This window comes from Balaenoptera acutorostrata, chromosome 11 (assembly GCF_949987535.1).
Source record: "Balaenoptera acutorostrata chromosome 11, mBalAcu1.1, whole genome shotgun sequence".
Taxonomy (NCBI): Eukaryota; Metazoa; Chordata; class Mammalia; order Artiodactyla; family Balaenopteridae; genus Balaenoptera; species Balaenoptera acutorostrata.
Window position 1 is genome coordinate 10,607,399 of NC_080074.1, and position 137,692 is coordinate 10,745,090.

The following is a 137,692-nucleotide window of genomic DNA, read 5'->3' on the forward strand; positions in this document are numbered from 1 at the left end:
GGTGCCCATGCCCGTGCGCGTCAACGGCGCCAGCAAGAGCAAACCGCACGTCAAGCGGCCCATGAACGCCTTCATGGTGTGGGCGCAGGCAGCGCGCAGGAAGCTGGCGGACCAGTACCCGCACTTGCATAACGCCGAGCTCAGCAAGACGCTGGGCAAGCTCTGGAGGTGAGCGCCCCCGACCCGCCTCCGGGCAGCTCCCGCGGGCCCTCTACCTGCGGGTGGATTCGGGCTAGACGGGCACTGCCTGAGCCTTTCTCCTGGGGCAGCCACCGCCTTGATGGTGGGACTGGAAGGCCAGCTGGGTGCATCGGACCCGCCCTTCCCCCAGTACCCCTTTGTGGTTGCTCTTGCTCGGATCTCCAGCGGCCTAGGCCCGGCTCCCCAGCCGGGGCAGTGGGCTGGAAGGCGCCCCCTCGCGGTTGGAATTCTGTCGGTGGCAGGCGCTTGGGCCTGGGTTTCTTGGGGCGAGAGTGAAGGCGGAAGGGAGGGAAGGCTGGTGGAGGACTCCACACCACAGGGCTCCACTAACCCCTTTCCTACAGGCAAGCCACTCAAGGGTGCCACTGCCACCGGTCAGGGGGATTCGAGGGAAACGCTTGGGAAAGAACTGAAGGCCAGGCTGGAGAGGCAGGGAAACTGAGGCAGCCAGGTGGAGGGCTGGGGGAGTGAGATGGGGGGCGGGGGGGGGGAGCAGACAAGGAATTCAGATCCAGGTCTTTGAAAGGGTGAGGGATGGAGAACTGCTGAGGACAAATCGGCCACTGCAGGATCTTGTCCTACCCCAGCTGCCTTCTCTGTGCCCTTCTGACAACCCCTCCTTCAGGCCAGGGGCTTCTTCTTCCCCCAGGGACAGGGACACATGCAAAGAAGCCTCCCCCTCCCACCCGGCCCCAGAGCTGCCAGGCCCGTCTCTTCCCCTCCCTCCCTCTCCCAGTCCAGGCGCCATCTTCTTTTCCAGGGCCCCACCCAGCAGTGAGTAACCTCCTACCCCTCCAGCCCTAGACCTGAGAGCCCTGGCCAGGAGGAAACGTTGGTGCCTTGCCTACCCAGGGTCCCTCAGAGTCCCAGGTTCTCTGGAAGCAGCCCAAACCTCTGGGGAAAACATCCCTCGAGGAGGAAGTCGGCCTCACCTCAGGTCTGGGGCTTAGGCTGGCCCCTTGGGAATATGTTGTTGACCAGGGCAACCCCACGCCCCAAGAAGTCCTGGGCAGCTCAGAATGAGAGCAAGGGCTCCAGAAGATGCGCGTCTGCAGAGGTTACCTGATTCCCCACTGGACTGCCCAAGAGATAGGCCCAGAGAGGCAAAGGGACCACCAAGGCCACGTAACAGCTTGTGGCAGAGCCAGGGCCAGAACCGAGGTCTCCTGACTCTCCGTCCAGTGGTCTTCCCACACACCATCCTTGGTGACAGAAGTGGGTCACGCCTCCACTCTAAGACATGGTCAGGAGGTTGTGAGGGTGAGGGCAGAGGAGAGCAGGAGTGAGGAGCATCTGAGTTGCAGAAAGTTTGGGTTTTGTCAGAGGAGCCTGCCACCCTCCTGCTGCTGCCCTCCCCTTGCCGGCCCCAGCACAGTGGAGACTGGCCTAGAAGGCCAAAGGCTTAAGGTGGTGGAAGGAGCAGGAGGGCCCCCAAGAGACCCAGAGGAATTCCCATCCAGCCCCCTGGCCCCGTCCTTGGCCATGTGTTTGCTAAAGGCCTGGTGCTCCTGCCCCTCCCGCTCTCAGCGCTCTGCTCACCCCAGGAGGTGCTGGGCTCAGTGGCCAACCTGCTGCGTGGACTCAGAGGGTCTAACCCTGCCCAGGAGCAGAAGTCAAAGCTAGCTCCTCTGCCCAAGGTCCACCCACACTGTGGCAGGGCTCAGCCAGGCCAGTACCCTTGGTGCCATGGGACAGAGAAGAGCAAGTGAGAGACAGACAACCAGGAGGGAGACAGGCAGACAAAATAGGCCCTGGGGACCACGAGCAGACCACAGTGTGGGCCCAGTGAGGGCATCAAAGCGAGGATGGACACCCTGCTTCTCCCCCATGCCATTGCCAAGGATTTAAAATTGGACCCTCCATTGTCCCTGTCTGTCCCTGTTCCCTTAGCCCAGAACTCCAGGCATGGGCTCCCTCAGAAGGATTTGTTCCTGGCCGCCACCCAAGCTGTGCACACAGGGGCCCAGGATGCCCCCCAGGGGCCAACCTGGGGTGGGGCAATTAGGAAAGCAGGCACTGCTTACTCAGGACCCAACCCCAGACAATGGCAAGGATCAAAGGCTACGCCAACAGGGGGCGGGCTACCTAGATCCTGGGTGGGGGCCCCAGGAAACATCTGTATATGCGCTGGGCTGGCCAGTCTCTCCAGGGGCTCCTCCTGAAATCCTCCCCCCGGCCCAGGCTCATGACTCCCAGGCTGTCAGGAAGCGGTATGGTTATCTGGGCAGAACTGGAAATCAGGGGCCCTATACCTGAGAAGAGAAAGACATGCATACAGACTGTGGGGTGCTGGAAGGGGGTTGGGGTCAGACACACCAGCGTCCAGGTCCTGGCTTCTAAGTGGCTGGGGGAGCGCCGACAGTCACGCTAACCTTCGGTGCCCGCCTGGGAAAGGACTGTTAGCTGTTGTTCACGTGGTGCTGGGGGTATATAGGTTGACCTGCCCGGAGAGAATAATTACAGCAGGCTGGAGCCTCTCCCGACCCCCAGGTCCCTTCCCTGACAGGAGCAGGTGAAGTGGCAGCCAGTGCCCCACCGTGGAAGCCCCCCAGATGGGGATTCCAGTTTGGGTGGGGAACCAGCCTACCCCCTCCCCATCCCTATTCCAGACCTTGGAGACCCAGAGATGAAGTGAAGTGCAGATGAGTACGAGGTTTGTAGTTAGAGCTGTGGTGACTGAGGGCTGGCACTGGAGTCAAGATTAAGTTTGGGATTGGGTTTATGTGGTGGGGCAGGGCGGGTTTGGGGTCAGGAGAGAGCCTGAACAGAGCCGAGATTGAAGGTCTGGGTGCGGCTGGGTGGTTTGGGGGTGAGGTTAGCATTGGGCTAAAGCTGGCCATCCCCCCCACCCCGCCCCCGGGTTAGATTTCTATCGAGGTTAGGGTACTGCTGGGAACCAGCATGGGAGGTGCCAATGGGATACAGTGTTGGAATCTTCCCTCTCTTCTGGCCTGTGCCCCGGCTCCGTGCCCCCTGCCATTTTCTTGCTGATTCACATCCGGTTGCCAGCTGGACAGAGGGCACAGGGAAGGTTTGGGGTGGGAGAAGGAGTGCAGTGTCCCCAGCCATCCTGGGAGCCTCTGTGCCGGGGCCACAGCTGGCTGAGGCGCCCTTACGTGCAGCTTCTTCTCCCCTCACCACACACACACCATTGGGCCTGCCCCACCTACTCCCCTGGGCTGGCTGGGGTTGGGGGGTGGGCACAGCTGGGGTGAAAAAGGCTGCATCCCACTCCCTCACTCCTGAGGCCTTGGTCTGGGGTCTCCATCCCATCACTCAGCTAGAGGGACCCTCGGTGAAAGTTGCACTAGGGCTGGGCCGGGTGGCCTAGGGGGAGGGCAGCCAGGGGAGGCTAAGCTGCAGAGGAATGCCGCTGCCCGCTAGGAGGTGCCTGGTATGACCACCCCCTCCCATCCTGGGCAGGGAGGGCTCAGCCTTCTGCTGACTGGGTGAAGAGGGCGCCCACTGCGGGGGGGGGCGGGGGCGGGCAGCTGGAGAGAGAGGCCCTTTGGGCCAAAGGACAGGGCTGCTCCCACAGAGTCCCTTATGTCTCGGAGTCTGAGTCTGTGTTCTTTCCCCTGAGCCCCTCTTTGAGGTACCCCATCCTGCCCTCCTCACCCTGGAGCAAACAAGCCCTGAACTCCCCTGGCCCCAGCCCTGGCCTGAGGCTGGAGTACCCCTGCCTGAAGTGGGCAGGGGTACTGTCTTCAGGGGCTGCCTTCCATTGGCTGGGCTTGGACTGGGGAGAAGGTCTGTCTGCCCCTGTCCAGGGTCTCAGAAGAGAGTCTAGCTTCCTTTACCCTCCGTCACCCCCCTGGACAAGGAGATCTGATCTCCCCCAGGAGGCAGTGGCCCCTACATAGTAAGGGACACTCACAATCCTGCCCTCTAGGCCCCACCACACTGGGATTCACAAAAATCCGGATTCTAGAGTTGAGGGGTTCCACGCCAGGTCCTCCTGTCCACCCACCCCACAAGCAGCATTAGAATCGCACCTGTTTCTCGAGGTGCCAGTCCCCCATCCCCAGGTCTGGTGCACAGCGCTTCACAGCCATTATCTTGGCCAATCCCACACCTGGTGAAGTAGGTATTATCATCCCCGTTTTATAGGTGAAGAAACTAAGGCTCAGAGAAGTGACTTGCCCACGGTCACACAGCTAGTAAGTAGCAGACACTGGGCTCTTCCCCCTCACCATGCTGCTTCTGTTTGCACACCTCCAGTCCCAGGGAGCTCACCCCCTAACGAGGCAGCCAGCTCCACTTGCAGACAGCTTTGACGATGAGAAAGATTTTCCCTTCCTTGAGCTGAAGGAAGCTCTATGCCTCCCGTAAGCTCTATTCTAACTCCATCCTCAGGGGCTGCCAGGAGCAGCAGGCGGATTCCTCTCTCAGACTCCAGCCCCCGAGAGATCTGGGGCAGAGATCACTGCCCTCTGAGGCTGTGGTGCCTTGGGCTCACATGCTCCAGTCCATAAATCAAACGGCACAGCCCCCTGCCCGCTGGGCTCCCCATCCCGGGGCCTCATTTCCTCCAGGGCAGACACTCATGATGTCTCCCCCTCTGCTGCCTCCCCCAACCACCCCACCCTAGGCTGCTGAACGAGAGTGACAAGCGCCCCTTCATTGAGGAGGCCGAGCGGCTCCGCATGCAGCACAAGAAGGATCACCCAGATTACAAGTACCAGCCGCGGAGGCGGAAGAACGGGAAGGCGGCCCAGGGAGAGTCAGAGTGCCCAGGCGGGGAGGCCGAGCAGGGCAGTGCTGCTGCCATCCAGGCCCACTACAAGAGCGCCCACCTGGACCACCGGCACCCGGGCGAGGGCTCCCCGATGTCAGATGGAAACCCTGAGCACCCCTCAGGTGAGCACGGAGCTGGGAGCTTGGGTGGGGGGAGGCTGGGCGGTGGGGAGAGGCAAAGGCTGGATGGCTTGAGACCTGAGGCTCTGGGAAGGGCTGGCTGGGCTGGGTGGTTGCCCAGCTGGGGTGCAGGGGTCCAGAGGGAGCTCAGTGGGGACTCAGGTGTCAGGGGAGGCGGCTGGGCAAGAGGGCTCTGACCAGGACTGATAGAAGGGGCACTGCTTTGGGGTGAAGAGACCAGTTAAGGAGGCCATGGAGGCCAGTGGGGGAGTTACACCAAAGAAAAGTGGGACAGGACAATTCTTGAGAAATGGGAGAGCAGATGAAGGGGAGGTCACTGCCTCTTTCCTACCTCCCAGTCTGATGGGGGAGACACGGCATGTGACGCTGAGCACGTGCCACGGATGAGCCAGACACAGGGTATCCTGTTTCCTTCTCATTAATGATAATAACAGCTAACATTAATTGAGTACCTACTGTGTGCCAGGCACACATTCAATCACTCTAAACTGTGATGAGGCAGTCACACTGCCTGGGGTCAGACCTCAGCTGGGGCAAATTACTTTCATTTTACAGAGAGAAAACTCTACAGAAAACTGAGAGTAACTTGCCATACAGCTGAGGTCTAAGCCCAGGTGGTTTGGCTCCGGGGCCTCTGCTGGCACCACAGCTGCCTCACTTGTGTTCATAGCATACAGAACACCGAGCTTGGGGTCAGGCACGTTGGCAAGTCTCAGTGAGCAGAGCTCTGCCTTCAGAAGACACGCTCCGAGTACTCCTTTGTGCCAGACCTGGAAGCAGACACCAGGCATACAAACGAGAAGCCATGGTCCCTGGCCTCAGGAGCCCACTCTAGAGGGATGAAAACAACTGAATTAAGTACGGGATGAAACAAGTGCACACAAAGCCCATGAGGGGGCATGACCTCTAGGGCAGAGTCATCGACCCGTCCACCCAGTCGGTCTCCAAAAATACCCAGCTACCCACCAGACTCTGGTCAAGGAAAGCTTCCAGAAGGAGGCCATGTCTGAGCTGCTTGGTATCATCTTTGTTTTACTGATAAGGAAACTGATGAGAAGATAGGGGGTCTGCCCAGGGTCACACAGTAAGTGACAGAGCCAGGATTCAAACTCAAAGTCTAGACACTCTGGCCAGCCCAGGACTCAGCATTGCCTCTGGTCTGATGGAGGCACAGGCCTGCCCTCAAGGAGCGCCTGGTTTCTGAGACCATGAACATGTTCTCTCTCCGATGGGATCCTCAATCCAGCCATTCCGCCCTCACACTCCTTCGGAGCTTCAGGGACACAGACCCACCAGAAGACCTTGGACCTTGTACAGAACAACCAGCTCACTATATTACTGTGGGCCTGGGCTTTCTCTTCCCCTTCAACAGCTCAGCTACTCCTCCTCAGTGAGACTTTCCCCACATCCCCAGGGCAGGGTGAGCAGCTTCCTGCGCTGGTCCCCTGAGCCCTTCACACATCCCCTCATCACAGCACTTCGGATGCTGCCCTCTAGCCATGTGTGGGTCCCTGGATCTCCCCCAAGACTAGGAGCTTGTGCAGACAAGGACCCATTTGATTTACGTTTGTATCCCCTACGCCTGGCACAGTGCCTGGCACTTAGCAGTGCCCCCTAAGTGTTTGCTGAATGAATATGTGAATGAGCAAATGGACAGACAAAGGAACGGGGTAGAGCAGGTCACTTATCTCATTGCTCTCCTGAACAGGCAGGGAGAAAGCTGGAGGAACAATGGGACAGCGCAGTGTGTGATGGGAGTTGAGAGCATGGTCGGGGGCACTGGGTCAGAGCGAAGGTTTCCTTGAATAAGGGGCACTTGAGGTGGCCTTGGGAGGACGGAGGGGGTTGGAGGTGACACATTGCTGTTCAGGGCCCAGGGCTGGAGGAGGCCCAGGCAAGCCAGCAAAAGTGATGAGGGCGGGAGAGGTCAGCAGAGGGAGCGGCCAGCAGAGGCTGAGTGTGCTTAACAGAGAACAGGCGAGCCCAGACCTACAGGCCAGACCCCATCGGGCTCAACAGTTAAGGAACAATGGGAGCAGGGAGGGAAGCCAACTTCAGCTGGTGTGAGGAAGAACTTTCCAATGGGAAGGGCTTCTCAAAATGAAGCAGGCCTCTCCAGGAGGTGGGTGACATGTGGGAGTCCTATTTTGGTAGGAGACAGGACTCATTCCTAAGATTGGGGAATTTCATAAATAACTGGAGATCAACCCAAGATCATTACATAATTACATGCCACCTCGGGCTGCCCAGACATGTAAAACTTACAAGGTCATGCAGTGATCAGTCCCTCAGCCTCTGGAGGCATCTTGTCTGAAAGTGAACCATCAGAATCCTGCAGCCTCTGACCTCGGTTCCTGCTTTCTCTCTCTCTGTCTCCCTACCCCGCAGGCCAGAGCCATGGCCCGCCAACCCCTCCGACCACCCCAAAGACAGAGCTGCAGTCGGGCAAGGCAGACCCCAAGCGGGATGGGCGCTCCATGGGGGAGGGCGGGAAGCCTCACATCGACTTCGGCAACGTGGACATCGGTGAGATCAGCCACGAGGTAATGTCCAACATGGAGACCTTTGATGTGGCTGAGTTGGACCAGTACCTGCCGCCCAACGGGCACCCGGGCCATGTGGGCAGCTACTCGGCAGCTGGCTACGGGCTGGGCAGCGCCCTGGCTGTGGCCAGTGGACACTCTGCCTGGATCTCCAAGCCTCCAGGTGTGGCTCTGCCCACGGTCTCGCCACCTGGTGTGGATGCCAAAGCCCAGGTGAAGACGGAGACCGCGGGGCCCCAGGGGCCCCCGCACTACACTGACCAGCCGTCCACCTCACAGATCGCCTACACCTCCCTCAGTCTGCCCCACTATGGCTCCGCCTTCCCCTCCATCTCCCGCCCCCAGTTTGACTACTCTGACCATCAGCCCTCAGGACCCTATTATGGCCATTCAGGCCAGACCTCTGGCCTCTACTCGGCCTTCTCCTACATGGGGCCCTCACAGCGGCCCCTCTACACGGCCATCTCTGACCCCAGCCCCTCAGGGCCCCAGTCCCACAGCCCCACACACTGGGAGCAGCCAGTATATACGACACTGTCCCGGCCTTAAAGAAGGCCCTGTTACCACCACCCTCGCCCTGCCCCTTACCCCAGCCCTCGCGCCCTGTTCCTCGCCCATCTCAGGCCCGGTGGCGGCTGTGGAGGCAGCTGCAGAGGCTGACAGCTGAGGGAAGGCCTTCTGTCTGGCCCACTGCCTTTGATGACCCCACCCCATCCTATCCAGACTCCAGCCCAGGCACAGCCCTGGGCTACTCGGCTGGGCAGAGGAGAAGGAGGTTGCTTGTTGCCCCAGACTGAAAAACGAGGGGCTGCACCTTCCCCCCAGGAATGACCCTCGATCCCAGGATCTGAGCAGGCCCCGCTCACCCTCCTCTGGGAGGAGGGGAAGCATCCAGGGTCAGATGGGAATTGGAGGCCTTGCCACTCCTGTGCCCATGTTTCCTCTTCCGTGGGCAATAAGGGGACTGACATAACCCGTGCCACCCGTGCCATGTGCCTAAGAGCAAGGCCAACCAGAGACCTGTGTCAGTGCCTGCAGCAGGCCCCGTCTGCCCCTCAGGGGCTGAGGACAGTTCTGAATAGCCTCGAGGGAGAGGGGGTGGGGTGGGAGCTCAGAGGGAGGTCTCCTCAACCCTTCAGTGCCCCCTCCCCTCCTGAACACAGGAAGGAATTGGCACAGAGGCCCCCAGATCCAATTTCATGCCAGTAACCTCATTCTGTGTCTAATGGAGAAAGAGGGCCCAGGTCCTACTCCACTACAAGTTCCCAGACCTTGAGGCACATCCCAGGAGATGAGGAGGCAGGGACCCCAGGAAAGGATTCGGAGACAATTCACAGAGCCTTCCTCCCGGCTCCCCGCCAACTCCCTCTCCCCTCACCAGGCTCTGTGGCCCCTGCTCTGTCAGCCCCAACTCCTTGGGCTTCCCAGAGTTATAGGCTGCTTAGGCCCAAACCCTCGGCTCCAGGGGGAGACCCAGGGCCCAGCACCCGGGTTGCTGGCAGCAGGCTGAAGACACTAAACTCCTGACATGTACATTCTGCCCTGGCCTTTTGCCCTTTGCCTCCCAATGGTATTTGAATAAAGTATGTAGCTCTGTTCTGCCCCTATTTTCCTGTTCTGCAGCCCCCCAATCCACATGTAACTCATTACTGCCCCCCCTCTTATTTATCTCAGTAGCTCCCTCTCCCCCTTCCCCTCTGCTAGGTACTCTAGCCCCTATTAACTCTGCATTAAGCATTCTACATAATAAAATTAAAGGTTCCGGTTACCTGCTTGGTGGGCCTGACCTGGCCTGTCTCTTGGTCTCTTATCCCTGTACCTGTGCTTTTTCAAACACTTTCTGAAAGTGGCTAGGGGTAGAATGCAAAGAACAGACAATCCAAAGGTCTCCTCTCTCCCAGTGCAGCAGGTTAGGACAACTGGCATCGCAGTGGGGTCAGTGTGTGCTCCGAACTGAGGCCTCAGATGGGAGCTCTGCCCCCAGCCCAGCTGTGCCCACACTGCAGGTGGGCCACTTGCTGACCCAGCTGGAACTCAGCGAGAGCGCCTTCCAAGCAGCCCTTTCTTGCCCAGCAGAGAGGGGGCCTTGCAAAGAATTCAAGGAACAAGTATTTGAAAGGTAGATCAGGCCTGATGTCTTGCTGTCTGCAGCCAGCAGGCCTCATCCTTTAGGATGGATGGATGGGCCTCCTCTCACTGTACCCTCCACTTGCCACCTCCCCCAATAACACACACACACACACACTTGTCCAACACCAGGATCTAGCCGAGTCCTCATAGCAGCTGCCGTCTAAGTATAAACCAGGATGGCAGACGTGACATCTAATCCTTCAGGGCTTCCTCCCCAAAAGCTCTTTGCTCAGCGGAATTCCAACCTGCACTCTGGCGCCAGGAGCTCCTCCACCTCAGGGACAGGGGAAACCTCTTCCCCTCTTCCCCGTGCTCCATCGATAGACACCTCCAATGGCTGGAAGTCCTTCCTTACACTCAGCTCATAGTAACAGTAATAGCTACCATGTACTGGGTGCTTCCTGGCCAAGTGCTTTATATCCTTCAGGCCTATGAGGGAGTGGGTCCAATCGTTATCCCCATTTCCCAGACGGGGACCTGACACTTTGAGAGGTGGGTGCTAAGAAGTGCTGGTGCAGATTTTGAAGCCAGCTGACTCCAAAGCTTGCGCCCTTAACCATCTCTTCCACCTGCCCTACTTCCGCTTGTAATCTGAAGCGATGCTTCTTTCACGGCTCCAGACCAGCATCCCCAGATCTTGTATCTATTTCTTCTGTCTGTGGGCTCCAGCCCCTCACCTCCTAGTCAGGACCTTGGGCGGGGTAGAGAGCACCAAGAACTAGCCCAGTCCTCCCGAGTGGCCAGACTGCCACCTGGAAGCTATGTCATGCAAGCTCTTCAGGCCACTTCGCCAAAACCGCTGGCTCCCATGAAGCGGAATGGTAACTACAAACCCCCGCTCTTGTAGATAAACCCTGCGGCCAAGTCAGACCATCTGTATACAATAGGTTTTCTAGTGTTTTGTTGATGTTGTTGTGTTGTAGATAAATGCAGGATTTTATATTGATCTTTAACAGATTTCATCTTGTTGCATCTGACCATTTCCCCACCTATATTAAATCCTTCAGAATTCTGAATCCAACTTATAGTTCTCCTGAGCTTTATGTCTGAAACTTGAATATCCTCATTCAGGTCACTAATGAAAAAAGGCTGGAATGAAGAGGGACATGCCCTGTGTACACCACTAAAAACCTCTCCATCTATTCTATTATCTATACTCTTAGGGAAAAGACTGTCCAATCAATTCTGAATCTAATTTTATCACCTTGAAGTACACGCTTCTCCATCATAGCTGCACAGAAAGACTGCCTGATGCCTTGTTAAAATCAAGGTTCACTGTATCTGTGGCATTCTTCCAACCTACCAGACCAGTAACCACTGAAAAAAGAAAATCTGGTTCACTTGGTGATATTCTTAGAAACCCTATGCTAGCTCCAGGATCTTTTTATTATCCAATTGTTTTCAAATATGCAATAGCCTATTCTAGAATTTTGTTAGGGATCAATCAGTACCAACCTTATGTGCTCTTAATTCTTACAACCCACCCTTTCCCTCTACTGACAAGCAGGACATTAGTCCATTTCTAGTCTGTTCAGTATTTCCAGTCTTCTCCTGTGCTCAGTGGGATTGTGGACATGGAGCGGGCAGGGCAGGTGGGAGGGGCTACATCCAGAAGATGAAATCACCACCTCCAGGACCTCGTGAGGCTCACTGGAAAGTCACTGGGGATACGGGAGAAGGGGAAATGGCCCAAAAGAACAAATAACCCGACAGAAGTTGGGAGACCTGGCTTGTGCTCGTGCCTTAGACCTGAGATTCTGGATGAGCTCAGGCCTCAGTAAAGTAGTGGCTCCACATGTAAACAGAGAAGGCACAGGTGTACCTGGAGAGGGTTGAGGAGACTATGCCCTGGCCTGGCCAGCTGAGCAGGAAGGGGCTGACTCCGTGAAAGAGTAGCAGAATGGGAAGGGGGAAATGGGAGGAAAAACACCCCTTTCTCCAACTCCTCTACACCCTATCCCCTAAGGGTTAACCCCCTCCCTCTCCCAGCCGCTTCTCTCCTCCTCCACCCAAGCCCCATCTCCCTTTAATCACATCTGATACTGAGCGGCCCAGCAGGAACAAAGAGACCATTTAGAGAAACGGGGCCAAGAAAGTGACCCCCGCACTCTGGGGCGGCCTGCTGGATGCCAGCACAAAGGCGGCATTTCAGAGCTGAAATTTCAGCACCCAACTTGATTAAAGGATTCCACAGGCTTGGAGGAGGGTGGAAGGGGGTGCGAAGTCCACGGCTCCCTAAATTAACCCTTCTCCAGAGCAGCAAACACCCCTCCTGCTCCTGGGGATGCTCATCACTCCCACCCTGTCCAGGGGGCACCAACCCCCAGGGTCCCTGCCTCTTGCAGAGGTCAGGCAAGCCCAGCTCCTCCTCTTCGTGGAAGGGGAGCTGGCAGCAGAAGGGAGGTCAAGAATGGAATATTCAGGAAGCCAGTTTTCCCTTCTATCCCTGTTGGTGTCAGTATACACCCTCTCCCTGTCGTCTGTTCCCCCCACCCAACTCCGAGAAAGGGAGGAACCAGCATGATTGATTGGGTAAGCAGAGTGAAGAGAACAGGACCCATTAGAACCTAGGGCAGAGAAAGGGGAGCTCCAGTCCTGATTTAATGTCACGCCTTGAACCCAGAAGCCCTGCTCCCCTGCCCACCACCATCCCAGCACCCATCCTAGTGAAGGCCTCGGAGGATCAGGGGCCCCACACAGAAGGGGAAGGACATCTTCCAGAAGCTGGGAAGGAGAGGGTATGGGTGTGGCAGACCAGAGAGGTGGGTCATGAAGGACGGTGTGTGGGGAGTGGCCTGACGAGTGGGGATTGGGGGCGGGGGGGTAGGGGAGGCAGGGGTGGGCAGGTGCTCGGCCCTTGGTCCAGCTGCTGACTTGCCCGGCAGGGCTCTCTCGGGGAGGGCAGGAGATCACTGCATCCCCAAGCTTCCTGCTGGGGCACTGGCTCCTGAAAGGGGATCCGAGCCCACGATAAGAGGCTCGAGGCAGGTCCTTAGGAAACAATGGGTGGCTTGATGAGACCTGCTCTGTGATACTCCTGAGAAGGGAGAAGCCCCTGCAGCCAGTCCCCACTGGAAAGGAAATTGGGGGTTTCCGTGGCAACCAGCTCCCTGGGCACAAAGGCTCGTCTGTCTGCTGGGAAGGCAGCTGAGGTGTCTCCTGCAGCAGCCTCTGCTCTGGTGGACTGCGAGACGGAGGGAGGGACGTGGGGGAGCCACAGGGGGTCAGGGCCCCTGGTGCTTCCTAAAGAGCTGACAGTCGCAGGGCCACTGGGATGGGTGCACCCTCCAGGCAGCAGGGCAGAAGTGGGTAGGCCTCCCAGGCAGCTGGAGGCGGAGGGGTTGAAATGTTGAAGAATTTATTATTTACACGTATAAAGAACATGAGACTAGAAACTGGGGCTGAGGCACAGTCAGGAAGATGATTCCGGCTCAGTCGGTGATGATAAGCTCGTCTACCCCCCAGTCTTCATAGCTCCCGTCAGGCAGGTAACGGCGAATGATGATGGGAATCTTTCGGGCCCTGTGGCAGGGGAGAAGTCAAGGTACACGAGGGCTGGTGACCCCAGCCCTGCAGCAGAGGGACAGAAGGTGCAGAATGCAAGGCAAGAGAAGTCTTAGCAGCATCCTCTTGAGACTATGAATGCACTTTGTAGGAAAGGAATTACAACAAAAAAAGTTCCTGCATCTCTGAGTGTGGGATTTGAGTCTGGAAGGGCTCTGCCATCCCATGGCTGAAGGGAGCAGGGGGAAAAGTAGAGGGATGTTGGTAAGGCCAACTGCAGTAGGAACAGGGAAATTCGGACAGACAGCAAAGGTCCATGTCTCATCAATGTCCTCCCCTCCCGCTTTGCCTGCCCCCTCCTCCCCCTCCCTCCTCCTCCCTGCAGGGCTGACTCCCAAACAAACTAAGGGTCTACAGGAACAAGAACCACACTTCCCCAGCAGGGAAGTGGGGGAAGGGAGTGCAGCAGAGAACCCAAGGGATGCCTCCCAGGGCTCTGGAGCAGTGAAGCATGATCTGGGCGACTTACTTGAGCTCTTTCATGGCGATGAGCAAGGGATCTGTCTCCCCCTCCAGCTCCACCATCACGGGGGCACACATCCTGTAGGTACAGGGACAGGTGTTGGGCGAGACTACAAACACAGGGAGAAGGGCCCAGCATGAAGTCGGGGGTAGCTTCACAAACAGGATCAGATCAGCATCCCAGTCCTCACCCAGAAAGGGCACCTTCCAGGTAGGCGGGCACAGCGGATGCGGAGCGGCAGTTCAGGGGCACTGACAGCGAGGGTATGCGAGTGGGAGCCTGCAGACTAGACTTAAACTTTGCCTCCAAAGATACTGAATTTTTTCCCCAAATCTCACTATCCTCATTTGAAAATGAAGACAAAAAGCCCTGCCACGCCTACACAACAATGATGCTAAAACACTACTGGCTAACAAGCAAAGACTAAGTGCCATAGCTGCTCTCAGCCCTTCACAGAGTACTGTATCTGAGGTAAGTACTCTTGTTACTTCCGTCTTACTGATGAAGAAACTGAGGCACAGACGGGTCAGTAACTTGCCTAAGGTCACACAGCCAGTAAGTGGTAGAACCAAGATTTGAACCCCGAAGGCTCCTCCCTACTGTGCTACAACACCTCCCATTATTTTTAAAAGCTGGTGATTCACAAACTGAAGACCGGTACTGTGAACGGGACAAGTGTGAGCCTTCATCACTGGGCCGTGTGACATGCGTCATGTCAGCTCCCCTGCCAAGGGCCTTCCCCAGGGCCCGTCACAGACTCCTGAGCCTGCAGCCACAGCAGAGTGTTCCAGCACAAAGGACCCGCACGTGCACAAGCTCACCCTTCTGACCACTCTAACTCAACCCCCAGCCCTGCCTCAGGGCCCAGCTCGCCTCATTTTCCTTCTCTGTCTTGGCAATACCCCCTACAAGGGTCCTGCTCCTCCAGCCTCTACACAGGGCCTGTGGTGGGGCGCTCACCTGCTTACCACCCTTCCATGACACCCCACAGCCATCAGGCAGGCAGAACCTCACCTGGCCCCTGCTTACCTTTCTAGTACCTTCTCATGCTACCTGCCTATATTTACCCCACATTCCAGCCATACCAAATTACTACAGTTCCCTAGACATACCCTGTTGTTTCCTTTTTTGCATCCTCATACAAGCTCTTCCTCTCCCTACATGCCTGCGAGAGGCTCAGATGTCTCCACTATGGAAAGCACTTGCTGAAGCCTCAGTGCCCTGACCCATTTTACATACACTTCTCTCAGCACCACTATCACTACACTGTGACTACTTGTTTGAAGTTTTCCAACGAGACCTGGTGGCCCAGGACCCCAAGCCCTAGCACAACACTTGGCCCACAGCAGAGGCTCTAGAAACAAACAGGCCAGTTCTAGGCCACCTCCTCTAGGAAGCCACACTTATTGATTCCAGCTCAAGTTTACACTAATGGATCCCAAACCTGATAATCATCAAAATTAGTGGGAAAGTATGCTAAAAATACAGGTTCCCAGGTCCTTCCCCAGACCCTTCCCCCTCACTCTCTAGTGAAGGATCCTGAGAACCTGCATTAGCAAAGCTCTCCAGGTGATTCTGATAACCAGCCAGTCTGAGAGCCACCAGTTCACACTAAATAATCTGCTAATTTCATTGCTAAATATTCTGATGTCTGTTACTCCCCAAAGCCTGAAAATTTCCCAAGGGCAGAGACCAAGTTCTTTAACTTTCTCTATATCCTCTCTCAATAATTATTTGAACTTCCCCAAAATGTAAAGCTTTAAAGAATGGGGCAAAATGCTCTCCCTGATCTGCATATGCCTTATTTCTTTCAAGACACAAATAATTCAACAGCATTCATTCATCCAGCCCTACTATGTGCACAGGAAGTGTGAGAGTGCGCCCGGAACATCTCCACCTGTGGCAATCATTCAGCCGCCAGGTGGGGCTAATGAACCAGAGAGAGGCTTCATCCACAAATATCCAATAAACATCTGTTCAGCATCTACTAAGTGCAGGATTGCAAGCCTAGTACTCAGGATAAGCTCCAGCCCTGGCTGTCCAAGGGCTTACAGCAGCCGGGGAACCACCAGACAGCACCCTAGCCCTCAATCGGAAAGAGCACTATAGACCAGACTAAGCTAGACCGAGTCTTGCTCCCCAAGGAAAGTAGGACGCTGGGCCTCGGTAGTGTTTTAAATGCCTGCTCCATACTGTCCACCAAATGCAAGCCCATCTTCTGAACTTGTCACTCAATGAACCAGTGACATCTTTTCCAGTCTTGTGCCCCAAGCTACTTGCCATTCCCCCACCACAATCCATACATGCCTGCCTCTACCTGGACCTTTCCTAGTGCTGTTTCTGGTGCCTGGGATACCTTCAAAACCACCTCGCTTTAATTCTAATCTCTTCATGAGGCTTCCCCAGTCACCCCTGCCATTACTCCCTTCTCTCTTTTGTTTCTCCTGTAAAGCAGCAATCCCATCCGCCTTGGGTTCTGGGTATTTAGAACGGGTCCATCTCTCCCACCAGACTGTAAACACCTAGAGACCTGGGGAATTGTGTCTTTAATCATCTCTGCATCCCCAACAGGTGCAAGCACAATATCTTATTCGATGCTGAAAGACTTTAACTTGCATACAGTCTATTTGTTTGAAAAATAATTTATTAATTGTTCTTTCTGCTTGATCATGTTTAGCAGACATAAGCACTGCCCAATCAGTGCTCTGCAATGATGGAAATGTCCTCTATCTGCACTACCCATTACGGTAGCCACAGGGAGCTACTAGGCACATGAAATGTGGCTAATGAGACCGAAACACTGAACTTCTATTTAGTTTTACTTAAATTTAAATGGCCAAATGTAGCCAGTGGCAACCATAACTGCGGTGCAGGCCTAGAGGATCCTGACCCCAGCGATACCAAAATCATCATACTGAGTGCAGCTCTCATTTCACCCAGACCAGCAAGGAGTACAACCAGGCTGGCAGGAGGCCTACTGCTGCCGAGCGGGTGAGGAACAACGCTGCCCGCCCATAAAGCCCTCTATCGAGGTGAACACGGTGGTCACCTTCACTCCACAGACTGGAGGAGGTGAAGCCCAGTGCTGTTTAAAAACCTGGGCGGGGTGGGGACGGACGGATGCATAGACTGAGCGTCACCACTCCGCCAGCACGCATCGCCCCACAACTCTGGCCCCAGCTTTTCTTTCAAGCCTTGTTTCCACTACTCCCTACTTGAAGCACCCCCTCCTCCAGGTACCCACCATTTCCCACAGCAGCTTGTAAGAGGTCTGGGGTAGGGCTCCTTTCCCCGGCCTCACGTTTCCCCACGGAGGACGTTCCACAAGAGCCACAGTAACATGCCCGTCCCGTCTCTGTCCTCCCACTTACTCTCACCACAACGGAGGAGGAACTCATCTGACAAGGAAGCCTGGCGGGGAAAGCACGCATCTATGGTCCAGCCTCTTCAAGAGTCCCTGCTTCTTCAAAGCCGCCTGATCTGTCCTCCACGATGCCCACAAGCTTAGCAGGCAGGCTGACGCCTGCACACAGGGCCTCTGGTGGCTGCAGTGCCCGCGGCTGTTGGGGTGGACGCGGAAGCATCGCACGTTGCGATCCCCACCTGCCTACTGCTAGCTCCTGAATCGTGTTAGTCTTCAACTAGCTCCAAGCTTGGGAGACAAAGGAAAGGCTGCTAATTTCAAACCCCCAAACCCCCGCCACTGCTCTGTGCTTTCACGTTTCTAGCGGGACCTCTGCATGGAGGGCTCCCCCACTCCTCTGGGCTGGCCCTCGTCTATCGACGCAAGAACCACCTTAAGCCCAGGGGGTGCTGCCGCAGCACCCCCAACTAACCAGCCCACAACGGTCGAGGGCTGATCTTATTTTATTTATTTATTTATTTCTGCTTCCCTAACTGACAGGCACTCGTTACACTCTGTATTCTTATCGCTATTCTTCTACTGTACTGTTATTTGACTTCTCAGTTGTTTATGTCCTATTTCTCCACTGGATCACAAACTCTCTGAGGGAAGGGGCTCTAGCACAGTGCCTGGCACACAGGGACAGCACCACCCTTGTTTAGCGTGTGAGAAGAGGGAAGGTCTGTGGTCAGATGCCAGGCTGAGCCGTATCAACAGCTTGGAGGTTCCCTGTAGCCTGTCTGATGGAAAAGATGGTTAGGAGGCTCATACTCACGCGATCTGAAGGGCTCGGGTGCCCAGCACACGGGCTCGCTCATACTTGGTCATATATGGTGTGGTGATTCGCTTCTGGTTGGCCTGCGGTCGCTCTCCAGAAGGGAGGATCTCAACGTTCTCCTGGCCCTCCTGGACACCAAGGAAGAAAAGAGGGAAATATCTCAGGATGTGTTATCGGGGGTGAGGGGCAGGATGACGACGACAACGATTATAACCACCACTATGCTACTGCTTACTACGTGCCAGTGACCGTGCAACTGCCTTATTGACACCTCATTTAATCCTCACAATAACCTTATGCGGTGGGGATTACAATGCCCATTTTAGAGGGTTGGAGAGTTAGCTAACTTGGCCAAGGTCTCAGACCTAGTAAAAAAGGACTCATGATCAGGGAGTCCAAAGCCAGCTGCCTCATCCAGAAGAGAAGTCCTTGAGCATCCATACAAAGAAGTCCTTGAGCACAGACAACAAATCACCCTAAGCAGGAAGAGAAACAAGCACCCCATCTTCACATATTCATATATTTAACAATCACTTATTAAGCATCTGTCATGTGCCAGAAAACATAATAGGTGATGAGACAGAAAGCTAAGAGTTTCTGCTCTCAAAGAATACATAGTCTGGGGAAAAAGACAAGAGTAAACAAAACAACAAGTGCTATAAAAGTATGCAAATGTGATGTAAAAGAATGAAATTAGAACACTCGCTAACACCATACACAAAAATAAACTCAAAATGGATTCGAGACCTAAATGTAAGACCGGACACGGGGGCTTCCCTGGTAGCGCAGTGGTTGAGAATCTGCCTGCCAATGCAGGGGACACGGGTTCGAGCCCTGGTCTGTGGGGATCCCACATGCCGAGGAGCAACTGGGCCCGTGAGCCACAACTGCTGAGCCTGCGCGTCTGGAGCCTGTGCTCGGCAACAAGAGGGGCCGCGATGGTGAGAGGCCCACACGCCATGATGAAGAGTGGCTCCCGCTTGCCGCAACTAGAGAAAGCCCTCGCACAGAAACGAAGACCCAACACGGCCATAAATAAATAAATAAATAAATTTAAAACGCACCTCATTTAAAAAAAAAAAAAAGACCGGACACTATAAAACTCTTAGAGGAAAACAGGAAGAACACTCTTTGACATAAATCACAGCAAGATCTTTTTTGATCCACCTCCTACAGTAATGGAAATAAAAACAAAAATAAACAAATGGGACCTAATGAAACTTAAAAGCTTTTGCACAGCAAAGGAAACCATAAACAAGACGAAAAGACAACCCTCAGAATGGGAGAAAATATTTGCAAACGAATCAACAAAGGATTAATCTCCAAAATATACAAACAGCTCACACAGCTCAATATTAAAGAAACAAACAACCCAACCCAAAAATGGGCAGAAGACCTAAACAGACATTTCTCCAAAGAAGACATACAGATGGCCAAGAAGCACATGAAAAGCTGCTCAACATCACTAATTATTAGAGAAATGCAAATCAAAACTACAATGAGGTATCACCTCACACCAGTCAGAATGGGCGTCATCAGAAAATCTACAAACAACAAATGCTGGAGAGGGTGTGGAGAAAAGGGAACCCTCTTGCACTGCTGGTGGGAATGTAAATTGATACAGCCACTATGGAGAACAGTATGGAGGTTCCTTAAAAAACTAAAAATAGAATTACCATATGATCCAGCAATCCCACTACTGGGCATATACCCAGAGAAAACCATAATTCAAAAAGACACATGTGGGGCTTCCCTGGTGGCGCAGTGGTTGAGAATCTGCCTGCCAATGCAGGGCACACGGGTTCGAGCCCTGGTCTGGGAAGATCCCACATGCTGCGGAGCAACTAGGCCCGTGAGCCACAATTACTGAGCCTGCGCATCTGGAGCCTGTGCTCCGCAACGGGAGAGCCCGCGATAGTGAGAGGCCCGCGCACCGCGATGAAGAGTGGCCCCCACTTGCCACAACTAGAGAAAGCCCTCGCACAGAAACAAAGACCCAACACAGCCAAAAATAAATAATTAATTAATTAATTAAAAAAAAAAAAAAAGACATATGCACCCCAATGTTCATTGCAGCACTATTTACAATAGCCAGGTCATGGAAGCAACCTAAATGTCCATCGACAGACGAATGGATAAAGAAGATGTGGTACATATATATAATGGAACATTACTCAGCCATAAAAAAGAACGAAATTGGGTCATTTGTTGAGACGTGCATGGATCTACAGACTGTCATACAGAGTGAAGTAAGTCAGAAAGAGAAAAACAAATATCGTATATTAACGCGTGTATGTGGAACCTAGAAAAATGGTACAGATGAACCGGTTTGCAGGGCAGAAGCTGAGACACAGATGTAGAGAACAAACGTATGGACACCAAGGGGGGAAAGCCGCGAGGGGGTGGGGATGGTGGTGTGCTGAATTGGGCGATTGGGATTGACATGTATACAGTGATGTGTATAAAATTGATGACTAATAAGAACCTGCTGTATAAAAAAATAAATAAAATTCAAAAAATTTTTTTAAAAAAAAATAAGAAGTTCCTGTGGATGTAATCACACCTTATGTACTGTTTTCTGTATAGCTTCTTTCACTCAATGTTATATTTGTAGATTTATCCATTTTGTTGTCTCTACCAGTACTCTGTTCATTTTCATAGCCATCTAGGATTTTATTGTTGGAACATACCACAATCCATATAATCGTTCAATTATAATGAGCATTTGGACTATTTTGCTATTATGCTATGAATTTTCTTGTACATGTCTTTCGGTCAACATAAGTATGCATCTGTGTTGGGTATACACCCAGGAGCGGGATCACTGGTTCATAAAAAATATACACATATACTCCCCTTTAGTACATAACTCCATAGAGTTTTCCAGAGTGCTGGCCCAATTTACACTCCGACCAGAATAATATAAATGTTGCTCCAATTGCTCCACATCTTTCTTCCTACTTGGTATTGTCACTGTAAGATGTTTGTTTTGTCTGGTTTAATTTTAGCCATCTCAGTGGGTGTGGAGTGGTGTCTTCTGGTTTTACTTTCCAGTTTCCTGATGACTAATGATGTTAAGCATCTTTTTTATATATTTATTAGCTATTTGGATATTCTCTTTTGTGATGTGCCTGTTCAAATCCCTTGCCCCTTTTTGTATTGGATTTTCTGCATTTTTATGATTGATTTGTAGGAATTCATTGTATAGATGTACTTTCTTAGTTATATGTTTTGCAAATATCTTCTTTAACTCTTTGTCTTTCCTGTTCACTCATTTACTGGTTGTAATTTAATTCATCCAATGAGTGCCATTTCACTAATTTACAGAGTTGTAATTGTGTGTGTGAGTGTGTGTATTTAAATAAATAAAATGGAATATTAAAGCACTTCAAAAACAAAAAAATTAACAAGAAAAAAAAAAAGTATGCAAGTGTGCCACAAACTTAACAAGAAAGTGAGAGACATCTACCTCATACTGGGGGTTACGAATACAGTCCAGAGATGAGACTTGGGCTAGTCTAGAAGGATGAGTAGGAGCTGCCAAGCTAATGAGGAAGGAAAGGGCATTCCAGGCAGGCTAAAATGCATGCACACAGGCACAGAGGAGGGAGAGAATGTACTAGGTTTGGACACCTAATTGTGGAGTATGATTAGAGCAAAAGGTGTGTATAGGGTTATAGGCAGAAGAATAAATTCTATAATAAAGGATTAAGTCAACAAATATTTACTGAGTGCTTACTATACGTCAGATAGTATTCTAAGCACTTGGGATAGTGCAGTAAGACAGATAAAAATTCTTTCTCCTATAGAACTTACATTATAATGAGATGAGATAAACAATAAACAAAATTAGTTAAGTACAATGTGTAGTATAAAAACAGAGAAAAGACAGGGAGTGCCAGGGTGGTGATGTTGGAGGAAGGGGTTAATGCGGCAATTTTAAACAGGATGGTCAGGAAGGCCCCACTGAGTTGACATTTAACAAAGACCTGACGAGGCTGAGGAGCAGGTCGTGTGCGTATCTAAGGGAAAGGAAGAGGGAATAGCACAGTCAAAAGTTCTGAGCTGGGGTCTCCCTGGCATGACAGGGACAGCGAGAAGAGATAAGGTCACAGAGGGAGCAGGTGGCCGGATCATGGAGGACCTTGTACATCTTTTTTGGCATTTACTCTGAATGAGGTAAGAAGCCACTGGATGCAGATTCTGAACAGAGGAGAGACAAAGTGACTTAAGATTTAAAAGGATCACTCGATACTTTGTTGAGAATATTCTGTAGGTGGAAAGGGCAAAAGCAGAGAGACCTTTTAGGAAGACTAACAGTAATCAATCATGTGGGTAGGTGAAAAAGACGACTCTGGCAGCAGAAAGGCAAACAGCAGACTGAAGGCAGGAAAACCGGTAACACATTTCTGCAGTAACGTGGGTGAAAAGCTATAAAGATCCAAACCAGGCTGAGGCACTAGGAATGGAGAAACAAACACAGGACCGAACCACATATAGGAGGCAGAATCAATAGGACAGAGATGGAAAGGGATCAGAAGGATAGAGAAGGAGGTTTCTGACTCAGAGAACATATAACCTCAGAGTACCAGGCAGACAGGAAATCCCAAAAGAGGGCCTTCAGCTTCCTAGCCTTAAAAAAAAAAAAAAAAAAAAAAAAAAAATCGGGGGCTTCCCTGGTGGCGCAGTGGTTAAGAACCCACCTGCCAATGCAGGGGACACGGGTTCGAGCCCTGGTCCGGGAAGATCCCACATGCCATGGAGCAACTAAGCCCGTGCGCCACAACTACTGAGCCTGCGCTCTAGAGCCTGCGAGCCACAACTACTGAGCCTACGTGCTGCAACTACTGAAGCCCGCACGGCCTAGAGCCCGTGCTCAACAAGAGAAGTCACCGCAATGAGAAGCCTGCACACTGCAACGAAGAGTAGCCCTCGCTCACCACAACTAGAGAAAGCCCACGCGCAGCAACGAAGACCCAATGCAACCAAATATAACTAATAAATTAATTAATTTAAAAAATAAATAAAAATCTTTATTAAAAAAAAAAGAATCGAGGGATCACTCTCTCTCCAAGAGACATAAAGCACTTCTCCCTCCATCAGTCACAAGAGACAGAAAGCCCTATTTTATCTATGACGCTAGTAACTCATTCACCTAGTTGCTCAAGCTAGAAACATGGGAGTCATCCCTGTCATCTCCCACTTTCTCAGCCCCATATCCAAACCACCAAAATATCTCTTTCATCCGTTTTCCCATCACTGACACTACCAGCACCCAAGTGCAAGCTACAGGTCTCACCTGGAGGTCTATGAGAGCTCCCTAGTTGGGCTCTCTTTTACCCTTGCTCCTCCCCAATTCACTCCTCACTGGATCATGCCGCTCCCCAGCTCAAAACTTGTCAGTGGCTTCCCGATACCTTCACACTACAAAATCCTGCCTGATCTTGGCCCTTACCTCTCCAGCCTTATCCCAGGTCACTCTCCCCCTTGCTCTTTATGTAGCCCCACCTTGCAGAGCTCCTGGTACGTAATAAACATTCAACACGTTGGCTCAATGAATGAAGGGAATATTTCAACTGTCAGTAAGCTAACTGCCCCAGAAGCCATGCGCTGTGCTCCAAGTGGACAAAAGCCTTCAGGCCCACCCTGAGGGGCTCCTCCACTACCCAGGACCAGATCTCTCCTCACTCTAACTGGCGGTGCCCTGACCACAAACAGGAGGCAGATGCATTCAGTCAGTCATCACTGGCTGGGCTATGTGGCAGCTTGGGCTGCAGAGAGGAGAGCCCAAGGCTAAATACTGACCTCCTCGGCATTCTCCAAGTCATCTAGCCCTTCATCCTCCTCCACGTCATCAAAGTCGTCGCCATCAAAACTGTACAAGAAGAAGAAGCCAGTTAGAGCACCACTTAGTAGAATCAAAGAGGGCAGAGATCTGTGTCTCATCTGAGTTACTAGCATAGGAGGCGCTCAATAAATATCTACTTAATGAGTGAATCACTTAATAAATCATTAAGTCATTTGATTTCCTCGTCTAAAAAAACAAACAGAGCTTATTTTTCTACTCCCTCCTCACAGAGCTCTATTTCCATGCTCCCCTTGGGAGCAAAATTCTTGCAAGAGTTGTCCATCTTCACTGTTTCCGATTCTTCTCTTCCCATTCTGTCATCATCTCACTCCAAAAACTTTCACCTCCATGATTCCACCCAAACCATCCTTTCAAGTTTGCTAATGTTTTCCACATTGCTAAATGTGGTGGACTATTCTCGTTCTCATTTAGCCTGATCTGTCAGTTGGCCCACAGGCCACTCCCTCTCACTCAAAATACTCTCCTCACTTGACTGCAAGGACACCTCACGCTCTCGGTGTCCTCCCACCTCACTGGCTACTCCTTCTCAGTCTCCTTTGCCAGTTTCTCCTCTCTTCCCCCGAAGCACTCCACGTTGGGATGCTCTGACACGCAGTCATCTCCTCTCCTCTACTGACACCCGCCTGATGATCTCCTCTGTTTCTCAGCTTTGACTAATATACTTATGCTGAGAACTCCCCTATTTTTATCTTCAGGATAGACCTCTCCTCCAACACCACACGTCAGGTAATCTCCTGGGCTCTAGCTTCAAAATAAATCCAGACTTCAAAACCACTCCTCACTACTTCTACTACTATCACCCTAGTACAAGTCACTACCTTTTCTCGCCTGGATTACTGCAAGCCTCCCAGACCTCTACCACCTCAAAGTCTCCCCAGACCCTCCTCTGGATTACTTCTATACTACAGACCTACTACGCAATTCACACGACCCCGCATTATGTCTATGGGCCTGCCCCCTCTTCTAGAAAGGGACCCCACCTGGAGAGCAGAGGCCATGCCTAATACACCTCAATATGAGGTACTGACACAGAGCCCGACTCAGCGGAAGTTTGCTGAAAGATACCTTTTTCAGTGATCCTCTCTGGACCCTCGAGCCGGGGTCTTTCTGTGCCCAGCCTCTGGCCGGGTCTATGCTGCCGGCTCACCGCCCTACCCTTCTCCAGCTTCGCGGGCCCCCTCAGCACCCCCAGTCCCCTCAGACACTGCCCCTCGACGCCTGGCTCTTCAACTTCCTTCGACCCAAGCTCCCGCTTCACCCACCCCTTGCGAGGCTCCGCAAAAGTCACTTCGCTCCCGCACTCACTTGTCCTCGTTGTCTGACATGACACCCGCGCCGCAGCTACCGGGTTCTGCGCCCCAGACCAGAGCGGAGACCCGCAAACAGCGCGCCTCTACCTCGCTCAACGCCACGCGTACTCTGCGCCTGCGCCGTGACCTAGAGGTAATCACTTCCGGGAGGCAGGCGGGGCAATAAATGTGCGCATGCGCCGAGCGGCGAGTGCGCGTTACCATGGTAGCCAGACAGGCTACCTGCGGACTCTAGTAGCTGAGATCTCAAAAGTATTTCTGAGGCGCCCCGGCGCGGGTGCTGCTTCAGAGCCCTGGTTACGATCTGCTGAGCCCAGCCTCCGCTCTCTGTGAGGAGGGGCCACCCAGCCGGGGTCTTACTTTAGGGTGAGGTTTCCGTTTGGGCGTGTCACCCAGCGGGCACGGTTACCCTAACGCCCCTTTCCTCCCGAGGGGACTTCTCTGACACAGGCGCCAGGTCAGGTTGAGGTCTCTGTTAGCGTGTGGATCTGCCAGTGGATCTGTTCGGGGTGGGAGGATCGGGCACTGTCGCGATGTTCACAGACGGCATCACGATTCTCATGCGACCCGACCCCTGCTCCCAAACTATGAGTGGTGTTGGGGGTGTGGGAGCAGAGGTTGGATCTGGGAGACAGGGGGTGTGTCGTTGCGTTTTTCCCTCCTCAGAGCCCTCCAATGGCTTCCCAGGAGAGGGTGGAGACAGTGACCAAAGGAACAGCGTTCTGGCGCTGCCCCAAGCCAGCCACTTACGCCCCAGAGACCTGCGAGCTGCTCAGAGGTCAGTGCGTTAAAGGACACAAGAAGAGCGGTGGTCACAGTTACCCTCTGTAACTCAGTTCTCCCCTACATGACTTATGGTTTAGCAATTGCTGTTTCCATTTTACATATAAGGAGCCTGGAGTTCAGAAAGATTCAGGGGTCCTACAACTTGGAAGTGGCCAAAAGTCAAAGAACTGAGAATTTTAGAGTAGTTAACTCCCGTGCGTCCCTTAGATCACACTTTCAATTTCTCCAGGGAAGCTTTATTTCCTCCCCACCCACCACCACAGTGCAACCAACTATTAGGCGCCAGCACTCTACCAAATACCTTTTCCTTTGTGGGCTTAGTAGTCAGATACTTAGTAGTCAATTTCCTTCATTGGCAACCTGTAGTCAGATACCTAGTGTGTCCCGTTGAACTAACATTAAATTAACAGCCATCTGCCCCTCTAGTTCATGAACTCCATCAGGACAGGATGCCTGTTTTGGCTACATTTGTAGCTACAATTGTAGCTCCAGCCCCTGGCACATGCTTAATGAATACTTGTTCATTCATTCCTTCATCCACTCAACAACAAAAAAATTTAAGCCCACTATGTGTTTTAGACATTGTTCTAGGTGCTGAAAATACAGCAATAAAAAAGAGAAAAAAAAAAAAACAAGCAAAAATTCTTGGTCCCATGGAGCTAATATTCTAGTAGGAAGGTAACAAATAATAAGTAAGGTACACAGAACTTAGGTAGTGATGAGTGCTATAGAAAAAAAACAAAGCAGGAAAGGAAGGGAATTCCCTGGCTGTCCAGTGGTTAGGACTCGGCGCTTTCACTGCCAGGGGCCTGGGTTCAATCCCTGTTCCAGGAAACTAAGATCCCACAAGCCGCTGTGCGGGGTGGCCAAGTCTTTCTCAGGTGCTGAATGGGGGCAGGAGGTGATACAATGTTAAATTTCAGTGGTGTGAGATGAAGGCATCTGCCTGCATCTCAGGAGGCCTCACTGAAGTGCTTTGTCCTGCAGTGATGATGAAGGAATCCAAACTGACAAACTTCCAACAGCGCCACATCATGGACACCATGAAACGTAAGAGGCCATCCGCAGAAGCTTCCAGGGCAGAGGGATTCTGGGCCACATTTTTCATGCTTCTCCATATTAAGGAGTAGGGGACCTCATTTTAAAAGAGAAAAAAAAAATTGAATAGTATTTCTGACTCTTGCTACTGGGGAACTGACTTTGCAGGGTCTTTGCTTCTTCCCCAGACATGGGTCACAGCACATGAGCCCCTCCTGCAGTCTGGCTCCAGCCATCCTTCCCAACAGATCACAGCCCATTCGAGACTTCCTGCCCAGCCAAATACTCTGAACGCTGTCAAGTCTACAATCTAATCCCGCCCTCTTACACACATACCATACAAGCTCTCCAGAGGAGAGGACTGTGTGTGTCTCATTCATAGTTTTATTCATTCATAGCTTAGCTGGCAGGAACAAGATTACTGGCAGGCTTCCAACTTAGGAAAAATATGCAAAACCTTTCCACAGCTCACCTCTGACCACACATTGTATTATTTATTTTTAAGGAAAACAAAAAAGTGGATGTACACGGGCACAATAACAAGGTGCTCTCTAAGATCTTTAAAACCACCTTGCTTTCTGAGATTTAACTGAATCAACATGTAGTGGATCAGAACAGAGATCTGTAAAGTTACCTTTAAGAGGATGCCAGAAGGTCAAAACCTGCCAAATTTCACTTGAATCTACCAATAGCTATTGCCGTCTCTCTAGAAAGAAGGTACCTATCAGGAGGCATCTGGTCAACCACAGAGGCATAGGGATGGGAAAGTCAGAGAGACAAATATTGACAGTGCCTGCCCAGCCCTGGCAGGGGGAGGGAGGCTCCGTCAGGCCAGTTCAGAAGTCAGATCTCCTTCCTCATTGTAGACAAGGAAAACTCAGGCTGCCATTGCCTAGCACCACAACACAGCTGAGTCACATAACTCAATCTCCATACTCAGCAATCTACTAATCATTTGGTGTCCCCTATAACATGACTACAAAGAGAATATGCTAGAAATTCCACTAAAAGTAAATACCAGGAGACCAAGGACTGGGTCTGCCTTGTTCACCATGGTACCTTGGCTCCCAGGTGCTCAATATTAGTTGAAGGACTAATTGCATTAGTGGTTAGGGCAACACAAGTCACTGGTTTGCCTGGCAGTTTTGTTCTCCTTAAAAGGTTTGTCTTTAAAATATTGCCTCCAAGCATTGGTGTTGAGTCTGGTTTCTTCTCCTAGAATCATCTCTCTATTCCTCTCTTTTTTTTTTTTTTAATTTATCTTATTTATTTATTTTTGTCTGTGTTGGGTCTGCTGCACGCGGGCTTTCTCTAGTTGCAGTGAGCGGGGGCTACTCTTCATTGCGGTGCGCGGGCTTCTCATTGCGGTGGCTTCTCTTGTTGCGGAGCATGGGCTCTAGGCGTGCGGGCTTCAGTAGTCGTGGCTCGCGGGCTCTAGAGCGCAGGCTCAGTAGTTGTGGCGCACGGGCTTAGTTGCTCTGCGGCACGTGGGATCTTCCCGGACCAGGGCTCGAACCCATGTCCCCTGCATTGGCAGGCGGATTCTTAACCACTGTGCCACCAGGGAAGCCCTATTCCTCTCTTCTTAACCAAGTCCTACTTGTTGGTTTGAGGCTTAGTTCAAATTCTGTTGCAAGCCACAAATTCCTCTCCTTCACCTGGACTCCCAGAATTACTTGGGCCATAATTATCTGCTGAGACTGAGCCAAAGGAAGAGGTAGCATTTGGTACTGGACAGGTAGAAATAGCAGAGAGAGTAGGAGGAACATTCTAGAAAGCACAGCATCTCTTCAGAGAAGAGAGATAAACCATGGTGTGGCCCTAGGTAGAGGGCGTGAGAAGGGAAAGGTAGTGGGGAATAATGGCAGCTCTATCCTTCCGGTTCCTCAGGGCAGATACCTCAGAGACATCCTGTCTCCTCTTTCTCTTTCTCCCAGACCCCACATCCAACCCATCAGCAGTCCTGTCTGCTTGCCCTTTAAACCATATCCTGACTCTGACTACCTCTACCCTCGACCCCCAACGCTGTATTTTTTTTTTTTTTTTTGGCCGTGCCGCGCAGCTTGTGGGATCTTAGTTCCTGGACCAGGGATTGAACCCATGCCCCCTGCAGTGGAAGCACAGAGTCCTAACCACTGGGAAGCCAGGGAAGTCCCAACGCTGTATTTTCAAGGGCAGCTAAAGGTCTCATGTCACCCCTCTGCTCAGAACCCTCCGATGGCTTCCCACCTCGCACACAGTAAAAGCCAGTCTTTCCAGAGGCCTACGAGGCCTGGTATGTCTCTTGCCCTCTGTGACCTCTGACCTCTCTTCCCACTACACCCCACCCCTTGCTCAGTCCACTCCTGGCACCCTAACCTCCTGGCTGTTCCTCAGACCCTCCAGGCACATTCCCACCTCTGGTCCCTTACTCTTGCCATTCCCTCTGCCTGGAATGCTCTTCCCTGAAATAACTGCAGGGCTGGCCTCTTACCACTTTCGGATCTTTTCTCAAATGTCTCTGTCTCCGTGAGGCCGTCCCTGGCTACCCTATTTATAATTGTAAATCCTGCTCTGACACACCCTGTGCTCCATCGCTGTACTGTCACCATCACCATCTAACGTACTATATATTTCACTTGTTTTATCATCATCTACACCCCAGATGTTAAGTGCCATGAGGGCAGGGCTTCATCTTACTTACACTTTACCCCCAGTGCCTTGGGCCTGGCACAGAGTACACGCTCAATACATATTTGCCAGGTGGATGATAGAAGAAGGCTGGAAATGTAAGGGAGGTAGACAGGGGCCAGATCAAAACAGTGGCTGGGGACTGTGCTGAGCTGGGCTTTAAGGCAATTGAGAGGAGGGGCCAGTCAACCAGGTAGGAGGTGACACATTTGGCTGGCCGGGGGGAGGAGCCCCAGATCTGGGTCAAGGCAGTGGGGGTGGACAGTAGGAGGGATTGGTGTCTAGCACCAGCCAAACCATCCCTCCCTGCCCAGGGACCAAGCAGGTTTTAGGAATCCATCTATAGAAACAAAAGCACCAGGACCAAGGCTTGATGTACAAGAATGTTTATTACATCATTGTTTGAAATAGTTTAAAAAAAAATAAAACTGGAAATTGCCTGAATTTCTGAAACTAGGAGACTCATTGAATAAATAATGTGTCCATTCTAAAGACTAGTATATAGCTATAAAAAATAAGTTATATATAAATGGAGTGATCTGGAAAGATGTCCATGATAGATTGTTAAGAGTCTATTACTGAATAGAATACAGTATGATCCAGTGTTTGAAACATGAATCTTATATATGCACACGTATCTTTGAACATGTTTATGTAAGCATCAGAAAGAATGAGCTGAGACCACCAAATTGTTATCATGGCTTGTTGCAGAGGGGGGCTTGGAGGGGAGAAGGGAAGACCCTTCTGTACTGTTTGACTTGTTATAACAGGTAGGGACCACTTTTCTAAATTAAAAAAAAAAAAGCCAGGTGGCCCCCTCCCCCACCCTGACCCTTCCTTCCCCAGGAGGAGACACTCTCCCCCTACAGTGCAGCCCAACTTCCAGCCAGAGGGTGTTGCCTTCCAAGCAGCCGGCCTCAGCCATCTACTTGCCTCCCATCCTGGCCATCCGGTCCCACCTCCGGCCTGCCAGCATGTGCCAAGCCAACGGGGCCTACAGCCGGGAGCAGTTCAAGCCTCAAGCCACCCGTAAGTGAGGGCCCTCCACTAGAGCCCCTCTTCTACCTCCCTCCGAGGGGGTGGGGGGCAGGGAGACTCGCAGCCCGCAGAGCGCCGAGCAGGCAGCTAATCAAATTCTCACGTTGTTTATACCGATGCTCTTGAACCTCAGCACATGTTAGCTTGGGGGCTGCATGGGAAACTAGTTCGGTGTTCGTTTTCATACATTTTTCCAGAACTCTCTTTAACAATTAACTGGTTTCCGCCCATCTCTGATGAATGTTTGGCGGTCAGGCATCCCGGCCACTGCTCTCTCAAGCTCAGACGGTGCCTGGAACCCAGGGCTCCTCTGCGCTCCAGCCTATTTCAGGGAGCCATTCCCCCGCACCCGTTTCTACTTGGCACCTGACATGGCTCTAGGCCTAGCCCCTCCGACAGCTCCACGCAGCCTCCCCATCCCGGCTGCACCGCGGTGGTCACTGAGCGTTCTTAGCCTTGCTCTGCACCCAGGCAACGTGTGGGTTTTGACGAAGCTCTCTTGTGGGTTCTTTCAACCCCTTCCTGCCTATCATGACATGACCAGCTCGGGGGCACCCAGGGTAGAAGGTGCTGGGTTTGCAGAAGCCCTACCCATGTTACCCTGGAGCGAGCGTGCCCAACTGGGAACACGGACCATGAATGGGGGTGCTCGTCACGCCTTAACTAGGCCACGTCCGGGCCCGACAGGAGATCTGGAGAAGGAGAAGCGAAGACTCCAAAATATTTTTGCCACCGGGAAGGAGCCAGCGGAACGGAAAAGAAAGCCCCCTCCTGTGCGACAGGAGAACCCAGCCCCTGAGCTGGACCGGTTTGAAGAACGTGAGCCCCTGATGGGCCAGTTACGCAGGGGAGGGGAGTGTGTGTGGAGGGGGGAATCCCTGAGGGGCAACAAGTGAGAACCTGACCGCAGAACTGCTTCCTGTTCCCAAGAGAAGCAACCTGCCGTCCCTGCCATCCCTCCTGGGAGCCTGAGGGCCCCCGTTACCCTGTACACTGAAGGCCCTTTCCCTTTCCAGTGGTAAAGGAAATCCAGGAGAGGAAAGAATTCCTGGCTGACATGGAGGCCCTAGGGCAGGGCAGGCAGTACCGAGGGATCATCCTTACTGAAATCTCCCAGGTAGGAGAAGCAACAGGGAAATGGAGCAAGGGGTTGGGGGGGGAGGAGGCGATGCATCCCTGTGAGTGTGGAGGACGAGATGTGAGCAGGAATAAAGGGTCAGCTGTGGCCGTTTCGGGAGTCCGGCTCTAGCCTCACATCTGTGGTGGCTCCTGGAGTTCCTTCCCTGATCCCCAGCTTTCCCTGATGCCCTCTGCAGAAACTACAGGAAATGGAAGACCTTGACCACAAGAGGAGTGAGGAACTTAGGAAGGCTCTTGCCACCACTTAATCTGCCTCCGGAGGGGGGTGGGGCATCCCAAATCTACCACTGGAGCCCACCCCCTCGCCAAGCAGGGTCACCCCCAGGTCAGCCCACCCACCCCGGCCTTCAGCCATGTAAATGGTTGTATAGCACTGCCCCCACCTAGGGTACCCTGGACATAGCACCCTAGAAAATGGACCACGTCTCAGAAAATGAGCTGATTCTCCTTGAGACTCTGCCCAGGGATCCTCGGTCAGCTGAGCCTCTGAGACCCGTCACAGATACAGACACAGACACACACACGAGTCTCTTCTTGGGGAAAGAGCCCCACACACAGTGAAAGCAAGGATCCAGGTCTCACCATCTTGGGTGTATGTCTAAGGGCATCCACTGGGCTCCATTCCCACGGCCTCACCCACTGCGTGTCCCTGTGTCTGGCTCATTAGGTTTTCTGAACTTAGTAATGAATATGATTCCTTTCTTCCTACCTGTCTTAGGACCTACTTATTTGACTTCTTACAGCTTTAGGCAAATATTTGACCACTGTGATTAACAGGCTAATAAAACACATTTAACATAGGTCATTACGCACACCATTTTGTTTTCAGAGGGATAAACCTTATTTGTTCAAGGAGTTAGAATTTTTCAAGCCCAGTTGGTTTCTAGCTGTTTTGCATATTTCAAGTGAAAATGGAACGAAGGCTCCTGGAGCACCCCATGGCCGGGCGCTACGATAGGTGCCGGTGTCACTCTCGGCTGATTCTCTCAATAAATGCCTGCGATGGTTCATTATCCCTATGTGAAAACCAGGGCTCACCAAGATGCTATGACCAGAGTCATTTAACTAGCAAGTAGCCTACTCAGGATTAAAAGTTAGCTTTCTGTCTTTCCACCGAACGCACAGCCCATAGAAAGAAACCCAAAGGGGTGGGAGGGACCCAGACTGAAGGGGCCCTGCTTTGGAAGTCCACTCCCAGCCCGTGCAGTCTGAGCCCGGCAGCCTCGTCTCCGACGGCTTGCCTGTGCGGCCTGCCTCAAAGGGCTGCTGAGGAGACATCCGCCCACAGGAGCAGTGCCCCAGGCCTGGTGCACAGCACATGGCAGTCCCCATGTCTTGACAACCACAAGCCTTAGGGTCTCCAGTATTCTGTCATTTTCCTGTCCCCATAAATCAAAGTATTTGAGAAATTTCAACCAACCATCCCACTTGGAGGGATTCATATAATCCTCTCGGGCCACATGACCCAAGTTTGGGTTTGCAGAATAAACATGGCCCTGCAGCCTCAAACAAATAAACAGAGAGGACCAGATCAAGGGCTGGGCTCTGGAACATTCCATGAGAAGCCTGTATCCACACACCCTCCAGAACCTGAGGGCCAAGGGTGCAACATGACGAGGACAGCCGCCCTCCACCTTGAAGGCCCCAGCACGTGGCCCAGGGGCAGCGAACCAGAGAACCCAGGACAGCCCAGGACAAAGTCAGCCCACCCGTGACACCACAGCAGCCTACCCTAGATTTAAATTCGGATTAGTTGCCAACATTTACAAAGTACACACACGCACCATCTGGATTTCCAGTTTCTCTTGAAAAATGGAAAGATCTGGCCCCACTGGGCCCACATCCCACGGCTACAGTCGACTTAAATGAGGGAGAACTTCCCCTCTAGTTGCGGCATATCCACCCCAATTCACCCCAGTCCCCACCACCCGGGTGTCGGGGCCGTCCCTCAGGACACACCCAGCCCGGTTCACGTGTGTCACCTGCCGCTGGAGTTGGTGATCCCAGCTGCAGGTCAACAGGCATGTCAGGAAGGAGGTGGCCGGGGGCTGCACAGGCGCGGGAGCCACCTGTCCCTGCAGAGGAAGGGGTCCTGCCCGGGGGGCAGGCAGTGAGGGCCAGGGCCCCCGGTGGTGGACAGCCCCTCCACGCCCTCCTGGGCAAGCAGAGATGCCAGCCTCGAGTCCTGGCAGAGGCAGGGAAGAAGGCAGGCCTGGCGAGGGGAAGGCGCCTCGAGGCTGCAGGGCACTGGCGACTGACGTGGTCTCCGTTTATTGTCGGTGAGGAAAACCCTCTCAAATTAATACAGTGCGATCTTTCCCCATAGGTGTGCTGAGGGAAGGGGGCCCTAGAGGCACCCCGGAAATAGCTTACAGCAACAGTGCTTTGACCAAGAGCTGCTGGGCACATTCCCTGGGGGGAAGGTGGTGGTCCCCATCGGCTCCTCCGCTCCCACAGCCATCCCAGGGGGTGAGCGACCATGAGTCCTTCGGTAGCAACAAGTCGGGAGAGAACGGACAACAGACGAGTGTGAGAAGACAGGCTGGCGATGACCGCCCGGGAGTGGGTCCACTGCGCCCCAGCCCTGGGGTGGCGGGGAGAGCCTAAAGGAGGGGCCGGGCTGCAGTGCGGTAAAGGACCAGGGTTAGCACCTACGGCAGCAGCCCCGCCTGCTGCCGATCTGGCTGAGGGGCAGGGGCCAGAACTGCAGCTGGGGCCTGCCTCCCCGGGACCCTCCCTGCGGGGGCTCAGCACTCAGCTCCCACCCACCCCAGCACGGTGTCCTGGACAGGGAGACCTCCTACAGAATAAGGGGAGACGACGGAAGCTCCTAGAACTCTGAGGAACAGAGGGAGGGGTCTGTCCAGGCCCACTCGTGTCTGAGGACACGGTAACTACCTCAAACTTAATTAAGAGACTTCATAAATAGAGGTCCTGAGTGAGGAGAAAGAGAGTCAGGGCCGCCTGCACCGAAAGGAAGACAGGGACTCAGAACCAGGGCAGGGGCGGGAAGGCGCCAGCGTGGCTGAGCCCGGCTTAGTGGCCTGCCAAGAGGGCAGAGCCCTGGGGGCAGGAGACCCAGGCCAGAGGTCCACCCTGGGCAGACCTCGTGGGCAGAAAGACCCAAAGACTCTGAGAGGTAAGGCTCCCCACTGCACATGGTACAGAAGGTAAGAGGGACCAAGGAGCTGCCCGGCACGGGAGACCAGGTGCTGGGTGGGACGAGGGGCGGGTGTGCTCGGCTGCGGCCGCTCCCCGGACCCAGGAGCCGGCTCGCTCCCTGGGTCAGTCACAGCATCTGGGGTCATCACAACCAGGCTGGGCAGGGCTGAGGCGCAGCTGCCGGTGGCTCAGAGGAGAGGGAAGAAAACTCTTTGGCCCAGACCAGCCAGAGGACCCTGAGGAGGGAGAGGCCATCACCCAGAGGCTCCCTCCCCTTAAGTCATCTTTCCCCTAGACTGATCCTGAAGGGAAGCTGGGCGTCCCTGGCAGAGCACAGCCCGGGGCCGAGCCAGGAGCGGTGGAGTCCCCAGCTGGCAGCCCGCGCCGTTAGCTCTTGTCTCCCGGGGACTTGCTCTTGGTATCACGCTTGTTTCCTAGCAGCTTCAGCACCTTCATGGTCTTGAACTTCCCCTTCTTCTTGCCCTCGGGTTCAGCCTCCTTCTGGAACTCTGCAGAAGGGAGAGGGGAGTCGATCGGAGCAGGCCGGGGGTGGTGGTGATGGCCTAGGAGCGCCGGCCAACAGGCTCAGCCCACGGCTACCACCTCGCCTGGAACCGTGGGCACACCCCTTCACCTTTCTGAGCCTCCGGTTCTTCGTCTCTAGGACGGGACCCTACCCCTTCCCAGTGTTTCGGCAGGGATCAGGAGACGAGCGCCGTGAAAGCAATGGGGGAGCCCTACAGCGTGGCAGACCTTCATCTCTAAAAGGCTTGGTTCCCCTAGGCTGGTGCTCACAGCTCTGTGGGTTACAACACGAACACTGACTGTCAGAGGTAGAAGAGACCTCAGAAATCATCTGGCCCAGCCCCTAACTTATTACGGACGAGGAAAATGTGAGTTTTGAAACAGACTAACACCAAGCGAGCTTTTTGCAGGTGCCAGGCCCTGGACTAAGTGCTTTATACACATTACCTCAGTCATCCTCAGCACACGCCCGGGAGGTGGGTGCCTCCATCACCCCCATTCCTCGGACAAGGAGAGCGAGGCCTAGAGGGGTGAAGTGGCTGGCTCCAAGCCACCCAGCTGGGAAGTGCCAGAGCTGGGACTGGAATCCAGTCTAACTGGAGCCCAGACTTAACCGCAAGGCCACAAGATGAGTCACTGGTGGAACCAAGATTAGGCCCAGGGCTCGTGCCTCCCAGTCCAGTGCTCTCTTAACCATTCTAGGCACTATCGTATCTGCGGGAGGGCCTGCAGTTTGGTCCCACAGACCCCTCCTAGACCAGCTGCAGATCTCAAGGAGGAACACACAGTTTAAGGCAGACGCGCCCTGGGAAATGCTCCCATACGCCACCGTCCTCCCTGTGGGCACCAGGGCATCCCACACCCACTCTCCTGGCCGTAGGCTGACCTGCCTTTCTACACACGGCCTTCTTGGCAAAACAGAGGCTAGGAGTTTGCACACACCATCCCTGTAGAGCCCACTCCAACCCTCTGTTCAACCTACCCCCACCCTCCAGGAGTTCAAGTGGGCCAGAGCCCCAGGAGGGGCCTCACCTTTCTTCTTGATCATGGCTTCCAACATCTTATCTTCCTCTTCCTCCCTGAAATGAGAAAGGGAAGCTGAGTGTCCCACAGGAGGAAGGATGAGGTAATCTCTCAGGCCCCTCCAGACTCCGAGTCCACGCAGGCTGAGCAAGCAGCGCTGGGATGACTGGCAGTGAGGGTCCCGCCCCCAGGAAGCCCCGGGGAACCCCTCCCCCAGCCACATCACCTCTGCCGGTCCTCATCTAGGCAGCTGACGATGGCGTTGCGCTGCTCGATGAGGGTCACAAGCTCCTGCATCAGCACCTTCTCTCGGCCCCGGTCCTCTTCTGTCCAGTCCTTTTCTGCCCAAGGAGAAAAGTTGGGGACATGAGTCCCAGGAAGCGAGGAACTAACGCCTAAGTGCTAAGGGTGGCTGCGGACCAGCCCCACGCTGGACACTCTGAGGGAGGGGGCCCAGATGGGTGGGGATTACAAATTTTTGGAGAAAGGAAGGTTGTCATAGGAGAGACCAAGGATACCAGTCTGCCTACCAAAAAAACTCTCCAAGGGGGCTCCGGGAGGTCCAGCACAATACGTGTTCTGAGAACACAGACCAGCACGTGCCAAAGAGTTTCCTGCTTTGTTCATGCACTCATTCAACAAATGTTCACTAGGTGGTTTCTTGGGGGAAGGATTCAGGCTGGGCCTGCTGAGAGCCTCCAATGGCGAGCTGGCCAGAGTGGGGCAGGGGTGGGGAGATAACAGGGAACCCCAGGGGTCCTCATGCAGGAGAAGCAATGTGACCCAAGGGGCATATTGGGACATTCATCTAATGCCATGAAGGAGGGTGGACTAGAGGGGTCCCTGGGGGCAGGGAGCCCTGCCAGGAGGTGTCCCTGATGTCTTCGACACCTGCTGCCCCTCCGGCCTCCTCTCAAGAACCTGAGCCATCCTACGGAACCACCCTCAGAGGCCCACCTGCACCTTGGTATTCCTCTCACCCAGCCCACAGGCTCCCAGGGGAGGGATGCCCACACTTGACCTTCCCTCCACAACATCTGCCCCTACCACCTCCTCTTGCCAAAACTGGAACCGCTGACCCAGCATAGTTCTGGGGACAACGTGGGTTTCAGAGTCACCACCCCAGTTCAAATCCTACTCTGCTGCTTCCCAAATCTGGGGCCTGGGTAAGTTATGTCCCCAACCTACATGTGGGAAAACCGAGGCTTGCAGAAGTTAAGTCCTTGACCAGTGTCACACAGCAAGGGTGGAGCCAGTGCTTGTACCCGGCCAGCCTTGGAACGCTTTGATCCAATCTACAGCCCTTACAGTGTCTTAAGGATCTCCAGCCCACCTGGGGCCTTATAAACCAGTCTCACCCTCCAAAGGCAACAACCAGGACAGGATGACAAGCCCTGATGTGTTGCTACCACACAGAGAGGACTGGAGAAGCAACACAAAAAGCCCAGGGCCACGCTGGCCTGGGGTACAGAGGTGCTGTCCCCAATCCGGCCACCAGGTGTCGCTGTGGCTTCCTCTGAGTGGTGGCCACGCCCCAGCCTCCAGAGAGTTGGGAGTGATTCATAGGTGGCAGCAAAGAGCTGGGACATTCTGTGACTTCCTCAGGGACACTCCTGCCTCTAGGTCACATCCAGCCTCCCAAGTTCCCTGGTCAGTGGAAAAGCAGGGCCACTGTCCCAGCCGGCAGGAGGGGCTGCGTGTGCAGGGTCATGCCCAAGTCAGAGACATGGCTAGAAGCCCAGCTCCACCCCCAATGTGCAAGACTCAGCCTCTCTGGCTCTTCATTTCCTCATCTGTTGAATGGGAACAACAATTCCTACCACCTGGGCCAGAGGAAGTGGTCAAAAGCCCTGGCTCCAGCCTCTGGACACTCCACAGTCCTGTGGTCTCTCTCAGCCCACAGCTGTGCTCACCCCATGTCGTGGTCAGACCCCAGCTCAGCCACATAATAACCATCAGCCATCAGCCCCTCATAGGGCACAGAGTGTTTCCACATCCACCGGCTCCTGGGCCTTAGAATACCCTCCCAGGTGGGCACCTTCATCCCTGTCTTACACATGAAGCCATTGAGGCTCGGTGGGACTAAGGAAGCTGCCTAAGGGCACCCAGCAAGTTAGCAGCAGAACGCAGGACTGTGTGACTCCACACCCAATCCTCCCATTGCCCCCCTCCATTCTCAGCACATCTCATCCCTCCCTCCCAGAGTCACCCTGAGCCACGCTGTGCAGGGGCACTTCCACCGGCCCTCCCCCCGCCAGCAGAGCCCTGCCATGCTCTGGCCTAACGGCCATGAGCCCAGAGCTGCCTCTAGACAGGTACCTGCTCTCCCTAGCTCAGCAAGGCAGCCCTGGGCCCTGGAGCCTGACCCTTCCCTGCCAGGAGCCCACCCACACCTTCCAGGAGAGGAGGGTACCAAAACAAGCCAGTCGAGACTTCCCTGGTGGCACAGTGGTTAAGAATCCGCCTGCCGATACAGGGGACACAGGTTGGATCCCTGGTCCGGGAAGATCCCACATGCTTCGGAGCAACTAAGCCCGTCCGTGCACCACAACTACTGAGCCCGAGTGCTGCAACTACTGAAGCCTGCGCGCCTAGAGCCCTTGCTCCACAACAAGAGAAGCCACCGCAATGAGAAGCCTGTGCACCGCAACGAAGAGTAGCCCCCACTCGCCACAACTAGAGAAAGTCCACACGCAGCAACGAAGACCCAATGCAGCCAAAAATAAATAAAATTTTAAAAAATTAAAAAATATTCTAAAAAATTACTTTATAAAAAAAAATAAAAAGCCAGTCTGCTCCTGGTCTTGGTGTTCTCTGCAGGCCTGTCATCCCAACACCACAGATGTCACAGCCCCACACTGGCCATGCTGTTCCCTCTCCCATCTTGGCTTGAGCTTATTTTTCACCTGTTATGACCCAGACAGCACCTCCCGCCCTGTTCCCAGACTCTGCCTGTGCATCCTCATCAGGGCCCGGTCTGTCCACTCCCCAGCCCACTCCTCCATGTCACCAGGCCCCAGGGCAGGTGTCTGGGGAGTGCGTGTGGCCACACTCACCTGGCTTGTTGAGAAGGCACCGGAGCTCATACTCCACGTCGGCCTGGCGTTGCTCCAGGTTCTGCTGCTTGAAGCTGGAAGGTGGGAATAAGGTGACGGTTAGTTCTGCGGCTGCCTGCCCTGTGCTGTCACTGATAAGGGAAGAAGGTGAAGATTCCCAGTCCTAAGCTCTATGGATCCTGGGGAGAGGAGCCAGGAGCCAAGGGGAGCAAGGACTCACACATAGATGAGCTCGGACTCCCGCCGAACCAGCAGATGCTTCTCGTGGATGAGCTTGAACCAGTCCACCAGCATGTCATCCTCACGGCCCTCTGGAAACCAGATGCCCACTGAGGCCAGGGCTGGGGTCAGTCCCCACCCTCAAAGGGGCCATGGCGGCTCCTACCCTAGAAGAGAGGCTCCCCCTACCCGAGTCCCACCCGCCAGGCCCCCGGCAACTCCCGCACCGTTCACTCCACCACGCAGCTTCTCCTCCAGCAGGACCCCACGATGTTCCAGGGTATCCAGCTGGCGCTCGATGGTGTCCATCTCTCCATGGATGTCCTCCTCGGGGATGTACTGGTCAGCCTGAACCTGCCCGACAGCGCCCAGTTACCTGAAGGTCAGCCCGCCCTCCCACCTGTTGGCCGCCAGGTGCAGGAGCTTCCCTCTTCTCTCCGGCCAGCACTGGCCTCCACAGGCCCTGCGCCCTGGCTCCGTCCCACACCCCGGTGTGGCGAGGGGTGGGTGTAGGGACGGCCACGCCCCTGCCATGCCCCTGGTCCCAGCATCAACAGGCATGCCCAGAGGGCGATACAACTTCCTCCTTTTCACGGCAACTTCCTCCCCTCCTCTGCCACTCCAGAAAATATATCACAATGTGCGAAAGTGACCCTATTAGAGGGAGAAACCTGAGAACACTCTAAGCTGTTTAAGTAGAAGTATGTCATGTGAACGCTTTGATCCTTGAACTATTATTAGTAACAATTTAAATGCATCACCCAATGCTTTTGGTCAGAGCAGCTAATCTGCTCAAAATCCCCCTGGCTGCAAGTTAATAAATCTCCCAGCTGGGCCTCCCAAGCATGCCCCCTCCAGCATCTGAGGGAAGCTGCCCAGGCAGCCCATCCTGTGGCAGAGTCCCACGGGAAGCCTGAGGCGGCCAAGGGCGGGGGCCCGGGCCCAGGCAGCCAGGTGTCTGGGGCTCCCAGCTGTACCTTGCGTTTGATGAGCGGGAAGCCGTGTCCTGGGGCAGGCGGTCTCGCTGGCTTGGAGCCCTTGGTGGCCTTCTTTACAGTTGGGGACGCTGTGGGTGATGCCTTCCGGTTAAAAGGATTCTCCTTGCAGGAAGACTAAAGGCAGGGAGACGTGGCAGAAGATAAGTCAGGGAGGGGTCAGTAAGACCCAGGCAGCTTGATCACATGGGACCATGGAAAGCAGGCGGTAGGGATCAGGCAGAGAGAGAACCCCACAGCAGCCAGTCTCTGAGGAACTCAGTCATTCAACAAACACTTCCACTTCCCAGCGCCTCCCGTGTGCTGCTGCCGCACTGGATACTTCTCTACGTTCCTGTTCAATTTTCACAACCACTCCACAAGGTGGGTAGTGTCGTGCCCATTTTACAGCCGAGTAAACTCAAGTTCAGAGAGGTTAAGTAACTGGCTCAAGGTCACGCTCTTCCCACGGGACCAAGCTGCAGTGAGACTCTATTTCAGGCTGGGGCAGCCCTCCGGCGCTGGGGGCAGTGGTCAGGACATGCAGTTTAGGGTGGGACAGAGCTACAGTAGCTCATCCAGGCCTCACAACCACCCCTTTCCCAGCGGGGATTCCGGGGTTCAGCTCCTTGCCCAGGGTCCCCCAGCCAGGAAGAGCAAAAACAGGGAACCCACTAGCAGTAGAGGGAGGAGGAAGGTAGCTCCCTTCCTGCCCAGGAAAGACCCCCATCCTCTGCTGCCCCCTAGCTCTGCATTTTTCTGTCCTTCTGGGGTAATCCCTGTCCTGAGGCCAGCACAGCCGGGCAGGCCCCCCACTGGGACAGGTCTTGCCTGCCACGTGGGCAGTGCCAGCATCTTCCAACCACCCTCCCCAGCTCATCAGAAACAGGCATCACTTGAGGCCATGGAGTGTTCCCAGGAGTATTTACCGGGCTTTCCAACAGCTGGGGGGAGGAGGGAGGAGCCCCGCTCACCTCACCTGTGCCAGCCTGGGGGAGATTCCTTCAGGCTGGCAGCTGCTCTGGAATCTGGAGCAAGGAAAGTGCCAGGCCGGAGTCCAGGCACAGCAGGGAGACAGTCTGGGCCCCACAGGGCAGCACCCGCCCAAGGGGCCTGCCTGTCTCCTGCCCCCAGTGTCTCGGATTCTCTCCGAATCCTGGGGTTAGGGTAAGGGATGGGGCACCCCAGGAGGAAGTCCACTTGGGCTCTGCCCACACCCTCCACAGTCACACCCAGAGGGGCCCAGCAGGGCCAAACAGCCCAAAGGCCCCTCAGTCCCTCAAGGGTTCTCAGCCACAGAACTCCTTCAGACCAACCTTTCACAGACCTCGGGACAGGAAACACACTGAAAGGCAGCTGCCTGTAGGGGGAAGGGGGGGGGCGTCCAAAATCAACTCCCTCCCCCACCTCCCACCGCAAGGAACCCTGGGGCTCCTCAGAGCATCCGGAGGCCCAGAGATGGGATGGGCCTTCTCCAGGTCCACAGCAGGTGGTGACAGAGTTGGACAGGAGGCGGTTGCCCAGGCAACCGGGAAGGTTAGTGGCATTTGAAAGGTACACAAACCAACAGCTCAGGCTCCTCCCCAGACTTATCCTCTGTCAGGTCGGTCAGACCAGGACTACAGCCGGGCCCTCAGAGGGCTGCAGAGTACGGGAAAAAATGCAGAATCAGAACCTGGTGGCACAAAGGGACTCTGGTGGCAGGAGAGGCCCCCTCATGAACTAGGTGCCCAGAGGAATGTCCTGACCCCTGGTGACCCCTGGTTCTCGGCGTGACACTGAGAAACAAGTGCTTCACCAGCCACAGAGGTCAAGTGGAAAACGAGCTCCCAGGGATGGGTGTCCAGCAGACCCTCCTCGTGCCCACTGCAGCCCCCAGAGGGGATGGAGCGCAGGGCCAGCCTGGGAAGGGGCCTGGGAAGGGAAGCCCACAGCACGGGCTGTCCACACCCCTGCAGTGGCACACAAGAGAAGCACCCAGTAAAGCTGTTTCCTCGGCCCTCTGCCTGTTGAGGGTCGACCCCTCCTCTACCCGTCCCCCCAAAAAACAAACTCTACACAAGGCACAGTCACCCCAGTGCCCCACCCCGACCTGGCTGTGAGCACCTAGGGGGCAGGGATAGCCACAGTCATCTCACCTCTGGAGCCCAGGCCAGCCCATACACACAGGAGGGACTCAATGAACACCATCTGCCCCATTCTATAGGGGGGGAGACTGAGGTCTCTGGAGAAGGAAAATGACCCCAAGAAGGGAGTCATCCCCTCCCCTCTGTGCTCTACCCCAGGGGGCCTTGTAGAACAATCATCTAGGCCTGTCTCCCTGAGCAGCTCGTGAGCCCCTAGAGGGCAAGGACAGGGTCTCAACGCCACTGTGCCAGGGTCTGGCACAAACAGGACCTCAGTGAATGGAAGGGTGAACAGAAGGATGTGTGGGTAAGCGGTGGCTGGTGGATGCACCCCAAATGGGCACGTGCGTGTGCTAGGCAGGTAAATAAGAGCTAGACGCCTCAAGACATGGAAGACCAGGCAAGTGGAGACGTGAACAGATGGACGGGAGGTCTGGCTAATGGGTGAAAGGATGGAGAGGTGGAGCTGTGCCTCAATGAATGGAGTGGTGAATGGGTAGATGGGCACAACCAAGGTCACCCCACAAGTCAGGGCCAGCAACGATGGAAGGGTCAGAGACCCTGCCCTGAGACCAGGCCCACGGCCACTAGACAGGACAGCAGCCTTTAGCGAGCGTGAGGCACTCACCTTTACCTGGAGCTGCGGGGACGAGGTTCCAGGGGAAGGCGCAGGGCTCTTGTCTCCAACCAGCACGAGAGGGGTGGGAGCAGCGCCACTGCAGGGCTTGGCTGGAGGGGGACCTGGGCTGCCCCTAGTATTGGGGGCAAGGCCAGGGCTGGCTTGAGGTGTCCGGTCCACACTGGGCTGTACCAGCTCCCCAGAGGAGGACAGGGAGGAGTTGGCAGAGAGGCTGGCCGAGGTCCCAGGGGTGCCAGGGGCATGGACAGCAGGCTCTGAGGAGCTCTTGGGCACAACTGGCGGCTCCAGAAGCTCCCCACTTGGGGGCTGGCTGGAGCTCTCGGATGACAGGCTTTCCACGCTGAGGGCTGGCGACGGGGTAGCTGAGGGTGGCTCCGAGTGTGACAGGCGGGAGGTGTGGAGAGCTGTACAAACAAACACACAAGTGGGTGCCACATGAGGGGGCACAGTCAGGCCTTCCGGCCTCACCTAACACGCTCCACTCTCGACAGAGCTGCAGGCCCTGGCAACCCAAGTCCTCCACATCCAGACAGGCAAGAGCCCAGAGGACAGCAAAGGTGTGACTGGACCAAGGTCACTGGCAGACAAATCATCCAAATTCACCCTGCGCTCTTCGGGCTCTGGCGTGCGCCTCGTGGCGCGTCGTAGCCCTGGTTTCCTTACGGCCCTCGCTTCCTCATCCAGCGTGGCTGCAGCCTCCACTTCCCCTCCCATGTCTGATCTGACCCAAAGCAAAGCCAAACTGAAAAGGCCAAAAAAAAGCCTTGCTTCTGTCCACCTTCTCTGCCTCTGACCCAAGCAGAGGCGGGAGGGAGGGCAGCAGGAGAGGGAGGAGCAGGCAGCCCTGGCAGTGGCCGGCTCCAGGCCAGGCATTGCCCCGTGCCACTTTCATCACCATGCGTTGAGGGACACCATGATTCAGAGTATCATCTGTGCTTTCCCAGTGAGGCAACAGACTCAGAGAGGAGAGGGCTGGGATTGGACCAAGCTGTGGCCGACTCAGAGCTCATCCCATTGGCTGCATCTCCCACCCGCCCATCACCTCCAATCAGCTGACCCACCACGCTCAGCTGGAGGGTCCCAGGGCACCAGCAGGGGCCGGAGAGGGGGGCCTGGGCCACCTGAGCACCGGCCTCCGGTCATCTCTAATGTGCTCTCGGACCCACTGTCTGAGGGGCTCCCACTGAGGTCTCAGAGGCAGCTGGACCCCAGCCGTGGTGGAAGGCAACCAGGCACGGGGCCCGAGAAGATTGCAAGACGGCGAGAGGGAGGGCTGGGCAGAGGGAGGCACAGCGCCTGGGAGCTGGCCCACCACCTCCATATTCCGGATGGGGAGACGGAGGACAGACACAGGGGAGGAACTGCTCAGAGTCACTAGCGCCCGTGTCACGCAGCCAGGTCAGAGCCCGAGCGCCTGGCAACTGGAGGAGAGTGACTAGATGGGCAGGACTGGAGCTAACCCCTGCCCAGCGCTTTCCACGAGCCTGACTTGGTGTTACGCACATCGATGGATAACACGTTTAATTCTCATAACAGCCCTGTGAGGTGGGTTACAAAGGGTTAGGAGTATAGTCAGGAGTCTGGGTTCAAATCCTGCCTCCACTGCTTAAGCGCTGTGAGGCTTTGGGCAAATCACTTACCCTCTCTGTGCCTCAGTTTCCTCACCTGCAAAATGGGGTATGATACCTACCTCACAGGTTTGCTCAAGGATTGAGGACAGACATGACACACACGGCACCTGGCCTGGAGGGGATCCTGTGGCACCACGTGCCCTTCCCTGGCCCTGGGCTGACCCAGGTGCCCAACCCCAGAGTCCCAACTGTCAGGAGAGCTCCCGAGAATGGCACTCACCAAGGGGGGATGCACTGGGTGCTCGGGGGGCGGGGCGCTTCTTTGTCCTGGGGCTGCTCGTGGGGGTGATGCCGTACCAGGGGTGCAGGGACTTGGGTGTAGACTCCGGGTGAGTCGGGGCAGGGCCGGTGGCTGGGCTGGGTGCAGCTGCGGGCTCTTCCTCCTCCTCCTCAAAGGGGTTGTAGGGCTTGGGCTCCGGGCCAGCCACCTCCGGGCCCCGTGGGGCCACCTCATCCACACCTCCGTTCTCCACCTGCCTGCTGTCCCGGCCCGGTGGCAGCGGCCCGGGGCTGCTGCTCGGGGGCAGCGGGGCTGGCTTCTTCTTTGGCTCTGCCTGCACCAGTGTGATCCATGGGGGGTCTTTCCTGGGGGCTGGTGTCCTGGACGGAGGCAGGAAGAAGCAGAAACCATTAGGAGGCAAGGGGGGCAGTGTCCTTCTCTCCCCAGACAGTCTTGAGTGCAGCCCAAAGGGGGTGGATGAGAAACTGCACACTTCTCCTCTCTCACCCCAGCCCAGTGGGGCCAGTCTGGGCCCAGAGCTGAAACAGAAAGAGGGGGGCCTCTCTCTTCCCCTTCCTCTGTCTCTGTCTCTGTCTCTCTCTTCCCTGCCCTCTCTCTCATGGACCATACAGGGGAAACACAGCTCCCAAAGAACAGCTGGCAATCGATGTCCTCGCCTGTGACACAGGGTCCCAGGGCTGGAGGATCTGAGCCAGGTGTACAGCTGAGCTTTGCTGGGTCTTCTATACTCTGCTGCTGATTCGCAGAACGACTCTAGTAGCGAGGCCTAGGCCTGCCTCATTCCACAGGCAGCAGAGACTTGGAGGGGTGAAGGGACCCCAGAGGCAGCCATCTCCACCAGGCATTGCTGCCCACAGGAGAGGGGGTCCCAGGGGAGCCACAGGGAAGGGGATGCGGGCACAGGCTCCTGCCCCCAGAGATGAGCCCCACCCCTTCTCGGGAGGGTGTGCTGGTGGGTCACATGGCCTTGTTACCCGCCCAGACCCCAGGGTACTCCCCTTCCCCCTACCAGGGCCCTGAAACCCCTCAGGGCCAGCATACCTCTCTGACAGCTTGGGTGTCCCTCTGGGCTTGGGGATGGGGGGTTCATGCAGCTTCCCTAGATGGGAAAGGAGAATGAAACAAGTCTTCATGGGCAGCTGTGAGCTGGGCAGCAGAGTGGGGCACCCAGGGAGCCAGCCCAAGTGCCTGCCTTACCAAGGATGCCCTTCCGTCCCACCTGGCAAGTCATGGACTCCAGGTGGCCATGGCAACCTCACCTGCACCCTCGTACCTCCCCAGCCCAGCACTCAGGGAGATTAGATAAACACCAAAGGTGACAGGTAGAGAAGGTCAAAGGGGCAAGGCCAGGACACCTAGAGACCCCATTCGTATTTCAGTTAAGAAGGGGGAACCCTGGACTTCCCTGATGGCGCAGTGGTTAAGAATCCGCCTGCCAGTGCAGGGGGACACGGGTTTGAGCCCTGGTCTGGGAAGATCCCACATGCCGCAGACCAACTAGGCCCGTGCGCCACAACTACTGAGCCTGCGCTCTAGAGCCCGCGAGCCACAACTACTGAGCCCGCGCGCCTAGAGCCCGTGCTCCGCAACAAGAGAAGCCACCGCAATGAGAAGCCCGCGCACCACAACAAAGAGTAGCCCCCGCTCACCACAACCAGAGAAAGCCCGTGCGTGGCAACCAAAAATAAATAAATAAATAAATAAATTTTTTTAAAAAAGGAAGGGGGAACCCAAGTGCCCCTCTGACACTTCCCCAAAGTGGACAGGAAATACTGTCTCAACTCAGCCCCAGGGTCACCTCCTCCTGCAAGCCTCCCGTGACTCCCAAGTGTCCTCCGTGAATCCCACCATAGCCTCTGCTCCCCCATCTTAACAGACATCTACATTCTACCAAAATCCTCATGTCTCTGTCCATCTCTCCCTCAAGACTGGCAGCACCTCAAAGGCACAAACAGGTCTGAACAGTATCTCTATCCCCAGCGCCCAGCTCAGGAAGAGGCCTCTACGAGTGCGGAACAGAATGAACAAGTCCCAGGGGGAGACCCTGGGAGTCTCCCTGCCCTGGGCCTCCTCTGATAAGAGTCGCCCAGCACGTCTCAGGTTACAAGGAACCATGTTTCCACGAGCTCATGGAAGCCCAGGGAGGTCATGTGGGAAGGTCTGACAATGAGGGGTGAGGCAGGGGTCTCCACTGCAGAACAGGCCAGCCTGCGGAGTGCCCCAGGGGCCCATCTGACCAGGGACACCCCCTTCCCTACCCCCAGCCCCTGAGCTGTCCCCTGCCAGACATCCAGATGTGGACAAGCACACAGGCTGGGCCTGGGAGGGGAGGTCACCTGAGTGTGGACACAGAACCAGACACACTCGGGACACAGGCACACATGATGTACACTCCCTACACCCCGAAACTGAAGCACACAAGATGGACACAAGAGGACACACATCCTGGGCACACAGAATGGGGCAGGGATCTGTGTCCTTGCAGCATGGAGAACAGAGCGTGCACCGGGGGGCCTCAGTAACTATTTGCTGTGTGAATTAATAACCTCAGCACCACAGTCGTCCCCAGCACATCCACAGCACACACAGGCATGGACAGCGCGGCCCCACGAATACTCCCAGGCACGTGTACGTTTAAACGCCAGGCACACCTCAGGAAGCGCCCAGCCCCAGTCGGGCCCTTGCTCACCATTCACCAGGCCGCTGCCGCCTCCCTGCTCCACCAAGTTCTCCTGCTGCAGGCTGGACCGGGGCCGGGGCGTGGGGAGCATCAGGGCTGTGCTCTCAGAGGCCTTCCTGGGGGCAGGTGTGGGGCGGCTGCCCGGGGGGCTGGCCAGCTCCTGTGGTTTGCCGGGAACCCGGGGCTTGGAGGGGATCTGGGGTCGGCCCTCGGGGCTGGCCTTGGGTACGTCCACCTCGGCCCCGGCAGCCGCGTTAGGGCTGGGGCCGCCTCTCTCCACATCCTTGGCTTCTTCTGTAAGTTGCTGCTGCTTTGGCTGTGGGGGGAGTGTAGGCCTGGCCCCTGACCGCCCACCGGGGCCCAGCCTGGCGCAGTGCTCCGCACACACGAAAGTGCCCTCCTCTGGCCCACTCCTGTAAGCTCCGGGGAGCAGGGTGCTGGAGCACCGCCGACACCTGCCAGGGAGAACAGGGGTGGGGTGGGATGGGGGGATCAACTTAACCAGGCAGCCCGGCCCAGGGTGCTGGCCACCCCTCCTCCCAACTGCCAGCCTGGATCCCGTCTCAGTACCCAGAACTTCCCAGCGGAAAAGAAAAAGGGTAAATGTCAGAATCACAGCACAACAATAAAACCATGTGAAATCAGCAACATAAATTGTGAAACACGCCTTCAGTTTCTGCTGCAAGAGGAAGCAAAGGTTCCCCCAGCTCCACCGGAGGTTCCATCCAGCGTGCGGGCTGCCACTCATTAGTGGCTCAAGAAATCAATTTAGTGGTTTTCAACCAACCAGGTTATTTTGTTTTGTTTTGTTTTGTTATGAAATAGAATAAAATATGATATATCAGAATGTATCACACTTGTTTTATGAAACTCTAATTCCAGTTGTGCATCTATTTATACAAGTTTGATTTCAGGGATGTACTTACAATTGGTCACACTGTCAAACGTATGTCACCATAAAAAGTTTTTAAAACACTGCCCTGATGGCCAGACGTGACTGTGTTTGTGCAATGGTTCCCTTCCTCGAGATTTTTCCCCCATGACACCTCAGTTCTGCAATCAGGTGCCTGGGGTTCCAGGTCCAGCCACCACACACACACACACATACACACACACACACACCCCACACACACCACAAACACACCACACACCCACACACACCACACACACACACCACACACACACACCACACACAACATACCACACACACACCACGCACACACCACACACAACACAAACACACACACAACACACACACCATACACATACACCACACCGCACACACACCACACACTACACACCACACACACACCACAAACACACACACACCACACACACCACACACACACCACACACACACCACACACACACACACTCTAAACCACAACTGAATACACACTATAACTCCCAGTCACTGGTTTCCATGGACTATTCAATTTTCTTTGCTGATTTTTTTTTCTAACATATAAAACGTTTTCATACATTCTCTAAGCTATTTATATTTTCCCTGCCTCTTATTCCATTTTCCTTAGACCTGGCTTCCCCTGGGAGCCACACACTGAAAGCAAGTTGTTACTATGATTTCTTTTTTTAACTGCTTTCTTTTAGAAAAAAAAAAAAAAAAAGGAAGAAAAAACAAAAAATAAAAATAAAGTAAGATTTTTAAAATGCTTTCTTTTTTCAACAGCTTTTAGACCACATTCTGCCCCTTAATCATCATCAGGTAGTCTCAAACAGCTCTGGCCCCATTTCTGTCTCTAATTCTGTGACTGACCAAGTCTTCTCCCCTCACTAGGCCTTCGTTTGTTCATCCGTAAAATGGGGAAAAGCAAGATGCTCCAGCATGACGAGCCTGCCAAGGGTCTTGGCACACCATGGTGCTGAATCTAGGGAAGCTCCCTGCCCCCCCAGGGTCCCCCCCAACTCACCGGAAGCAGTGCCGGTGGTACAGCTTGCCGTCGGCCAGGTAACGCTGCACCAGGTGCACGTGCTGCTGGCAGGCCGCACACGTGCTGCTGGGGGTCCGGTGGGCGCCCTGCTCTGACAGGCTGCCCGAGGAGCACTCATCGCCCTGCAGGGAACGGGGTGGGCAGACTGGGGGTGGGGGTGGGGTCACCAGCCATCCTGTTCAAGAACACTCCCTGTTCCCCGCTCTAACGGTGGCCACCTCCCGAGAGTGCGCGGTGCTAACACACTCCATCAGAGCCCCAGAGGGGCAGAGGGTGGGGACTGTCACTGTTTTGCACGTGAGGAAACTTTTAAGTCCAGAAAGGGGGAAAGACTTGCTCAAGGTCACTGAGTCAGGATGGAAACATAAAAATCCGGACTTCCAGTTTCTGGGGCCCTCTCCGCCAGAAAGGCAGCTTCCGGCTGTACAATCCCTTCCCCTGAGCCGCTCTTGTCCCTCTCCCGTCCCCACAGGTGGGCCTTGCCTGACAGGTGGCTGCCCTCTTAGGCCCACCTCGTCTGCCTTCTCTGTCCCCCCAACTAGAACCAAGCAGATTTAAGTCCCAGTTTCGCAGCTTCTAAGCACTGTGACCTTGAGCAAGCTGTTTCCGTCTCTGAGCCTTGGGTGCCTACCTGCCAAATGGAACCCTGTAACACCTGCCTGTCTCAGCCCTGCACATGCTCACTGGGCACCCACCGTGGGCTGGGCTCCCTGTCCCTCAAGAGGTCCTCCAGGGAGGCGCAGATGGGAGCAGGTGGGAAAAGCCCTCTGCACACTGTGAAGTGCTGTCCAGATGTGAAACGCTGGTGTCACCCCCTAAGCATCTTGGAGCAGGGGGCTGGCAGTGCGGCCCCCACTTCCCAGCTGAGAGATCTTGCACAAATGACCAAACCTCTCTGAGATTCAGTTTCCTCATCTGTACGTCGGGACACACAGTACCCACCTCCCAGTGTTGTTGAGAGGATTAAGCAGAATCACGCTGGGAAGTTTAAAGCTCTGTCTCACGGGAATCAAGGGGAGAATCTGCTGTACTGCATGGGTGAGTCCTGTCAGTCCCATGATGGAGAGTCAGTGCTGTGGATGCCCTGTGCCCCTCCCAGGCCGGCCATCCCCTGCCCCTACCGCCCTGGCCTGGCCTGTGAGACTCTAGTTCCAAAGCCAACGGGAAAGGGACCAAGAACACCCGCTGAACGCGGCAGTGGCAGCTGTCCCCCCACCCCACCTGCCTACACCCGGCATCTGCCTACCTGAGCCCTGTCTCCTGGTTCCGCGGAAGTGGGTGCTTCGGATGGCGGGGAGGATGCTGCCAGGCCCTTTCTGGGTGATGAGACCCCGGCTGCCAAGAGACCAGAAAGAGACTCTGAGGCAGCTGGAGACCCTGGAGGTCCAGGAGGCCCAACCTGGCCTGAGCTTTGAGCTCCATGGCTACCACCTGAGGACAGAGCACCGATGCAGTGGGACCAGGCTCCCGCTTCACAGAGGCAGGGGATGCCTCCTTCCAAACTAAGTGCCGAGGGCAAGCTACCCAACCCTGCCAGGCCTCCGCAACGCGGGACAGCGACTCCCACCGCACAGAGCAGCGTGAAAAATAAGGCACCAGGGACTTCCCTGGTGGCGCAGTGGTTATGAATCTGCCTGCCAATGCAGGGGACACGGGTTCGAGCCCTGGTCCGGGAAGGTCCCACATGCCGCGGAGCAACTAAATAAACCCATGCGCCACAACTACTGAGCCTGCGCTCTAGAGCCCATGTGCCACAACTACTGAGCCCGTGTGCCTAGAGCCCGTGCTCTGCAACAAGAGAAGCCACCGCAATGAGAAGCCCGCGCACCGCAACGAAGAGTAGCCTCTGCTTGCCGCAACTAGAGAAAGCCTGCGTGCAGCAACGAAGACCCAACGCAGCCAAAAATAAATAAATAAATTTATTAAAATAAAATAAAATAAAATAAGGCACCAGGACAAGCACAGAACCATCAGCGCCCAACATGTGAAAGGACGGGTAGCTTCCTTCCCACGAGGCTGAACGGGTGAAGGGAAGGAAAGGAGAGGAACCACACGGCGCCGGCCTGAAGGTTCAGGAAGATGGGCTGGCTCCCTGGGGCCGAGGAGCTGCCCCACCCAAGCCCAAGTGGGCAGGTGCGGCCCGGAACCCTGCCTGCACGCCCTCAAACCGGAAGAAACCCACCCTGCAGCCCACCCGCCTCCTCCATGACTCCGCTCCTTCATTACTTCAGCAAATATCCACTAAGCACCTACTCTGTACCCAGTGATTAAAATAAAACCCCCAATTCAGAGAACTGTATACCAAAAGAAAAATCAATACTACTGTATGCTAATTCTTAAAAGTAAAATCCAGGGAATTTCCTGGTGGTCCAGTGGTTAGGCACTTCCAATGCAGGGGGCCCTGTATTGGATCCCTGGTTGAGGAACTAAGATCCTGCAAGCTGTGAGGCCCAGCCAAAAAAAAGAAAAAAAAATCCAAACTCCTTACTGTGGTCTAAGGCAGCAGCATTGTCAGAAACTCAGGTCACAATCCATTAACGGACCCTGAAATCAACTGAGTAGACTGCAACTAGCCTATCGTAAAGATGAACTAGAAGGAAATATCCGCGGGCATCTCGTGTTTTAAGGGGAAGAATCGCTCCCTGAAACCTGTTTCAGTGACGTATGTGTACATGAACATGGATAATAATGGGAAACATATTTCTTACCATTAGTCATGGTCAAAAATTTTGGGCCCACTCCCTACCACCACCACTACCCTACCCCCCCACCCCCACCCTGGCCTCACCTCCTCCTTCCCCCTCACTCCCCTGGAGCACACAGGTCCCCTGCTGCCCCCTTGCCTGGAATATTCCTCCCCAGATCTTCACATGGCCTCCTTCTCCTCCTTGTTCAAGGCTTAGCTCAAATGTCACCTCCTCAGCGAGGCCCTCCATGACTACTCACCTAAAATAGCCACTTCCTCCTCTCGTTGCTTTTTATACCATTACCTTATTTTGTTTCCTTATCGGACTCATCTGCAATTATATTAATTACTTCGTTCTCTCTCTCCCGCCCCCATCCTTTAGACTGCAAGCTCTGTGAGTCTGTATCGTTCTCAGCTCTCCCCCTAGCACCTAGCACAGTGTCTGGCACACAGTAGAGGCGCAATAAATATTTGTTAGATGAATGAATAAGTGCCAGGTGCTGGAGTCATGTAGCTGTGAACTAGACAGAGATGGTCTACAGGGGAGAGGGAGTAATCGAGATACTATGACCAGAGTCTTATATGTTCACCACGGGGCAGGGGGTTATAAGAGCACCTGGAGTATATCAGGGCAGGCTGCTTGGAGGAGGCAAAATGTGGGATGAGAGGATGAGTAGGAAAGAATGTGCCAGAGCATGGGGGGTGGGGACAGGGACTGGAGAATCACCAAGAAGAAAGGCTTAGCAGTAACGGAATGTGATATATTCAAAGCAGCACAAGAAATTCAGTATGACTACAGTTGGGGCAGTGAGTGGCTTAAGCTAAGTGGGGAGAGGCCCTCAGGGGCCCCGCTAAGAAACTGGGCTTCATCCTGATGACACCACCCCTGTCACCCTGGTAGGGGGGAGGTACCCCTCCTCTGAGTCCCTCAGCCACTGGGCCTCCTTCCGTCACACTCTGGTTCCAGACTAGGCTGTGGCTCCTGGAGGTCAGGGGTCAGCTGACGTGCCCAGGGTCACCGGTCTCCACGGAGCCTGGCACAAGATGAAAGGAGAGCACGGCACGGTGTTGTCTCAGCCACGGCCAGCTTCCAAAATCACCCGGTCCAGTGAAAGTCAAGCCTGGTCAAAATTACCCTTGAAATCCCTCCCCTCACCCAGGAAGTACAGAACAGGACCATCTCGGGGAGCCTAAGAGCCAGCTTCGCCTCCAGCGTTGGAACATCTCGCTGCGTTTCCTCTGGTTGAGCAGCAGGTGGGATAAAAATGGTTTGCATTTAGGGGCTAAGCCGTATGGAAAGCACAAGCTGTGCCTTTAGCGACAGGAGTTCCCCACAGGTCCAGGGGGTGCTCTCGCCCTGGGCAGAGCACAGGGAGCTGGGCCACCAGGGTGACCTCACCCCCAGGGTGCCTGGTGAGGACCGGGAACAAAGTGGGCACCACCGACAGTATTACCAAGGGCCCTGCCCCACCTGCCCACCCCGCAGGTCCCCGGAAGGAGGCCCTCCAGAGAAGAGCTTAGTAGAGGGAGATTGGGGTTTGGCCAAAGGGAACCCTCCAGAAGATAAGACTGAATTGTGATTCTAGGTGAGCAAGCTAAATTCTAACCAATGAAATAAAAAAGTAATAATAATAGTAACCTTGAGTCCTCAATAAGGGCCAGACACAGGTCATTATTCCTCATTTGCTCCCATCAACCCTGTGAGATGGGCGCTGCTGTTCTTATCCTCACTGCAAAGGGGACCCTAAGCCGAGAGGTGACCCTGTGGCCCACTGTCACCCAGACAGTAAATGGCAGCACAAAAACGTTCAGTCCATGCGGCCTCTCACCAGACACTCAGCAGTTGAGAAATACTTTCATTTTTATTTCTAGTAAAATATATATAATGTTATTTGTTCAATTATAATATTAATCCCTAGCATTATGGGGGGGATGGGGAGTAACAGATTATTTTAATCTTTTAATTTTTATGCTTTTTTCTATGTTCTAATTTTCTACAGTAAGCATGTTTTACTCCCAGTAAGAAAAAAAAAAAATCCGTACTTCCTAGAATACTTTTTTTTTAAGAGATGGGCTGAGATTGTCCTCATGGAGAGCAGAGGTTGGAGGAAGGACTGACATGGAAGCGGAGGGGCAAGGTGCCCACCCCCAGAGGACCCCTGACAGCAGTGACACAGCGCAGGAGTCGGGACGCCCGAATTTGGTTGTCCTGCTGTATGACCTTGAGCTCCTTCCTTCCCCTCTCTGAGCCCATTTCCTCTCTGCGGAAGACAAGGCCCAGGAGAGATTCCCACATGGGGACTCTCCAGGCAGGAGGCTCAGTAGCCACCCAGTGACCTGACTCAGGGCAGAGAAATACCCTTGTACCCTTGTAGCCTCCCATCCCCCCACCCCCACCCCCCTATCCCACCCCACACAATTCCCCAGCCTCTTAGTTCTCAGGCCTTGAAGGTCACTGCTGAGGAAGATGGTGCACAACAGCCCTACAGGACCACTTCCCCGTTGGAGGAAAAAAACCCCAGGGAGGTGTCTGCAAACAGGAAGTGAGGGTGGGTGCCAGAGAGGTGAACTCACAGACAGCGGATGAACTCGCCCTGCTTTGTCTCCTCTGACATTATTAATTTTTTTTTGTTTAATTTTTTCCCACACCAAGTGGCTTGTGGGATCTTAGTTCCCGGACCAGGGATTCAACCCGTGCCCCCCGCACTGGGATCGCCGAGACCTAACCACTGGACCACCAGGGAATTCCCTCCTCTGACGTTATTTCGCTCAGTTACTGGTTCACGCGTTTGTTGTCTGTCTCCCCCAGCAGACTATGAGCTCCCCGAAGGCAGCAACCTCTTTCACCGCTGTACCCCCGGGGCCCAGCACAGTGTTATTTTACTCAATTAATATTTCAGTGAGTGAATGAATGATGAGTTGCCTCCCTGTGCCTGTTTGCAGCTCAGAAGACAGTGGGACACATGCCCCGCCCCCAGGGCCAGCCTCCCTGAAGGGCTGCACCCCTCTCACCTTGGCCAGGGCTGGCGAAGTGGTTGTAATATTGGGACACGTAGGTCATGATGCTGAGGCAGTCAGGGACACTCATGGAGACCATGTCATTGGGGTCCAGGAGAGCAGGGATACCCAGCTCCTTCTCAGCCACTTCAAAGGCCTGGGGGGTGCAGATGCCAGGGTGGGGGAAGGTTTGAGGCAGGGGGGGAAACATGTGGGGTGGGGGGCAGGTGCAGGGGTGGGAGAAGGATGCGGGGTGCACAGAAGCAGTCACAAGCAGGAAGAGGAAGACGAGGCAGGGTCAGCGGGCGCCACTCTGCATAGACCCAGCTTTGCTCAGCGGGGTGAGGGGGATGAGGGCAGGGGTGACTGTTACCTGGAGAAGGGGAAGGTCTGGCGCTCCAGGCACAAGCGGGCCAGAGGGGAGCAGGGGGTGGGGAGAGGAGCAGCCAGGGCCCCAGTGCAAGGCAGCTGCTCCGGCAGCTGGTCCACGAGCCCCTCACCTCAGCTCCTGCCCTGCAAGACCCCTGCCCTCCGATACACACCCTCCCAAAACACACAGCCTCGTGGGCTTCCATCTGTCTGGGGGACTCACCAAACGGTTATTCTCGAAGACATTGTCCTTGGAAAGTGAATCAAACTCTCTGCAAGAGACAAAGTGGGGGAGGAACATTGAGGAGAGGGCTGGGGCAGGGGTGTGACCAGTGGAGGTGACCACATCCCAGCCAGCCTGGGTCTCAGCAGGGTTGGGGGAGGGGTCTGTGGACTGTGGAAGAGGAAACTGAGGCAAGGAACGCGTGCTAATAGAGCGGGGGCTGCCAGGTGGGGCAGAGAATGAGCACATGGCCCCGGGGGGCCTCCAAGCAGAGGCTGGAAATCACTCAGAAGAGGCGGGGTTGAGAAGCCCCAGCTTCAAGTTTATCCCCCAGGAAGCCATGTCCTGACTCAGTGGCAAAGATAAAACTAAGACCAGGACCAATACTGGTGACAACAAGGACACCCACGGATTGCTGACCTCACGCTGAGCACTGGGCTGAGCTCCTGTCTTGAATTTATTTTCAACTCTACTTGGCAGGTATTTATTCCACTTTACAGATGGGGACACTGAGGCCCAGAGAGAGGAAGCCACCCCGGGAAGAGGAAGCCGCCCTGGGAATCCACATTTCTGTTCCTTCCACTGCATGTCACAAACCTGGAGAAGCCACACCAACTTGCTGAAACCCTAACCCAGGCCGAAGAGGAATGTTGTTTCAGTGGGGCCAGGAATGGAACAAGTCTGAACCAGCCTGGAAATAGTACATTCTCCAGAGCTGCCGACACTGAACGGTTGGCCAACCCTGCTGCGCCACTCCTGGGGGCACCATCCTTCGGGGAGCAGTGAAGGGTGTCCCAGTTCCTAAGCTGGGACAGGTGAGAAGTGGCAGGGCCTGCCGGAGTAACCTAGCTTTTATTTATTCCCCTCCCCACCTCCTGGCTCCAGCTGCTGGAGTGGCTGAAATCAGCAGAGGAGACCCAGCCTTCTTGCTCAGCAGCCTCCTGGGTGCACCCGCCCCACGCCTTGTCCTTCTATGGCTGGAAACTGCAGCCTGACTGCCTGAGACGTGGGCCCAGAGGCCGGAGAAGGCAGCACGGCCTCCAAAGTCTGGGTCCCAGGCCCTGTTCTTCCAGGTCAGGCTGTGTGACCTTGGGCGGGTCGGCAGTCCTTGCGGCCTTCGTTTTCCCATCTGCAAACTAGGGGAAGCCCTCGTACCACCTCCCAAGCTGGTGGGGAGGACCAGGCTTGTTAGAGGCAGGCCTCACAGACACAAGAGAGCCCTCCTCCTCCTGCCCACCTGCCTGCTAACTTCTCCAGGCAGAGATCAAGGTACAGTGAACCGTGGGCCAAGGCAGGAAGGGGTAGTTTGCAAACCCCAGGAGGTGCCCAAGGCCAAAAGGCCGAGTGGACTGGGGAGGGGATTGTGTATGCACTTCAGCCCCTTTTGCCACCTCTGGCCAGATCACTTCCTTCTCCCCTCAGCTGGGTCCCGAACTCCTCCCCTCGCTTGGCCACTGCCTAAGAGTGTGACCCTGAGCAAGCTACACAACCTCTCTAAACCTCAGGGACACTGTGACACCAGCCCAGCCCCCAACAAAAGCTTGTTCTGAGGCCGAATGAGACAAAAGCAGCTTGTCTGGGCCGTTTATTTCAGTCTCCCAGCAGTGTTCTTAGAAGGCTAGGGTCACATTTTGTTCACGGCGTGCACCCCACACCCTCCACAGTGCCCGGTACTTAGCAGGCACTCCATAAATGTCTACTGAATGCATAAATGCCAGAAACAGCGTGAAAACTGTAAAGGTCCCCAAGATACTACGATTTTTCCTCCACTTCTCCCTCCCCTACCTTTGTCCCTAATCAACATCTAGGCTTTGGAAACATATTTTCTGAGAGTTTTCAAAGGCTGGGAAGTTCTATTTGGCTCTGGGGGAGATGAGGAGCACAAAAATGAAACTCACATGGTCCCTGCCCTCAAGGGAGCTTAAAGATGCCTAGATTTGGGGAGGGGGAATGACACAGCTTGAGAAGCCTGAACCACTTTAGAAGATGGTGCTTGCCCTCGCCCCTACCCCAGCCCTACTCTCATGGAGATCCTCCTTAGCCATCACTGAGGTCCTCTCTATGCCTCACATAGGACCTGGGCCTCAGTTTTTCTCCCGTGCAATGGGCTGGCAGCCCAGATGCTGGCCTGCCTTGCAAATGAATGCCTGGACCTGATTCTGGATCTCTTCTCAGTAGGGAAGCCCCCTCCGCTCGACACGAACTCTAGCCGCATCCCTCCCCGTGGCCCCATCCACCCTCCTTAGCCAGCAGGAAGCCCTAAGCACTCTGGCCCAGCCACATCTCCCAGTCCTCCCTGCCCTGTGCTATGGGCTCCAACAGTGCCGCCTGTGTCTCTGCTCAGGTGGTCCCCTCTGCCGGGAATGCCCTTCCCTCGGCCCTGACCCGGCTCCTGCTATCTCCTTGAAGACTATGTGACGGCTGGGAGGCCTTCCCAACCTAGCCCTTTGATACAGCACTTCCCACGTGGAGTTATCAGCACTGCTTATACATCTGTTACCCCCATAGGCCATGGGAGACTGTGTGGGGTTTGCCTCTTGGTTGGTTCGTAGCTATTTCCATTACCAGGCACAGTGTCCAGCACAGAGTATAACTCTGCAGACACCTGTGGAATAAATGAAGGAATGAGACACTTTCATCATCCCTTCCTGCTTAATAACACTACTTATAATACTAATGTTAATTGAATGTTCATTGTCCCATTTAATTTCTCCCAACAATCCCGTGAGGTAGGTCTTATTATCAAGCCCACTTTACTGACCAGGAAACTGATGCCTGGAGGGATCCAGTGATTTTCCCAAGGTTGCACACCCAGGACATGGAAGAGCTGACCGGAAACCAAGCAGCCTACACTTTGTGCTGGCAGGCTCAGGTCCATTGCGTGGCTTAGCTTGACACCCGAGTCCTGTCACACACTGGCCAACCCTGCCTCACCACTTGCCCCCCAGCCAAAATAGAAGACCCCTCGAGCCCTCCGCTCTAATGCGTGGGTCCAATCTGGATGCCCTTCTTCTCCATCCTTCAAGGCCCGGCTCCTGAGCCCCCTTACCCCATGTCACAGGCCCCACAAGAGGCAGCGGCCCACCTACGTCTCCACTTCATCTCGTTCACTTCTGCATCCACACCCCCCAAAACCCTCTCCTCCAGGGCCCACCCCACCACCTACATGGTACAGAATAAACTAAATGCATCTACACCATCGAATCCTTGAGGCAATCCTTCCCTTCCTTCCCTCCTTCATCAAAGCCTCCCAGGTGCTGTCTTTGGGGAGCACAGGTCTGGAGGTGGAACAGACACACAAAGACTCCAGACCCTGTGAGGCTTGGGGAGCCCTGTCCGAGGGGCTGTAAGCAAGACAGACAAGGACCATGACTCTTGTCCCCAATTTGCAGATGAGACCGGAAGTACAAGGAATGGCAGCTGCCAGATAAACATGCACTCAGTGTTTTATGAATGAATGAATGAATGAATGAATGAATGGAAGAGGTTCCAAGGCCCAAGGAAAAGGGAGCTGAGATAGAAACACCAAGTCAACTGCTCTGGGGTCTGAATAAATTTTCCCGTGGAACCTCACTGGGCAGCTGGGGGCAAGAAGAGGCCATTTCACACCCTGGAGCAGCCCATTAGGGCTGTAGGTCAGACCCTAGGAGTCTTCACTCAGCCTCCCTGCCCCACTGAGGACGGCAGGACATGGGGCACACACCTGGGGAGACAGGTCTGTGTCCTAATGGGGAGGGGGTTACATCCATTCATCTGATCTCTATTAACCTAGGGTCTCCTCTGTGCCAGGCACTGTGCTAGTGCCCTGGAAACAAGATCGTATGGGGGAATCAAAGCAAGGGGGCCCCACAGAGGGAACAGGCCTCAATGCCCCACGTGGAGGGGGCTGCTCAGAGCGCCTGTTTAAGAGTTTAGTGTAAGAAAGGCCCAGGGTTCCCGAGGAGGGCTCGGTGCTCCTTCAAAGAGGCAAGGCTTTGGGGGCTTCGGTGTCCCTTTGGCGGAAATCAGTGCCCTGTGGGCGGGGCCGGGGCCTCAGCAGAAAGACCAGCATGGGGGGCGGGCTGTGTTCCAGTGGGCGGGGTCAAAGAGGCCAAGTGGGGGAGGGGTGTGCTGGATCAGAGGGTCTCCGCGAGGCGTTGGGGGCCCACGGGAGGGTGGGAGTCTTGGCCCCCGGGGGCGGCGCCTGCCGCAGCCCCGTCTCCGCGTCACTGAGGGGGGCGGGGGTCCCCAGCTCGAGCCCGCGCCGCCCTGCGCCCCGACCGGCCGCCCGCCCTCCCAGCACTCACAGCAGGTCGGGCCGGTGCCGGTGCAGGATGGCGCAGAAGGCCAGGCCGTCCCGGAAGGAGCTGCTCAGGTCGCGGATGTCCACGCCGCGATAGCCCTCGCACTGGCGGCGGCACCAGGCCAGCAGCGCGACCCGCGGCCCCGCCATGAGCCGCGCGGGGCTCGGGTCCAGCTCCGGGCGCCGCCGGGACCGGGCTTCACCCTCGGGCCCGGCTCGGGCCGGTTTCCGGCTGCGGCTGCGGCTGTGGCTCCGGCGCGGCCCTGCCGCCGCGGCTCCGAGCTCGGGGCGCGACCCGCTAGCGGCGGGCGCGGGGCGGGGAGGAGGCGGGGCCGCGGCCTCGGAGTCCTCGCTCAGGCTCCGGAGCGGGGTCCCGGCTCGGCTGCCTGCTTCCCACCCGGACCTGCCCGGACCTGCCCGAGCAGCCGCTGCCCGAATGGCCCGGCCCGGCCGGCCGCCGCCTACTCACCGCCGCCAGCTCCTCTCGCTGTGGGCCGGCCGCGGGCGCGGGCGTCCCGCTGGCCTCGGTCCCCGCCCGCCGCCGTGGGGGAGCGGAGAGGGGGCGGTGGCCTGGCGCCCCACCCAGCGGCGGCTCCGCCCCCCAGACGCGGACCCCCCCCCCCCCCCCGCCTCACGGGCCCAGCACCCCACCGCCCCTCTCCTCGGCGATCCCGGTCACCCCTTCCCACCCCCCGCCGTGGACCCCTCAGAGAACTCTGGGATGGCCCCTGAACCCCTCACCCACCGCAAACTAGCCCCTCCCCACAGTGACTTCTTCCTCCACCTCCACCACGCTGCCCACCGGGAACTCTCCTCTTGCTCCCATCCTGAGTGCTTCCCACTCTAAGGACCTGCAAATCCCCCACATTCCCCTGGCCTGAAACTTTGCAGAGGCATTCTCCCCACCCCTGGCCAATCAGGCAGTTCCCCTGCAGACCCCAAAGCACCCCCAGATGTCCACTAGCTTCATTCACCCTGTCTCACCACTCCCAAACACCCTTGGCCTCCAGGTAGTTCTGTCTGCCACCTTCCCCTACCCCCAGAGCCTGACCGGGAGACTCCATGCTCCCACCCATGGGACCCCGGGGTCCTTCCCATGGGACCCCCCCACCACCACCACCACAGTGGTCCACCTGTCCACTCAGTGATGTATTGAGCCTGACAAGGGGTCCTGCAGAGTTTTCCTCACCCCCTGTGTAGGGTCAGGGGTCTCACCCCTCTCCACCGGGGCATCCTGACTAGGGTTGGCGGGGGGGTTGGGGTCCCATGGGAAGGACCTATGGGAAGCAGGCCCTTGTCTAATGGGACATTGGGTGTCTGGCCTTGGAACCTCTGCAGCCTCATTCTCCTGCTCCCCCATCCAGACCTGGGTTAGCCACCCTCCCCAGAGGCTTCTCGTGCCCTCCAGGAGATGAATCAGCTTCCACTAGGCTGCCGTGGCAGTGACATCACTCTGACCAGAGCAATAGTTAGCTGGGATGATCCGTCGCACCACCCCCCAAAAGAAGGAGCAGGAGCCTAGTCATCTCTGTCAGCCGTCAGCCCTTGGAGGAATGGAAAGAACAGGGGTGTGTCAACCCAGGCTCGAATCCTGGCTTTTCCCACTCACTCAGCCGTGTGACCGTGTGCCTCCATGAACCTCAGTTTCCACATCTTAATAATGGGGATAATTCCTGCTTTACAAAGTGGCTGAGAGGACTAAGATGTGCCTCACGATTAGTCATCACTCATAAATTCTAACTATTGATACCTGGTGCCTGGTAAACATGTGATAAAATGGATTGAAAACATTTTGTACCCAGCTTGTCCCTTGGACCTTTGTGAGTAAATTATGGAGGAAAGAGGCCAACTTGGGGAATCCCACCTCCTCAAAGGTTCACCGAGTCCCAGCTCGGAATACAATTATTATGACCCAGGGGACCCCAGCTTGCCAGCCTGGGGCAGCCTCACCCTGGATCTGTCCACAGCTGGGAGGCCACCATCTTGGCCCAGAACGCCGACTTTCAGGTTACCTAGGAAAGGGCTGCCATGAGCCAGCCTGCCTGGCCAGCCCCCTTGGCCCCTCACCAACCCTTCGCTGCCACCTCCGGCCCTGTCCCTGTGGGAGAGCAACTCTAAGAAAGGAGGGTTCCAGGTACTCTCATTAAATCAGGGACTTGGGCTCAGGACCCTGATACCACACCCACCTTGGCCTCCAAAGACCACCAGTACTCTTCATTAAAGCCCAGGAGGGATTATATTCCTCCCCTCACCAGCCTAAGGGGCTCCCTTCAGGTCCCTGAAGACAGTTTCAGATCTGACCTTGATCCCTTTGCCATGATAATAGCTCATCATGATAGGAGGTAAGGGCCTGCATGACCATAGCTGTGTGACCACAGGCCAGACAACTCCACCCCTATGAACCCTAATTTCTTACCCTATAAAATTGGGATAATAATGTTTGCCTTGCCTGCGTCCCAAGGTTGTGGGTAATCCGGTGAGATGAGTGGAAAAATGCCGTGCAGACTGTAAATCCAGGGTTCAGGTGGGAGGTTGGGACTGTGTTTACAGGTGAGGTCAGAAGCTACAGACAGCTATGCAAGTCAGGTCACCAGCCCAAAATCATACCAAAATATCAGGATTAGGACTAAGGGCTTTGGGCCCTTCATTTGGTGTATTTATTTTTTAACTATCAGTTAAGAAGTAAATACACTCTCCCTATCAAAAATTTTAAAATAAAATAAAGCTAAAGTTCCTACTTGACTGTCTCCCTCAACCCCAGTCCCCTCCTAAGATGTAGCCATGGTTGTCAGTTTTTTGTTTTTGTTTTTTTAATATTTATTTATTATTTATTTGGCTGCTTCGGGTCTCTAGTTGCGGCATGCACGCAGGATCTAGTTCCCTGACCAGGGATCGAACCCGGGCCCCCTGCATTGGGAGCACAGAGTCTTAACCACTGGACAACCAGGGAAGTCCCATGGTTGTCAGTATGAAGTTGAACCTTCCAGACCTTGTGCATGCATTTATATTCAAACATGGATTCAACAAATATTGACCAAGTACCTGCTCCTTGGCTGGGGAGCTCCAGGGTAGATGGGGTGAACAAGACAGGATCCCTGCCCTCATGGAACTAACATTCTAGTGGAGAAGACAGGCAGGGAACAAATAAAGCAACGAAGATCATTTCAGATGGTGAAACGGGCTTGGAAGAAAATAAAGGAAGACACTGTGACAGAGAACCATGGGAACAGACGGGGCTTCCAGGGAAGGCCTCTTTGTGGTGGGGACATTTGAGCTGAATGACACCCATCCCCCAAGAAAGCAAGTCGGATGCGAGCCAGTGAGAGATGTCATTGCAGGTAGTTTGAATCCTTCTAATTTATTCCCAGTAATAGCACGAGGCAGGATCCTGGCAGGGAAGTGCTGGCTAGTGTGGTGAGTGAGACAAGCTAGTGGCTACTCTTCGTCCAGAATGATAAGGGGCAAAGGAAAAAGAAGCCCCAAGGAAGAACAGGCGTCCAGAGGAGGGCCCTGACCAGTCTGGGAAAGGGTGCCAAACTTTCCACTTCCCATTCTTCCTGCCAGCTTGCTTTGCAGGAGGGCTGTGATGGAGGGAGATGCAAAGGCAGAATGAAAAAAAACCCCACGGGGTAGGGGGTGGAGTGGGGGGAGAAGCTGATGTCGAATGAGCACTGGTGGGAATGGCTGAGTGAATGAAATGACCAGCACTTACAGCTTACACTTATTTTCACACACAGATCTCAAGGTAAATTTCAGAAAGATGAAAGGGAGAGGAACGGCCATGGTGGGGACCTGGAGAGGCTGAGGGGGAAAAGAATGTCATCATTGCCTCTGGGAATCTCTGGCTGTTGAGTCCCCACCTGACTCTGCGCCTGCTCAGAGGCGGGGGTTGGGGGGTTGCTTCTCTCTCAGAGCCAGAAGTCCACCTGTGTCTGTGCGTTCCTGAGAGTGGGAGGTGATGCCTGGCTGGCCCCATTTCACTCGCCACCTACTCTCTTTGCCACTGACTTGCTGGGAGACCCTGGATAAATATTTCACCTGTCAAAGGTTCAATGTCAACATCTATAAAAGGTGGGCCTTTGCCCACCTTATGATGCAGCAGGCCTGTTTCTAGGACTCTATCCTCCAGAAATACTATCCCAGGGGCCCCAAGATGCACATACAAAGATGGTCATTGTGCGCTAACAGCAAAGCACTGGGAACAACCTAAATGTTCATGAGGGACAGCATAATTAAGTTTCAATACAGCTGGTAAACAGAAAACCACCAGCTGTTAAAAAGAGCATCCTGGGGGATTTCCCTGGCAGTCCAGTGGTTGAGACTCCACGCTCCCATTGCAGGGGGCACAGGTTCTGGTCGGGGGATTAGGATCCCACATGCCCCATGGTGTGGCCACACACACAAAAAAAATGTCCTGGAAACAAGGTCCTACTGTATAGCACAGGAAACTATATTTAATATCCTGTGATAAACCATAATGGAAAATAATATGGAAAATAAAGAATATATATATATGTATAACTGAGTCACTTTACCATACAGCAGAAATTAACACAACATTGTAAATCAACCATACTCCAATAAAATTTTTTTTAACAAGTGTCATGGAAATATATCCTCAAAAGAAGTGAAAAAAGCAAGCTGTAAAATAACAGATATACTAGGATTCCATTTTTGCAAAACAAAATTTATATATATATAACATATATATCATATATACTTATGTATATAAACATTTACATGTGCAGATATATGGAATTTTAAAACATCACAAAGAAAGGACAAAATCTACCCAAGTGCTGTCAATGGTTCACTTTGGGAGTGAGATGGGGGTGTGGCAGACTTTTTTTTTTTTAATAAACTTATGCATTTATTTATTTTTGGCTGCGTTGGGTCTTCGTTGCTGCGTGCTGGCTTTCTCTAGTTGCGGCAAGAGCGGGCTACTCTTCCCTGTGGTGCACGTGCTTCTCATTGCGGTGGCTTCTCTTGTTGCGGAGCACAAGCTCTAGGCGAGAGGGCATCAGTAGCTGTAGCTCACGGGCTCTAGAGCACAGGCTCAGTAGTTGTGGCGCATGGGCTTAGTTGCTCCGTGGCATGTGGGATCTTCCCGGACCAGGGCTCGAACCCGTGTCTCCTGCATTGGCAGGTGGATTCTTAACCACTGTGCCACCAGGCAAGTCCCAGACTCACTTTTTACAAGTCATTATGGTCCAAATTTGTAACAACAGCAGGCGTAACTTTTTAAAATAACAGTTTTGAGATATAATTCACATACCATAAAGTTCACTCTTGTGAACAATTCAGTGGTTTTTAGTATATTCACAGGGTTGTGCAACCATTATTTTATTTAGAATATTTTCATTCCCCCCCAAAGTCTGTACCCATTAGCACTCACACCCAGTACCTGCCTGCCACCCCTGCCCCACCCCTGGGAACCACTGTTCTGCTTTCTGTGTATTCGACTCCTCTAGGCACCTCCTATAAGTGGAATCATCCAATATTTGCTGCTGATTAATTTTAGACTCTTGCTCTGATCGTAATCTTAACCAGTCACTTGAAAAAACAAATGAACTTTCTCATACCAGCACAACATCGTTTGCAGTTTAATTAACAGTGCTAGAAGCGAAGGGGGCTCTAATTTTAAAACAAAAGCAGCCCCAAATGAGCAAGAGGAAATTTGCTCACACAGAGGGCCACAGCAGATCACTGGAAGACAAGAAATCCAGGTAAGTCAGGTAGAGCAAGTATAACTTCATAATGAAAAAAATAACAGGTGAGGGAGCAGGACTTTAGGAAGTGGGCCATCCTTCCAGTCTGGACAGCTTGGAGCCTCAGTACCTGTGCGCCTCTAATTCTAGGATTTCATTTTTCTAAGCTTCTCTGACTCCAAGATCCATGTGGGTCTGACCACCGTGCTTTTCTCTCAGGGCCCTACCCAGGCCCTTGGCTCTAAGCTGCTCCCCGGGGGAGCAGGGCCCTGTGGACAATAGGGACATTGTGGGACCTCGGAAGCTGGGGCCTGGAGGCATGTGGGAGGTTTCGCAGCTCTCCTGGTCCTCGCTTCGCCACAGGCATGCCCTGAGCATGCCAAGACAGCATCCTGCGACCCCGTCCCAGCCCGCCGGGATGAGCCTCGGTTTCCTGGAATCCCAGCGATGTCTGAGGATAGGCAGCTATTCCAAGTCATTCTCCACAGAAGCTACTGTTCCCCACATACTGTATATACATTCTGGAAAATCTGTCTGGGATTGGGCAAGTAAGTTTGAACCCTTACCCCAAAATGAAACAACTCTCCAATTAAACCCTCCAGAGCAGAGAGGACCATGTGCTGCCCGTCACTGGGAGGGTTCTCTCTGAGCTGGGAAATACTCCTACTTTGCCTTCTGGGTCTGTCCCCGGAGGGGAGGCAGGTCAAAGAAGCCACTGAAATATCCAGGCTGGAAAGGACCCTTTGTATTAGCAAAGTATTTGCTAATTTGTATTAGCAAATTTGTTTAGTATTTGCTAATTTGCTTTGTATTAGCAAAGTAGCAAAGAGTATTTAGCAAAGCCCCTCAGTATACAGGAGACTGGAGCCAAGGAGGGGAGGTGTTTGCCCAGGGTGGTAGAGGCAGTTAGAGGGGGAGCTGGGGCTGAACCCCATACCCAGCCCCTCACTCTCCGTGCTACAGGATGCTTGGGAGGCCTCAGCCTGCTACGCTGTCCCCGCCCCTTTTGGCTTCCTCTGAAACATGTATTGCTGCTGTTCCAAATCCTGCACAGGCTTCAAGGCCCAGCCCAGACATCACCTCCTCCCTGAAGCCTTCCCTGATAGGCCCAGATGGAAGCCACAACTCCAGGTCTTCTTACAGATTCCCACCCTTGAATTAGATGGAAACTAGAGGGGAATCCTTGCCAATTTCAGAGAGGAATTTCCACATGCCTACCCTGGAGGGACTGGCAGGCCAGTGTGGGAGACAGACATGTAAACAATCACAATAAACAGTCACAGAGAGACAAGACAAGGGAGGTGATATAGAGATGGACAAAGTGCTGTAGCACTTCCACAAGGAGCCTCTCATCTCCTGTCCGGGGACTGAGGGTATATCCCTGAAGGCTGTGTGGAGGAAACGGCATTTGAACAGTGGCTCACATTGTGTGACATTTATTTGTGCATATGTGTCTCTCCCCATTAGACTGTGAGATCCGATCCTTAAGAATATTTTACTTACTTACTTATTTATTTATTTATTTATGGCTGTGTTGGGTCTTCGTTGTTACATGCAGGCTTTCTCTAGTTGTGGTGAGCAGGGGTTACTCTTCATTGCGGTGCGTGGGCTTCTCAAGGCTTCTCATTGCGGTGGCTTCTCTTGTTGCGGAGCATGGGCTCTAGGTTCACGAGCTTCAGTAGTTGTGGCACGTGGGTTCAGCAGTTGTGGTTCGCGGGCTCTAGAGCACAAGCTCAGTAGTTGTGGCGCACGGGCTTAGTTGCTCCGCAGTACGTGGGATCTTCCCAGACCACGGCTTGAACCCATGTCCCCTGCATTGGCAGGCGGATTTTAATCACTGCGCCACCAGGAAGTCCCTGATCCTTAGGAATATTGATGGCTTGGGACTTTCCTGGTGGTCCAATGGTTAAGAATCTGCCTTCCAATGCAGGGTACTTGGGTTTGTTCCCCGGTCGGGGAACTAAGATCCCATGTGTCACGGAGCAAACTAAACCTGCACACCACAACTACTGAGCCTGCACGCTCTAGAGCCCATGCGCCACAACTAGAGATCCCACGCACAGCAACGAGGAGCCCGCGTGCCGCAACGAAGAACCAATGCAGCCAAAATAAATAAATAAATAAATATTTTTTAAAATATATTTTAAAAATGTATATGTATAGCTGATTCACTTTGTTATAAAGCAGAAACTAACACACCTTTGTAAAACAGTTATATTCCAATGAAGATGTTAAAAAAAAAAAGTACTTATAGATAACCTTTACTGACACTAACCGTATGCTAGACATTTTGTGTGTGTGTTTGTGTGTGTGTGTGTGTGTGTGTGTGTGGTGTTCTCTTCTTTCTTTCTTTTTTTAAATTTTGGCTGCACCACGCAGCATGTGGGATCTTAGTTCCCCGACCAGGGGTCGAACCTGTGCCCCCTGAAGTGGAAGCGCAGAGTCCTAACCAGTGGATGTACAGGGAATTCCCATGTGGTGTTTTTCTTGTTGATGTGCATTACCTCCGATTTCGCACAACTCTGTGAGCTTCACATGATCCCTGTTTACTAATGAGGATAAGACTCTGAGAGGATAAAGCCCACTCGAAGCCACACAGCTGTCAAAATGTGGTCAGGACACCGTCTGGCTCTTTCTGACTTCACAAAGAACTTTCACCACAAGGATGTGCTGCTGGTGCACTGAGGCCAGCATCATGTCTGGTTCACCCCTGCATACCTAGTTTTCACTATAAGTTCATTCACTGCTATGTACCTGTGAGCTTGGTGAGCAAGAACCTCCCAGGTGCCCCATGTCTGCAGCCCCTGGCAGCCCTGGCAGCAATGCTCCTGAAACCGTGCACCTCAGATTGGGACTTGAACCCACGTGCCGGGACTCGAACCCAGCCAAAACCCACAGTCTTCCAACTGAGATCACACACCTGGTTTCGGGATTTAATGAAGCTCAGGTTCTTGATGTCTCATCGCAGAAAGAATTCAGTGAGAGACAAAGTGATGGGTAAGAAGTGGATTTATTTAGGGAGAAACACACTCCACAGGGTGTGGGCCATCTCAGAATATGAGAAAGGCACCAGGGTATGGGGTTGTCAATTTTTATAGGGGTGGGTAATTTCGTAGGCTAATGATTGGGAGGAGTATTCCAGCTGTTTTAGGAAGGGGCAGGGATTTCCAGGAATTGGGCCACCATCCACCTTTGATCCCTATGGCCTGTCTGGGAACTGTCATGGTGTCTGTGGGTGTGTCATTTAGCTTGCTGATGTGAGCCTATACTGAGGCTCAAGGTCTAGTGGAAGTCGACTTGTCTGCCATAGTGAACCCATTTGGTTCTAATTAGTTTATGTCATGTCCTCAGGCTATGTCATTCTTTCAAAGGTTGTGCCCTGCCCCCTTCCCTCCTGTTTCACTCCCAGCTCACTTCCAACGGCAATAAACAGGACTAGTACTGGAAGCCCTACAGGGTTGGTGCTTGGATGCAGATGGAATGTTCTAGGGCCTAAGTTGGGTTCCTGTGGCTCTGCAGTGGGGCTCAGGGGCAGAAATTTGGCAGGAAGGAGGGAGAGGGAGGCCAGAGGGGCCTGATTTAGAGCTGGGTCTGCAAAGCCAGCCCCTGTTTATGCTTGGACTCTTTAGAGGTGACTGGGGTTACAGTTGAGGTCCTGGGGGCTGAAGCCCTCTCAACTACCCCTCAGTATCAACCCGGCCAGATCTGTAAGTCAAAAGCAGGCAGGGTGCGAAATGGTTTCTGAGCCTCCCTAACCCAGGAAGGTCACCTCTCCTCTGAGGACCAAGTGACAAGGAAGGGGCTGTCAGGCTAGAGAGATTTCGGTCAGCCAGAAGGTCAGACCACCTGCCAAGGCTGTCAGACACTAGAAAAGGACTGTTTGTCTCCCACCTACCTGGCTGTCTACACGGAACTGTGAGCAAGGCAGCTCTTCCCATTTGAAACAGAACGTGAGACTTCCCTGCAGAAGCTCTGAGTGAGTTGTTTTCCCGGTAAATAGAACAGAGAGAGGTTAGCAAGGGCGAACCTCATCTCCAGGTGACACAATACAACACAACTGGGACGGGTGAGAGTAACAGCAAACACTTGTATCATACTCGACAGCTTTATATGCGGAGGCTCAGAGGGGCCCAGGGAGGCAGGTGGGGAAGAACTACTCACTCCATTTGATGGATGAGGAAGCAGAGGCCCAGAGAAGTTAAGCAACCTGCCTGAAATCTCCCAGCTTCTAAGAGGGCAGTGTCAGGACTTGTATCTAGGCCCCCTGCCTGATCAGAGAGTGGAGAAGGCCACCCTCCAGGTCCACCAGTCCCAGGGAGAGGAATGGGATTGGGGGTGGGAACAGGAGGAAGGTACCTTAATCAAGGGCGGGGCCCGGAATACGGAAAGCTGGGTTTTTCAGCCGCAGGTTTGACAGGAATGTGGAGCCACGGGGAACCGGGATGACTTGCTGCTTCCCGTACCGCCTCCTTCTCGAAAACATCAGGAAAATTGCTGGTCAGGCTTTGGATCTACAAATTGGCCGCCCCCTGCCTCCCTCTCGACCTCTTCCTGATGCACTTCCCCGACACCACAGCCTGGCTCCTGACCCCAAGCAACAGCCCAGGCCGGCCCCTCTCCAGTGTGCAGGGCAGGTGGGCACGGGGATGAAAGGCCATCGGGAGGAAAAGCCAGTGCAGCACACCCACACTCTTCATTTGCTGAAGAGAGTGAATACATTCATCATTTATTCACTCTATGCATCTGCCTTCTAGAAAGGATTTAAGGCACACCATCACTTATTGATACACTTATATCATTTCATTTGATGAACCCCGTTGACTCACTTCCTCGTGCCTTCATCGTTCATTCATTCAACTAATTCTCTTTATTGCAAAGGCCATTGCTCCCAACTGCTGCCTCCCTTTTCTCAGGTATTCATGGGGGCTCCTGACCCATTTAATCCTAGAATGTTACCCAGAATTCTAGAACTGCAGGGCTGCAGCCTTCGGACAACAGCAGGTCTCACTGCCTCATTTTGCAGATGAGGAGGTGGTCAGTATCCACCGAAGGCCAAGGCCATTCCGGGAAGAGAAGCCCCATTTGGGCGTGCAGTCCAGTCCACACTGTGGAAAGGAAGCCAAGGCCACCAGAGGCTGGTCTGTGTGGCGAGGAACCAGCTCCAGCCTTGGGGTCTGAAGAGCAGGGTTCCGGCCCCAGCTGTTCGCTGCCTCTGCCCAAGTCTTACACCCTGGGCATCTCCACCTGGATGTCTCACAGGGTCCTTGAACTCATGTCTGAACCCAGTTCTCTACCCACCTTCACATGCTTCCTGTTTCAAACCTGCACACCCACCTCCATCTCAATCGTGGTTCCACTGTCTCCGCAGCTGCAAAAGCCAGAAGACTGGGCATCTCCCAGCCCCTGCCCCTGCCTATCTGGCCAACTGTCAAGTCCTGCCCTCTGTAACCTCCCAAATGGCTCTTGAATTCTCCAGCTTCTCTCCACCCCTGCTGCCACCACTCTGCACGAGCCCCAGCTCCTCTACAGCTGGGCTACTCTAGAAAAGTGCCTCAGCCTCTCTGTGAACTGGTCTCTACACTGTCCCTACACAGACTTGCCTTGGGTCCACCAACGAGCAGGGAGTAGAGAAAGCCCCTGGGTGAGTCTGCAGGCTCTGAGTCCCAGCTCCACCATGAAGTAGCCTTGCTGATCCATATAATCTATGACTGTGATTTCCAAGGTCATGGCCAGCTAATAATAATGGACTTCATTCGCTAATCACACACTACGGCCAGGTGCTGTGCTAAGTACTTTATACAATTTAATCAAGTGAAGTGCTACCCCCATTTTATAGATGAGGAAAGTGAGGCATTGAAAAGCTAAGTAACTTGGCCCATGGTTACACAGCTAGTATGTGGAGTCGGGATTCAAACCCAGGTCTGGCCAAGCCCGAGCCACACACTTTGCTGTGCTGCCTTCTCTTGCCGGTGCAGGAACTTTTGGTAACTGGCACCACCAGAGCCCCCCATTCCCTGCTAATAAAACCCTCACTCCCTTTATGCGTGGGAGGATTATGAACCTGCTTCTTCCACTCCAGGCAAGCTGGAATAAAAACCCTGCGAGCTGGCTGCAGCTGCTTAAAGCCCTGCGTTCCTCAAGCGGTACCAGGCGGAGTTCAGCTGTGCCTGCCCCCTCACAAGGGCTGCCGGCTGTCCAGCACTGCCGCGGGACATGGGCCAAGACACTGGGAAACGGCCCAAGCCAGGCTCTCACACACTGGCTCTGTGTGACCTTGAGCTCCTCAAATGGCCCATCTACTGGTAATAAGAGTGCTGAGGCTGATGTGTATAAAATTGATGACTAATAAGAACCTGCAGTATAAAAAAACAAACAAACAAAAAAAACAACTAATACTAAACTTTCTTTGGGTTATTTGTATGGAAATATGTTAATATAAATGTTTCAGACATTACATGAAGTTTCTAAAAATCTTATATGTTCTGGTATAATGTTATAAGTCATAATTCTAGTTATTACTTTAAAATGTGTATCTCAGAAATAACTAAATTTCCTTGTCAATTGCATTATTATGAACTTTCATCAAATCTTTAACCATGGTCATTTTTAAGTCTTTTGTCATTTACAGACAGTTCTGGGTGTACTCTGATGCTTTTGCAAAAATGTTCCTATAAAAGGGTTTCATCTTAAGGAATTCACGGAAAAGACTCTGACAAGTGCAGGTTTCTGGTAACTGACTGTACTGCTGAACTGAACGAATAAGCATTTTCAGAACTCTAATGGAAAACTGATGAATTCATAAAAGTGCTAACAAAAGATCAAGATGAAAAAACAATTAATTACATGGGATTGAGTGAACTGATGAGGATGATTATAATTTTTGTGACTTTCTGTTTGAATAAAAAAAAAAATCCCACAAGGACTCAGAGGCAAAAAATATACAAATCAATTTTCACCGCAAAGTAAAGGAGCTGTTACAGTGGAGGATTACTGGACTGAATGTCAATATTATGACATAGTATGAGTGTGTTTTGTGTTTGGTAATTGCAATCATTGTTGCTTTTGTTGTGGTCATCCATTTACAATGCTTGGTGTCAGTTTATTTATCTCTTGTAAAAATAAAATACAGTGTGTGTGTGTGAAAAAAAAACAAGTGAATGCATGTTATATTTTGTTTATTAACAAAATGCATATAAAATATTTCCCCCAAAACCTAAAAATAAAATAAAATAAAATTTACTGTTAAGAAGCAGGAAAAAAAAAAAAAAGAGGAGTGCTGAGGGACTGGGTCAGACACAACACACCTTGACCTGGCATAATTTTAGTGATGGAGACGGGGGACTCGGACTCTGACATGAACTATGAGACTCTGGTGGTGAAATCAAAACAAGTTAACACCGGGGGTGCTCAGGTGGGTCTATATCCTATGAGTCACCATTGCCAAATGTCAGGACTGGTTGTGGGTACAGAAGAGATGGTACTGCATGGGCCATTCTTAACAAGGCCAGGGAACCAGGGTGTACATAGGCACTGGGGGCGGGGGGTGCAGTAAGGCCTGGCTGGCACTGGCCTGGCAATCCAAACGCTTGGCAGGATACCAATGCTGCCACTCGTTAGACTCCAGCAAGGTAACAGATGAAGTGCCTGGAAAGCTACCAAGAGCTCTATGGATGTTTGGACTTATTACATATTAACTAAGAGGCTGCTTTTGGTTTTCCTTCCTTCTGGAGGAAGGATGGCATCCCAGAGACAGCACAAGCTTTAGAACTGGGCTGACCTGGGTTCTGTCCTGGCTCCTCTTTAGCTCTGGGAACTTGGACAAGTTGTGTAACCTCCCTGGTGGAGAATGGCCTCCTAACTCAGACTTAGTCACAGCCTTTATAGTCTCGACAAGGCCTATATGACTCCACATGATCGGGAGCTTCACTGGTCTCTGGCCTCTTCCTCCCTCGCCCTTGCTAGCTCTGCTCCAGCTGGCCTTTTCACTACATTCTCTCAACATACAAAACATGCTCTGACCTCAGGGCCTTTGCACTTGCAGTTTCCTCTTCCTAACACTTTCTTCAGGTATCTGCAACGTGGCCTCCTTGCCCCCTTCATGTCTCTGACCAAATGACACCAATTAGTGTGATCTCTTCTGACCATCCAATTCAAAAGGGTAACTCCTACCCTTGATTTTTCTGCACAAGATACCTTGCCGTCCAACATACTATACATGCTTTACCACCTGTCTCCACTCATTAGAATTTAAGTCCAATGAGGACAGGGGCTTTTTTTCTTTTTAACTGAAAAATTAAATTGTTATTTGTTTTCTAGGGGTTTTGTTTTTTACCCACTTCCTTTTCCCTCTCGCCTAGCAGTGCCTGGCTGGCTCACTTGTAGGAAAAAGGATACAACCTTCTGTGCATAAAATCCTATAATGTGCCTGATACACAGCAGGCATTGTATTAGACTCCTAGAGCTGCTGCAGCAAATTACCACAAAGTTGGTGGCTGAAACAGAAACTTATTCTCACAGTTCTGGAGATGAAAAGTCCAAAATCAAGGTGTCAGCTCTAGGGGAGAGCACTTCCTCGCCTCTCATAGCTTCTGGTGGCTCCAGGCGTTTCTTAGCTTGCGGCTGCATCACTCTAATCTCTGCCTGTCTTCATGTGGCCCCCTCCTCCCTGTGTGTCTCTGTGTCTAAGGACACTTGTCATTGGATTTAGGGGCCACCTGGATAATCCAGGGTGCACTCATCTCGAGATCCTTAACTCACATCTTTTCCCAAACGTCACACTGATAAGTTCCAGGGGTTAGGACATGGACTTATCTTTTCAGGGACAAGCATTCATTCAGTAACTACTAGGAAACAAGGATACAGAAGAGCTTATGATTTCCAAGCATGGGGGAGGAATAAATATCTGAGCATCTCATTTATTCCTCACGACTGCCCAGTAAGGCAGATTCTACTATCCTTGTTTACACTCAAGGAACGGGGCTCCTGCAAGCAGGAGCTTCCACCCCAAGAGCCATATTGGTGTCCACTCGAGTGACAGGTGACACCCCAGATAAGGAGGAAGCCAGTTCACCCAGCTCCAGCCACCGCCATCCCCATGCCAAGCCCCTGGCGCAGGCCCAGCTCTGCCCGGCCGCAGGCTCTAGGGACCCTCAGGGGTGCCCAGAGGTCACATAGTAAATTAGTGAGACAATTCAGACTTGAATCTAGGTGTCATGCCTTCAAGCCAGCGGCTCTTTCATGTTCTCAAGCTCCCTTATAACCAGAAAACTCAAAAGGAACCAGCACAAAGCCTAGCTTGAGGGTCACAGCATCCCTGTCACTGGGTGGGGGGCAGCAGCCTCATCAGCTACGCCCGTCCAAGTTCCAGGAAATATCCCCTCGCTTTGGAGCTAATGTAGACCATGCAGCGCGGCACGCAGGATCTTACTTCCCAGACCAGGGATGGAACCCGTGCCCCCTGCAGTGGAAGCGCGGACTCCTAACCACTGGACCACCAGGGAAGTCCCGACCGTGCAGATTTTGATGGGGTATTTATTGCTGTTTCACCTCTTGCTGCCAGTCTTAGGGTAGGGCTTTCTGAAGTAAAACCACAAGTTTGAGAAACCAAAGACCTGCCTTCACTACCTACTACTTTGGCCTTGGACAAGCTATTTAATTACTCTTGAGCCTCACTTTCCTCATCAATAAAACCAGGATTCCACATCTACCCGTCTCCAGAGTGAGATAATGCATAAACAGTGTGCAGACCATTCTGAGGGCCTTACTCCTGAATATAAAGTTTCTACAGCTCCAGGGACATTTGATCTTTGATGGGCAGGTTGTGTGAGTTACCTGAGACAACCAGTTACAGTAAAGTTTGTAATTATTATACATCAGTATGATCTGTGCTTTGTTAGAAAAGATTAGAAATTGGCTCTGATAACAGTGTGGGCTGCTAGGTTTTGGGATGCAGAAGATGCCATCTCAAAGAAATACCCAAGATGGCAGATCCCACATGGCTGTTTAAGGGAGGGATGGCAGAGAGAGGGAAGAACAGACACCACTCAGCTGTGACTGGCCGTGAAGGTTCCGGCAGACAAGCAGTAGCTCCGAACCTCACTGAGGGTGGGAGAGGCTGCCCACGACATAAACCAAAGTTTTCAGTGTGAAAAATCAGGAGACCTGGGCAGCAGAAGACAGTAGAGTTTGGAGCCAACTCTTTGCTCTTTTTTTATAACTACGTGACCTCAACCAAGTCACTTAACTCCCCAAGTCTGTTTCCTCATCAGTGAAATGGGGATCCTACTAAACCCGAGCTGTGAAGTACAGGCAGTGTATATGGATTCCTTTCAGCACAGTCCTGGCAGTAGGTGTTCAGCAGTTCCTTCCTGAAACCCAGCACTTCCACGAACGTGCACGCAAATTATGGCAGGTCATTAACGCTCACAGGATTCTTGTGAGATGCAGATAAGATACTGAATATGAAAACGTCCTGTATACTGTATAATGCTTTATGAATCCAGGGATTAAATAATTCAAACACCAATAACGAATGCATCAGGAGAAAGTATCTCATGACAAATGGGAAATTACATATTGTTGCCCTTGTCCACAGATGCTCCCCAACAATAATGAGATGACAAATCTGACTCTAAAGAAGATCCTTTATTGAGACCTATTTAAAAGATTTCACCCCCTGATTTAAATAAACTTCAACTCAGCTGACTGGCCGATGGTTGAGCTAGGTAAAGGCTTCATGGTGGCAAAAACACTCCCCACCTATGATGACATCAAAATAGGTCCCTGAGTAGTGTCAAGTATGAATATACTCAGGGTCTCTGTCCCATCTTCTTCAGGGTTCGATTAAGCTGGAAGAGAAAGAAAAGCAAAGTCAGATATGGCTTTTTTTTTTTTAATTTATTTGTTTGTTTGTTTTTGGCTGTGTTGGGTCTTCATTGCTGCACGCGGGCTTTCTCTAGTTGTGGTGAGCAGGGGCTACTCTTCGTTGCGGCGCACAGGCTTCTCATTGCAGTGGCTTCTCTTGTTGCAGAGCACGGGCTCTAGGCACGCAGGCTTCAGTAGTCGTGGCACGTGGGCTCAGTAGTTGTGGCTTGCGGGCTCTTGAGCGCAGGTTCAGTAGTTGTGGGGCACGGGCTTAGCTACTCTGCGGCATGTGGGATTTTCCCGGGCCAGGGCTTGAACCTGTGTCCCTTGCATTGGCAGGCAGATTCTTAACCACTGTACCACCAGGGAAGCCCAGTCAGATATGGCTTTTTCACCAAACCTTTTCCTACAGTGTGCACGATCACCAGGCCAGGCCGCCCCTCTGACATGAGCATGAGTTGTCTACTATCATGTGTAAATGCGCGGTTAGGTCCTCCACCTGACATTCTTATGGTGTCACACAATTCATGCAGCTTGTTCTATCTGCCCTTCACACTCAACAAACACACATCCCATACTGCTCTGCCCATTTTATAGACAGGAAAGGGACTCAGGGTGGCTAGACTTGCCAGGGCTGTATTATTATCCTGCAGGAGGAGTCTGGTAGCATGGACCACAGCACAGCAGTGACCTCTGCTGGGGGACTCAAAGCACCAAGACGCAGTGGCTCTAGCTATGGCCACAAAAAGTGACCCACAAGACCTCTCCAAGGGCAGGATGTGGAATGCACCAAGTCTGTCAGAACAGAGCTTCATGGTCTCAGCCTGCAGAAACTGGCCAGACCTGTCTAAGTCAGAGAGTAACTGCCAAGTGGTGAGGGATGGGTAAGAGCAGGCAGTGAATCCACCCATATTAGGAAATACCAGGGAGGGAGAAGAGAGCTGGCCACCCGCAGCGGGAGATCTTGGAAAGAGATACTCCAGAGAAGGCTGACACAGCAACTCCTACAGGCCCCACCCCACTCCCCAAACCCCAAGCAGCCGGCCAGTCCAGCTCAGAAACTTACAGGGCCAATTTCAGGCTTTCTTGAAAACAGAAATGAGAAATAAAAAATCTATAACTCCCCACCCAGTTCCTAACCTCTGTCCCCAGCTCACATACCACTCTCTCAGACCTCTCACCTCTTCAAATTTGTGAATCTGCCGGATGAAGAAATCCCCATAGCGCCTGGCCACCTTGGTGTCTGCGATGTGGATCATGTCCTATGAGAAAAGCAGCCAGACAGGAGCAGTGAGGGAGAGCCACTTATGGACCTGCACACAGCAGTGATGCTAAGTGCTAGATAAACCCCTGTGGAAGAGCATTACCAGTCAGTAGCAACTCTTTCTTCTTAGATGGCTGACTTTTATTTTCTTCTTGTTAATTCATTTATTTTATTTTCTAGTCTTTTTAACAAACATGTATCTTTTGGCAGTAGTAACATTTAAAATAGCACTTTATTCTTATACACTGTTTATGAGTATAAAGTTGCAAACTAGTCTAGATTTTAAATTGTTTTTTAGTTCAAAATATTTTGTTGAGCACCATTTTACTTGTAAATTATGACATAATCTAGATTAAGACCCAAGAACTTTCTGAATCTCTTTGATAGGATTTTTTCAAGTCAAGGATGAAAAAAGTCAAAAAAAAATAGAAAGTATTTTGCCAAAGACAAACCTGAACCAATAAGGAACAATAATAAAAACATGCAATTAAAAACATTTTCATGTAGGAAATTTAAATCATATTATTAATTTAACCTGAATATAACCTCACAGCAAAATTTTATTTGTAATAACAAAGTTGCTAAATATTGGGAGAAGTGTTTTATTAAAGACCATCCAGATGGTTGGGACCAGTTCAGCTGGATCACTAAAAGGGATGGAGGGATGGAGCAAATGACTGATATTGCCAAAGAACGTGTGCATGTCAGGCATTGGGAATAAATTTAAAAAGGACTTTAGCTAGCTGATGTGATACTGCAGGGGATAGACAGTTCTGATATTTAAAAACATGACTTAAAAACAACACTGAAAAACTTCCATTACACACATGTTTCTGCTTTTGGTGAGTCTGTTCATGGCAGGGACAGCCAAGTTCTGCCAAACACGAAGCCTTCAAAAAGCCATGAAGTCTAAAATGAGAGGATCTGGTTTAGCAAGATGAGCTTCCAAAAACAAACTACCCAAACTGGCCAAGCAATCCCGCAACTAGGTATATATACCCAAGAGAATACTGTTCACACAAAACTTGTACACAAAAATTCACAGCAGCATTATCCATAACAGCCAAAAAGTGAAAACAGCTCAACTGTCCACGAACTAATGAACAGATAAACAAAGTGTGGTGTACCCAAACAGTGGAATATTATTCGGCCGTAAAAAGGAATAAAGTACTGATACCTGCTACAACCTGGATTAAACTTGAAAAGATGCTCAATAAAAGAAATCAAACGCAAAAAGCCACATACTTCATGATTCCATTTTTAGAAAATATCAATAGACAAATTCACAGAGACAGAAAGAAGATCACTGATTTGCCAGGGATGGGGGTGGAAAGGAGGAATGGGGAATGCTGCTAATGGGCAGGGATTTCTTTTTGGGATGACGGAAATGCTGTGGAATTAGATAGCAGAGATGGTTGCACAACATGGTGAATACACTAATAATCATAGAATTATACCCTTTAAAGTGGTGAAGTTTGTTATGCAAATTTTATCATTAAAAACTGTCAGCCAGGGCTTCCCTGGTGGCGCAGTGGTTGAGAATCTGCCTGCCAACACAGGGGACACGGGTTCGAGCCCTGGTCTGGAAAGATCCCACGTGCTGCGGAGCAACTGGGCCCGTGAGCCACAACTACTGAGCCTGCACGTCTGGAGCCTGTGCTCCGCAACAAGAGAGGCAGTAACAGTGAGAGGCCCACGCACTGCGATGAAGAGTGGCCCCCACTCACCGCAACTAGAGAAAGCCCTCGCACAGAAACGAAGACCCAACACAGCCAAATATAAATAAATTAATTAATTAAAAAAAAAAAAACCTGTCAGCCAAATATAAATTAATTTAAAAAATTAATTTTTATTGGAGTATAGTTGATTTACAATGTTGTGAAAAGAGTATTTAAATTAAATAAATAAAAAGTAGTCGTTAGCAATGGATAAACACAAACATATGTATGGTATAGGTCTTGTGAGGTTATTTGTCTCTTAGGGTTGTGTATCCCTAAGAGATGTTGTGTACATATGTGTGTACTGTAGACCAACATCTTTCTGAAAGCAACCAAAAATGTAGGATATTTTTAAAAATTGCTTCATAGGCGCTTCCCTGGTGGTGCAGTGGTTAAGAATCTGCCTCCCAGTGCAGAGGACACGGGTTTGAGCCCTGGTCCGGGAAGATCCCACATGCTGCAGAGCAACTAAGCCTGTGCACCACAACAAAGAGCAGCCCCCACTCACCGCAACTAGAGAAAGCCTGCGTGCAGCAAGGAAGACCCAACACAGCCCAAAAAACCCAAAAAACAAAAACCCCAAAAAAAACACCGTATGTGTACTGTTCAATAGCCAAAAACCACCCAAATGTCCACCAGTAGAAGAATGGAAACACCGTGGTCAGTAACTGCAGTAGAAGTTGGACCATCACACATCACAGAACAATAAGCATGACTGACCTACTGCTACATATGACAACGGTGGATGGTGATCCTGTCAAATATAATGTTGAGCAAGAAGCTGGACAGAAAATAGCACATACTGCATAATCCCATTATATCAAGTTCAAAGCCAGGCAGCACCAATCTAGGGTGGTACAAGTCAGGACAATGGCTTCCCACCCACTAAAGTATTTCCAGCAGTCTACTAAGCACCCTCCCCCCTTCTTCTCCAACCTCATCTCCCACCACAACCTCCTCTCAGGCCACTCCAGCCGCACTGCAGCTGTCTGGGCTCGCTCCTGCCTCAGGGCCTTTGCTCTAACTGCTCCCTCCACCTGCAATGCTCTTCCTCCAGATATCTGCTTGCTCATTTCCACACCTCCTTCAAGTTCTTAGCTTCAGTTTCACTTTCTCAACAAAGTCTACCCTGAGCACCTTACTTAATACTGCAGCCTGTGCCTTCCACCACCATTACCCCAACTTACTCCACGGCACGTGGCACGTGGCAACTTCCAAACTACTACATGCTTTGCTTAATTATAACGCTTTTTGTCTATTTTTTTAACACTAGAATACCAGCACAAGGGCAAAAATCTTTGTTGATTTTGTTCAATGATGTGTCCCAGATGCCCAGAACAGTGGGTGCCTTGAGAACCTAGCCCAAGCGGCAGTCATACCTTATCGATGTAGAAGTCGACCTCAGAGGCTGACTGAAATTCGCCATCGAGGGCAGAGATGCCACTGGTCCACACCAGGTTCTTCATTTTGTGTTTGAAGACAAGAAGCTGGATTCGGAACTCCTGCTCAGTGAGGTCCAGGAAGCCGGCTAGCTTGGCCACAGGCATGGTGGTGTAGAGCTTGAGGAAGCTGCGGATGGTTGAGAGTTGGGCCTGCTGCTGCACCTCATCAGAAAACACCTTCAGCTGCTGTAAGAAGGGCTCCTTGTGGTAATTGGGGTGTACGTTGTCATAGTTGGGCACTACAGGTGACAGGAATTTGGGGCAGGAGTAGCTGAAAAGTTCCTCGTAGACCTGTGGGTCACCTTTCTGCATGCGTAGCATCTTGTCCCCATATTTCTCCCGCAGCTGGAGGTGAATGCTCTCATCGATACGCATGGGGTACATGGTGAGGGCGATGGCCAGCAGGGCGTGCATCTGCTCATTCTGCTTGTTAATCTGGGGGTGGGGGGAGAGATCGGTGCAGGGTCAAGTGAATGGATTTTCTGAGGTCCCCACCATCCTCCCAAGTACACTCTGTACAGACCTTCTGACTTCTCCCTTTGTCTTACACCCTTCAGCTAACTTTCCCAATGTCTCCTCCAATCCTCCCTCTAGCTCTACAGAACTTCTGGCCTAGTTCCAGGTCCTCTGTAGTTGTTTCCTGGATTCTTTACTGGTACCTCTGTCTCGGTCTCACCAGTCCGACCTACACATCACTGGCAGGTCAATCGTTCCACACCAATTATGATCAATTCACCCAGAAATCTTTGATGGCACTTAATGCCTCCAGAATAAAGATTAAATACTTTAGCTGGGTAGTGAAGGTTATCCCAGACTCTAATACCCCAATCTGGCTGTTCTCCTGCCTTCTAGCCAAAATGATTTATTGTGCTACTACATGACCATACTTCCAAGTCTCAACACCTTTGCTCTGCTTAGAAACCTGCTCCCAATTCTATGCATGTTTTGAATCCACCCTCCTCCAGGCAAACTGCTTGAGGGCAGTACCCACATCTAACTGATTTTAAACACCCACAGCCCAGTGAACACTCTAGGCACTACTGGGGAATAAAAGTGAAACAAAAGATACTGTCCTTATCATCAGGGTGTTAATGATCTGAAGTAACAGGTGTAACAAAGAAAACACGTAGAGTAGGCTAGCCATTAAAAAATCATCCTATTGAAAAAGCATATAAAATAGCAAAATTTTTGAAGGCGTTTACCCAAAAACTGTTGGCATAGGTGTGTCAGCTGGTCAGAGGCCTCCTTACCATCTCATATTTGTACGTGGTCCTCTGAAACATGCTCTTGGTCCTCTGGATGTAGAGAAGGATGTTGGCAAAGACCCGGATAGCATCCTGGTATCGACGCATCATCAAATATGCAAAACCGACATAATAGTATGTGGTAACCTGGCACTCGGGCACACGAGAATACATGCTCTGTGGAAGGAGGCAGAAGCAGCATCCATGAATCTCAAGACCAATTCATCCCTGGTAGGATCTGAAAGTTTCTGGGGCCTAGTGTCAGCTGAGGTGGAAGCGCTGAGAGCTCCCTGCAGAGGCCCTGAACTACCCAGAGGAATCCTGGCTCTGAAGTCAGAGGCTCTGAGTGCAGATCGTACCACTTACTGACTATGTGACCTGAGGACTCCATTTTCTTGGCTGTAACAGAAAAGGACTGGACCAGGTAACCCTAAAATTTCTTTCAGCTCTAAAATCATCTACACCTCACTTTCACATTCTTTCTTGCTTTCTACTCCTTGCTTTTCCAAATAAGCCCTATAAGAGAAAGGACAGACAAGATACACACACGTCAAACAAAAACATACCAAGTTTCTGTGGCTAGGAAAACAACCACTGCTAACGTATCATTACCTGTGCCACTTTAGAACTAAGTAAGTCTTTCATTAATTCTTCAGTGAAAGTTGAAAAGTAAAAATCTGCCAGCATCAGTCTGGTTTGAAAATAGAATCCAAAGACTCCTGAATATTTTAAGTGTTGTTCAGCACCAAAGAGAAACCACCTGGTCCAGGTTCAGATTTTCCCTGCAGTGGTTTTCCCAGTTCTTGCCTCAATTTTCCACTGACCTGGGGAGGAATCCTCTTTTATTCTCCGTGAAATCTATCCTAATAATAGATCAGAGTCTCTCTTGAAGCAGACAGACTTTCTGGCTCTGGGAAGGTGGGCCTGAGGAAACAGGGAATGAATTACCTTCTTATTCAGTTCGATGTTCTCCAGCACCTTGATGGCCTGGTAGTAATCCCCCAACAGGGAGTGCAGACGCAGAAGCCCCACCAGGCTGAAGTAGCCAAGCATCTTGTAGAGGGAGTGCCGTCCATACTCCCCAGCCACACTCTCAGGGTCACCTGAGAAAGACACACAGACACTGTGAGCACTTCAGCAGAGGCAGTGGAAGGAGGGCAAGCCTGACCCTTGAAGTTTACCCTCAGTAATCTCTTCATCTACTGCCAGTCTCTAAAGCTTCCTGCAATAGGGAATAACTGCCTTCGAAGGAATACCAAGAAACATCATGCCTGGCCTTATGCTAAGCTTACGTTTCTAAGTCACCTAAGGGGTGTGGCAGGCCCCCCCAACCATACACACCTGAGAATATGAGAGGACCCCTCTCATCAATAAGAGTTACTCGGCAAGGCCCCTCCTTTCAGGAAGTCCATGAGATCAAAGCTATCTTCCTAATAATACTATTTAGGTGTGTTCCTATTTATCTTCCTAAGATACTATTTGCCTTTGTCACTGAGTTGACATTTGCACTGATGGTGCAAAAACAACGCGGGTAAAACTACGGACAACTTAGCATCAATCGGATAGTGGCACCAAACTCTACTGTCATCACTGTATTCTTTACCACCACTCACCTGCAATAAAAGAACCAGCCACTTTCTTTTCCCCACAAAACCCCATTTTTACTTGAAAAAATAACTGATACACAGACTATGAATAGAGACATGGGTATTTTCTCAAAAATGAGTGCAGTGAGCCTGTTAAGATGTCAATGAAAACAACTGGCAGTGTTGGCTGCCAATGAAAACTTGAACTTTTTTTTTTTTTTTTTTTTTTTTTAAAGGATTTTCTTATTTATTTATTTATTTATTTATTTATTTATTTTTGGCTGTGTTGGGTCTTCGGTTCGTGCGAGGGCTTTCTCCAGTTGCGGCAAGCGGGGGCCACTCTTCATCGCGGTGCGGGGACCGCTCTTCATCGCGGTGCGCGGGCCTTTCTCTATCGCGGCCCCTCCCGTCGCGGGGCACAGGCTCCAGACGCGCAGGCTCAGCAATTGTGGCTCACGGGCCCAGCTGCTCCGTGGCATGTGGGATCTTCCCAGACCAGGGCTCGAACCCGTGTCCCCTGCATTAGCAGGCAGATTCTCAACCACTGCGCCACCAGGGAAGCCCAAAACTTGAACTTTTAAGTAAAAATTAGAATTTCATAAAACTTCTATCTGCCACTATGAACTCAACAGCTCCCCAATGAAGACCTATCCGATAAGGTTGATGGTCAAAGTAACAGATGTGGTTTCAAAAAACTGTATAATTGGGACTTCCCTGGTGGTCCAGTGGGTAAGACTCCGAGCTCCCAATGCAGGGGGCCCAGGTTCGATCCCCGGTCGGGGAACTAGATCCTGCATGCATGCCACAATTAAGAGTTCGCATGCTGCAACTAAGACCTGGCACAGCCAAAATAAATAAATAATTAAAACAACAACAACAACAAAAAACCCCAAAAAACTATACAATAAAATGTGTCAACTTTCAGAAAATCTTGATAGCTCAATGAATCAGTATTTTTCAAAATCATGCATGGGTAAAAAAATTCATGCAAGCTGCAGGATAAACCAATAAACTTTAATGTAACAAAGTATAAGTTCACTGATAAGGCTTCAGATTCCACACTGCAACTAACCTGTATGAAACTACCCCTTGTCAATTTCTGATGCAGAACCAGAGAAGAGCCAGGCTACCTGTAAAGGCTATTAAGTTTCTCTTCCCTGTCCCAATTAAATCTCTGTGTGAGGCCAGATTTCCCTCAGATACTTCAATAAACAGCATATTGTCACAGACTGAGTGAAGAAGCAGGAGACTCCAGCTCTCTTCTATGAAGCCAGACATTAAAGAGGTTTGCAAAAACACCACTCTTCTCACTGGAACAAGATCTGTATATAGATAAACCTTGTGATTCTTAATCTTTTAAGACTGTAAAGTGGTCCTCACACCAAAAAGTTTGAGAAGTGCTTATCTAAACAAAGGCCCTGGAGAGGCAGTAGAAGTGTTTACAAATGCAGCTCTCAGGAAGTGCTTGTTCAGTCTGTCGGCCAACAGACTGCCAAACCCAGCAGCCCCCAGATCAGCCCTCGGCTCCTGTTCACACCCAAATACCAAAGAGGAGCAGCCCATCGCTCCTCCGCACTACCCGCAGCCTCTACTCATGACGCACAGATGGCAGGCAGCACTCACCTCCACTTGTGTACACCTCCAGCTGTCGGTTGATGTTGGACTTGTCTACTAGGGAGTGAAGGACATTGAGGACACTGTGAACATTCCAGATTTTGGGATTGGAACGAAGGAAGTCGATCTCCTCCTCTGACTTCTTGGCAGTCTTACAGCGGTACTGACTAAACGACTGAAACTGTTGAGGAAAAAGGGAAACGTGCAGCAGTGGCGTTAACGCCAAAGGGACAGCACAAGCACACAACACGCTACTGCTACCACTTCTCCCGCTACACCAGTCTGTGCACTACTGGTTCTTTCAAAGCCATCTTTGATTAAGCTGTGGATTTGTTCATTACTATGTTACTTATTCCACAGCTAAGTAAAAAGCTCTAAAATGAGAAGTAATTTGTGGAAAAAAACATTCAATTTGGAGTCAAACATAGTCTAAAGTTACTTAACGTCTCTGGGCATTACAGTGCCGTCAGCCTGGCCACCAGAATCAGGTGGCTTACAACAGATCTACTCATACATGGTAGAGACAGGGCAGGTACCTGCATGTGTGTGTCTTCCCTTCCAGAGGTGACCATCAGTTCACCTGTGACAGGAACCCAGTCTGAGTCACCCCTGTCCCAACCACAGAGCCTGGCCAAGTGCAAGGCACACATAGGGTACATACCACAGCTATTTGTTTGGGGCAGGGGTTCTATCTGGGACCAGCACTGGGCTGGTTCCATCTGTCACCCAGAGACTAGCACAGGAGACCTAGTTACTGTCAGAATTAAAAGCTCCCTGGTTGATTTCTGGTGCACACACAGGTTTGGAAACCAGGGACCTAGAATCTAGGTTCTAGATGACCTAAGATTACTTTTCAACTCTAAAATATCATCTTCCTCCAAGAGTGCAGGAGAAAACGTTTCCAAATTTACAATAAACAAATAGTATCGGGGCTTCCCTGGTGGCGCAGTGGTTAAGAATCCACCTGCCAATGCAGAGGACACAGGTTCGATCCCTTGCCTGGGAAGATCCCACATGCTGCGGAGCAACTAAGCCCACGCGCCACAACTACTGAGCCCGCGCTCCACAAAGAGAAGCCACCGCAATGAGAAGCCCACGCACCGCAACGAAGAGTAGCACCCGCTCGCCACAACTAGAGAAAGCCCACACACAGCAACAAAGACCCAACACAGCCAAAAATAAAAATAAATTTATAAAAAAACAAAACAAAGAATAGTATCCAGAATATAGAAGGAATTCTCATAAGCCAAAAAGAACAAGATCATCCAACAGAAAAATGGGCAAAGGATACTGATGATCACTTCGAAGAAAAACAGGATTGGTCAATTAGCAGGGAAAATGTTCCATCTCTTCAGAGAAATGTAAATTAAAATGATTACCATTTCTTTCCTATCAAACTGACAAAAATTAGATCGATACCACCCGGTACAGAAAACTTGCTCTCAAATGCTGCTGGTAGTAGTATAATTTGACACAGCCTTTTAGGAGGGCAGTAATTACTATTTATTAAAATCCAAAGTGACAAAATGTTCTATATCTTAATTGTGGTGGTGTATACATTTGTCAAATCTCATCAACGGTACACTTAAAATTGGTACACTTTATTGCATGCAAATTGTGACTCTACATATCTGACTTAAAAAAATTTTTAAAGCAAATATCCTTCAGACAACAACTCTACTTATAATCATCCCTAGAAATAGACTTTATCTGTTACACATACACCAGAAGAGTGGTACACCATGTACGTGGCACAAAAGAACAAGGCAGGTCTCTATATGATGACTATCTTTCCAGACATTAATTGATGCCTCTGCAAAGGCAAGGAAGGAAGACATTTTCACTTTATCTGCAGTTAAAAAAAAAAAAATCTCAACAATAGCAACACATTCATATATTACTGCATCAATACAAACAAATGAAAGACTGGTGGGGAATACGGAGCAAAAAAAAAAAAATTTTTTTTTTTTTAATTTTAAAGAAGACAAAAAACAACAAGAATAAAGAATAGAGCAGTAGGGAAGAGCCCCTCACCCCATGCAGTTTAACTGGTGTTCTCTTCTTAAGCGGCTTACAGTGCTCTCACTTTTCACAAAGACCAGCTGGAGGAATCACACCTGGCCCACAATGGCCAGTCTTTGTTAGAAGCAAGAGCACTTAAACCCCTTAAGAGAACACCAGTTAAGCCCAGGGAATTAGGATTATCTTAAGATGGATGAAGAACCTTAGCACAGATGATCCTCCCTGACTTGCTGCTGGCCAACAGGACAGCCAATCTAAAATTATGCCAAATAACAAGCCAAGGAGCCAGAGAGGGCAAACAAGGCCAGTGTGGTTTGTGGCCTTCACTGCACAAAGGCACTGAAGCCTGTGTTAAGCAGGAAGCCTCTTTCTCAAAGAGCCCTAGGAAGGTTTCCTCAGCTCACCAATCACAACTTATCAGCACTCTGTACTCAAAATCTCTTTGATCCATGGGGCTCAAATAACTGCTTTATTAGGAAACTGATTTCTCCTGAAATACCTAGTAAGAACTGTGCCATCCCTGTAAAACATGGAAAAGATGTTTGTCCAAAATCAATTATTTTATGTTTTTTAGCAACAGCACTCTGAGATAGGTAATTTTTCCCTTTTGATAAAAATGTTCCTTCATTCTGATCCAACACATACTCACATCACCACCACCACAATCAAGATATAGAATCTTTCTCCTGTAGGCAAGGAAAGTGAGGCTCAGGAGCTAAAGTAACACGTCATCACTACAGAGCCACCAGGTGGCAGCCCCCAGACAAGTACCCACTCCTAGCTGACTCCAAAGCCTGGAAACCTGTGTTCTTCCCGCCAGACCACCTCTCAAGGTCAGTTAAGAACGTGGTGAATGTCAGGAGCTCAGTTCTCCAGACTTCTGAGTTCAGAATGGAGCTCTTAGACCTCACTGATTCAAAAAACCACAACATAGAGGCCACTTCCACAGGGTATTTCACACTACCCTAGGGTGGCTACATATACCATGATCTTTTTAACACAAACAATGGTAACAGCTGCTCCTTGTCTGGACCAGTTATTTCAAATTAGGCCAAGGCTGACCAGATACCTGGTAGATGAACTCATCGATGATATCCCAGAGCCACTGGTTGGGCAGTTCAAGGGGAGCAGGACCATCAGCATCTGGGAAGAGACCACAGAAGAGTCAGACTCCATCAATGACTATGCCCATTCCGTAAGGCTGCAGAATGCATTCTGTAATTTCTCTCTTAAGAGGACTATGAACCACAAGACTTCCCCCTCTTCCCACCTGCACATTAAAATCCTGCTAAAAAGAGCTGAAGGCCAATACGAGGTCTCATCATAACCTCAGACTCACTGAGAATGTAGTTGAAGAGATTGCAGTAGTTGTAATAGGATTCAAACCTCTGCTCCAAGGAGGGTCCCCCCTGTAAAGAAAGCAGAGAAAGGAGGACACATTTAATCTAAATGCGTTCTCCTCATGGCCTGCCACTGACAACTGAACACAATTACAGCTGATCCTTGAAAACACAGGGGTTAGGGGCACCAACCCTCCAGAGTCAAAAATCTGTGTATAATGTATCGTTGACCCTCCACATCTGCAGATTTAACCAATGGTGGATCCTATAATACTATAAATATTTATTGAAAATATCTGCAAATAAGTGGACCCGCAGAGTGCCAACCCGTGTTGTTCAAGGGTCAACTATACATGAGAATTGACGTCGGCTCTCCCCTTCTTAGCATGTAAGAGCACTCAAGTGACAGGGAAGATAGTTAAGTGCTACAGCAGTTCAAAGGGGCACTGAATACCTGAAGCCAATGGTCAAGTTTTATGCCAAAAACTTTAACTGACCATTAAAGATCAGGCATATAGATCTGGCAAGGCAGAGGAGTGAGGGGAAGGTGTTTCAGGAAAAACAGGACTAATGAAAGCAAAGAAGTAAAATCGTGGTGCTTGAAGGTTAGGGAGTAAGGCAGACAATGCTACACTGGGCTACACTGGGCCAGAAATGCAGAGGTCTTACAGTGGCAAACAAGAATTAAGCCAGGGGGTCAGCAAATCCACCATCACCTGTTTTTGTAAATAAGAACCTTAACCGGAACACAGCCGTGTGTACTCACTGTCCATGGCTGCTACAAAGCTGAACAGATTCGACACAGACCATTACAGCCCTCAAAGCCTAGAATACTCTCTATCTTGCCCTGTACATAGCAGGCTGCTGACCCCTGATCTAGACTTCATGTGGCTGGCAGCTTAGAACCACTGAAGATTTCTGAGCTGGGGAACAACATGATGTATGGTGTATTTTGTAATGGAGTAGAAAGAACACTGCCTTGGAGTCTTAGCCCCTGAAAAATGAGATTATGAAGTGAAAGTGCCTAATACAGTAAACGCTCTTTCAATGAAAACCTCCCCCTCCAACTCCCCCCCCATCATGTACGTGAAACTGCCCCATCTGGTACCTAGTGAAGAGATCATGGGGTCAACAAACTTCTGCTGAATCTTCATCTACAGACCAGAGGAAAGATCAGAGGTGACAACCAGCCATACTATGGGTTCTGATGCCACGTTCTGCCGAAAGCCATGTTATACAGGCTGGCTAGATTCCCAGCCCAGCCTGCAAAGTACCTGAGCCATAGCATCAATGATAGGAGAGAATCTTTACTTTCTATCAAATGAGGTAGTCAGAGAGCTCACTGGGATGCCACAAAAACATGGCCCCCCGCATTACTTTGGCAACAAGAACTCCTTCACCTACCACCACTGATGGTGGGGGGCTCCTGGGCCAAGGCCAGAGCTCTTGTCAGGTCAAGTCATCCTCAGGGGGATGAGAGTGAGTGTGAGAAGCTGGGAACTCTTTAGATGGAAATACCCTAAGGAGACTGTGGTGGCAGTTTCTTTCATTTACACAGGCACATACACGCTCCAACAATTAACGTGTCAACGTGGGGGATCAGACACTGGATTAGAGCAGCGAACAAGACAAAGTCCGTGCCCTGGTGGAGTTTACCCTCTAGTGGGGGAAGCAAACAAAACCCAAATAAATAAGACAATGTCAGAGAGTGATATGTGCTCTGAAGTGTCACACAGTATGGCTAGGAGCCAAGGGAAGGAGGGAAAGATGCAGGAAATGAGACTGGGAAGGAAGTCAGGGGCCAGGTCAAGCAGGACAATGACTAAGACTTGGGATTTTATTCTAAGTATGATGGGAAGTCATGGTAGGATTGTGAGGAAGGGGGTGACTTGATGAGACTATGTTTCAAAAGGATCACCATGGTTACTAGGTTGAGAATGAACTTAAGCGGGCAAGAGCGGAAACTGACACCAGGTGATCAGTTATGCAGTCATTCAGGCAAGAGATAATAATGCCTTGAACTAGGGTAGGTATGTGTATTTTTTAAAGATACAATGCTGTATGCACACCTAACAGACTACAGTACAGTGTAGCATAACTTTTTTTTTTAAAGATTTATTATTTATTTATTTAAAAATAAATTTTTGGCCGTGTCGGGTCTTAGTTGTGGCACGCAGGCTTAGCTGCCCCGCGGCATGTGGGATCTTAGTTCCCCAACCAGGGATCGAACCTGCATTCCCTGCATTGTAAGGTGGATTCCTTACTGCTGGACCACCAGGGAAGTCCCTAGCATAACTTTTATATGCACTTGGGAACCAAAAAATTCACGGGACTGGCTTTATTGCGATATGCACTTTATTGCAGTGGTCTGGAACCAAACCTGCAATACCTCCAAGGTATGCCTGTAAACAGTGTAGGTGGTATTTTAAGAGACTTAGGGCACTCTAAAATTTAGAAATTAGGAAGAAAAGAATCCAGCAAGTGCCCAAAGTTGGAAGAGTGCAGTAGAAAGAACAATGATATCACAATAAGACAGGCCTAGCTTCAAAGAGTTTTGCCATTTACTAGCTACACGAATTTGAGAAAAAGCAACCTCTCTGCACCTCAGTTTGCCTACTTTGCAGGATCACCATGGGGATTAGAGACATGCAGACGCGTGCCAAGTGCCTAGAATTGTGCCCGGCACACAGCGACAGTTGTATGTATTTCTCAGAGGGCAGGAGGCTCAGTGGCAATGCACTGAAGGGAAAAAGCAAGGGCACTCCAAGCGGAGGCATCCGAAGGTGCCTGGGAACACACTTTTAGGATGACGTCCTGCAACCCAGTGCGTGTGGTAAGTGTCCAGTCAAGAACTGTGGGGATAAAGAAATTAAAGAGGATGGACAGGCTATGCAGTGTTACCATTTGCCTGAAACAGACACCCAGCTTTCTGGGTTCGATCATTCCCTCCATCCTTTCTTAAAAGAAAGCTCAGAAAACATGCCAACCACTCTTGGACACTGAACCAATATAAACTAGCAATTGTTTTCCAGGGATAAAAATGGCATAGAGTTTAAAAACTGCCAGCAACGTTTAGATACTCACACTGACTTTGGCATATATGTGCCTGTAGTATAATTCTTTGTACAGAATCAGAAAGACAGCATCTGAAAGAGATGGCAGAGGGGTGCTTTAGTAATCCACCAAACAACTGGGGTCTTCTGGCAGTTTTAGCCCTTGGTAGGAAGTAAAGTGGTAAATGTGATTTCAGAAACCGAACAACATCAAAATTCTAACACTTACACCCCAAGAATACATGCAACGAGAAAATTCATTTCCCATTTTATTCTTCCAACCTCATCTTAATCTCGTTCAGGCCCATTTCCCTTCACCGTTTAGATATTTTTGCCATACAGTTGCTTAACCAGGACGTAAATACTAATGGCTCCATGGAAGGCGATATGACAGCATCAAAATTGCAAATACATGGGGATCTTTGACTTAGACATCCTATTTTAAGGAATTTGTCCTATTGATATATGCAACCATTAAAAAGAAAGAAGGGGGGGTACTTCCCTGGTGGCGCAGTGGTTAAGAATCCACCTGCCAACGCAGGGGACACGGGTTTGAGCCCTGGTCCGTGAAGATCCCACATGCCACGAAGCAACTAAGCCCGTGCGCCACAACTACTGAGCCTGCGCTCTAGAACCCGCGAGCCACAACTACTGAGCCTGAGTGCCACAACTACTGAAGCCCGTGCGCCTAGAGCCCATGCTCTGCAACAAGAGAAGCCACTGTGGGCTTCCCTGGTGACGCAGTGGTTGAGAATCTGCCTGTTAATGCAGGGGACACGGGTTCGAGCCCTGGTCTGGGAAGATCCCACATGCCGCAGAGCGGCTGGGCCCGTGAGCCACAATTACTGAGCCTGCGCGTCTGGAGCCTGTTCTCCGCAACAAGAGAGGCCGTGACAGTGAGAGGCCCGCGCACCGTGATGAAGAGTGGCCCCCGCTTGCCACAACTGGAGAAAGCCCTAGCACAGAAACGAAGACCCAACATAGCAATCAATCAATCAATTAATCAATAAAAAAAAAAAAATTAACATTGTTAATTAACAGTTGTCACAAGTGGAGTATGGACTTCAAATTAAAGTATCACGATGTTAAAAAAAAAAAAAAAAAAAAAGAGAGAAGCCACTGCAATGAGAAGCCCGTGCACCGCAACGAAGAGCAGCCCTCTCTCGCTGCAAGTAGAGAAAGCCCGCGCGCAGCAACGAAGACCCGACGCAGCCAAAAATAAATTAATTAATTAAAAAAAAAGCGGGGGTGGGGGGGAGCTCTTTGGATATCAATGTTGTGCAGAAGTTAACATACAGGTCTGAGACTATTATCCTTAGAAAGGCCTGCTGGTAAAGTTGGTCCTTGTTTGGCATCTGGGAACCTAGATTTCAGGAGGGTTTCCCACCAATCTCATAAGGGTGGTCTGCTATTCCTAAACTGTTTGTGCAAACATGGTTTATACTGAACACCTGCTTTCCTTCTGGGAGTCTGGAATTTCAGTACATGCTACGCAGAGGATGTGCCTCCACGACCAGCCCCCAATAAAATGCCTGGACACTGAGTCTGTAATGATCTGCTCTGGTAGCTCCATAGAAAGCCCCACAGCTGTCAAACTGAGTCCTATGAATCCTCCTAGCAAATAATCAAACCTGGGGGTGGTCTTGGGAATCCTGGAGCTGCAGAATACTCTCCAAAAATATAATAAATTTTAAAAATGGAAAGAAAGGAGCATCTATTTAATCTTTGTAAAAAAGAAACAAGTTATTCTTAATTGCTTATATATGCATAGAATATCAGAGGAAGGATAAACAAGAAAATGGTGAACACTAGATGGCTCCAGAGAGAAAAACGGACAACTTGGGATAGAAATGGGAGGGGGATTTTTATACCAAATCTTTTATACTTTGAGTCCTGTGAATCCTTACCTGTTTAAAAACATGTATTACAGGACTCCTATTGTGCTCAACATACACAATATTATATTCTTTATAGGCAAAATATTAAACAGAGCATAACGTCTGAGCAACACGGAAATACATTTAAGAGTGAGTTCTAGCAAAGGTACGGACACCAAGGCGGGAAAGTGGCGGGGGGTGGTGGTGGGATGAACTGGGAGATTGGGATTGACGTATATACACTAATATGTATAAAATAGATAACTAATAAGAAACTGCTGTACAAAAAATAAATTAAATTAAAAGAAAAAAAAAAGAGTGAGTTCTAGGACTTCCCTGGAGGTCCAGTGGTTTAGAGTCTGCACTCCCAATGCAGGGGGCATGGGTTCAATCCCTGGTCGGGGAACTAAGATCCCGCAGGCCATACTGTGTGGCCAAAAAAAAAAAAAAAAAGAATGAGTTCTAAACCTGAGTAACGATGATGATACTAATGTTTAGTATTCAAAAAATGTTAGCTGTAACAAAAGAAGTGAAAGACTTGTACGTTAAAAAACTACAAAACACTGTTAAAAGAAATCAAACACCTAAATAAATGGAAAGACATCCCATGTCCATGGATTAGAGGACTTAATATTGTTAAATGGCAATACTCTCACAAATTGATCTTCAGATCCAACATGATTTCTATCGAAATCCAAACTGGCTTCTTTGCAGAAACTGACAAGCTGATCCTAAAATTCACATGGAAATTCAAGGGACTCAGAAGACCCAAAGCAATTTTGAAAAAGAACAACAAAGGTGGAGGACTTACACTTGCCAATTTCAAAACTTAATCCAAAGCTACAATCATTGAGACAGTGTGGTTGGTACAAGCATAAGGATAGACATAGATCAATGGAATCAAAGTGACAGTCCAGAAATAAACCTCTACATTTACATGATAACAGATTTCGGGAAGTGTCAAGACAATTCAATGGAAAAAGAATGTTCTTTCTGAAAATTGGTACTGTCTGGCTATCCACATGCAAAAGAATGAAGTTGGCTCTTCTTACTTCACACCATACATAAAAGACACCACCAGAAAGTGAAACCTGAGAGGAGGCCAGAGAGCCCATTCTGGAGCAACTGTAATGACCCCAAAAATTACGGAGGGAAAAGGAAGCCAGTCAAGACAAAAATCCCAATTTCAGCTTTCACCACATGTGAAACACCTCTGTCCCCTCTTCATCTATTCAGCTTTCATTCAACAAGTTACTTACTAAGGAATTTACTATGTACCAAACCCTGGGGAAATAAAATGGCGAGCAAAACAGACACAGATCGTCCTGAGCTTTCTAATGAGCCTCAGTCATAGGATCCCATCCAACACACAAGACACAAAATACTCACACCTACCGTTGCCAACCTGTGGAGCAATGGTTTCAGCCTCAGGCCAAGGTGTATTTTTGAAGAATCTTTCAGTCAACTTGGTCCAGCTAAAAATCAAGAAAAAATATTCTAGAACTCCAAAACAGGAAGGATCTGAGAAGGGACAATCCTCATATTTTATAAATAAGTACCCAAGCTCCGAAAAGGGAAGAAGTCACGGAAACAGAGCCAGGGCCAGAGGCTCCAAGTCTACAACTTTCCTCAACCCAATTCTACACCCCAGACAATCTTTCTTAATAAGGTGAAACATTTCTTTTACATCAGCTAGGCACCTACCAAGCTCTTCAGGATCATCTCCTGCCTCTGTATCATGAACTCTAGTCATATTTCACTGCTAACTGTTCCCTGACTTGAGAACTACCTTTTAGACACCCCCACCCCCCTCCCTTAGCTTTCCACCTCCCCTTCCACTTCCTGGGGCACTGTGCCTCCTCCCCCTCTCCAAACATGGAAGCAAATCAGTCTGTTTGTTGCGGTCTGATGCCACAACAGCCCTCGAGCATCCAACGCAAACACTGCTGCCCAAGATGCTTCACAACCCTATTTTCTTGATGAAGTCTTTCCTGACTATCCAACTCTGATTGACCTGTCTCATTTCTAACGCCCATTACATAAGGGCAGTCCCCTCAAAACCAGAAGCAACCCCTCAGAGCTCAGCTCACCCTGTTTTGTGTTGAAAAGTTGTCCAGCACAGTTTAGAAATTAGGTTCTGGTGACAGACTGGACAGGTTCAAAACTCAGCACATCCACTTAACTAGCTATGAGATTTATCCTTTCTGTGCTTCGTTTTCTCATCTATAAGATGAGGAAAACAACAGAACCTACTTCATGGGGTTACTGTGAAGGGTAAATCACTAAATACAGAAAAAGCACTCCGAACATTGCCTGATCTATAATGATCATACATATTATTGCTATTATAATTATTGATAGTGATGGTATTATTTCAGGCCTTGTACAAGTTCTGGGCAATGAGTTCAACAAAATAACATGTCCCTAGCCCCCAAAGAATCACAGAAACCCCTCGGGCACTCTCTTTACAGAGAAATGAATAAACATCACCCCTTTTTAGAGACTGCATTACTAAGCCAATCTCACCCAGTAAGTGATCATCTCAGCCAACAGCCCATACCTGTTCTCATAGATGTCCTGAATCTCATATACCTTCTGGTCAATGACATCGCTGGAGACACGACTGGCCTGTAGCTCATACACTTTCTGGTCAATTAAGTCCGAGACAGTTTTGTGGAAATACTGGATGAAATTTTTGATCACTTCAGGGATCACCTGATAGGTCTGCTGTTCATACTGACGTTCATAAGCCAGATCCTGCTTCGGATCTCCTAGAGATTAGATATAATAAATACTTCAAATCCACATATAGGACATAACAAAAGGACAAAGCCATCCCCAAACAAAACTCGTCTATAAAATCGGGTATAATTCCCTTTTAAACACTCAGAAATATAAATCCTCTCCATGTCACTCCCAATCCCCATGGGCCTGTTTCCTCAGAACATTTTCCCACTACTTATTTATTTATTGAGGTTACTTATTTGCTTATTGTTTCCCGCACCAGAACCTAACGTCTATGAAAGCAAGAACCCTGTCTTGCACCCAGGTGTACCCTCAAGACCTGGAACAGTTATGGGGGGAGGGGGGGAACTGTGCAAAGAGCAGTAAGTAGTAGGCACTTAATATTTTTTGAATAAATGAATGACTGCCATTTTCTACCCATATGACTCGGTGCAAGTAACTAAACTTCCCTATCCTCAAGTTTTCTCACCTGTAGTGTTAATTTATGTCTTTATATTAATTTATGTCTTTCTAGAACTGCTGTAAGGGGTAAATAGAATACTTCACACCAAGTACCCAGAACAACACACGGCACTTACTAAGTGCTAAATCAAACCAAGTTACTGTAACAACTCAGGAAACATCAAAAACCTTCCAAAAAAGATTTCACTTGGACTTGGTTTCAATTACTTTCATTTTTCACAACAAGATTTTCTTCTTCAGCTAATAACTTCAACAAGGAAACTACAGTCAAGACAGGAACCCTTCCCTTCTGAGACTTTGAGGTGGACCATGAATAAGGTCTGGTTTAATAGCTCTCCTGCTGAGAGCTAGTAACTGACTCTAAACCTGGACCATCAAGACCTAGTTTTAAGCAGGTGCCCGTCAGAGCTGCTCTGAGACATCCAAAAAGGTGCCAATCCCTAGAAGCTGGCCAGGCAAACCTGTAGACTCACCTGTGTGCATATCATAGTCGCCCGAGTAAGCATAGGGATCGTAAGCAGCCTATAAACGAAAGAAACACAGACAAAACAGTCACCAATTCGTGAATCCAAAATGCTCGTTCTAGGTTCTAAGGATACAAAGGTGAATAAGACACAGTCTCGTTCTTTGAGGAACTCAGACGCCCGTGAGAAAAGGGAGAATAAACAGACAATGACAATACCGCGTTATGGCTGTAATAAGGCAGAGCAAAGCACAAGATGCTGTGGGAATCTGCGGGGCTTAACAAGACTGAACCCAGACCACGAGAAATCAAAGTGCAGTTACAGACACACAGAGTCCTATAACTAGCCTCCATTCCCGGACTTGTTAAAGGAGAGGACCAGGGGACCGGACACACGAGATGGGCGGGCCGAGACGGGCTGATCAGGAGCCGGGAGCTGCGGGTGGCAACGGCATGAAGAACGCGCAGGCGGGGAGGCCGGCTGGGGCTGGTCGCGGCCCGCAAGTGCTCCCGGAGAGGCCCGGAAACCGTCTCCCCGCGGGGCACAGCATCCAAAGAGCCCTGCCCCTGTCGCGGAGCTCAGCACACGCTCAAAACCAGATTACCTCAGACTCGTAATCGTCAGCAGGATACGACATGGCTGCGCCGCTCGCGGACCTAGCCCGGAAAGAACGGAAAAGGCGGGCCTCGCCTGCCTCTTGACGCCGGAAGTCCAGCCCCCTTCGAGGCGGCCGGGAAACTGGAAGCTCTTCCGGGGCCGCCGGAAATCTGAGGCAGCCATGTTTGGAAGGGCGAAAGCAACAAACCCATACATTATTCTTCCTTCTTCAAATAGAGGCTCTACAAGGAAGGTGATTCTATAATACTTGCAAAAATTTAGAAATAAACACGTGAAATATTTCGGCGTAATAAAGGATGGGCAAAGTAGTTGAAACAAGAAGTAATGCCACTCAAAAGATGGCTGACAGCTTCCTCGGCCGCCCTCTCGCGTGAAGGGAAAATCGGATATGGGGGGGCCTGATCGTGGATTTAGCTGCAAGAGGTTTGCCTGCGGCAAAAAAAAAAAAAAGTCTTCAAACGTTCCGCCCTCAAAAGTCTAAACTTACTGGGTGTAAAAGTTGAGGCTTAGTCCAATACAGTGAAAGGGCATTGAGAAAAGGCGCCCGCCGACTTTGGACGTTAAGGTTGGAGCAGGCAAAGATGAAGCCAGCTGTGATGTGAGGAGAGAGTCGTGGGACCCACCCTCTTGTGCAGCCTTGAGCGCTGTGGGTGGTGTTCGGAATCGGGCGTGGGGGTGGGTTGGGCTCCTGAGGAAACCCTAGAGTGAGGGACTGGGTTATAAAACAAACCAATACAAACCGATATGTGGGTGAAGGGCCTTAGTTTAGCCATTTAGAATAGCAGTGCCACGCCCCAACTCCTTGTACCGCGTTTTTGCTTTGCGTTCCCCCGTTGTCTGTTACCTAGAGGTGGTAACCGTCATGGAACTAAGCTTAAGGACCCATCGAGACTCTTCGTCGGCGAAAGGAGGGTAACCCAGCAACGTGCTCACACGATCATATGTTTTTGTAAAATTTGCAAAAGTAATATTTTTATTGCAATCGCTTAGAACCGTTCTCTACTCCGATTTCTCCCCGTCACACTTCCCCTTGTGTCTAGTGGCGTTTGGGATTCAGCTAAAGGAAATCCTGTTGGGAACATTTGAGTTTAGTAGGATATATTTATGTGACACTCTAACGTGAATAGTTATTGCTGGCCTTCCGTGTGTAAGATACACCTAACCCGCTGTGATCAATGAGTGTCCTCAATGAAATAAGTATTTAAGGTTAATCAGGGCACTAGAAAGCTTGAAATTACCTGAAATTACAGTTAATCTATGACAAAAATTTGATACAGTTTGCCTTCAACTTTGACAACTCTCCAAATGTTCATAACATTACTAGAAAAGAATTGCGAACTCAGAAGAAATTTTTTCTAAAATATCAGTAATAAAAAATTTTTGATCTAACATGCTAGAGGAAAGACTAAATTATCTTTCCATTCTCATTGTGGAAAATGATACAAAATTGTTGTTTTATAAAGAGGTGATCAAAGTTTATGCAACCTTAAAAAGAAAAAAATATTATGGAGGTGTTCAAGAAAATTAAATTCGTTTCTGGATTTTGTGATGTTTGTGTTGTCAGCTTTTTAAAATTACAAATTGCAATTTGTAACTGCAAGATTTCTCCCACAATTTGTGTTGTGATTTCTTGTTCTAAATAAATATTCTCCTTCCTACCTAGTTTTGGTTTTGTCATTTTCTGTTCTTTATTCTTCACGTAAGCTTCAGTCACCAGAAACGTGTATCCCTTGTTTATAACCATCTAACATATATTTTATTTATTTAGGACTTTCTACCTCTTCCAGAATGCATACCCTAGCTTAGAGAATAGTAAAGGCTCCGGGAGGACCTTCCTCACTGGCTACTCTTTCTCACTTTCCTTTGTGGATTCCTCCTCTCCAATCACTAAATAGTGGACTGACCGTCCTCCCTAGGGTTGGTCCTTGGGTCTCCTCTGTTTACCTTCCCTTCCTGGGTGGCTTATCCAGTCCAGTTTAAATATCCTCCATCTGCCATTGACGCCCCACATTTCTATCTCCATCCCAGACCCCACCCATGAAGTGGACTCATGGCCCACGTGAGTACCTGAATGTCTAACAGGCCCTCAAACTTAACACTTCCAAACCAAGCTTCTGATTTTTTGCCTCAACCTTGTTCCTCTCACAGTTCTCCCCGTCTCAGTTAAGGGCAACTCCATTCTTTCAGTCCCTCAGGCCAAAGACTCAGAACCACCCTTGTCTTGAGTCTTTGTCACAGCACACATTCAATGCATCTGCCCTTGCTTGGCTCTACCTTCAAAATGTTCCCAGACTCAATTCTCACCACCTTGCCTCTATCATGCTAGTCTAAGCCACTATCACCTCGTTTGTATTGTAGCAGCTTCCTCACCCTTCCTGCTTCCAGGTCTCCCTATTTGTAGAATTGCATTTGAATGGAAATTTTGGACATTGCTTGGCAGCACATTTAGTCTGTTTAGAAATCCAACTTTGACCCGAGAGCAGCTGGACCCCCATTGTAGACTATGAAATGTTTGATCACAGTGTGTTTGATTTTGCAAGTCTCCCTGGTTAATGGAAAACCAGTACTTCAAAGGGAAAGAAACTGTGGGCAGAACAAAGCTCCTGGAATAATTTTACCTGGGAGAGTTGGCTGAGAGGATTCAGCAGCTGAAAAGCTAACCTATTTCTCTTGATCTTCTTTTGCTTGGGATTTGAGGCAGGAAATTCTGACTCAGAAAAGCCATTAGTTACGTTTTATAGTCGTCCTGGGTTCTTCAGCTATGTTCATTTCAAGCCCCACTTCCCAAGAATCTCCAGTTTGTTTGTAGTTCATGTACTGTCTGGTTTGTTTCACTCTCCTGAGATGATCTCAGAAGCCTCTGCTCACTGCCTTTTGAGGCAGGAGTATGTAGGCCTTGAGAGACCAGTAGCTGAGTCTTTACAAATCAGAGCTAGAAGTGTCTTTAGGGATCATCTGGTATAGGAATCCACTAGGTAGAAAAAAACAATGAATGTTTCTTGAGTGCATGTTAAGTTGTAGCCTTCTTTCACAGAGAATATTGAAGACTGTTGTTCTTGCCTGCAAATAAATATTCACTTACTTTTCTTAAAACACAGTCCCCTCTCTCTGCAGTCTAAAAGATCAATAGATCAATTCTCAAATTGTTAAAAATATAATTGTCGTGCTATATATCTTGATTGGGGTGGTAGTCACCTAAGTGTATACATTTGTCAGAAATCACCAGCCTTGTGCGCTTAATCCCCTTGTGTGGGGGGGCGGATTTTACTGTATATACTTTTTTTTTTTTTTTTTAAACTGCAGCTTTTTTTTTTTTTTTTTTAATGATATTCTTGTCTGCTTACATTCTTTTTATGTATGTATGTATGTATGTATGTATGGCTGTGTTGGGTCTTCGTTTCTGTGCGAGGGCTTTCTCTAGTTGTGGCAAGCGGGGGCCACTCTTCATCGCGGTGCGTGGGCCTCTCACTATCGCGGCCTCTCGTTGCCGCGCACAGGCTCCAGACGCGCAGGCTCAGTAATTGTGGCTCACGGGCCGAGTTGCTCCGCGGCATGTGGGATCTTTCCAGACCAGGGCTCGAACCCGCGTTCTCTGCATTGGCAGGCAGATTCTCAACCACTGCGCCACCAGGGAAGCCCCTGTATATACTTTATACCTCAATAAATTTGATTTAAAAATTATAAGTAGGGACTTCCCTGGTGGCGCAGTGGTTAAGAATCCGCCTGCCAATGCAGGGGACACGGGTTCGAGCCCTGGACCGGGAAGATCCCACATGCCACAGAGCAACTAAGCCCGTGCACCACAACTACTGAGCCTGTGCTCTAGAGCCCGCAAGCCACAACTACTGAGCCCACGTGCCACAAGTACTGAAGCCTGCGCATCTAGAGCCTGTGCTCCGCAACAAGAGAAGCCACCACAATGAGAAGCCCGCGCACCACAACAAAGAGTAGCCCCCACTTGCTGCAAAGAGAAAGCCTGTGCACAGCTATGAAGACCCAATGCCGCCATAAATAAATAAATTTATTTTAAAAAATTATAAGTAAAATTAACAACAAATAACTAACCAAAAAATTTTGGAACTTACACAATAGACAAAAGATTAATGCCACTAAGAGATTAAAAACGTAATTCTCCTACCAATAGAAAGTGAGCTTATTTAATCATTAATAAAGGAAACAACAGTATGACAGGACTTCCCTGGTGGCGCAGTGGTTGGGAGTCCCCCTGCCAATGCGGGGGACACGGGTTCGAGCCCTGGTCCGTGAGGATCCCACATGCCGCGGAGCAGCTGAGCCCGTGCGCCACAACTACTGAGCCCACGTGCTGCAACTAATGAAGCCCGCGCACCTAGAAGCTGTGCTCCGCAGCGGGAGAGGCCACCACAATGAGAAGCCAGTGAACCGCAGGGAAGAGTGGCCCCCGCTCGCTGCAACTGGAGAAAGCCCACGCACGGTGACGAGGACCCAACACAGCCAAAATATAAATAAATTAATTAAAAAAACAAAAAACAAAAAAAAAACAGTATAACAGAGCTGGCTTGAAAAGAATTTGAGAATAGTTAATGGGCAAAGGAATGATGAAATACAATTACTAAATTAGATCCAAATCTGTTTCCTTCCCTACAGAATAATAAAACCATAACCTTTGGGCTTATCTTCTCCACTGGACATACAAAAATTATTGCACCTTATCAGTTTCCTAAAAGCTAACTTCTAACTTTACAGATTTATAAAACATCACTGAGTCCTAGTCAATTGTTAGTCAAAGTTAAACTTCCCCAGAGAGTCAGGTGTCCCTTATGTGGGTTTATTAGAAATACTCTAGCATGACATTAAGAAGTCACATAATCACTGTATGTCATGTTTTTAGATACTAAATAATTTTCCTCCACACTAGTTTTCATTACCCACATTTGATAAAGACAAGCGATATTTTAATTTCCTGTTAACTCCATTTAAGAAAAACAACGTCACTGGGAATTCCCTGGCGGTCCAGTGGTTACAACTCTGAGCTTCCACTGCAGGGGGCGTGGGTTCAATCCCTGTTCAGGGAACTAAGACCCCACAAGCCGTGTGGCGCGAAGAAAAAAAAGAAAAACAACATCACAAGTATGAAAAGTATGAGGATAAATGGCAATTGTCTTTAGGCCTCAACGTGGAGGTAACAGAGAGTGGGAGAGTGGTGGGGACTGCAGCACGCCCCATCTAAAGAGGAGAGTTGCTGCGCGGCTCCAGCCAACTGGTCCTGTACTGCCATATCTTCTCTTTTTTTTTTTTCGGCCATGCTGCGCGGCTTGGGGCATCTTAGTTCCCCACCAGGGACTGAACCCCGGCCCTCGGCAGTGAAAGTGCAGAGTCCTAACCACTGGACCGCCAGGGAATTCCCTCTTCTCATTTTTAAGAGAATCTGGAAATCAAAAGTTTTATGTTAAAGCTCTCAATTTTTATATGTTGGCAACTAGTTCAAATTGCTCTTAAATATTGTGTAGCATACATGGAATCTAAAAAAACGGTACTGATGAACCTACTGGCAGGGCAGGAATAAACACGCAGACGTAGAGAACGGACTTGAGGGCACGGCGGGGGGGGGGGGGGGGGGAGGGATGGAGGAGGGGAAGCTGGTATGAAGTGAGAGAGTAGCACTGACATACATACACTACCAAAGGTAAAATGGATGGCTACTGGGAAGCTGCTGCATAACACAGGGAGATCAGCTAGATGCTTTGTGACCACCTAGAGGGGTGGGATAGGGAGGGCAGGAGGGAGGTGCAAGAGGGAGGGGATATGAGGATTTATGTATACATATAGCTGATTCCCTTTGTTGTACAGCAGAAACTAACACAACATTGTAAAGCAATTATACTCTAATAAAGATATTTTAAAAATATAAAACTGTGATTTGGGCATTTAAAAAAAAGAAAATTCACTGATTATTTTGATTAATTAATTAACTTACTTTAGGTGAATGGGAAGAAATAAAGTACATTTGTGGTATTTAAAAAAAAAAAAAAAACAAAGTACTGTGAATAAAACTACAGAAAGCCACAGCTTTCTTTATCACATCTGAAGCCACAGGAAGGAAGCGGCTGGTGGCATTGAGACAGCAGGGACAACCTGCTTTTTGATCTTTTCTCTTGTGCCCCTGTTGATACAAGAAATAAAATGTAAAACAAAAGCAAAAAAATAAAATAATGTGTAGGCCAACAGGATGAGGGAAAGAATAAAAGGAAAGCCAAGCCAGCCTGAGCCAGTGTCAATAGCTGACCTAGAACAATACCTTCTGATGGGAAGATTGAAGCCCAAAGAAAGGAAACAGTTGCCCCCAAATCATGAGGTGAGTCACGGCAGAGTAGCACTTAGAACACAAGCTCTTGGATACCCAGGCAGAAGCTTTCCCCCCAAGGCAACATTACAGGTACTTTCTTTGTCTCCCATTAAGTGCTTCATGTTCTATTTGCTGATTGACCAAACATAAATGACTTGTGTATGCATGCTTGCAGCACCCTTAGGTCAAATTCATGCCAGTGTGATGTGCCCACAGTTGCGTAGGATTTGCATGGGCCCTAGCCTGCCTCTAAACTTTTTATAATAACAACAATAGCTACCATATTTTGAGCCCTAATTCTGTACCCAGCTCTGTACTAGGTGCTTTACTCACATTATATTATTTAGTCCTTGTGATAACCACATGATATAGGAACTACTCTTTTATTTACTTATGTATGTATTTATTTTTGTCTGCGTTGGGTCTTTGTTGCTGCGCGCAGGCTTTCTCTAGTTGCGGCAAGCGGGGGCTACTGTTCGTTGCAGTGCGTGGACTTCTCCTTGCGGTGGCTTCTCTTGTTGCGGAGTATGGGCTCTAGGCGCACAGGCTTCAGTAGTTGTGGCGCACGGGCTTAGTTGCTCCACGGCATGTGGGATCTTCCCGGACCAGGGCTCGAACCCATGTCCCCTGCACTGGGAGGCGGATTCTTAACCACTGCACCACCAGGGATGTCCGATATAGGTAGTACTCTTACCTTCATTTTATGGATAAGGAAACTGAAGATAAGCAAAGGAAAGTCACTTGCTCAAAGCTATAAACCCACTCATTTGTGGCTTCGAAACTGGTGGTCTGGGGCTTCCCTGGCGGCGCAGTAGTTGAGCCCTGGTCCGGGAAGATCCCACATGCCACGGAGCAACTAAGCCCGCGAGCCACAACTACTGAGCCTGCACTCTAGAGCCCACGAGCCACAACTACTGAAGCCCACGTGCCACAATGAAGAGCTATTTTTACTCATTCATTCATTTAACCAGTCAGTCAGTCAAATAGCTACAACATGCTGGTGCCAGTTGCTGAGCCAGGCAGTATGAGGGAATACAACTTCATAGACCCAAGTTGCAGTCTAAAATCCTGCTGGTGAGGCTAACTCGGTCCACATTCAACCCACATCCCGTTCTTCCAATCCAGAATAACAAGTGGTTCTTGCATCACACAGAGGGTTGGGCTATGTACTTCAACAAAGTTGATTTAAAAATTAGAAGTAACAGCCACCCCTAGATGTTTAGGGATCCTGTTTAAATTAAAAGATTTCTGACAATGCAAACATCTTCGTAGACCAGATGGTTTGAAGACCCACTGGTAGGAGAAAGACACTGATTGCAAAGACAACTGGGTCAGAATCATCAAGGGTCTTGACTGCTAGGATAAAAGGTTTGGACTTTAGCCTGAGCTCAATGGGCGGGCAGATCCTAGAGATGTGAAGAGAATTGTACTTTAGACAGCAAGTACACCTTTGGTTCTTCACAGAGGGACTGGAAAGATGACGACTATTTTGGAGGTTATTACACGGAAAAAGAGGAGAAATGAATAATAAAGTTATTTCAGGGTACATTCAGCAGGAGTGAGGTATAAATATCCAGATGTCACTTAAATTTTCTGGAGGCAGATTTCCAGTAGGCTCTTCATTAAAGAGATCAGCGTGATGGAAAGAGAGGACTTTTCTGGGTTCAAATCCCAGTCCTCCAAATTTCTAGTCCCATACCCCTGGACAATTCATATGACATCTAGGGACTACAATTTCCTAATCTGCAAAGTGGGTATAATAATATCTACCTGCTAAGACTCTTGTGAAAGAGAACTAAATGGTAAAATACATATCAAGCACTTGGTAAATGGTACACGTTCAATGTTTCTTTCTTTCCTCGGTTTCCTTCTAGCTACAGGTGGAGTTGGCATATGTCCTTCTCTCGCATCGGGCAGAGGAGGAGAGTTCAAATAAACATTTTTCTCCATACATTACAATGATAAACCTCATAGTGGTGTTCTGAGAACACTGCAAAATCTGCAAGTGCTTTTCAACTGTCAGAGAAAGATTACATTTTCTTTTTTTTTTTTAATTTTCTTTATTTATTTTTGGCTGTGTTGGGTCTTCGTTGCTGCGCGGGGGTTTTCTCTAGTTGTGGCAAGCGGGGGGCTACTATTCGTTGCGGTGCGCGGGCTTCTCATTGCGATGGCTTCTCTCGCTGCGGAGCACCGGCTCTAGGCGCGAGAGCTTCAGTAGTTGCTGCTCCCGGGCTCCAGACCGCAGGCTCAGTAGTTGTGGCGCACGGGCTTAGTTGCTCTGCAGCATGTGGGATCTTCCCGGACCAGGGCTCCAACCTGTGTCCCCTGGATTGGCAGGCGAATTCTTAACCACTGCGCCACCAGGGAAGCCCAAGATTATATTTTCACTGCGTTGAATGACAAGGAACAACTTTTTTTTTTTTTTTTTTTTTTTGGCTGCGTTGGGTCTTCATTGCTGTGCACGGGCTTTCTCTAGTTGCGGCGAGTGGGGGTTACTCTTCATTGCCATGCGCGGGCTTCTCATTGCGGTGGCTTCTCTTGTTGCGGAGCATGGGCTCTATGCGCGCGGGCTTCAGTAGTTGTGGCATGCAGGCTCTAGAGCGCAGGCTCAGTAGTTGTGGTACACAGGCTTAGTTGCTCCGTGGCATGTGGGATCTTCCCGGACCAGGGCTCGAACCCATGTGCCCTGCATTGGCAGGTGGATTCTTGCCCACTGCGCCACCAGGGAAGCCCCAAGGAACAACTTTTGCCGGGACACAGCCTTCCTCTAAAGAGAGCTGGGCCTCCATGAACAAGTCCGTGATCTCTCTGGTTTCAGCTCCTCGTCTATAAAATAGTGATGGTCCTCCTTGCTCACTTTATAGAAGTGTTTGTGGGATTCAGGGTTGTGAAAATTCTACAAAACAGTGCACCTGGGAGGGGTTGCTAAGCTCATCATCAGCCGTTTGCGGAACACTTCCGTTTCCGGCTGTAACTTCTCCCATCCCACTTGAGCGTCTCAGAGGGCACCGAGTCTGATTCTGCGTCCAGGACCTAGCACAGAGAATTACCTGGGTCAGTGACTGGCTCTCGGACTAAGCGTCGGTCGCTCTGGTGTTGAATTATAGAATTCTTTGTAAATCAGTGATCAACCCCAGGGTTACCGAGAGAACGAACGGGATCTACCACATTTAGAAACTATCACTCCACAGTTCGTGTTGCTAGCCCCACATTTTAACATATTCTCACTTTCCTACTTACACTCTGTATTTGTGGGAAGTTCTGTGTGTTTTTTTTTTTTTTTTTTAACGGTCATTGATTTACACATTTTCTTATCTCTCAATCCCTTTCCTTTGGCTTCTTCACTTTCCTTTGTGATTGGCTGCAAATCATCTTAACATGATTGGCTAGGGCATCTGCCCGTTATCTTTCCCTTGATCCGATGGGAGAAATGGGAAGAAAAAAAAAAGTGTCTTAAACTCCGCTGTTTTATTGGCTCCGCTTAGGGACGTACGGCGAGGACGTGGGCCTCTCAAATTTATGATTGGTTCTTATATCCGTTAGTCACGCTGCAGCGAACCAAATTCTGTGGCCCGTGCTACGCCCGATTGGCTGTAGGGGGTGGGGTTTAGGCTGGAAGGGTTTTCATTGGTCCGGAGCTGCCCCGCTTGCGGCCCGAACCCGCCCCCCGTTCGGTTGCCGTGGTTGCAGGCCAGGCCCGCCCGCTTGTCCTCTGACAGCGAGGCTTAGGGCGGAGGGAAGCGGGTCGGTCGGTCCGTCAAGCACGAGGCTCCCGCGGCCAGGCCAGCACGGAGCCGTTGCCATGGCAGCTGCCGCCGGGGGCGCAGACGAAGAGTCGCGCTCTGGCCGCTCGAGCTCGGATGGCGAGTGCGCGGTGGCGCCAGAGCCGCTGACGGGCCCCGAGGGCCTCTTCTCCTTCGCCGACTTCGGGTCTGCGCTGGGCGGCGGCGCGGGGCTCCCGGGCCGGGCGGCCGGCGGGACCCAGTCCCCGCTACGCTACCTTCACGTCCTGTGGCAGCAGGACGCGGAGCCCCGCGATGAGCTGCTCTGTAAGATCCCCTCCGGCCGGCTGAGGCGCGCCGCCAGGCCCCACCGCCGGCTCGGGCCCACGGGCAAGGAGGTGCACGGTGAGGAGCGCGGCGGGAGGCGGGGCTGGCCCTCGGCTGAGAATCGGGCCCTGATTTCCCCAGCCCGTTCAGGATGGTGTCCTCCGACGTCTGAGCTACGGACCTGGAGCGACCCCTGAGGCCACTTTCAGTATCAATAGTAGTATTATAGCTGCTAAGGACCAGGAGTGTAAAAAAAGTAGTCTTCCTGCTCAGAACCAGTCCCGGTGGCTTTTCACATTTGGTAGTTCCTGAATAGAAACTTTTCCTGACTCCAGGTGTTTATTTGTAGATAATAAATGGGATACTGGAGAATATTTTCGTATCAGAGCCAAGTCCTACCAACTTATTTCTTTAAATGCACAGACCTGGATTGGACTTTTCTATCTCATCTAGGTCTTAGGCAAACTGTAGAACCTTTCAGCTTTAGTTTTTTCATCTGTAGAATGGGTATGGTATGCTTTAGAGGGATGTTGCCAGAGTTACTAAGTAAGGTAAGGAATATATAGTTATTATTCTGCCTTTGTTGTGTGCCAAACACTGTTGGGTGGTTTGTGATCATTTCTGATCCTCATAATAACTCACTGAGATCCAGATACTGTTCCCATTTTACTGAAGGTGAAACTGAGATTCAGAGAAATTGTCTTGCTCCAAGTCACATAGCTAGAAATTGGCTATGCTGGTATTAGAACTCCTGCTCTGGTACTTCTACCATATTGTCTTTTACATTTTAATGCCATGGAAACCAACACCCTGAAAGTTTTAAGAATGGGGACCTTTAGGGTCCCTTTAATACCTACTCGTATCTTAGTGGTGTTATGAAGATTAAAAGAAAATTTGAAAGTGCTGTATGAATGTAAGGAATCATTATATATATGAATTGCAATTTTTGTCCATTTCTCTGATGATTAAAGCATTGCTTTCTATTAGCCTCTAATATACAGATAGTGTCATTGTGGAGAAAAAAGTTTCTGCATAGGAATCATCAAATTTAAGTAAGTCATTTGGGAGTGGTCTGTTTTGAAGGAGGATATAATATCTGTGTAACCAGCTCACAGAGCGCTTCCGTGTAAATCATCTCATTTGGTCTTTGCAACAACTCAGGCCTGTCAGGAAAGAGCTCAACCTTGTTTTGCAGGTGATAGACCTGAGGCCCAGGGGGTTAACTAACTTGTTCACGGTCACCCAGCTCCGACAAGTGGCAGAGCCAAGATCTGGCTCCAAAGGCCTTGGAGGATTTGCTACAAAATGTGGCTTTTGCACTAGCTGTGTCACATTTCAGGTTTCTCCTGGTTCCCAGGGTAGTGTCACTTGTATCCTGGCCCCTTTCTTTCTCTTTAGATGCTATTGTGGCTGAATGGTGGGTAGCTAGGAAGCCATCACTTTTTGCTTCATCATGGCCGTTGCTGGTTTGTTTGTTTTTTTTAACTGGCACTCTTATTGTCTTCACAGCTCTGAAGAGGCTGAGGGACTCAGCCAATGCCAACGATGTGGAAACAGGTGAGTGTGCAGAGTGAGTCCAGCTCCCTGGTCTGGTCGGGGAAGGAAAAATCCAGGTAACCAATATCTGGGAAGACAGTGCTTGAATTCTGCTGGCTCACCCCTGGGACCAGGCTCGCTGTACTTATTGTATAACTGCAGTCATCTTGCAGATGACAAGTCTGGCTCAGATGCTCACTCTTCCCATGCTTCCCTGTCACCCTGTACTTCCTGATGTTGTAGTGTTTATCACCCTGTGGGCTCCATGGTGGTGGGGACCATGTCTGCTTTTGTATCCCTGGCACCCAGCTTTTTGGAACTTGTGTTTAATGGGAATGAATAGTCAATTTGAAGTGCCAGGAGAGCCACCACCTTCAACTGCTCCCTGAGGCCTTGTGGTAGTTGGGTCAGTGGTTGTCAGACTTTAGTTGACAGAACATCTGAAAGGCATGGGAGGGGCTCCTAGCGGGACACCGCTCTGTTTTTTGTTGTTGCTCTTCACCATTTGCTAGCTGACAGGGCAGTAGCAGCATCAAAGCTACAAGACAAGATATAGGAAAAAAATTTTAATTGTATCCACTGACTTAATTCTTTCCGTGAATCAGGGAAAGGTGGTATATTGGTTTTCTTTGGCTGCTGTAACAAATTACCACAAAGATAATGTTGTAAAACAACACAAGTTTATCATCAGACAGTTCTGTAGATCGGAAGTCTAACACAGGTCTCACCAGGCTGAAATCAAAGTGTCCGCAGGGCTGTATTTCTTTCTGGAGGCTCAAGGGAGAATCTGTTTCCCTGCCTTTTCCACCTTCTGGGGCTGCCCGCATTTCTTGGCTCGTAGTCTTCTACCTTCATCTTCAAAGTCAGCCGAGGGATAGGAGAGCCTGTTTATAACAGGTGTGTAGAGAAGGTCGTTCCCCTCAGGGAGCTGGGCGTTAAAACACAGGCCTTGAGTGGGTCCCTTATCCCTGGCAGAGCGTAGTGAGCAGGCCTGGAAACTGGAGGGGTTTTCAATCCTCTCCACTTTTATCTCTTTTCCATGAACTTTCATATTGTGGAATATTTGGGTAGCAACCTATATAGCTTTTCAAGGAAAAATGATGTGTTCTCTTTTTAATATCTCGAGTGTGTGGCCAGAGAATATTTTAATTATACTTCCGTTTCACAGAAAGTCTAGTTTATCTTTTTTTTTTAATGGGTTTATTTTCTTTTATTTTCTTTCTGTCATTTATTTACTTAAAGATTAATTAATTATTTTTTCTTTTTTGGCTGCGTTGGGTCTTGGTTGAGGCATGTGGGATCTTTTGTTGCGACGCACGGGCTTCTCTCTAGTTGCGACGTGTGGGTTTTCTCTTCTCTAGTCGTGGCACGCAGGCTCCAGGGCACGTGGGCTCTGTAGTTGTGGCGCACGGGTTCCAGAGCACATGGACTCTGTAGGTTGCGGCACGTGGGCTCTGTAGGTTGCGGCATGCAGGCTCTCTAGTTGAGGTGTGTGAGCTCAGTAGTTGTGGCGCTCGGGTTAGTTGCCCCGTGGCATGTGGGATCTTAGTTCGCTGACCAGGGATCGAACCCACGTACCCTGCATCGGAAGGCAGATTCTACCACTGGACCACCAGGGAAGTCCCTTTATTTATTTCTTAATTTAATTTTATTATTTATTTATTTATTTGGCTGCATCGGGTCTTGGTTATGGCATGCGGGGTCTTTTCATTGCGGCACACAGGCTTCTCTAGTTGTGGCGCACGGGCTCTAGAGCACCAGGCTCAGTAGTTGCAGCATGTGGGCTTAGTTGCCCCGTGGCATGTGGGATCGAACCTGCATCCCCTGCATTGGAAGGCAGATTCTTAACCACTGGACACCAGGGAAGTCCCTCTCTCTTTTTTAAATTGAAGTATAGTTGATGTACAATATTATATAAGTTACAAGTGTACAGTATAGAGATTCACAATTTTTACAGGTTATACTCCATTTATACTTATAAAATACTGGCTATATTCTAGTTTATCCTTTTTTTTTTTTTTAATTTATTTTTGGCGGCTTTGGGTTTTTGTTGCTGTGCACGGGCTTTCTCTAGCTGTGGTGAGCAGGGGTTACTCTTCGTTGTGGTGCGAGGGCTTCTCCTTGTGGTGGCTTCTCTTTGTTGCAGAGCACAGGCCCTAGGCATGTGGGCTTCAGTAGTTGTGGCACGTGGGCTCAGTAGTTGTGGCTCTTGGGCTCTGGAGCGCAGGCTCAGTAGTTGTGGCACACGGGCTTATTTGCTCCGCGGCATGTGGGATCTTCCTGGTCCAGGGCTTGAACCCGTGTCCCCTGCATTGGCAGGCGGATTCTTAACCACTGCGCCACCAGGGAAGTCCCACATCTAGTTTATCTTGATCAGGTATCCACATGGTGGTTTTATTATTTTGGTGGAAATGCTGTAATTTTCCATTCAGAGTCTGTGACACACCCATCTTCAAATCTAAGTGGCTCTTAGATTTACCAGGCTCTTGCAGGACTCTGACAGTGAAACTGGCTGTAGATTAGCCTCTTCATTCCTTTTCCTGTATGGTTAGCATTTTGTTTAATCTTTCTCTGCATGTTTGTTGGTTTTTTTGGTATAGGTTAGCAATTATAGTGGATGTAAAATTTATACCCTGCTATTGTTAAATCGTAAGTGCCTTTCTGTGAATTCATAATCATTTAAAAGATTTTAAATGTGAAAATAATATGTGCGTTTAAAATGTTTTGAAAATTAGAAAAATCTTCATGAAAAACATCCTTAATGTCAGCAAAGGAGTCTCTGTTAATATTTTGGTGAATATCCTTCCTGTCCTTTTTCCTATGCAGAGGAATTTTCTTGAAGGGCTTGCAAACTGTGCTGTATACGCAATATTGTAGCCCGCATAATGTTTAGTGTATCATAAACATTTTTCATAGTCCTCATAACCATTCGTTTTTTCAAAATGGAAGCGTTATTTTTTCCTATTTATAGAATGAATATGTAGCTGTACAATTTTTTTGAAGCTTATAAAGTAAAAAGTGGAAATCACCTTGTAATTCCATTCCTCAGTTATAACCACAATTTGTAATGGATGCACATGCTGCCTTCAGAGGGACAAAGCAAGAGTTATTTAGTCAGTCACGTGTTTGCACACTGGTTTTTCATTTTTAAGATAATTTCCCAGGAATGGGGTTGTTACATCAAAGGATACGCACATCTTGATGGCTTCTGATAGACGTTGCTAAAGTGCTTTCCATAAAGACTGTAGCTGCACAAATCACAAAAATGGAACTGACTGTTTTAGCTTCGCTTTATCTCTTGGATACTGGCTCTCTTTTGGTGAAGATACTGATGAACACGGAGGTGACTGGAAGCTCTTCCTTCTCCTCCACTCTCATAAACCTTTCCCACCACCTTCATTCGTTCATTTATTCAGTCAGTCAGCAACATTCGTGGAGCAGGACAAGTCATATCTTGGTCCAAGATATTAAGAAACAAAACAAAAAACCTACAGAATAGTTGGAGAAGAAGAGTATAAAGCAACACCACTTCTAAAAAAAAAAAAAAAACCCGAGGAAACTGAAGTCCTATATTTAGTTGGAGAGGTGTAAGTTCTCGAGCCAGAGAAACCTGGGTTCCTATCCCAGCGTGGCCTCCTGTTGGCTTGGGCTGGAGTCTGTCTCCTGATCTGTACCACGGACGTGATACTGTGCTGAGTAGTTGAGGGGTTTGGCAGTCAGGTACCTGGTGCCTGGCTGGTGCTCTGTCTACAGTCGCAGTTACTGTAAAAGAGCACAGCATGTTCATATGAGAGCAGCAGGGTGAACGGGGCACTGTGGGGATGCAGGGGAGGGGGCAGCTCACTCAGCTTGAGGAGGCGAGAGAGATTCACAAGGCAGGAGATAATCTGGATTTCATTTGGAAGGACTCAAGTCCTTGAGAGGTTTGCTGGGGGATTACTAGAGCATTTTGTTTCTTGCTCTAAATGATGTTTGGCAGCAATTTCTGCCTTTCAGTTGACGTGGACGTGTAATACATACTGCCTCACATTTTATAATGGCTCTGTACTTTTCCAGGAAGGAATTTCTTATCCATTATTCTCATTACAGCAACTCTGGAGGTTAGCAGGGCAGAGATTCCTCCCATTTGCTGGTGAATGGGGGCCCAAATCTAGGCCTTCCCACTGCCCAAGGCTGTTGCCAATGAACTCCTTTCCTTTTTGCTTAGTTTAGCCTGGGACTTGGTCTGTGTGGCAGAGCCTGTGCTCTGTCCACTCTAAAGGGCTGCCTCCTGGGAGCAAAGTAAGAATCAGCCCACAGCTCGCTCGGCTGTGTCCAGCTGGAATGGATGTGTAGCCAGATGCAGTTAGAGGGGCGGGGCCAGAGTCTATGCTGGGGATTTCCATGACTCCCAAATTTCTGACCCTGAGGGCCAAGATTCTTCTGTGATGTTTTATCCCTAGACACGTAGTTTGAGCACCCAGAATACGGGCCCTCGGTTGTGCTCTAAGGAGAACAAGTCCCTTGTCGTGGCAGTCCCCATGGGGCCAGCATCTAGGAGGGACTAGCTCTCCCAAACATTGTCAATGCCTTGCCTGGAAGGGCCCCTGAGCACCCCCGTCCACCCCCGGGGGCTGCAGCCTGGCTAACACTGCCACTCTCTCCACTTGCTCCCTCGGTCTCGGTGGTGTCAGTGCAGCAGCTGCTGGAAGATGGCGCGGACCCCTGTGCAGCTGACGACAAGGGCCGCACAGCCCTACACTTTGCCTCCTGCAACGGCAATGACCAGATTGGTGAGTCCTGGGGAGGGGGAGGGAGGGAGGCTGGGTGAGTAGCATCACTCCAGAGGGGCTGGGGGAGGATCTGCTGTCTGCTCAGCCGGGTGCTGGATAGGAAGACCCGGCCCCCCTCACTCCTTTAGCCTGTAGAACTGGCACTGCCAGACCGGGGCAGGGGTCCACCTGGGGAAAGAATATGATTGCCTCTGAGGTCGGACCAGTCCTTCAAGACGTTCAGGCAACATTTACTCAGTGCTAAGGGCAGCAGTGGGACAGCCCCCCCTTTTTTATAAGTTTGTTTTGGATGTGGTATAACTTATGAACAGTGAGCTTTCTGTGTGTATACACTGCTGTAACCACCTCCTGGATCAAAGTATGGAACATTTTCAGCGCCCAGCAGCCTGCCTCATGCCCCTTCCAGTCCTCACCCCCGCGTGGACCTTGATCACCAGATTAGTTTCACCTGTTTTTCAATTTCGCATAAACGGAAGCACAGAGTATGCACTCTTTTGTTTCTTGAATTCTTTCACTCAAAATTATATCCTTGAGGGACTTCCCTGGTGGTCCAGTGGTTAAGACTCTGCGCTTCCAATGCATGGGGGAGGGTTCTATCCCTAGTCGGGGAACTAAGATCCCACATGCTGCGCAGCCAAAAAAAAAAGGAATTATATTCTTGAGACTCATCCCTGAAGGTTGTGAGTAACGGTAGTTCTTTGCTCTCATTGCTGGCTGGTGTTTCATTGTGTGACAGACCACAGTTCACCCATTCTACTATTGATGGGCATTTGTGTTTTTTCCAGGTCTGGACTATTAGGAGCAAAGCTGCTAGGAACATTTTTGTACATGTGACTTGATGGATATAAGCACTTATCTGTGTTAGAATTGTTGGGTCACTGGGGTACACACATGTTTAGCTAGTGTGTACTACCAAACTTTTCCCAATGATGGTTCTACCAATATACACTCCCACCAGCACTGTAAGAGAGTTCCACATTTTCCCACATCTTTGGCAATGCTTGGTATTATCTCTTTTAAATTTTAGCCCTTCTAGTATAGTGGTATCTCCTTGTGGTTTAATTTGCGTTTCTCTGATGGTCAGTAATGTTGAGCACATCTTCAGGTATTTATTGGCCATTTTTGTATCCTCTTTTGTGAAGTATCTGTTCAAGTCTCTTGTCCATTTTTTTTTAACAAGTTGCCTATCTTTTTCTTATTGATTTGTAGAAATTCTTTATATATTCTGAATATAAATCATTTATTAAATATAAATGACTTTTTCTCAGCTTGCCTGTTCTCTGAATGTTCTCATTTGATGAACACAAGTTCTTAATTTTAATTTTATTTTTATTTATTTATATTTGGCTGCGTTGGGTCTTCATTGCTGCGCACGGGCTTTCTCTAGTTGTGGTGAGCGGGGGCTACTCTTTGTTGCAGTGCGCAGGCTTCTCATTGCGGTGGTTTCTCTTGTTGCGGAGCACAGGCTCTAGGAGCGCGGGCTTCAGCAGTAGTGGCTCGCAGGCTCAGTAGTTGTGGTGCACGGGCTTAGTTGCTCCACGGCATGTGGAATCTTCTGGACCAGGGATCGATCCCATGTGCCCTGCATTGGCAGATGGATTCTTACCCACTGCGCCACCAGGAGAGTCCCACAAGTTCTTAATTTTAATGATTCCAATTTATCGATCTTTTCTTTTTTATGGTTAGTATTTTTGTGACCTGTTTAGGAAATCTTTGCCTATCCCAAGGTTATGAAGATATTCTCCTGTTCTCTTCTACAGGCCTGACTGTTACAGCTTTCACATTTAGGTCCATGGTCCCTCTTGAATTAGTTTCTGTATATGTTGTGAGGCTCAGATTGGCCTCCTCGTATGAGTTAGTCTGCCTGTACGTCCAGCTGGGTAATTGGTGAGCCCTGGTGATACCACAGCCCACCCCTGATGTGACCTAGAGACTCGTAAGGAGGGGGTGCTCAGCATCTTCTATTGGCCTAATCCCCACTATGGTGCTTGCCTGTGGAAGGGGCAGAAAATGCCCTTGAGAGCCTTCACTAGCAGCCACTGATGTTGGAAGAACTTTCTTTAACCCCTAAAGTCTCAGTCCCGTAATACCTGCATAGGCCAGGGGGCCCTCCCAGAATCCTCAGTTCTTGGCCCTAGAGTCCTGCACATGAGCTTAGGGGCGAATGAGCCAGTGAGTGAGTGAATGAAACAGCATGGGGGACTGTGTCAGCTTTCAGTGTTCCCCACTTTGAGTGAGCCTCTTTAGCTAGGTTATGGGTGGGGGTTAGGGTACTGCTCATAGAAGCCCCCAACAGCTCCTCTTGGGTTTTCCTGTTTCCAGTGCAGCTGCTTCTGGACCATGGAGCCGACCCCAATCAGCGAGATGGGCTGGGGAACACGCCACTGCACCTGGGTCAGTGCCTGGCAAGCTGCCAAGACACCCTCCTCTGCAGCACAGACAGGCTCCTCTGATGGAGGGCCTGGGGTCCTGCGGGCTCCCAGCAGGCTCTCCTATCATCTGGGGGGAGCCTGAGCCCCAGGGCCACACTCCCCTTGGGCTGTGTCCCATGGCTGTCCCCATCCATCACTAGTTGGCTGTGCCCTGAGCAGAGCTGATTTCACAACCTGAACTGACTCAGCAGCAGCTCTGTTAGGGGAGGTTCCCACCTTGCGGCTGACTCACGCTGTGGCTCACGGTGAGGCAGGTCCTGTCTTCAAGCCTCAGTTTCCCCAGCTGTACAGGGAGGGAGTCGGATTTGATCACTGAGTCCCTCCCAGTTGCTGCCTTGTGATGCCTTCTCAGGGGGCGTGACCTGGCATCGGGACCCTCAGAGACACAGTCCTGCTCCCTCTGGTGGGCACCCAGGCCGAGCCCCAGTGGTCCTGGACTCTCAGTCCCTGTTCTTCTCCCTCAGCGGCCTGCACCAACCATGTCCCTGTCATCACCACACTGCTGCGAGGAGGTGAGTGGTCCCCTCCCCTTCTCTCTCCTCTCTCCCCCTCACCCCCAGCATGCTCACCTCTGCCTGCTCCCACAGGGGCCCGGGTAGATGCCCTGGACCGGGCGGGCCGCACGCCCCTGCACCTGGCCAAGTCGAAGCTCAACATCCTGCAGGAAGGCCACTCCCAGTGCCTGGAGGCCGTGCGGCTGGAGGTAAAGCAGGTGAGCACCCCCTTCAGCTGAGCCTGCGGCCCCGAGCAAACCCTGGGCAGGTGCTGCCCGAACCACAGACAGGCCCGCCTCCGGCACCAGGGCTCCTGGGTGGCTTCACCCGGACCCCAGCTGGCACCTGTTCCACTGTGCCCCTCGGCAGCAGCATCAGGCCGCTCTGTGCCTCCCAGCACAGCCTCAGCCCACCCTCTGGTTTCAGATCATCCAGATGCTGAGGGAGTACCTGGAGCGCCTGGGGAGGCACGAGCAGCGGGAGCGGCTGGATGACCTCTGCACCCGCCTCCAGATGACAAGCACCAAAGAGCAGGTGAGCCGCGGCTGCAGGTCCAGACCCGGGCCCTGGCCGGAGCCTCAGGGCCAGCCCACCCCTGCTCTGACGCAGGAGAAAGAGGCGTGGCTGCGGGCCTGTCGCCCACTGTGGACCTCAGAGCCTCTGTCCACTTCCTTTGAAGCTGCCCTGGCGCTTCTCTCTGGGGCGGTCTGAGACCACCTGGCAGCAAGGATTCAGCCTCGGACAGCTGCTCCCTAGTCACGGTGAAGCCACCACATGCCCTGCGGGGAGAGAGAGTGTCTGCCCTCCATGCCTGTGGTGCTGCTGGGGGGACCCGGGGGCACCCCATAACAGAGCCTCGGTTTCATCCCGCAGGTGGATGAAGTGACCGACCTGCTGGCCAGCTTCACCTCCCTCAGCTTGCAGATGCAGAACATGGAGAAGAGGTAGCAAGAGAGGCTCCCCGCCCTCCCGCTCCGCCACCCTCCCCCGCCCCACTGCCCTCTCATTACAAAGGAAAAGCCCAGTGCCTGGGACTTCGTCTGCCGAGGCCCTCGCCCCCAGCTGCTGCGAGGCAGAGATGCTCTCTCACTGACCTCAGCGCCACTCCCAGCCACGGTCTCCATCATCCCTGGGGGCCGGGACCACAGCCCACAGCGTCTTCCTTCGGCTCCCACGGCGCCGCAGCCACGCCTCACCAGCTCTGGCCAACGCGCTATCCTAGCAGGCCTCACCCGTCCCATGGCCTCCCTGGCACCCTCGGCAGGCCCCAGACCCTTCTCTGTGTCCCTTTCCAGCCGTGGGCTCGTTGCGGCCAGCAGGATTTGGCTTAGGGCAGGCACCCTGTGGCCTAGGGGGCTTCTGGGCTGGCCCCGCACTTCTCACCAGCACTTAGATTTAGGCTTGTCACCGGACTTTCAAGGAGACATGGCAGTGAGTTTCTCTGGTTGGAAGGAGGGGGTTGGTGAAGCCTAGACCTTAGAAATACAGGGTTAGGAAGGGCCCGGCTGAACCCAAAGCAGGTAATCCCCAGCCTTTTTTCTCCCAATCATTGAAACACCAGGAGGGGGTCGCCATTCTGCAGCCTCGTTGCAGTAGGCGGAGGAGTAGCCCCCAGGATGGCCGTGTTCTAATCCCAGGAACCTGCGAACATTACCTTATATGACAAAAGGGACTTTGCAGATGTTATTAAGTTAAGGGTCTTTAGACAAGGCAACTGTCCTGGATTATCCGGGTGGGCCTGGTATAATCACACGGATCCTTATTAGAGGGAAGCAGGAGCTCAGAGAGGAAGCAGGAGATGTGGTGGTGGAAGCAAGAAATCGGAGTAACTCGAGGACGGGGTCGCAAGCCAAGGAATGCAGGCGGCCTCCAGAAGCTGCAAAAGGCAAGGAAATGGATTCTCCCTTCAGAACTTCCAGAAGGGACCAGCCTGCCGGCACCTTGACTTTAGCCCAGAGAGATTTCAGATTCTGACTGCCAGAACCATAAGAGAATAAATTTGTGTTGTTTGAAGGCCCAAAAACTCACTGCAAAGAAGCCCGCCCCACCCCACCCCCCCACCGCTGCCACTTCTGCCCCGACAGGAGCAGACATTATTCCCCTTGGGGCTCGAACACGCCAAAGGTGGCGCCCCCTCCTGGCAGGGATCTGCCACAGCAGAAAGCCTGAAGGGAGGGCCTGCTGGGCCCAGCCCTCTCCCAGGAAGCATTCGACTGTAGAGTAAAGACAGACTTTTTCCAGATTGGCAATCCCTGCCTGCTCTGGCTCTGCCCCACCTTCCCTCTCACCCAGTTGGAATCCTGGCTGCCTTTCAGAGGAGGGGAACTTGTCTCCCAAATCCCAGCTTGATCAGACCTGAACTGAACTCATGGGATCCAGCTGTTCCCCAGACCCTAAGAAAAAAAGGGTCTTTCTGTGGGGCTGAGATACAGGCCCGGGGCTGCCTCCAGGACCCTGGGAGAGGGGAGGCTGCAAGCTCCGCCAGGTCGCCAGGGTTGGGGAAGGTACCCTCCCCAAGACTGGGGAGAGAGGAGGGCAGAGGAAGCAGTAAAGTGTGTCTGTGTAACTCAAGCTGCTGCTGCTGTGAGTGAGGTGGCTGCTGCTGGCCGTGTGCCAGAGTAAGGTGAGGAGCGACCTGTGAGCGGACCGGTGGGTGGGCGGGTGGGCCTTTCTCCCTTCCTGCCTGTCCACGCGATTAACTCCCTCAGGTGAGCCTGCCCACTCAGGCCCAGGGGGCACGTTAGGGCTTGCCCTCTGGGGGCTCTGCTGGGGCCTGTGCCTGGACACAGCCCCGCTTTGCCCCTGGCCCCAGGGGTGGGGCTGAGCAGGGAAGAGCCCGGGGCAGAGGAGAAACAGGATGGGAAGGAAGGGACCTCAAACTCAGTGAGCTTGCTTCTCTGGGCACCCCCCCCCCCCCCAGCACACCTCCGGGGCTGATCACCCTAGAGAGCGTTGAGGCAAGGTTTCTCAACCTCAGGTCTAAGGGGTTAAATTAGTGGGCCATTAGAGAGGTATGAACCCCCTGAAACGATGCAAGATTTTGTGTGGACAGTATGCATGTACTGGTAAAAGGGTCTATAGCTTTTATTCTAAGCAGGGTCCACACTTAGAAGAGGTTAGGATCTCTTGCTGCAGAACTTTGGGAGCAGATAGGTGAGAGGCCTGCCCAGGGCATCCTGGGGACTGCCTGGGCACTTCTGGGACCCGTTATCCCCTAGGGCAGCTTGCTTTCTATTGGCAGAGCTGAGGAGGTGGGGTGTGCTGAGACTTTGTGAAATTGCCCTGAGATGACTGCGCATTTCTAAGATAACTAACCTGCCTCGGAGACTCTCGGGCTAACCCCCAACAAGTCCTTGGCCTGGACCAAGCCATCGCCACCTGGCAAGTGGGGCACCTCCCTGCAGCATCCTCCATCCCTGTGGTGCCCCGCCCACCCATCCCTGGCCCTGTAGCCATGTAACTAGGAGAATGACCACTGGGGCAAGCGAGGGGGCCATCGTGCACCCCACCCTGGCTGTACAGACAGTGAACAAAAGGCTTGACAGATGAAGGTGGCTTGTGGGCCAGCAATCAGACACTTGCCAGACAGCCGGGCAGCTAGCCAATCTGCCTCCATCCTTTTCCGGCCAAGATTTTTCCTGCAATCCCAAATCTCTCTGAAGATCCAGCCAGTTAAAGTCAGCCTCAGACATTAGGGTGAGTCAGAAAACACACAAGTTGGCCCTGAGCAGACTGGGCTGGGCAGGGCAGGATGGAGAACTGGACAGAGGCTGCCCACACAGGAGTTAGCTCTGTTACTAGCTGCTCTGGAAGCTACGGAGTTGGTGGGGGGAGCAGGGAGGGGGCCGGGGGTTTGGGGGGGCAGTAAGAAGAAATCCTGTTTGCTGATTTCACCGGCTGGGTAGGGTCCTTTGCTTTATACCTCCCATTTCATTCACGTTGGAAATACCTATCAAGCACTTGCCATGTGCTCGGCAATGTTCCAGGTAGCAATACAACAGGGAACAAAAAAAGCAAAATAAAATTCCTGCCTTTGCCCATGGCAGACGGTGGTAATGCTTGGGGAATATTCACAACTTCTCCCAACCATGCTGTGAGATAACTGGCCTTGCTGGTGCTTTGGATGGGTGAGAAAATGCAGGTTTGCCAGGGTGACCCAACCAGGCAGCTGGGCTGGACCCTGGACCCACCCCCAAAGCTCGTGCTGTTTCCACCACGCCTGAAATTAGAGCTTCCTCAGAAGCAGTTTCCTAAAACTGAGGGCGACAACATTTGTTGAGCTCCTACTGTGTACCAGCAGGCCCTTTACACAAGCCCTTTGATTTAGTGTTTGCAGCCAAAAGAGTAGCCAATGCCCTTGCTCCCACTATTTTATAGATGCAGAAGATTGAGGCTCAGGCAGAGAGTAACTTGCTTGAGGTCAGCAGCGCAGGACCCAGCCCAGCCCAGGAATCTCTGCCAAGGTTCCCAAAGTGCCAGTGTCCCCAGTGCTCCTGAGACACAGTGAAACCGATGGACCTTACTGAGTGAATGTCTCCGTCCCCGTGCAGGGAGGGGTGGGCCCTTTCCTCGCTGAGCACATGGCACAGTGTGCTCGGTGGACAAGGCCTGCACCTGGTCACCTGGAGGAGAGAGAGGACAGTATGAGGTGATGGGACTGCACTGGGTCTGGAATGGTCTTTGCTGATCTTTGGTGGCTGCCCAAACTATCACAGGCCTTCCGAGGCGGTGGGAGAGCTGGGAGCAGCACGAGCCAGGCCTGGCGGAGGGACAGGCACAAGCTGGCTTTGGGGCCAGGAGGTGGCCTGGAAAAGTGCAGGGCCCGGGAGCGTGAGGGGCTGGCCAGAGAGAGAGGTGAGACCAGGCTGTGGAGATCCTGAGGTCTGAAGATTTGCCCTGGCGACAGAAAGCAGGTGAGGCAAGCTGTCACCTCCACCGTGGAGATCAGATGCATCCTTACCCAGAGCAGGCACCATGAGCTCCGGGTAAAAGCCCCACCAGCTCCCCGGATTGCTTCAGATGCTGAGCCCAAGGCAAGGTTAGGAGGTCAGGAAGTTGGACTGATTGATGCCTGGATAATCCCAACAAAGTCCCTGGCTGCCCCCAGCAATAGGGCCCAAAGTGAATTAGCCCAAGCCCCCTGATGCTGGCTCTCAAGCTAACTCCGAGACCTTGGTGCCTGCAAGGAGATATGATCAGTTCACTTTACAGTTGAGGAAACAGGCTCAGGGAAGCAAAGGAGTCTTACCTGAAGCCCCAGACCAGGGGCCAGAGTGGTCCCTTGTCTCTGTGACTGGTCCACGCCAGCCTGGTGACTTTCTCCCGCTTTGAAGGCTGGGGAGGATGGCACGTGTTATAGAAGCACTTAGCCGTCAGCTTGCCCAGTGGGGTGGAGGCAGGTGAGTCGCGCCTCCCCAGTTGGATTGTGAGGGTTTTTTTTTGTTTTTTGGCCACACCACGTGGCTTGCAGGATCTTAGTTCCCCGACCAGGGATCGAACCCGGGCCCCTGGCAGTGGATGCTTGGAGTCCTAACCACTGGGTGGCCAGGGAATTCCCAGACTGTGAGGGTTTTGATGGAGGCAAGGGTCCGCCCTGGAGAGCCCTTGAAACCTCGCATATAGCTGGCAGCACCAGGGAGCAGCCCGAGGCGGTGTGCCTGGAATGCAGCCTGGAATGCAGCCTGGCTCAGACGGCTCAGTTCTATGGGTCCTGAGGAACGGAGAGGTCAACTACAAAGTGCAGGAGCCAGGATTCAATCCCAGCAATGTGGCTCACAGCCCGTGCCTTGACCCCTGCCCTATGCCACCTCTCTGAGTTGACCTGGCAGGTCCACCAGATGCCCAGTCCAGCACCCTCCCCAGCGCCACAGCCGTCCAAAGCACCCCCAGGAACTCCAGGCTGGCACCCCTTGCCCCTCAACCCCACCTCACCCCCCTTCCTCCTGCTTCAGTCTCACCCCTACACAGAGCCCAGGCCTCTAAAGCAAGGTGGCACCAAGCAGATGCCTCAATAAGTCAATCTTGTCCTCTTAAGCCAGAAACAATTCCACATCTGCACAGCCTGTCCTTCTGGCCTCATGCCGTCTTGGATCCAGCCGGCGACTTGCAAATGAGCCCTGCATCAGGGCTGAGGACTGATGTTCATTAATAGGAAACCTCGGGGTGGTTAATTGGTATTTATGTCCCCAGGTTCACAGCTTGAAGTTGATAGCTGGTGCTGTTCCCGTCGGCCTGAGGCAGGGAGAGGGGCTGGATAACACGGCTGTACCAGGGCCTGCAGTTCGCCCACCCTCCCCGGGGCTGAGTTTCACCCTTGGCCGCGTTTGCTACACAGGGCGGATGGCTGGGGGTGGAGGTCACCTTTGCATGTTCAGGTTCCTCCCTCCCCTTCAAAAAACTCCTACCTGCCCCTTCTCCTCCCTAAAGACCGTGTAACTGAAATCAGACCAACCTGATTTAGACCCCAGCTCTGTTTGGGGCTAGCTGTGTGATCTTGGGCAGGTTACTTAATCTCTCTGAGCCTCAGTTTCTCCATCTTTAAAACTCTAAGGCAGATGAGACACAACTTCCAGAGCCAAGTGCAAGGCCTGAAATACAGCAGGTGCCCAGTACACCACCGCCCCATGGACACCCCTGCCGTGTCCCCCAGGCCCCTGGTCGCAACGTGTTCCAACTGAGCTCAGCATCTCCCGCCCCAGACCTCTGCCCTCATCACCCCCACTGCCACCCCCAGTAGCCCAAGCCAGAGGCTGGGTGTCATCTGGGACACCGCTTACCCCACAACAGTTAATCACCATTTAGTCCCGACAGCTGCACCTCGTATGTGTTTGTCCCGTCTGTCCATGTCTCCCCACCCGCTGCCGGAGTCTTGGATGTCTTCATCTCTCTGGATTCTCACACCAGCCTCCTAACTGGTCTCCCTGCCCCCAGTCTCATTCTGCTTTCCCTCCCCAGGAAAAGCCTGCCTTGCAGCCAGAAAGAGTTCCCTAAAGAGTACATCTGATCAGGTCACTCTTTTGCTTAAAACCTTTTCATGGCTCCCCATTGCCCTCAGGACAAGGTACAGTTTCGGTTTCAGACAGGATTTACAGAATCCTTTGCGGCTGCCCCCCCCTCACCTCTCCCACCTCACTTCCTCCTGGGGCTCCCGTGTACCCTGTCCCAGGCCCTCGGCTCGTCATGCTGTGTCTGACTGCAGGTAGAGGACCCCAGGTGGCCTGTGTGTGTATTCTCCCATCTCTCCTTTCCCCGCCTGTCCTAACTCCCACTTCAGGACTTGGCTTGGGCATCAGCTCCTCCAGGAAGTCTTCTCTGCCTCCCCAAGCTGGTTAGGGCCCTCCTCTGGGCTCCCACAATCCCCTGTGCTTCTGTCTTTCTTTCCTGCAGGAGAACTCTGTACTCAGTAGGTGTTCAGACATGAATGTTGCAGGCCCATCCCTAAGAGGTCTGCACAAACAGGAGGGTGAGAGGGCTGCAGAATTCAAATCTCCCCCAACTAAGAGGAGCTCCTCCCTGGGACCTCCAGGCTGCCCTGAGCCTGGCCTGAGACCTTGCAGGAGGCTCAGGTCAGGTGGATTCTCCATGAGGCAGCAGCCAGGGCTCGCTCAGCCTCTACCCCAGCCCGCATTGCTTGCCTCCGGCCCTGCAGGACTCGGCTCTCTCCACCAAACGATTACAACCATCTGCTCTTCCAAGCATTTCGTCAGCCCCCTGAAGCAGACCCAGGAACCTCAGGGGCCGAGCCCAAGCCCAGCAGTAGGCCATCAATCTTCCTGCCAAAGCCATGGCAAAAATAATCTCCTAGTCCTAGGCCAGGCCCTTGGTGGTAGCTTTCCTGGCCCAGGGTTCACAGAACAGCCTCTGGATTGGGCTCCTTGCTGCCAACCTGGCACCTCCAACCCAGCCTCTACACAGCAACCCTAGGGCACCTCCCCTCCTGAAAACCCTCGATGGCATCACTGCCTGCCTGAAGGATGAAGTTCCTGCCCCCCAGCTAGCCTAGGAGACACACGTGATCTCACTGCCCCCACCCTCCTGGGCTCCCCAGGCCCCACCCCGCCCTGCTTCAGCTACACAAGCCCGCTTACTGCTCCCACCTGTACCTGACTTGGCACAAGCTGTTGCTCCACCTGGCAGGCCCTTCCCACCTCTTCCCAGGAAAATGCATATTAAATGTCATCTCCGCTGGGACTCCTGCTTGGATTGCCCAGGAAGGCAGGAGTTTCCTCCTCTGGCCCCTTTCAAACTGTGTGTACTCTTCCGTTATGGGCCCATAACACAGTGCTATCCTTTCTTCTTTTGGTATTTGGCTCTCCAGCTAGACTGAGAGCTCCCAGAAGGCAGAGACCAGACCAAATTCACGCTGTCTCTGACTTCCTCTCAGGGGCTAGCTTAGGGCAGGCACTCATGTTTGAGGGATAAAGGAAAGAAGAAAGGAGAGGGTCATGTCTTTCCTTCCCTGGCATCTCTGTCCTCATGTATCAAATACCGGCCATGTGCCTACCCTGGGCAGGCTGTACTGCCCTCCATTAGTCGGGGTGTCTGGGCTTCTTTATCTGGTTCCAATGGGCCAGAGAGACCCCTTCAGAAGCAGGAGGCCTTGGGGTCCAGCCAAGGGCCTGGGTTGTACGAGTGTCCCTCTGCCAGGCCACTGTGTGTGGAGGGCTTCCACTGGCCGACCTCTCCCCTGGGCCTGGGGTTTCATGCAGGTTCAGGCTCTGGCTCTGCCACTCCCCGGCTGGGCAATTGTCTCCTGCCCATCCTAGAGGGAGGCTGTTCCCAGTTGGTCACCTGTCCGTGCCCACAGAGGTGACCCCAGCTGGGTGACTGGACCAACCACAGCATAAGCCAACCGCAGGAGATTTTGTTCCCCACTTGTATTTTGCAGGCACTCACCACTGTCGTGTAGCAAACTTTGTCAGATGCTCTTAGATGTTCTTCCGATGCTGCCTGGGCTGCCCTGAGAGCCATCCCTCTCACCCAGTTAGGATCCTGGCTCTGTCTCGAATCTGTCACTTGGCTTTGGTCATGTACTTCACCTCCTTGAGCCTCGGTTTTCACTTCTGAAATTAAAGGTAATATCCCTTGCCTGCCGGGGTTGGTACGAGGCACGGATTAGCCAGGCGAGGTGTGAGTGATGGCCTCAGGGAGACAGAGGCCACGCTGGGGGCTGCAGAAGCGGCAGCATCACACCCCCTGCCCTCCAGGAAACACTCCCACTGCTGCAGCCTGAGTCAGCCAGGGACATCTTGGCAGAGACGTGGGAGAAAGAGCACAGGACCAGGTGTCAGCCCCTGTGCTGCGCCCTTGCAGCAGTCGCTCCCCAGCTGCGTCTCAACCTCCCCCTGAGAAGGCTGACTGCCGTTCTGACCCCTGGGTCTGTGGCAGGTGGCAGGCAGTGATGAGGTCTCAGCAGCTGCCCACTGTCAGGGAGGGCCTTCCCAGGGTGCCCAGCAGCCAGGAGGTGTGCTGGGGAGAGACACAGAAGCTGAAGGTCTCAGGCCTCAGCCAGAAGCTAATAAACATTATTGGCTTACGGTGAGGGAGGAAGTGAGTGGCTCCGCAACCATCGAGACTGATTTATTGGTTAATTAGGTTTCCACACCACAGACTACCCCAGCTGTGTGCAGGGACAGGTAGGGAGGGGGCTACAGGGTAATCAGGGCTGCTGGAAGTCCAGCTGTGGCCCGAGTGTGGCTCAGTGTCTCCCCGTAGCCAGGAGCACCAAATGACTGAAAGAATAATGTGAGGGGTTTGGGTCAGGCAATGGACCTAGGACTTGACGGCCGGGGGAAGCCCTCAGCACTCGCTGTACCTGAGCAGAACTCTCCTAAGGAAGGGGGCTGGGAGCCCTCTGAGGTTTCTAGGGCATCCAGTTGAGCGTGGGGAGCTGCAGGGTTGGGGAGGAGGGCTGATGGAGGATCAGGAAAAACCAAGAAAAACCTTGGAAACCATGGGATCTGAGGAGAAAAAAAAATGGGAAAAACCATACTCAGTGCTACTGAGTAGAAAAAGTTAAACAGCAGTGGGTTTGAACCCAACCTCTGCCAAACACTAGCTATGTGACAAATCACTCAACCTCTCTGATTCTTGATGTCTACATCTATAAAGTGGAATTGATTGTATCTGCCTTGCAAAGCTGTTTCGATAATTAGATTGAGGAATGTAGCACCCCATACAGATGGGCAGACGATTGCCCTCCTTCCTGCCAGACTGGTTATGGACAGCGTCTTGGGGCTGCCTAGCTAAGGGCCTGCACTTGGCTGCGTTGAACCATTTTCACTGCCCAGGGGTGTCCACTCAGTGGACTGAGTGTCCCCAGCTCAGCCACTCCTCCTCAGAGGGCTCCTGGCTTTGGCCCCATCCCCTAGGGGCGTCCTGTCCCGGGGGAAGGGGAATGACAGACAGACGTACACCCAGCAGAGTGGAGGCAGACAAGGTTTATTCCGGTCCTCGGGCAGGCAGGGCCCGGCCAGCCTCTCTGCCAGGGGCGGCCTCCCGACCCGGCTCCCCGCCCCAGCCGCCGCCCGTCGGCAGCCGCCCGCGAGGCCTAGCGTCCCCGAGGCAGCCGGCAGGGCCTGGGGCCGCCGGGCGGACGCGACAGAAGGCGCGACGGGCGCTCGGGGGGCAGCGGGCGCGGGGGCGGCGGCCGCCGCAGGGCCACAGGCGGAGGAGGCGCGCGCGGAAGGGCCCGGCCAGCCTCTCTGCCGCGGGCGAGCTCCCGACCCGGCTCCCCGCCCCAGCCGCCGCCCGCCCGTCGGCAGCTGCCCGCGAGGCCTAGCGTCCCCGAGGCCTAGCGTTCCCGAGGCCTAGCGTCCCCGAGGCAGCCGGCAGGGCCTGGGGACGCCGGGCGGACGCGACGGAGGGCGCGGCGGGCGCCCCGGGGGCAGCGGGCGCGGGGGCGGCGGCGGCCGCAGGGCCACAGGCGGCGGAGGCGCGCGCGGAAGTGGCGCGAGGCGAGCGCGTAGACCAGTGGGTTGAGGCAGGAGTTGGCGTAGGCGAGGCAGTGCGAAGCCAGGCGGCAGGCGTAGGTGGCCGGGCTGAAGGCGAAGCGGCCGTACCAGAAGCAGAGGATGAGCGCGTGGTGCGGGCCCCAGCAGAGGGCGTAGAGCGCGGCCACCGCCAGCATGGCGCGCCCCGCGCGGCCCGTGGCTCTGCGCCGGGCCTCGGCCGCCGCCGCGCCCGCGGGACCCACGGCCGCCCACAGGAAGCGCAGCGTGCGTCCGTAGGCCAGGCTCACCACGGCCACGGGCAGCAGGTAGCCGGCGGCGAAGGTGGCCACGTCGAGGGCGCGGCGGCGCGCGTCCTCCCAGGCGGGCACGCAGAGCTCGAGCGCGCCGTAGCGCACGGTGCCGTAGTAGCTGAGGTAGGGCGCCGAGAAGACCGCCGCCAGCAGCCAGACCAGACCCACGGCGGCGCGGGCGTTGCGAGGCGTGCGCAGGGCCCGCGATCGCAGCGGGTGCCGTACGGCCAGGTACCTGCGGGCGGGCGCGGCGTCAGCGAGGCGGGCGGGCGGGCGGGCGGCCGCCTAGACGCCTGTGTCTGAACCTCGCGGGTGAGGGGGGAATCGCGCGCCCGGCCTCGCAGGGAGGTTGTGGGGATGAACGGAGTCAGCGCGCAAACCGCTTAGAGCAGCGCCTGGCACCTAGCGGGGCTGGGTCAGAGGCTCAGAGAGAAGTGACCGGCCCGAGGTCGTCAGCTAGAGAGTGAGCCTGGGTTTGACCCCAAGTTTCAAGCCATGAAAGCCAGTCTGACCACAACCTGAGCCAGGTGTGGGCGGTAATAAAATATCTGATGAATTCATTGGTGTGTTCCTTTTGCCATTCATTTCACTCTTACAGAGCATCATGTGCCAGGCCCTGGGCTAACACTTGGGACACAGAGATGTTCTCCGGAAGCTCCCAATGGAGTTGGGGGGAGGGCAGGATGATCCCCTCAAGCATGCCCGGCAGGTGCCCAGAGACTGTTCCTTTTCTCCCTCCCATGTCCCCTTTTGGTCCCCCATTCTCTCCTTTCTAAGGCCAATGAGAATCTGTTCAGGTCTTCCCTCCCCAGCCCAGACCCGGCCAGGTCCCCGACACAGCTCACCTGTCCACCGAGACAGCCGCCAGCGTGAAGCTGCTGGCATACATGGTGAGGTAGATGAGCAGGTGCACAGCCTTACAAACGAGGGCCCCAAAAAGCCAGGCATCCAGCGTGTAGATGGCGGCCTGGAAAGGCACGCAGCACAGGATGAAGCAGAGATCGGCCACTGCCAGGTTGAGGATGAACAGATCCGTAGTGCTGCCCGGCTCCTGCCAGGCACTCAGGCCGGGCTGCAGCAACACTGCCAGCACCAGCCCATTTCCCACTGTGCCCAGCAGGAAGATGAGGGCAAAGACCACGGGCACTGCCACAGCCCCCATACTCCCTGGGCTGTCTAGCGAAACGTTCTGGGCATCAGCCATCTCCCCATCAGACAGGCACCTGAGGAAGAGAAGCTGGAGTCCTCAGGCAGGAGCCCCCAGCTCTGGTCACTCAACTCAGGGGTCTAGTCCCCCACCCTGGGCCTGGCCATGTCCTGTGGGCTGGAAGCTTGTGGGGGATGGGGGTGGGGGGGACAGAGACAAAAGTTATCACTGGGACCCCCTGTGCAAGCTCCTGGCAGAGTCTCATTGGTGTCTAAGGTGGGTTTCTCAGTTTCCTAGGGAACACCCCCATAGCCCAGGGCATGAAGGGCTGATTAGGTAGTTGATAGACACCTTCAACCAATGATGCAGGTAAAGTGGGGTGGGGGGAGGGGCAGCTCCAACCCCAGGAGCTGATGTTTTCAATGGGGATCTGAAATACAGGGAAGGCTTTTTTTTTTTTTTATCTTTTTAGCCACACAACGGTATGTGGGAGCGGTATGTGGGATCTTTGTTCCCCGACCAGGGATCGAACCCACGCCCCCCCTGCATTGGAAGGGTGGAGTCTTAACCACTGGACCACCAGGGAAGTCCTAAGGAAGACTTTTGGACATAGGTCAAATTCAGCCAAACATGGGTGACATACCTGAGTCATTGGATAGTCCAGTTTAGTGAGAGCATGACAGTGGCACAGCTGAGAGAACCATATAAGTCACTGCCCCCTTTTTACACATGAGGAAATTGAGGCTCAGAGAGGGGACATGGGAGGCTAATATCACACTCTGAGTGGCAGATCTGAGGCTGTTGCCACCCTGGTACCCTGACTGACAGGCTGGAGCACTCATCTGAGAGCCTGTAACAGGTAGTGCTTCTGACAATCTGCGCGCGCGTGTGCGCACATGAGCATCTATACAAGCTGTGCTCACTCACCCCTGCCCCACCCCTGGCCCATATCGACTGCTACCTGGGGGTCTCCCTACATGCTTGGACCTCTGGGGTGGCTGGACGTATTAAGGGCAAGGGAGCCAGGCAGGGAGGAGGGAGGAAAGGTGATATCTGTGTCTCCCACCCCAGCATGCAGCAGGTCCCCACAAAGCCCAGGATGGGCAACACCCACCTCAACCCTGGGCACTGGGCTCCTGCTTGATCCTGGGCGAAACGGCCAGGCTGAAGGTGCCTCCTGGCTCAGTGGCCACCCCTTGGTGCCTACCTGCAGGTACAGGTCTGCCTCCCAGTGCTCCCTCTTCTCCTTTAAGGGCCCTCCTCTGCTGAGCTGGACTTGGACACTCCTTCCGAAGAAGTAGCCACCTCCTCCTCATTCCCTGGTTTCCCCCGGATGGCATGCTCTTCTGTCCAGCTCTCCTCTGCCTCTCTGCGTTGCTTCTGCCTCTTTCTGCAGCGAGTAACCCATTGATCTCGCTCTCTGAGATTCTCGCTTTGTAGTTAACCCCTCTGTGCCCAGGGCCCAGTCCATTCCTGGCCCTCTCACCTCCTGTGGTCCTGCTTCCCCATCGTCTCTGCTCCCTGCTCCAAGAAGGGCTCCAACCCAAGCTCAGAAAGGACCCCTAGCCTTTTTTTTTTTTTGGCTGCGCTGTGTGGCATGTGGGGTCTTAGTTCCCCGACCACCCCCTGCACTGGAAGTGCGGGGTCTTAATCACTGGACCATCAGGGAAGTCCCAGGACTCCTAGTCTTGAGTGGGGTGTCCTATGCTAGGAATCCAGGAGCCCCTTTTCTGCAGACTTCAGATAGGACTACTCTTCCTGGCCCCTGAGAATCCTGAGACCCATCAGTTTCCCTAAGATTGTTCCAGGGGTTCAGTCTGCCTGAAGCCTGCAGGGTTTATGTGCCTGTCCAAAGAGTCTGGCTTTAGCCTGAGGGCAATGGGGAACTAGAGGAGGTTCTAGAGCAGGGACAGGACCTGCCCATTTATTGTGTAATTAGTTTATTATGGCCTGGGGTTAAAAGGATGAACAGAAGGGGAGCGATTTAATGGGTGAGCCATTAGGAGCCTCTTGTCCAGGCAAGACCCAAAGAGGTTACTAGGTCTTAGTGAATGACTGTATCATTCAGTCATGGGGTTCTGGTCTGGACCTCTTGGAGGAGTGGGCCACATGGCCACATGCTTCCAGAGGGTTAGAGGCCAGCACCTGGGGTGTGAGGTACATTGGATTTAGCAACAAGGTGGTTGTTGAAAACTAGACAAGTGTAGTGGGGCCAGAAGGCTGCCTGCAATGAATTAAGGGAGAGGAGAGGTGGTGGGGACTGTGTGGTGTCTTTCTAGAAGCTGGGAGGGTGGGGTGAATGTCAAGGAGAAGTCTGTGAAAGGGGAGAGGAAACAGTCTGAGGGGACGCTGATGAAGCCAGGACTTGTAATCAAGGCCTGAGGAGCCGAGAAGAGACTCTTCAGAACTGGCTTCCCATGGGCCCTGGGATTTTCACCAGTGCTCTAAAGCCTCATGTCACCCATCCCAGATGCAGCGCATCCCCAAATTTTTGGAAGCAGAGACTCACTGAATTGAAGATATTAGGGATCATACCTAGATTCTCCAAACCTGAATTCAGAGCTATCAAAATTGAATTAAGGAGTTAGAATTGTAGAATCGTGTGATCTCTGAAGAACAGAATTGTAGGATCCAGACTTAGTGTGGTGGGATTTAAGAATTTAGGGGTCCACAACCACCTTGTATTAAAGTAATGCACTGTTAGATTCCCAGAAGCCTGGACTCACGAATGTGGCAGGCCTGGACCCTGAAAGCCCCAAGGTCCCTGACACACTGTCCTCCCTCTGCTTGGGAGCTCCCAGCCCACCATGTCCCTCCTTGCTGGAGGCTAAGCTCTGGATGGGCAGGGGCAGTACTAGGGCAAAGAGCTCCCAGCAGCAGCAAGGCTGAGCTGCTGATATGATTGCAGAGGAGGAGGGAGGATGGTGGCAACCAGAGAGGGACCACCTGTAGGGCAGGCAGGAAGGGCGCCTTGCTATGGCCCAAGTCCCAGTGGGCCCCAGGCACCCCCTCTTCCCTTGCTCCAACTGCTGCTCCTGGTGACTGTGGCCTTGAACCCTGCACCCAACGTAGAGGACAGATGGTGGGCCCTGAGAGTGGTCCCCAGAGACCCAGGCTCTGCAGGGTGTGTAAGTGCAGCTTGTCCACGACTGGCCCTCGGCCCTATAGCCTGTCTCGGCCTCTGGCGATGACCAGTTAAGTGCCCAAGCCCAAGCATGTGTGCCCAGAGCTGCCACTGCACCTGCTGGCACCTCCTATGACCCCTCTGGATGGTGGCGGAGGAGCTGTGCCACGGTGGACCTGGGCCAGCACAGCTCCACACGCTGAGTCGAAAGCTGGCTGCTGATGCGGTGCTCGACCGCAACAAGCTGGCCCACGGTGTCGAGGCACTGCCACCGCCCCACAATGTCAGCGGCGGCGCCTGGGAACTACAGGACGCAACGGTGCTCACTGTGCGCCACTGGCTGATGGACCTCACCTAGGTCCACCTTATCGCAGCCTCACCTACTGCGATTTGTCACCCCGTGGCTGCTCGTGGCCACCCTCTATGACCTGCCAGCTTGAGCAGACCATGCATGTCAAGCTGCTGGCTTGGCCAGGGCCTGGCACCAGGCTGTGTGTACTTGCTGCTGTAGGAGTGCACCTGGTGCCAGATGCCCTACCCGTGTCTGTGCCCCTGACGTGGCCACAGCAGCCCCCTCCCCCGGGGCTGCATCCCCTAGCACCCCGAGCTCCTGGACCCCAGCCTCAAGCTCCTCGGGATCACAGGCTAGGATTCTCAGCATCCCAGCATTAAGATCCTGATGGATTGGGCCTGAGCTCACCCAGACTGTCCATCCCTAGACACCCAGGCTGAAGGGAGGGCTGGAGGTGGGGGACACCAGAGACATGGTCCCATTGTTAATGAAGAAGGGCCTTTTCATCCTCCCTGCCCTATCGCCAGCAAACTACGAGCTTCCGAAGCCCACACCATGCTGAGGCTGGAGGCGCGGTGACGGAGAACCCATCCTTTACCCCCACCAGGTGCCTGTAAGGCTGAGTGGGGAGGGCAATGGAGAGAGAAGCACCAGGGGCTGCGACTGTGGGAAGGGGACTGTCGTCTTCAGCAGGGAAGCTGTGAGCCGTTGTCGGGGTCAAGGCGGGGTGGGGCCTTGCCTGCGGGGCTGTAGCAAAAGCTGAGTCCGAGGCCAGAAGTCTGGAGGGGGCGGGGCGATAGCAGAGCCTGAGCTCGCTACGCCCCCTGGCGGCTGATCTTCAGGCCAGCAGGCCCCGGGAATACGGAAATGGAAAGGCCCCGATACCAATATAACAGCCACTCTTGGTACAGCGGGGGAAACCGAGGCACACACAGGGGAGGGGCCTGCCTAAGGCCACAGAGGCAGGAACAAAGTGGTTTAGAACACAGAGTTCCAGACCATCGGGGACCTCTCCAATAGCGACAGACACTCTTTCCTTTGGGGCCGAATCTTCTGCTTCTCCCAAACATGGGTTTGGGTGCCCAGCCCCTTCTTATCTGGGCAGCTGTAGGCCATCCTTTGGATGCGGAGCAGAGGATGAGGTGTTCACCAAGGCTAGACTCTGGAGGCTGCAGAGTAGGCGGGTGGGTGGCGCGGGAAGGGGCCTGCAGGGCTGGGGCTCAGCTGCCCTCTACAGCAGGAAAGAATCCAACTGAGCCAAACAGTGGCTCCAGCCTCTATTACCCGAGCTGCCTGGGTCCCATCTTAATTTGGGGGAGGCGGTCAGCTCTGAGATCTATTACAGTCCTCAGAAGCTGGCCCTCAGAGCCCCAGCTCCTGCCTGATTCTTCGACCAGCGCAGGACTGGGGCTGCTCCGAGAGAATAAAGCAGACCGACACGACACAGCCAATTTCCACACTGTTACTTCACACACAGCCACAAGCACAGGCCTCACCCCAGCCTGGCCCCAGGACTGACAGAGTTCACAGCCTCTGGCCTGGGCTGGTCAAAGGCCCCCTTCTCTGTCACTGTGGAGGGAGGGGGACCTTGGCTCTGCTTGTCACTACCCAGGACTCAAGGCAGTGCCCCGTGCAGCCGCCCCACCTCCACGAAGGCCTCCACGCAGCGGTCAACGTCCTCCTCGCTGTGCACCGCTGAGATCTGGACCCGGATCCGGGCCTTGCCCTTGGGGACCACAGGGTAGCTAAACCCGATGACAAAGATGCCTGGGAGGGTAGAGAGAGTCAACCTGGGGCTCACCAGAGCCAGACAGGCTTTTGGGGCATGATATACAGCTCCTCCTTTTCTGAGGACCACAGAGGAGAAGGGAGCTGCCCAAGATCTCAGACAGGGGACTGCCTCATGGCCTAGGGTTTTCAAGCTTGGACAGATAGCTGGTCTAAGAGGGGCAGTAGGGCAGGGGGAAGTGGGGTATTCACAGTCTAGGGGTTCCCTCCTTTTCTTTTAGGACCCACAGCCACTCCTCATGCCCCGGCCCCCTTTACCTCTCTTCAGCATGTCATCTGCCATGCAAGAGGCCAGACGAGCATCACCCAGCATCACAGGGCAGATGGGGTGATTGGCTCCCGAGATGGTGAAGCCAGCAGCCTCCATCTTACTGCGGAATCTGTGGGCACAAATTGGGCATCACAGGGAGCTGGGGGGCTGTGGAGCAATCACACCCTCTCCTGATGGGCATGTGACCCAAGGTTTATGACCAAGTCTGCAGGAGGGACCAACAAAGACAGAGATGCAGACCCAGAGAGGCAGATGGGGAGCATTTGCAGAGAAATGCGCCAGGAAATGGAAGGAAGAGGCAGAGAGAAGAGGGAGGTGGGCAAGCAGGCAGCCCTTGGCTAAGAGAGCTGAGTCCCAGTGCAACCCCCTGGGGAAGTGGGGTGGGCAAAGGCAGAACCCGTAGGCAGGGAGCTAGGGCCTGCGCAGGCACGCAGGGCAGGCCCTCACCAGCTTCCTCGCCCCCGCTGGCCCCACCCTGCCCGAGACCGCACCGCTGGGTCTTGGCCGCCATAGACTGGACGACAGCGTTGCTCTCCATGAGCAGGTCCAGGGCCTTGGAGGCACAGCCGACGACAGCAGGTGGCAGACTGTTGGAGAAGAGGTAGGGCCGGGCACGCTGCCGTAGCAGGGACACCAGGGACCCAGGCCCTGTAGTGTAGCCCCCTGAGAACAAGGACAGAGGTGGGGATGGGGGTGGGGCGGCAGTCAGAGGCCAGGAGCCAGAGCTTACCCCATGCCCCTCCTGAGAGGACAGTCCCCGCTGTCTTCTTCCCTGCAGCCCCAGGTCTCCCCTCCCCACCTTCCCCGAGACTCTTCCAAGGCCCTGCATGTAGATAAAGGGAGCCCAGGGGCACAAGCCTGTAGGCACCTGATGCTCCGCCCAGTGCCTTCCCCAGCGTGGAGTTGATGATGGTGACCTGGTCCATCACGCCCAGCAGCTCATCTGTGCCCCTGCAAGGGAAGCTGCCACTGCCACCACTGGCCACCTGAGTGCCCAGGATCACGGATTGGGCTTGGGGGCTGGCCTCCCGGTTTCCCACCCGCCCTGAGGAGTCCAACCCAAGGCCTCAGGTGCCGTGTGCTCTTACCGTCCGGTGGCCCCCAGGAAGCCAGTGGCGTGGCATTCGTCCACAAAGACCAAGGCACCATATTGAGAGGCAAGGCGACAGATCTCCTGCAGGGGTGCGATGTCACCGTCCATGGAAAAGGCCCCGTCGGTGGCCACCAGGCGCAGCCGATGCTTCTGCAGGAAAGATACAGAAGGTGGCCGGTATCATGAATTGGGCCAAACCACTCACTCTCTGTGCTGCTCGGGGCTCTAAAGGCTCAGCTCGCCCAGTGCCCAGCACAGAGATGAGCACATAAGCACTACCACGTTGAGGCTGGTACATCCTCTCCTTCACTGGGGCCTCTCTGAGCTTTACCCACCTCTTCCAGGGCAGTCTAGAGCCACACTCAGCACTGGGCAGGAAGAATGTTCGCAGTCTCCTCTCCCAGAGGGCAGGATGGAGTGTGGCCAGTTCTGCCCATAAGCTCATCCCATCCTTATGCCTAGCAGGGGCCTGCCACACATAAGGTGCTTACTAAAACTCAAGGCAGTATTGCG

At 52.0% G+C, this 137,692-nt stretch overlaps 8 protein-coding genes across 20 annotated transcripts in view; 3 read left to right on the forward strand and 5 right to left on the reverse strand.

The window, feature by feature from the left end:
* The window catches only part of SOX10 (SRY-box transcription factor 10), a 9,773-nt gene extending 934 nt beyond the window's left edge, over nt 1–8,839 (forward strand). The window contains exons 2-4 of the mRNA XM_057556627.1: nt 1–168; nt 4,793–5,061; nt 7,468–8,839. The exon at nt 1–168 is cut by the window's left edge and continues 344 nt beyond it. Of these exons, the coding sequence (XP_057412610.1) occupies nt 1–168; nt 4,793–5,061; nt 7,468–8,171 (1,141 nt within the window). The 3' untranslated portion in view covers nt 8,172–8,839. The remainder of the gene's footprint in view (nt 169–4,792; nt 5,062–7,467) is intronic.
* A 4,254-nt stretch (nt 8,840–13,093) lies between these two features.
* On the reverse strand, nt 13,094–25,261 carry POLR2F (RNA polymerase II, I and III subunit F). Of its 2 annotated transcripts, none has more exons than XM_057556628.1 (5): nt 25,135–25,261; nt 23,766–23,835; nt 17,958–18,088; nt 13,786–13,857; nt 13,094–13,274 (listed from the first exon to the last, which is right to left on the reverse strand). In XM_057556628.1, exons 1-5 carry the CDS (start codon nt 25,152–25,154, stop codon nt 13,184–13,186), a joined length of 384 nt encoding a protein of 127 aa, XP_057412611.1. In that variant the 5' UTR covers nt 25,155–25,261; the 3' UTR covers nt 13,094–13,183. The 2 variants fall into 2 exon arrangements, with proteins under 2 accessions (XP_057412611.1, XP_057412612.1); XM_057556629.1 differs by having other exon boundaries at nt 13,786–13,888.
* A 67-nt stretch (nt 25,262–25,328) lies between these two features.
* C11H22orf23 (chromosome 11 C22orf23 homolog) lies at nt 25,329–32,991 on the forward strand. 5 transcript variants are annotated; one of them, XM_007165635.3, is made up of 7 exons: nt 25,329–25,505; nt 25,806–25,917; nt 26,913–26,975; nt 30,480–30,662; nt 31,359–31,490; nt 31,688–31,788; nt 31,988–32,990. In XM_007165635.3, the coding sequence occupies exons 2-7, from the start codon at nt 25,815–25,817 to the stop codon at nt 32,057–32,059; spliced, it is 654 nt and encodes a 217-aa protein (XP_007165697.2). In that variant the 5' UTR covers nt 25,329–25,505; nt 25,806–25,814; the 3' UTR covers nt 32,060–32,990. The 5 variants fall into 5 exon arrangements, with proteins under 5 accessions (XP_007165697.2, XP_057412371.1, XP_007165698.2 ...); XM_057556388.1 differs by having other exon boundaries at nt 31,688–32,991; XM_007165636.3 differs by lacking the exon at nt 26,913–26,975.
* Nucleotides 32,992–33,599: 608 nt separating this feature from the next.
* MICALL1 (MICAL like 1) lies at nt 33,600–61,151 on the reverse strand. Of its 4 annotated transcripts, none has more exons than XM_057556385.1 (16): nt 60,599–61,151; nt 56,313–56,361; nt 55,736–55,877; nt 51,284–51,372; nt 50,017–50,159; nt 48,098–48,543; nt 46,450–46,507; nt 45,388–45,767; nt 43,531–43,940; nt 40,774–40,908; nt 40,024–40,150; nt 39,798–39,906; nt 39,578–39,651; nt 36,748–36,862; nt 36,531–36,577; nt 33,600–35,482 (listed from the first exon to the last, which is right to left on the reverse strand). In XM_057556385.1, exons 1-16 carry the CDS (start codon nt 60,742–60,744, stop codon nt 35,361–35,363), a joined length of 2,592 nt encoding a protein of 863 aa, XP_057412368.1. In that variant the 5' UTR covers nt 60,745–61,151; the 3' UTR covers nt 33,600–35,360. The 4 variants fall into 4 exon arrangements, with proteins under 4 accessions (XP_057412368.1, XP_057412370.1, XP_057412367.1 ...); XM_057556387.1 differs by having other exon boundaries at nt 39,798–39,888; nt 60,599–61,150; XM_057556384.1 differs by having other exon boundaries at nt 43,525–43,940; nt 60,599–61,150.
* A 15,776-nt stretch (nt 61,152–76,927) lies between these two features.
* Nucleotides 76,928–98,693, reverse strand: EIF3L (eukaryotic translation initiation factor 3 subunit L). 2 transcript variants are annotated; one of them, XM_007165637.2, is made up of 13 exons: nt 98,601–98,693; nt 98,006–98,054; nt 96,886–97,096; nt 95,721–95,800; nt 92,480–92,541; nt 89,395–89,464; nt 89,125–89,198; nt 86,043–86,214; nt 83,782–83,936; nt 82,840–83,010; nt 81,527–82,024; nt 78,347–78,427; nt 76,928–77,149 (listed from the first exon to the last, which is right to left on the reverse strand). In XM_007165637.2, the coding sequence occupies exons 1-13, from the start codon at nt 98,631–98,633 to the stop codon at nt 77,111–77,113; spliced, it is 1,695 nt and encodes a 564-aa protein (XP_007165699.1). In that variant the 5' UTR covers nt 98,634–98,693; the 3' UTR covers nt 76,928–77,110. The 2 variants fall into 2 exon arrangements, with proteins under 2 accessions (XP_007165699.1, XP_028022890.1); XM_028167089.1 differs by lacking the exons at nt 95,721–95,800; nt 98,006–98,054; nt 98,601–98,693 and having other exon boundaries at nt 96,886–96,964.
* A 9,942-nt stretch (nt 98,694–108,635) lies between these two features.
* On the forward strand, nt 108,636–120,793 carry ANKRD54 (ankyrin repeat domain 54). 4 transcript variants are annotated; one of them, XM_007165638.2, is made up of 8 exons: nt 108,636–109,066; nt 110,498–110,545; nt 115,198–115,296; nt 117,619–117,690; nt 118,193–118,240; nt 118,316–118,440; nt 118,649–118,756; nt 119,096–120,793. In XM_007165638.2, the coding sequence occupies exons 1-8, from the start codon at nt 108,742–108,744 to the stop codon at nt 119,168–119,170; spliced, it is 900 nt and encodes a 299-aa protein (XP_007165700.2). In that variant the 5' UTR covers nt 108,636–108,741; the 3' UTR covers nt 119,171–120,793. The 4 variants fall into 4 exon arrangements, with proteins under 4 accessions (XP_007165700.2, XP_028022698.2, XP_057413381.1 ...); XM_028166897.2 differs by having other exon boundaries at nt 117,624–117,690; XM_028166901.2 differs by having other exon boundaries at nt 108,927–109,066; nt 115,203–115,296.
* Nucleotides 120,794–128,888: 8,095 nt separating this feature from the next.
* On the reverse strand, nt 128,889–130,932 carry GALR3 (galanin receptor 3). The gene is made up of 2 exons (XM_057556969.1): nt 130,310–130,932; nt 128,889–129,699 (listed from the first exon to the last, which is right to left on the reverse strand). Exons 1-2 carry the CDS (start codon nt 130,666–130,668, stop codon nt 129,015–129,017), a joined length of 1,044 nt encoding a protein of 347 aa, XP_057412952.1. The 5' UTR covers nt 130,669–130,932; the 3' UTR covers nt 128,889–129,014.
* A 4,543-nt stretch (nt 130,933–135,475) lies between these two features.
* GCAT (glycine C-acetyltransferase) overlaps nt 135,476–137,692 on the reverse strand; it is a 6,246-nt gene continuing 4,029 nt past the window's right edge. The window contains exons 5-9 of the mRNA XM_007165639.3: nt 137,175–137,329; nt 136,955–137,037; nt 136,578–136,749; nt 136,074–136,195; nt 135,476–135,794 (exon numbers count right to left, since the gene is read on the reverse strand). Of these exons, the coding sequence (XP_007165701.1) occupies nt 135,643–135,794; nt 136,074–136,195; nt 136,578–136,749; nt 136,955–137,037; nt 137,175–137,329 (684 nt within the window). The 3' untranslated portion in view covers nt 135,476–135,642. The remainder of the gene's footprint in view (nt 135,795–136,073; nt 136,196–136,577; nt 136,750–136,954; nt 137,038–137,174; nt 137,330–137,692) is intronic.

Excerpts from the sequence above, each read along its gene's own strand:
- GALR3 (XM_057556969.1), bottom strand. The coding sequence starts at position 130,668 with ATGGCTGATGCCCAGAACGTTTCGCTAGACAGCCCAGGGAGTATGGGG. Across the intron at positions 129,700-130,309 it reads GCGGCTGTCTCGGTGGACAG|GTACCTGGCCGTACGGCACC; the intron begins GTGAGCTGTGTC and ends GCCCGCCCGCAG.
- MICALL1 (XM_057556384.1), bottom strand. The coding sequence starts at position 60,744 with ATGGCGGGGCCGCGGGTCGCGCTGCTGGCCTGGTGCCGCCGCCAGTGC. Across the intron at positions 39,652-39,797 it reads GAGTCCGAGCTCATCTATGT|CTTCAAGCAGCAGAACCTGG; the intron begins GTGAGTCCTTGC and ends CCCACCTTCCAG. Across the intron at positions 36,578-36,747 it reads CTAGATGAGGACCGGCAGAG|GGAGGAAGAGGAAGATAAGA; the intron begins GTGATGTGGCTG and ends TTCTCATTTCAG.
- C11H22orf23 (XM_057556388.1), top strand. The coding sequence starts at position 25,815 with ATGGCTTCCCAGGAGAGGGTGGAGACAGTGACCAAAGGAACAGCGTTC. Across the intron at positions 25,918-26,912 it reads GACCTGCGAGCTGCTCAGAG|TGATGATGAAGGAATCCAAA; the intron begins GTCAGTGCGTTA and ends TTTGTCCTGCAG. Across the intron at positions 30,663-31,358 it reads GTTCAAGCCTCAAGCCACCC|GAGATCTGGAGAAGGAGAAG; the intron begins GTAAGTGAGGGC and ends CGGGCCCGACAG.
- POLR2F (XM_057556628.1), bottom strand. The coding sequence starts at position 25,154 with ATGTCAGACAACGAGGACAA. Across the intron at positions 18,089-23,765 it reads ACTTGGAGAATGCCGAGGAG|GAGGGCCAGGAGAACGTTGA; the intron begins GTCAGTATTTAG and ends CTTGGTGTCCAG. Across the intron at positions 13,275-13,785 it reads ATCGCCATGAAAGAGCTCAA|GGCCCGAAAGATTCCCATCA; the intron begins GTAAGTCGCCCA and ends CCCCTGCCACAG.
- EIF3L (XM_007165637.2), bottom strand. The coding sequence starts at position 98,633 with ATGTCGTATCCTGCTGACGATTACGAGTCTGAG. Across the intron at positions 97,097-98,005 it reads CGACTATGATATGCACACAG|GAGATCCGAAGCAGGATCTG; the intron begins GTGAGTCTACAG and ends TCTAATCTCTAG. Across the intron at positions 78,428-81,526 it reads TCGACTTCTACATCGATAAG|GACATGATCCACATCGCAGA; the intron begins GTATGACTGCCG and ends CTTTTCTCATAG.
- ANKRD54 (XM_007165638.2), top strand. The coding sequence starts at position 108,742 with ATGGCAGCTGCCGCCGGGGGCGCAGACGAAGAGTCGCGCTCTGGCCGC. Across the intron at positions 115,297-117,618 it reads CAACGGCAATGACCAGATTG|TGCAGCTGCTTCTGGACCAT; the intron begins GTGAGTCCTGGG and ends TCCTGTTTCCAG. Across the intron at positions 118,757-119,095 it reads TGACAAGCACCAAAGAGCAG|GTGGATGAAGTGACCGACCT; the intron begins GTGAGCCGCGGC and ends TTCATCCCGCAG.